The 144179-nt window shown below is 38.7% G+C and overlaps 1 protein-coding gene across 1 annotated transcript; it reads right to left on the bottom strand.

Annotated features, from left to right (window-relative positions):
- Window positions 1-33451: 33451 nt before the first annotated feature.
- On the bottom strand, window positions 33452-116755 carry LOC131027525 (transcription initiation factor TFIID subunit 11). The gene is made up of 4 exons (XM_057957608.2): window positions 116213-116755; window positions 115658-115745; window positions 34124-34220; window positions 33452-33907 (listed from the first exon to the last, which is right to left on the bottom strand). The coding sequence occupies exons 1-4, from the start codon at window positions 116557-116559 to the stop codon at window positions 33780-33782; spliced, it is 660 nt and encodes a 219-aa protein (XP_057813591.1). The 5' UTR covers window positions 116560-116755; the 3' UTR covers window positions 33452-33779.
- Between the last annotated feature and the right edge of the window lie 27424 nt (window positions 116756-144179).

Genomic DNA, 144179 nt, shown 5'->3' with positions numbered 1-144179 from the left:
ATCTTTTTCTAAATTGGAAATTACATTATTTCCTTTTTTAAAATCTTTCTATAATAATAGTCTATGCAAATTCACATGCTCTTAAAATTTCCTTTTGATTTATATGTGTAAAAAAAATTAATAAATTAATATTGTGAATGCATTAATAGAAACTAATTGAATAGAGTATCTTTTTAATTGTGTAATTGAGAAAAAATAGAATTTAATCTAACATTTTTATTCTATTGTTCCTTTTTTTTATGCAAATCACTTGAAGAAAAATAGAAATACATTCTATTTATTTAAATCTTTGAATAGAACCTTTCTAAAAAAAATTAGATATTATATTTTTCTTTTTGAATGCAAATCATTTCTAAGTTCCCTATTAAATTTTTTATTTTATTTTAAAGTAAATGAATTGTAAATCCTCTGTCTTTCTTTATCATTCCCCATTGATGTTGTCTCTTTTAATTACACTTCAAAAATATCTTAAAGGGGACATGGAAGAGTATGAATGATATTCAGAGGATTCAACCATCACACACTATGGGGTTGCATAAAAAGATTTATTCTCAGGCTATGACTCCTGCAACGCACCACTCCCCCTTCCAACTACCTCTTTTTTTATTATTTAATCTTCCACATTCAAAACAAATGCTTTCGTAACCAAGCATTGTAACGTCAGACTCTTCAGCTGCCATTTGTTTTGTAATTCTGGGGTGTGAACAGTTTTATATTATGGTCTACACAGCTGCATGTGGTGCTTGGTCTTCCAGCATTTTTCAGTTTTCTTTAATGTTTACACAGAATATTCTACTTTTATTCTATCCGTCACTCCCCTACTGTGACTGTATAGGAACGCCTCTCAGCGTAACAACCCAGAAGGTCACCATTTATTGTAGCAGTGAGCTGATCAATTCTCTGGATGCATAGCTTCAGCAATGATGTAATCATGAAACAATGATTACATAGATTGCATTAATGAAATAGGTTGCATTGATGAATTTTTTTAAAAGAAAATCATATATTCAAATTATATTGCTTTAACACAACAATAGAAATGATTAAATAGAATCGAAATATATGGGAGAAGGTAAAATCTATGCATGTCTCAAAACTTTTTAATTGATGAAATGATTGAATAAGCAGGTATAAGACACACATAAAAAAATATTTTAAATCTAAAGATCTAGGTGAAACATTTTAGGTCAGTGGAGCAATATTTAATCACTGCCAATTGTGGGTATTAGAATAATTTTACAAGTCAAATAATTTGGTATTCTAAATCCAACACATACAAATTACAAATTAGGAAAACACAGAAAAAATATACTTAATTTCTGCAATAGCACTCTAGCATAGTCATATGAGACAACTTTTAGATTTAAATCCCTCCCACAATTTTTCTACATGTTTTTCCTCGTATGAGAACAATGCATGCCTTCATGGATTCCCTCTTCCATAGTTTTTTATTCTTCTACCTATCGTGGTCTCCTCCAAAGAACATATCAGATTCATGATAAGTGGAAAATACTATCTGTTTAGGGTTTGGTATAGGGGATGTACTGCATCAATTCATTAATTTAGTCGATCTTAAGTGAAAGTTAAAAACAACCAAATAATAGTATTGCAGATTTGAGGGTTTGCTGGAAATAGCAGAGCACATGAAATATCTTCAGCTCTAAAGAAATGTGCACAAATATTTGCAAGAACAATGAACAGTCGCAATTCAAACTAGACACCTGCACAAGTAAGATTGTGAAATCAAATAAAGAAAAGCATACTGAAACAGAAGGAAAACATACTAAAGAAGATTGTGAAATGTAGCTCACCAATAATTGAATCAATGTCGAATGTTATGGATTTCACAATCAAAGTCGATATAACAGTCCTCACAAGTAGAGATAAACACCATTAATAATAAATAAAAGGAATCCAGTCGTTTCATCTTCATCAATTACGTCTGCCATTTTCTTTAACCGTCCACACATACTTGGAGTTGTTACAATGCATGGCCACCAATAGGTTTCCGTTTTATTTAGTGTATACATGGATGCCTTCACTCCCCCCTGCTACGACTGTAGGAACGCCTCTCGGCGTAAAGATATTCATTCCTGTCTTTGAGCACTTAGATGTCCTTTAGAGGACTTGAACTTTTCTCGCTATGATAACCAAGAGGCCTAACCACTTGACCACACCCTACTAGACTATATATTATAGACAATTTATCATAAAAAATTATTCTCAAAGTTCTTTCAATTCTTCCCGTCATCTATGTTTAAGCTTTTCAAAATCACAAGATTCATCCTTGTGGTTGGTATCAATATAACAACTGTCCAGAATTTTTTCTGGAAGAATAAAGAGATCTAACAAAGTATGTCATTCATTTACAGAAGGCAAATAATATACTTTAGAGCATCATTTATATATTTTAACAATTGAAAATTAAGGTGCTCAAATCATTTTGGTTTTTTAAATTATTATTAAATATTTTTAAATGGTGAAACTAGTTAAATTTTATTTTCACAGTATCAAACAAAAACAAGAAAATGGTGTTCATATGAACTTCATTAGTATCACAAATTTTAAAATTTCATGTCAATCTTACAATGTTTACTTTACAGTTAGAAACATAAAATAATATTATATGTGTAGCGTCCTAAAATTGCGACACTTGCAATTTCGACCGCATTTGGGTCTTCACGATGGCGACGCAACACGGAACCTGAATGGAGACCCCGAAACTTGTCCACGACACCAAAAACTGCATTTTTCCAGCACCCTGGCCTGATCCTCCTTGCACCCTGCTGTCTCGGGAGGTGGGACCAGAGCGCCCAGCGCCCTGGTCCCTGGCCCTATTTTGGCCCCGGTCTCCTATGGGACTTCGGGTCTTTTTGTTTGCAAAATGGAAAATATCATTTCCTAGTCGGCCTAAGGTCGGGAAAATCAGTCTATTAGCCCTAATTGACAAGTATATAAACGACATTTTCCTCTCTCATTTGGATGGATGGGAAAAAAGGCGAAAGCGATATTCAAACATTCAAGCATTCAAGCATTCAAGCATTCAAACATTCCTTCAAGCAATTGATCATTCTAAGTCTCCATTCAAGGCTAAGTGTTGCATTCAAGACAAGGATTCAACCATTGAAGAGGAGATCACATACTACAACATACAACATACAACATACAACACACAACAACATCTATACCTTCACACATAAGGATACAAACATCCTTACAACAAGGTATTAGTACTTGTTTTACATTACAATCATTTACATTTACAGCATTTCTCATTTCTTGGTTAATTCCAAAACCGGGGTTTGACCTAAGGGCAAACCCCTAATCCCTAACCCCCCAATCATCTTCGCTTTTCTGTGTGTAGGTTGTAGGTACATGGCTGAAATTGAAGATCTGGAATCCTTGAGCAGAGACGAACAGATCCCCCTTCGTTTCGCAGATTTTTCGGAGGACCGTGTGCACGCCGGGCGCCATCGTCCCGTCAACTTTTGCTCAAATTTGCAGGACAGCGCCGTATCAACATTTTACTGCTAACTACAGGTCCGCAGCTTCATCCTATACCCCTATCTCAGTTTATAAGCGAATCTTTCCTACTTTCTATGCATTCCTAGCTTAATCATTCTATGCACATTCTTTACAAAAGAGGGTAGCCTTGCTGTCTTAACCCTTGAAACTCATTTAGAATCCAATCTTGCATTGTGTGGGATTGAATCTTGTGGGTTTCAACCCCTCTTTTGAATCTAAAGTCTCCCCTAAGTGAAAACCGTCAACCCTAGTAACCTCCCTTCTCTCTCCTTGGAGTTGGAAGAGGGGAGAGCAACTAGGGTTCGATCTTTTTCCGCTTTACATTTTGGTGAACCCGACGTGAACATCCTTTCTGATTATTCATGGTTAGACTTGAAAATTGGATTCCTTGATTACATTTCCATGTTTGATCTTTTGCAAAATTTAGAGGTTAATTGCATAAAAACCCTAAATTTTCTTTTTAGTAATTGAGCTTGTGAAATGTTTAATTGTTAATGCTTGTTTTAGATCTACCCTTCTATTACAAATTGTCAATTCATATTTGTTCTTTAATTCTGAAAATGAAGTGGTTAAGTGTCAAAACCCTAATTTTTGAAACCCTCTTGATTCAACTTTTGTCCGACAATTTCACTGATCAAAACATCTCCGAATCAGCTGTAATTTTGGATTCCGCAATAAAATCACAATATCTTTCATCCCTGAAAATTTGGAAAAAAGTTGCGAGGACCGTGTGCACTCTGAGCGCCATCATCCCCGACATTTTTTCCGAAATTTCGGGAGCTAGATCTTACTGTATTTTTCTGCTAAAATCCAGAATTTTGTCTGATTTTATCAATTCTAACACTTTCAAAATTACAGTCAAAGTTGGTCTTGTGATTGCTTGGATTAAGGCTTCTAATTATTCGAAAATTGTTGAAATTGAAATTTTGTGTCAAAATTGTGTTCCTACTGTCCTAAATCTGAAAAGTGTGTTTGCATTCATTCGAAATTTCAGTGCTTTATTCAAAATTCTTGCAATTTGTGACTTTTGAAATTAAGTGCTTAATTACAACAACTTTGATTTCCGCTTTCAAAATTGAATTTCGCGTGAAATTGAGTCAACTTTTAAATTTCAAAACTTGCATTGCTTTTGGTATTCCCTCTAAAATCATAAAATTCAAAATTTCAGTTTCCCTCTCTTTTTCAAAATTCAAATTTTGCATTTTTCGACAATCTGGGTAGGGTTCAATTTTGAGATTGCAACTTTAATTTGGCCTATCTACAGATCGTAAAATCACTCAATTTTTTCAGATTAGCTTTAAAATCATCATAACTTTCATCCCTGCAAATTTCGAAAAAAGTTGCGAGGACCATGTGCACTCCGAGCGCCACGGTCCCTGACATTTTTTTCCGAAATTTCGGGAGATTGTCGTGATTGCATTTAACAGCTTAAATCTAGAAGATTGGCTGATTTTACTGAAATTTGCTACCTCTAAATTCAAAATCTTCTCTCCCTTTCTAGTGCATGAGTTTTACAACAATAAGCCCTACTTACACCATTCCCGTTAAACGAAGTCGTAGAATTAAGTCATTCCAAGGTTTAGTTACTGAGGAGATGGAACCTAATTTGAATAGCCTTTTTAACGAGGACATGGGTAATTCCTCTAATCCTCCTAATGATGAAGAAGCTCTCCATGAGGTTTCTGTAGAACAACTTGCGAAATTGGATAATCAATTTGACGATTTTCGACAATGGATGTCTCAAGAATACCCCGATAGTCAAGCTCTTCCTTTAATTGAGGGTCTAAAACATATGCTTCAAAGTGATAAGAATGGAATTGATATTTTGCGTGGTATTGCACACATTGTGGATTCGAATGTGATGCCTATAAAGAGTTGTGCCGAAACTTTAGGTTATACACAACCTCCCACTCAAGTCAATCATTCTATTCCTCTGACAACTTCTATTGCTAGCATACCTACCTTTACATCAAACATAATGACTACTTCTATACAAGACATTCCGCCTATGATCACCAGTCATGGGGGCAATCCTTCCTCTTCAATTAACCCTCTTCCTTCATTTAATCCAACTTCTTCATTCATTCCTTTAATGAGTGTCCCTATTACATCTCCATAAATGAACATGACGCAAGGGGGCAATTCATTCAACCATTCCATTCCTCCTTGTAGTGTTCCTCCTTTCCAATCCTCTCTTATGACTAACTATCATAGTGTCCCAGCACCTTACTCTTTACCTTCTTTCAATAACATAACACCTCCATCTCAATCTAACACATCTAATATGAATTCTTCGACTGAAGCGACCATTAACAATCTTGCACAAACTGTCTCTTCTTTACAGCAACAAATTGCCTCTATGAATCAATCTAAGTTTAGTGTGCCCACATTTGATGTTGCGAGCCCAATTTCTCTTGACATTGTTCAAGCTATCCCTCCTAAACATGTTGAAATCCCGCATTTGGAGCTTTATAATGGTAAAGGAGATCCTCTAACACATGTTAAGACTTTTCAAACAATATGTACTGATTTTGCTTATGACCAAAGGTTGCTTGCAAAACTATTTACTAGGACATTAAGAGACAAAGCCCTACAATGGTATTGCTCGTTGCCTTCTTATTCTATTACTTCTTTTGAACAACTTGCAAATGCTTTTATTCAACAATTTCAAAACAATGTAAGTCCTAAAGTTACTTTGATTGATTTAATGCATTGTAAACAAGGTGTTAAAGAAAAAGTGACTGATTTCATTGGTAGATATAAGCATTTGTATGCTCAAATTTCTTTTCCAGTGCATTATGAATAAGTTATTGGAACAAAATGTGCTTACTCTTCCTCCTGTAAGGCAAATTGATCCTGCAAAGATAAATTCACCTTATTTTGATAACAAATCTTTTTGTCAATTTCATCATCAACTTGGGCATGATACTGAAAAATGTTTTTCTTTAAAGGGTAAAATTCAAGATTTGATTGATAATAATACTATTTCTGTTTCTGGAGTGAATGATAAAGGCAATACATCTGTAGCTCCTCCTAACCAAAATCTTCAGATTTTTACTGATCCATTACCTTCTCATACCTCTAATGTGATTGAGACTAATGATTCCTCTCTCTCATCTGATGGTCTTGTGTCTATGACTCCGAATGTGATTAACTTTGTAGAGCAGCAAGAAAACCCTAAAGAACCTTCCATCACATTTGATTCTAGTGAAACTATTAGGGCACCCGATGGTCCTTTATACATAGTTGCAAAAGTCCAGAATACACCTTGCCGTGGAGTGCTTATTGATCCTTCGTGCATGGTTAATGTTATTACCGAAGAATTTCTTTTTACTTTGCAATTGAATCAAGTGATCTATGACAAAATAGATGTGGTTGTGAAATTATTTGATGCATTTTCTTCTCCTGCAATTGGTTCTATTACATTACCTATTGAAGTTCATAACAAATCCCTTGATGTGAGCTTTGCTATTATTCCTTCATCCGAACAATTTCGTGTGAAGCTTGGCTATCCTTGGCTATCTTCCATGAAAGCTATTGCTTCTCCTATTCATAAGTGTTTGAAATTTCCCCATAATGGTGAAGTTGTTACTGTCAATCATAGTCTCTTTAAACCAGCTGAAAGAACTTCTAGCGTTCCTATTGATTATTTTTGGCCTAAACAATTCCAATCTCTTCCTCCGCGAAGTGATCATCTTTTCAAATCTTATCAAAAGTGGAAAACAGATATGATCCTATCTCTAAGTGAACCTAGAACACCTAAACTTGATATTCCTATCATTCTTGAGAAGGAAGTTCTTCCTTTGAAAGATAAAACTAATGTCTTTCCTCAAGAAGATTCCCAACCCATCCCTATGGATGTGACTATGTCTATGCCTAATAAACCTTCTAAAAGTAGACCTATACCTCCTCGTCATGATGGACTTGGTCTCCTTCCTAAACCAAATATTCCTCCTTTATACGGAGCAGTTCCTCCTCCTTCTTTTTATAGAGAGAAGAGACCTTCCTCTTCTCCTATTATCCAGTCTAAGAGACCACAACCTAAACACCCAAGTGATAAGGATGAGAACATTCCTCCTCCTCAATCTTCTCCACTTCCTACTAGGACTAGACGAAATCGTTCTACACGTGAACGCCGATGAAAGCGTCGTCTTAGAGCTCAAGCAGCTGCTTCTCAAACTTTGCAATCTCCAAAAACACCTTCAACAAGCATTATTCCATTTTCTCCAAAATCTCCTAAACATAAGATGCATGATGGTCTTGATCCTGTGCGAGTTAAAGACCCTATTTTTATAAATCTTGATGATGATATAGATGAAAATGTTATTCATGATGAACATGTTACTCCTCTTGCTTCTGATAGTGAATATGAACTTGTTGATATTGATAACCATTTATCTAACGAATTTTCTAAAGCACTTATCCTAGCTCCTAGACAAGAACAATGTGGCTTGGAACATGAACATAGCCCTTGTTTGGATCTTGTGATAGCTCCATCTGCTGTGTTGGATGTTCCTCCTCTAGCGTGTTCCCTGCCTTCCCGAAACATTGATCAGCAAGATCGGGGGGTAGATGACGTGTTAGACTAGTTACATTAGCATAGCAAATTCTCTCCTCCTCTCTTTTGTTACTTCTTCTATGTGTTATTCTCATTCTTCTATTTGTTGTCCTTAGTGTTGTCTACTTGAGGACGATGCAAAGCATTGAGATCTCTTTTGGTCTCTCTCATGTTGACTCAAAAGACACATGTGTTCCCTTCTTCTAGGTGACCTTCCTTGATTGGGGAATGAAGAACAATTATGCATACATACATATGATATATATACATGACTTATCATACAGCATACTGACCCCGAGGAAAGCGAAGTCACCTCGTGCTTTGTGTCTATTATCCTTGGGTTTATCTCACACTTGGGGGCTAAATCCTTGTGATAACGTGCTCCTTTCCCTTTTCATTTCTTATGTGTATCACTACGTTAAAGCAATCACCCCTGTTGAGGCGTGTGCGATCGCTTTAACGTAGGGGGGCATACACCTCGTCTATCCCTTCAGGATACTTGAAAATTTCTTGGCGAACTTAGCTTTGCCTTGAAAATTTTTGGTATTTCTCTTGCATGACTCATAGTGAGGGAACCTTACTACTGACAGTCATGGTTCTCCCTCGTGATCTTCCCTTTTACTTTGTCAATCGAAGTCGTAAGATCCTTAGTCCACTGGGGGCTTGGTGTGTCTTGCCTCCTTGACGTGATGAAAGTCTTTCAATGTTGTTTCCTTGTACTTTACCAGAAGTATGAGCGTACGCCTATACTCCCGCTAAAGTGGGGGCTAAATGTAGCATCCTAAAATTGTGACACTTGCAATTTCGACCGCATTTGGGTCTTCACGATGGCGACGCAACACGGAACCTGAATGGAGACCCCGAAACTTGTCCACGACACCAAAAACTGCATTTTTCCAGCACCCTGGCCTGATCCTCCTTGCACCCTGCTATCTCGGGAGGTGGGACCAGAGCGCCCAACGTCCTGGTCCTTCAGGACCAGGGTGCCCAGCGCCCTAGTCCTTCAGGACCAGGGCACCCAGCGCCCTGGTCCCTGGCCCTTTTTTGGGCCCGGTCTCCTATGGGACTTCGGGTCTTTTTGTTTGCAAAATGGAAAATATCATTTCCTGGTCGGCCTAAGGTTGGGAAAATCAGTCTATCAGCCCTAATTGACAAGTATATAAATGACATTTTCCTCTCTCATTTGGATGGATGGGAAAAAAGGCGAAAGCGATATTCAAACATTCAAGCATTCAAGCATTCAAGCATTCAAACATTCCTTCAAGCAATTGATCATTCTAAGTCTCCATTCAAGGCTAAGTGTTGCATTCAAGACAAGGATTCAACCATTGAAGAGGAGATCACATACTACAACATACAACATACAACAACATCTATACCTTTGCACATAAGGATACAAACATCCTTACAACAAGGTATTAGTACTTGTTTTACATTACAATCATTTACATTTACAGCATTTCTCATTTCTTGATTAATTCCAAAACCGGGGTTTGACCTAAGGGCAAACCCCTAATCCCTAACCCCCCAATCGTCTTCGCTTTTCTGTGTGTAGGTTGCAAGTACGCGGCTGAAATTGAAGATCTGGAATCCTTGAGCAGAGACGAACAGATCCCCCTTCGTTTCGCAGATTTTTCGGAGGACCGTGTGCACGCCGGGCGCCATCGTCCCGTCAACTTTTGCTCAAATTTGCAGGACAGCGCCGTATCAACATTTTACTGCTAATTCCAGGTCCGCGGCTTCATCCTATATCCCTATCTCAGTTTATAAGCAAATCTTTCCTACTTTCTATGCATTCCTAGCTTAATCATTCTATGCACATTCTTTACAAAAGAGGGTAGCCTTGCTGTCTTAACCCTTGAAACTCATTTAGAATCCAATCTTGCATTGTGTGGGATTGGATCTTGTGGGTTTCAACCCTTCTTTTGAATCTAAAGTCTCCCCTAAGTGAAAACCGTCAACCCTAGTAACCTCCCTTCTCTCTCCTTGGAGTTGGAAGAGGGGAGAGCAACTAGGGTTCGATCTTTTTCCGCTTTACAATATGCTGCTACTCTAACTCATAAATTAGAGCTAATAAAATTAAATTGAGAATGAATGATGTAAGTAGAATCACCCCAAAAAACTAACATAGGATGTATTTTGAAAAAAAGACTGAAGAAAAATCATCATCAAATATAGATCTCACTATATTAAATGTTAACAAGTCTTACAATACAATAGGAAGACCCTACAAATGATGTAACATGAATGTCATGCACTTTAATAGTATGATTACTGCCAATTCCAAACTCTAAAGTTCATATGTCAAACCTCTAGGCCAAGCCTATACGTGCAGATGAGTTGTTCCTAAAACAAATTTTCGGCTTCACAGAGAATTCAATTCATCATCAAGGATCATATTCAAACCCAAGGGCCACCTCTCATGCACACAAGTGTAAGTTAGAATGTTGAGTGGTGAAACTTGTCACACTAAGTACTAAGAGTACCATTTTGGAAGAATAACCAAGTATAGGATAGGATCCCCTAATCCAAGAGCACACCAAGGAAACTAGAAACCACAGAACACTATAAGGGGTTAAGGAATATCAGTTTTACAAGTCCCACATCCCTTACTTCCAAAAAGACTTCCTCACAAGGTCTCTTTCATTGAGCATCTCATAAGGTCTTGTAGAGGCTCCTAAGGACCCTATGGCCAACAATGGATTGGTCCCTTCTCCAATGCAAAAACTGACTATCCCAGGTTTGATTTGAAGTCCCATAGGTTAGGGAGATCCCCTTCATTCATTAATTTATGTTCCCTCTACCGGTTTGGGGTAACTGTTGCAACAAGGCCTACTAATCCTAGTAGCCCTGCCAGACCAATTTTCCACACTTAAATCCCTATTTCCCCAAAAGACTCAGGAAAAAAATTCCAAATTTGGATACCCTTATGAGAGTTACCAAACCAACCCCAAGGTTTCTCACCGGGTGGAAACACACGAATCCAAAGCCTATCATGGTTAGGATACCTAATAGCCCCAATTGGACCTATTTTACAAAGGAGTGTCTACACATAGACCTTAACTCACCAAAACAACTCAAGGAACACTCTTAGGACATGGAAAATATACCAATTCCTAAGTCTTAGGCTATGATCAGACCTCTAACCCCTGATGTGAGACCTGTTTACTTACACATACATGGTGGCCACATGGAGTTGCCCACTTTAATGCATCAAACCCTCACCTCCAACTAGTCCTAACCTGCAATAGGCCTTCAAAATCCTAAAATACATTGCCCATACTTGCATCCCCTCCAAAGCCGTGAACCACCAATGAAGGATCAGCAAGATGAGGTCATTTCTTTGTAAAACCCTAGGCAAAACTGTCAAGTCTAGACTACTGCCAAAAAATTGTAGGGTTCTTCCTTATCTTGGTGAATTAGGACCTCGAACTTGATGCATTTGAAAGGTGATTGGCCACTCTAACACATCCCAATAGTTTCCAAACTCCAAAATGATGGTATAGTATGGTACACCATGTAGAATAACAGAATTGCAGGAAATTCTCATAATTGTATTACTTCAATGATGCCAAATGTTTACAAAGTAATCCTCTCCCCCCAATGATGATTGGGAATGAAATATGATACCCTCCTCAATGGTTATCAACCACCTTTTGAACTGAGGGGACCATTGGAAGGAAGTTGTTGTTTGCAACCAAAAGTTGTCAAGTTTGAGGAACTTTTGACATATGTTAAATCCGCCTACCTAGAGATGTTTCAACATGTCCTAAACCTTCCTAAGACATATCCAACATATAAAAATCTATAAAGTACTAGACCAAAAACCCCTACACCCATATTCCCATGGAGGCTCATCAATTTGCCAAATCCATGTCATTGGGTGACAAGGTGGGGTTTATTACAAAAATCAAACAAGACTACTCTATTACATAGATTGAAAGGTCACATTCCCATGTGTGACCTTTAGCCTTTATTGCTCTTATTATCTTAGTCAAGAGGTCCTCTTGCACCATACTCCCGAAGTGAATGAATCTCAAGTCCACTTGAGATGAGGTCATGTAATGTAGTGCCATGCTTCTTGATCTGATCTTCATCCAACCAAATGGCTTCAAGGTCTGGTTTTCCTTTCCATTTGACCAAGTATTGTTTATACTCATTGTTCTTGATCTTCTTTACAATCTTTGTGTCTAACACTTTCTCAAGTCTAGGTGACTCATGTTTGGGAAGGTCTATGTATGTAGCCTTGTTTGGCAATGTGGCCCCTGGGATCAAGTCAATACAGTGACTGATCTCTCTCATTTGCAGCAAACTCCTCGGCACTCCATCTGCAACTATTCCTTGGTATCTGCCAATGATCTCCTTCACTTCCAGACTGAGATCCTTGTCCTTTCCTTCTGCCCTATCATCTGCAGCAAGCCTCTCCTTTGAGGTTGGTATTGGAAGCAATGCATAGCATATTCCTTCTTCCATCTTTATCTCCTTGAGGAATGGTTTGTCCTCCATCATCATCACTTTGGACTCAGTTTCTTTCTGCTCTTCATTTTTTTCAGTGAGGGGCAGTAGCTCTATGACCCTGTCATTCTTTGTGATGGAGTAGGTATTCATAAATCCATCATGGTGTTCTTTGAGATCGTACTGCCATGGTCTTCCAATTAAGAGATGACAATCATCCATGTTAACAACATCAAACAAAATATTATCTTTATATGCATCTATTTGGAATTTTACCCATGACTGCTCCTCTACAAGTGTTTGTTTCCCCTTTGTGAGCCAAGACATCTTATAGGGGTATGGATGGGGTATCCTCCTCAATTTCAACTTCTCTACCATTTCTATTGACACAAAATTCTTAGTAGACCCTGAGTCAATCAACGCTTTACATACCATTCGTCATCATTGGCAAGTGGTGCAGAAGATAGACTTCCTTTGAGGTAGCTCCATAGGTGTTTGTACCTTCAAGAGGGTTCTTCTCAACATAAATGCCTCTCTTGTCTCTGGATAACCATATGAATCAGGTTTACTACTACCTTGGTAATCTGATTCTTGGGTTAGATTCACTCTCATTTATCCTTGGGAACTAGACCCCATCATCTTCAGGCATCTATTGGCACTGTGTCCCTCTTGGTTGTGATTAAAACATTTTATTGGTCTTGCTTCACTTCCTAATGATTTACGTCTAAATTTAGCCCTCCTCCCTTTGAAGTTACCTTTGTTCTTGTTGTCATTCCTTGAGGGGTCTTGACTACTCTCTCCATGAAACTCAAAATTTGATCCTCTTCCTCTGAAGTTGCTCCTTCCTCTTGGTTGCTTACCCCTTCCTTTACTACTCTTCTCTTGTCTTCTTTTGAGCTTATCCTCTACCATTAATTCTAATTGATAGCATTTATGAAGTGTTAGGGCACAAGAGGTTCAATTCTTCTTGTATGTTCCACCTTAGGTCGTTTAGATACCTTGCCACTCTTTCACTTTCATCTTCAACCTTCTTAGACTTAATACTCAATTTCTGAAATTATTCATTATAGGCACAACATCCATCTCTTTCTATCTAAGATTTTGCCTTCTCTTGTGTATTTGGACTTCATAGTCCTCGGGTACATATACTCCCTTTATCTTTCTTGTCATCTTCCTCCAAGAGGTGATCATTCCTCTTCCCTCTTTTACTCTTTCTCCTTGCACAAAGTTCCACCATGTCAGGGTTTCTCCCTACATTTTTGACTTGGCCATCTTCATCCTTTGGTTGTCAGCAATGTGCTCACATTCAAAAAAATTGTTCAAGGACTCTATCCAGTCCATCACTCCATCGACATCCATCTTCCCACTGAAAATAGGAAGATTTGATTTCTGGTTCATAGTTCTCCTCTCCACAAACTTCAAGGCATTGACCAGGTACCTATGCTCTACAGGAACTTCCTCTTCTTCCTGCCCTTGTGGGTTCTCCTCTTCTTCTCCCACTTCCTCTGAGCCATTAGGTCCTCCTCTCTCTAGTCTTCCTTCCAAGTTCTCAATCAACTTTCTAAGTCGGTCGTTCTCTTCTCTGTTCTCTTGCACCATCCTGGCAAGTTCCATATTTGTCATGTTTGGAGGCATTCATCTAGCCTCACCCTCTGATTCTTCTGCTGACATGTACTATTCTTCTTCCCAAAAGGATTCCTCCTACACTTTGATACTAATATGATTTAGAGCCCTGGTATAGGTATATGATAGGTTCCCCTAATCCAAGAGCACACCAAGGACCCTAGAAACCACACAACACTACAAGGGGTTAAGGAATATCAGTTCGACAAGTCCCACATCCCTTCCTTCCAAAAATACTTCCTCACAAGGTCTCTTTGATTGAGCATCTTATAAGGTCTTCTAGAGGCTCTTAAGGACCCTATGGCCAACAATGGATTGGTCCCTTCTCCAATGCAACAATGGCTATCCCAGGTATGATTTGAAGTCCCCTAGGTTAGGGAGATCCCCTTCATTCATTAATTTAGGTTTCCTCCATAGAGTTCTCCAAAAATGGCCAACAAATTTGACATTCTTGTCAGACACTATGTTCAATGGAAGTCCATGAATACTTGCTACTTCTCTAAAAAACAAATCTGTTATATAAGATGCATGACTAGTGGACTTACATGGCAAGAAATGTGCCATTTTGCTAAACCTATCCACTATCACAAACACATTGTCAAATCCCTTTTGGGTCCTAGGTAAACCCATTACAAATTCCATTGACACACTTTCCCAAGGTCTTGAGGGAATGGGTAAGGGTTGATAGAAAACGGCATTAGTGCTTCTTCCTTTTGCCTTTTGGCAAATGGTACATGCATCTACAAACTTTCTTACATCAACTTGCAATTTGGGCCAAAAGTAGTGCCTTCTTACCAATTCAAGTGTCTTGTAAAAGCCAAAATGGCATGTCATAGCCCCTCTATTCTCTTCCTTGATGATATTAGACCCCATTGAGCACTTTGGTATGCACAATTTCCAGCCTTTGAACAGAAGACCATCTTGGATCAGAAAATCAGTTAACTCCACATGATACCTTTCACCAAATTCAGTACATGCCTTCTAGATCTTCTTAAAGTCCTCATTTGCAGCATACATATCTTTCATTGCATCAATCCCAATGCTTTCTAGTTGGATTTCAGATATGGGTAGCACTCTCCTACTTAGTGCATCAGGTACTTTGTTGGCTACTCCTTTCTTAAGTTTTATGGAAAAGGTATAGGCTTGGAGGGATTCTACCCACTTCATATGCCTATGGTTTAACTTTTATTGGCTATTAATGAAACTCAAGGCTTGGTTGTTAGTATAGACCACAAATTTCTTTGGTAACAGGTAGTGCCTCCATTTTTTCAAAGCTTGAACTAGTGCATACATTTCTAGGTCATAAGAAGAATATTTTCTCTTTGCCTCCTTGAGCTTTTAACTAAACAATGCTATAGGTCTTCCTTCTTGTCTTATGACTTCTCCTATGGCCACATGACTAGCATCACATTCAATTTGAAACACTTTGTTAAAGTCAAGTAAGGCAAGTACCGGTTGTTGAGCTACCTTTTTCTTGAGAGTTTCAAATGCCTCATCTGCCTCCTTTGTCCAAGAGAACCTACACTTTTGACCACCTCTTATGGTTTCCAACATTGGAGCACATATCTAACTGAAACCCCTTATGAACTTTCTATAAAATGTGTCTAATCCATGGAAACTTCTAACTTCACCAATAGTCTTAGGAGTAGGCCAAAAAAGAATTGCATTTACCTTATCCTGATCCATCTTCAAATGACCTTTGGAGATCACAAATCCAAGGTAGATGAGTTCTTCCTACAAGAACAAACACTTTTCCATGTTGATCATCAATTCCTCTTCACTCAACTTTCTCAAAACCATGTCTAGATGTCTCAAGTGTTCTTCCTTTATACTGCTAAATACTAGGATGTCATCTAAATACACTATTACAAACTTTCTTGTAAATTCTTTCAAAACTTCATTCATGAGTCTCATGAATATACTTGGGGCATTGGACAAACCAAACGGCATAACCTTCGACTTATACAACCCTTCATTTGTTTTGAAATTTGTTTTCCACTCATCACCGGGCCTAATCATAATTTGGTGGCATCCACTCTTTAAATCAATTTTAGAAAAATACTTTGCAACCCCCAAAAAATCAAGCAAATCTTCTATCCTAGGGATTGGAAATCTATACCTTATGGTGATCTTGTTGAGAGCTCTTGAATCAGTGCAAAGCCTCCATCTTCCATCATTTTTGGGTGCCAAAACTACAGGGACTGCACATGGGCTAAGACTCTTTCCAATTAGATCAGAATCTAACAACTCTTGAATTTGCTTTGCCATCTCCTCATTTTGTTGGGGTGTGAGTTTGTATGCAGCCTTGTTAGGTAATGTGGCCCCTAGGATCAAGTCAATACAGTGACTGATCTCTCTCATTCACAGCAAACTCCTTGGCACTCCATATGCAACTATTCCTTGGTATCTGCCAATGATCTCCTTCACTTCCAGACTGAGATCCTTGTCCTTTCCTTCTGTCCTATCATCTCCAGGAGGCCTCTCCTTTGAGGTTAGTATTGGAAGCAATGCATAGCATATTCCTTCTTCCATCTTTATCTCCTTGAGGAATGGTTTGTCCTCCATCATCATCCCTTTAGACTCAGTTTCTTTCTGCTCTTCATTTTTTTCAGTGAGGGGCAGTAGCTCTATGACCCTGCCATTCTTTGTGATGGAGTAGGTATTCCTGAATCCATCATGTTGTGCTTTAAGATCATATTGCCATGGTTTTCCAATTAAGAGCTGGCAATCTTCCATGTTAACAACATCAAACAAAATCTTATCTTTATATGCATCTATTTGGAATTTTACCCATGACTGCTCCTCTACAAGTGTTTGTTTCCCCTTTGTGAGCAAAGACATTTTATAGGGGTATGGATGGGGTATCCTCCTCAATTTGAACTTCTCTACCATTTCTATTGACACAAAACTCTCAGTAGACCCTGAGTCAATCATAACTTTACATACCTTTCCTCCTGATTGGCAAGTGGTGCAAAAGATAGACTTCCTCTGAGGTGGATCCATAGGTGTTGGTACTTTCAAGGGGGTTCTTCTCAACATTAGTGCCTCTCTTGTCTCTGGATAACCATATGAATTAGTTTTACTACTGCCTTCTCAATTTGATTCTTGGGTTAGATTGGCTCTCCTTTCTCCTTGGGAACTAGACCCCATCTTCTCCGGGCATCTACTAGCGATGTGTCCCTCGTGGTTGCAATTAAAGAACTTTATTGGTACTACTCCTCTTCCTGATGATTGACCTATGAAATTAGGCCTTCTCCCTCTGAAGTTGCCTTCTTTGTTGTTGTCATTCCTTGAGGGGTCTTCACTGCTCTCTCCTTGAAACTCAAAATTTGATCCTCTTCCTTTGAAGTTGCTCCTTCATCTTGGTTGCTTACCCCTTCCTCTACTCCTCTGCTCTTGTGTTCTTTTGAGCTTCTCCTCTACCTTTAATGCTAATTGATAGCATTTATGAATAGTGTCAGGGCACAAGAAGTTAAATTCTTCTTGTATGTTCCACCTTAGTCCGTTTAGATATCTTGCCACTCTTTCTCTTTCATCTTCAACCTTCTTAGACTTTATACTCAATTTTTTAAATTCTTCAGTATAGGCATACACATCAATCTTTTTATGTCTGAGATTTTTCCTTCTCTTGTGTAATTGGACTTCATAGTCCTCAGGTACATATACTCCCTTGATCTCTGCAATCATCTTCTTCCAAGAGGTGATCATTCCTCTTCCCTCTTTTACTCTTTCTCCTTGCACAAAGTTCCACCATGTCAGGGTTTCTCCCTGCATTTTTGACTTGGCCATCTTCATCCTTTGGTTGTCAACAATGTGCTCACATTCAAAAAAATTGGTCAAGGACTCTCTCGAGTCCATCACTCTATCAGCATCCATCTTCCCACTAAAAAATGGAAGGTTTGATTTCTGCTCCATGATTCTCCTCTCCACAAACTTCAAGGAATTGACCAGGTACCTATTCTCTGCAGGAACTTCCTCTTCTTCCTACCCTTGTGGGTTCTCCTCTTCTTCTCCCACTTCCTCTGAGCCATTAGGTCCTCCTCTCTCTAGTCTTCCTTCCAAGTTCTCAATCAACTTTCTAAGTTGATCGTTCTCTTCTCTGTTCTCTTGCACCATCCTGGCAAGTTCCACATTAGTCATGTTTGGAGGCATTCATCTAGCCGCACCCTCTGATTCTTCTGCAAACATTTACTATTCTTCTTCCCAAAAGGATTCATCCTACACTCTGATACCAATCTGATTTAGAGCCCTGATATAGTTATATGATAGGTTCCCCTAATCCAAGAGAACACCAAGGACCCTAGCAACCACACAACACTACAAGGGGTTAAGGAATATCAGTTTGACAAGTCCCACATCCCTTCCTTCCAAAAATACTTCCTCACAAGGTCTCTTTGATTGAGCATCTTATAATGTCTTCTAGAGGCTCTTAAGGACCCTATGGCCAACAATGGATTGGTCCCTTCTCCAATGCAACAATGGCTATCCTAGGTATGATTTGAAGTCCCCTAGGTTAGGGAGATACCCTTCATTTCATTAATTTAGGTTCCCTCTACCCGTTTAGGGTAACTGCTGCAACAAGGCCTACTAATCCTAGTAGCCCTGCCAGACCAGTTTTCCACACTTAACTCCTTATTTCCCCAAAATACTTAGGAAACAAATTCCAGATTTGGATACCCTTCTAATAGTTACCAAACATACCCCAAGGGTTCTAACTGGGTGGAAACACAAGAATCCAAACCCTATCTTTGTTAGGAGACCTAATAGCCCCAATTAGGCCTATTTTACAAAGGAGTGTGCAGACATAGACCTTAACTAACCAAACCAACTCAAGGAACACTCTTAGGAAATGGAAAATACACCAATTTTTAAGTCTTAGGCCATGATCAGACCTCTAACCCCTGATGTGAGACCTGTTTACTTACACATACACGGTGGCCACATGGAGTTGCCCACCTTATTGTATCAAACCCTCACCTCCAACTAGTCCTAACTTGCAAAAGGCCATCAAAATCCTAAAATACATTGGCCATACTTGCATCCCCTCCAAATTTGTCAACCACCAATGAAGGATCAGCAAGATGAGGCCATTTCTTTGTAAAACCCTAGGCAAAACTGTCAAGTCTAGACTACTTCCAAAAAATTGCAAGGTTCTTCCTTATCTTGGTGAATTAGGAACTCAAAATTGATGCATTTGAAAGGTGATTGGACACTCTAACACATCCCACTAGTTTCCAAATTCCAAAATGATCGTACAGTATGGTACACCGTGTAGAATAACAGAATTGCAGGAAATTCCCAGAATTGTATTACTTCAATGATGCCAAATGTTTACAAAGTCATCCTCTCCCCCAAATGATGATTGAAAATGAAATATGATACCCTCCTCAACATTTATCAACCACCTTTTGAACTGAGGGGACCGTTGGAAGGAAGTTGTTATTTGCAACCAAAAGTTGTCATTAAAAGTTGTCAACAAAAGTTGTCAAGTTTGAGAAACTTTTGACATGTGTTAAATCCGCCTACCAAGAGATGTTTCAACATGTCCTAAACCTTCCTAAGACATCTCCAACACATAAACATCTACAAATTATTCAACCAAATACCCCTGGGCCCATATGTCTATGCAGGCTCATCAATTTGCCAAATCCATGTCATTGGGTGAGAAGGTGGGGTTTATTACAAAAATCAAACAAGACTACCATATTACATAGATTGAAAGGTCACATTCCCATGTGTGACCTTTACCCTTTATTTCTCTTATCATCTTAGTCAGGAGGTGCTCTTGCACCATACTCCCGGGGTGAATGAATCTCAATTCCACTTGACATGAGGTCATGTAATGTAGTTCCATGCTTCTTGATCTGATCTTCATCCAACCAAATGGCTTCAGAGTTTGGTTTTCCTTTCCATTTGACCAAGTATTGTTTGTACTCATTGTTCTTGGTCTTCTTTACAATCTTCATGTCCAACACTTTCTCAATTCTAGGCAACTCATGTTTGGGAAGGTCTATATCTGCTACATCTTCTAGGACCTGTTGTGAGATATCCACATTAGAGTCACCTTTAAAAGGAGTTAGATCACAAACATTAAAAATAGGAGATATGCCAAGGTCTAGTGGTAATTGAATTTCATAAGCATTGGTGCCAAACTTCTTCAAGATTTGACATGGTCCTACTTTCCTCTGCATGAGCTTAGTGTGTTTTCCCTAGGGTAACCTTTCCTTCTTCAAATTTTCCTAAACCAGGTCTCCAATTTGAAATTGCACTTCTCTCCTTTTCTGATCTGCATGTTTCTTGTACTTGTCTGATGACCTTTGATGTTGTATTTTGACCTGCTCATCAACTTCCTTTATGGCTTCATTAAATCTCTCACCATCTACACTTATGGGATCTATATAGGGCAGTTTTCTCAACTCCAATACCCCTCTTGGATGCAAGCCATACACAATCTGAAATGGTGACCTCCCTGTTCTTTTGTTTACAGTGTCATTGTAGGCAAACTCTGCCTGAGGTAAGATTGAATCCCACTTTTCACCATGTTGTCTTATAAGACATCTCAACAAATTCCCTAATGACCAGTTTACTACTTCGGTCTGCCCATCCGTTTGTGGATGATAGGCTGATGGGAAGGACATATTGGTGCCCATTTTCCTCCATGGAGTTCTCCAAAAATGGCCAACAAATTTGGCATCCCTGTCAGACACTATGTTCAATGGAAGTCCATGAATCCTTGCTACTTCTCTGAAAAACAAATCTGTTATATAAGATGCATGACTAGTGGACTTACATGGCAAGAAATGTGTCATTTTTCTAAACCTATCCACTATCACAAATACATTGTCAAATCACTTTTGGGTCCTAGGTAAACCCATTACAAATTCCATTGACACACTTTCCCAAGGTCTTGAGGGAATGGGTAAGGGTTGATAGAAACCAGCATTGGTGCTCCTTCCTTTTGCCTTTTGGCAAATAGTACATGCATCTACAAACTTTCTTACATCAACTTGCAATTTGGGCCAAAAGTAGTGCCTTCTTACCAATTCAAGTGTCTTGTAAAAGCCAAAATGACCTGTCATAGCCCCACTATGCTTTTCCTTGATGATATTAGACCCCATTGAGCACTTTGGTATGCACAATTTCCTACCTTTGAACAGAAGTCCCTCTTGGATTAGAAAATTAGAAAACTCCACATGATACCTTTCATCAAATTCAGTACATGCCTTGTAGATCTCCTTAAAGTCCTCATCTGCACCATACATATCTTTCATTGCATCAATCCCAATGCTTTATAATTGAATTTCAGATATGGTTAGCAATCTACTACTTAGTGCATCAGCTACTTTGTTGGCTACTCCTTTCTTGTGTTTTATGGAAGAGGTATAGGCTTGTAGGGATTCTACCCACTTCATATGCCTATGGTTTAACTTTTATTGGCTATTAATGAAACTCAAGGCTTGGTTGTTATTATAGACCACAAATTTCTTTGTTAACAGGTAGTGCCTCCATTTTTTCATAGCTTGAACTAGTGCATACATTTCTAGGTCATAAGAAGAATATTTTCTCTTTGCCTCCTTGAGCTTTTAACTAAACAATGCTATAGGTCTTCCTTCTTGTCTTATGACTGCTCCTATAGCCACATGACTAGCATCACATTCAACCTGAAACACTTTGTTAAAGTCAAGTAAGGTAAGTACCGGTTGTTGAGCTACCTTTTTCTTGAGAGTTTCAAATGCCTCATCCGCCTCCTTTGTCCAAGAGAACCTACACTTTTGACCACCTTTTATGGTTTCCAACATTGGAGCACATATCTGACTGAAACGCCTTATGAACTTTCTATAAAATGTGGCTAATCCATGGAAACTTCTAACTTCACCAATAGTCTTAGGAGTAGGCCAAAAAAGAATTGCATTTACCTTATCCTAATCTATCTTCAAGTGACCTTTGGAGATCACAAATCCAAGGTAGATGAGTTCTTCCTGCATGAACAAACACTTCTCCATATTGATCATCAATTCCTCTAAACTCAACTTTCTCAAAACCATGTCTAGATGTCTCAAGTGTTCTTCCTTTGTCCTGCTAAATACTAGGATGTCATCCAAATACACTATTACAAACTTCCCTGTGAATTCTTCAAAAATTCATTCACGAGTCTCATGAATGTACTTGGGGCATTAAACAAACTAAATGGCATAACCTTCCACTCATACAACCCTTCATTTCTTTCGAACATTGTTTTCCACTCATCACCGGGCCTGATCCTAATTTGGTGGTATCCACTCTTTAAATCAATTTTAGAAAAATACTTTGCAACCCCCAAAAAAGCAAGCAAATATTCTATCCTAGGTATTGGAAATCTATACCTTATGGTGATCTTGTTGAGAGCTCTTGAGTCAGTGCAAAGCCTCTATCTTTCATCCTTTTTGGGTGCCAAAACTGCAGGGACTGCACATGGGCTAAGACTCTTTCCAATCAGGTCAGAATCTAGCAACTCTTGAACCTGCCTTGCCATCTCCTCATTTTGTTGGATTGTGAGTTTGTATGCAGCCTTGTTAGGCAATGTGGCCCCTGGGATCAAGTCAATACAGTGACTGATCTCTCTCATTTGCAGCAAACTCCTCGGCACTCCATCTGCAACTATTCCTTGGTATCTGCCAATGATCTCCTTCACTTCTAGACTGAGATACTTGTCCTTTCCTTCTGCCCTATCATCTGCAGCAGGCCTCTCCTTTGAGGTTGGTATTGGAAGCAATGCATAGCATATTCCTTCTTCCATCTTTATCTCCTTGAGGAATGGTTTGTCCTCCATCATCATCACTTTGGACTCAGTTTCTTTCTGCTCTTCATTTTTTTCAGTGAGGGGCAGTAGCTCTATGACCCTGTCATTCTTTGTGATGGAGTAGGTATTCCTAAATCCATCATGGTGTTCTTTGAGATCGTACTGCCATGGTCTTCCCATTAAGAGATGACAATCATCCATGTTAACAACATCAAACAAAATATTATCTTTATATGCATCTATTTGGAATTTTACCCATGACTGCTCCTCTACAAGTGTTTGTTTCCCCTTTTTGAGCCAAGACATCTTATAGGGGTATGGATGGGGTATCCTCCTCAATTTCAAATTCTCTACCATTTCTATTGACACAAAATTCTCAGTAGACCCTAAGTCAATCAGAACTTTACATACCTTTCCTCCTAATTGGCAAGTGGTGCGGAAGATAGACTTCCTCTGAGGTGGATCCATAGGTGTTGGTACCTTCAAGGGGGTTCTTCTCAACATTAGTGCCTCTCTTGTCTTTGGATAACCATATGAATCAGGTTTACTACTGCCTTGTCAATTTGATTATTGGGTTAGATTATCTCTCCTTTCTCCTTGGGAACTAGACCCCATCTTCTCTGGGCATCTACTAGCAATGTGTCCCTCCTGGTTGCAATTAAAACACTTTATTGGTACTGCTTCTCTTCCTGATGATTTACCTTTGAAATTAGGCATTCTCCATCTGAAGTTGCCTTTGTTGTTGTTGTCATTCCTTGAGGGTTCTTGACTGCTCTCTCCTTGAAACTCAAAATTTGATCCTCTTCCTCTGAAGTTGCTCCTTCCTCTTGGTTGCTTACCCCTTCCTTTACTGCTCTGTTCTTTTCTTCTTTTGAGCTTCTCCTCTACCTTTAATGCTAATTGATAGCATTTATGAATAGTGTCATGGCACAAGAGGTTAAATTATTCTTGTATGTTCCACCTTAGGCCGTTTAGATACCTTGTCAGTCTTTCACTTTCATCTTCAACCTTCTTAGACTTTATACTCATTTTTTGAAATTCTTTAGTATAGGCATACACATCCATCTTTTTATGTCTAAGATTTGGCCTTCTCTTGTGTAATTGGACTTCATAGTCCTCAGGTACATATACTCCCTTGATCTCTGCAATCATCTTCTTCCAAGAGGTGATCATTCCTCTTCCCTCTTTTACTCTTTCTCCTTGCACAAAGTTCCACCATGTCAGGGTTGCTCCCTGCATTTTTGACTTGGCCATCTTCATCATTTGGTTGTCAGCAATGTCTTCACATTCAAAAAAATTGGTCAAGGACTCTCTCCAGTCCATCACTCTATCGGCATCTATCTTCCCACTGAAAATAGGAAGGTTTGATTTCTAGTCCATGATTCTCCTCTCCACAGACTTCAAGGAGTTAACCAGGTACCTGTCCTCTGCAGGAACTTACTCTTTTTCTTGCCCTTGTGGGTTCTCCTCTTCTTCTCCCACTTCCTTTGAGCCATTAGGTCCTCCTCTCTCTAGTCTGCCTTCCAAGTTCTCAATCGACTTTCTAAGCCGATGATTCTCTTCTCTGTTCTCTTGCACCATCCTGGCAAGTTCCACATTTGTCATCATTGGAGGCATTCTTCTAGCCTCACCCTCTAATTCTTCTACTGACATGTACTATTCTTCTTCCCAAAAGGATTCCTTCTACACTCTTATACCAATCTGATGCAGAGCCCTGGTATAGGTATAGGATAGGCTCCCCTAATCCAAGAGCACACCAAGGACCCTAGCGACCACACAACACTATAAGGGGTTAAGGAATATCAGTTTGACAAGTCCCACATCCCTTCCTTCCTAAAAGACTTCCTCACAACGTCTCTTTCATTGAGCATCTCATAAGGTCTTCTAGAGGCTCCTAAGGACCCTATGGCCAACAATGGATTGGTCCCTTCTCCAATGCAAAAATGGCTATCCCAAGTTTGATTTTAAATCCCCTAGGTCAGGGAGATCCCCTTCATTCATTAATTTAGGTTTCCTCTACTAGTTTGGGGTAATTGCTGCAACAAGGCCTACTAATGCTAGTAGCTTTGTCAGACCGATTTTCCACACTTCACTCCTTATTTCCCCAAAAGAATCAGGAAAAAAATTCCATATTTGGATACCCTTCTAAGAGTTACCAAACATACCTCGAGGGTTCTAACCGAGTGGAAACACAAGAATCCAAACCCTATCTAATATGTTAGGAGACCTAATATCCCCAATTAGGCCTATTTTACAAAGGAGTGTGTAGACATAGACCTTAACTCACCAAACCAACTCAAGGAACACTCTTAGGATATGGAAAATACACCAATTCCTAAGTCTTAGGCCATGATCAGACCTCTAACCCCTGATGTGAGACCTGTTTACTTACACATACACGGTGGCCACGTGGAGTTGCCCACCTTAATGCATCAAACCCTTACCTCCAACTGACCCTAACCTCCAAAAGGCCTTCAAAATCCTAAAATACATTGGCCATAATTGCATCCCCTCCAAAGTCGTGAACCATCAATGAAGGATCAGCAAGATGAGGCCATTTCTTTGTAAAACCCTAGGCAAAACTGTCAAGTTTGGACTACTTCCAGAAAATTGCAAGGTTCTTCCTTATCTAGGTGAATTAGCACGTCGGACTTGATGCATTTGAAAGGTGATTGGCCACTCTAACACATCCCACTAGTTTCCAAATTCCAAAATGATGGTATAGTATGGTACACCGTGTAGAATAACAGAATTGTAGGAAATTCTCAGAATTGTATTACTTCAATGATGCCAAATGTTTACAAAGTCATTCTCTCCCCCCAATGATGATTGGGAATGACATCTTATACCCTCCTCAATGTTTATCAACCACCTTTTGAACTAAGGGGACTGTTGGAAGGAAGTTGCTATTTGCAACCAAAAGTTGTCGTTAACAGTTGTCAACAAAAGTTGTCAAGTTTGAGCAACTTTTGACATATGTTAAATCCGCCTACCTAGAGATGTTTCAACATGTCCTAAACCTTCCTAAGACATCTCCAACACATAAACATCTATAAAGTACTCAACAAATACCCCTAGGCCCATAAGCCCATGGTGGCTCATCAATTTGCCAAATCCATGTTATTGGGTGAGAAGGTGGGGTTTATTATAAAAATCAAACAACACTACCCTATTACATAGATTGAAAGGTCACATTCCCCATGTGTGACCTTTAGCCTTTATTTCTCTTATCATCTTAGTCAGGAGGTGCTCCAGCACCATAACTCCTCTTTCAAAATACTCTTATACGCAACCTATAATAGAAACCCGGGATACTTTTTCTAATGCATATCGTAACCCTCAATATCAATGTTTTATTTTCATCCATTATAATAAAAATACCAAGTGGCATAATATGTCTTAAGGAATCTCATGCATTTGTCCAAGTGCAATGCCAACAACTAAACACATCACAAAAGTATTAAATATTATATCGTATACATTGCCAAAGAACATAAGTGGTTTAAATAAAACTAACCGCTACAAGGAAACTACAAAAATTTGTATGTACTCGCTAGCTTTTGTAAAACAATCAGCAACATTCTCCATAGTTTCAATCTTCCTTATCAACCTCCACCATATCCCAAACAAAAAGAAACTATACATCAATATGTTTTGTGCAAGCATAAAATGTGTGATTATCTATCAAACTAATGGCACTTTGTCATATATATTTCAAAATTGATATTTATAATATATCTAATGGTTAATATATGTGTGACCTTATAAATGTCTAATGTTGTTATTATAAAGCATTTATGATGTAATCCCAATATGTTGAGATAAGAGATATGATCGTTCTGTATAAATTATAAAGCTTAAATGATTAATATGAAGTTCCAACTGGAGGCTAAAGTTTGGATATCATCCATAACTCAACCTTGGTTTGATTTAAGCTAGTGAAGACTAGATCTCAAATACATGTGTGTAGGCATGCATGAGTGCAAGTATGCAAGTGGTCTATTATTTACCTTTTCAAGTGATGTAGCATTATATGTGTGTACATACATACACATACACATACACACATACATATACAAATCATTTTATGTGAAATTGTCCACAAAAGATTACAAATATAAATGGAATTCCCACATTTATAAATTACAAAATGCTACATGAGAATACAAACCATATTGTTGTAGGATTTGTAAAAATAGATATAAGTATCTTCTTACATCACCATCACATGCCTTCATAGGCAAGTTTCTACAAGTTTAGTACCCTCGAGTCTGAACTTCATCAATTGTATTTTAAGATACTACAAAGTGTATCTGCAAGGTATATTCAAAATATGGAGTTGCAAGTGATAGTAGGTACCATATGGTGGTAGCAACACTGAAAATATAATACAATTTATTTTTGTACATTGTTTGTTGCCTATCATAGCTGAGCCCACATTTTCATTTCATGCACCTATCACTACACTTCCCACCCTCTACTTTTCACTTACGAAGAGAAATCAAGTGCGATACATTTCAGTTACCCAAGGTTTTGGAATCCTTTATTTATTTTTGTCACTTATCTATGTGGGAACCTCATTATTATTTTGTTCACCTATCTCAGTTTGAGTTCCATCAGCTACATATAAGCACAATAGCAAAGTGAAAATACAAGGTATAATTCTGATGTGAGGTTGCCTACTATGGTGCAAGCCATGTGCTAGCATATTAGATTAAGGATTTGTTGCAGAAATAGTTCATCATAATACACTAAATTTAACTAACATTACAGAAACCATATCATTATAATAGCATGCATTCTATTACTACTATTACTTTTCAGGAATCGTTAATGTAGGGACATGCACTTTGATTGTCTAGGCTTGAAGATCCGAGACCATCATTGTTTTGGTCACCCATCACTGTCAAGACCTCATTATTATTGGCATTGCACACTCCAATGAGAATTGTAGGTGATTGAAGGTATTGTCATTGATGGCAACCTTGCAATCTTATGGCACCGACAGGTACCAACACCAGCAGACTCTACAACCGATAGATAGTTCACCGGCAGTGACAAGAATGTTTACCGGCACCCTAACCGACAGGATTTTGATTATTGTATATTGTATTTAATTGTACTATCCTTTTGTAAGCCGACATGGCATATTGTAATAAGACTCATATATAAGTATGAGATCTTGTAGATCATTTCGTAGAGACATGATAGGATGGATATGTAGAGTGAATACTAAGGTAGATCTTGTAAAAGGGTTTATGGTTATTATATGAGCTTCAATCGATACTGAACCTGGCATAGCAGATGTTTTTTGTAGCAGTACATCATATTGGATTCTCATAATCCATTTTGTAAGCCAGTGTGACTTCCTTTTGTATTTGAGCAGTGAGCTCTAGGCAGTTGGCCTTCCCGCATGTGCAGGCACACTATTGTAAGTAATATCCACTCATTGGCCAATGAGTGAATATTGTGGGTCACAAATCCCACCGAGGTTTTTCCCACACCGGATTTCCTCGCCAAAAATCTTGTGTTATGGTGTGCTTTCTATGTTGTGTTTATTGTTCACATTGACTGCATTAATTCTTGTTTACCAATACATTGTTTTGGAATGCAAAATATTTAATAAGATCATAAAATCTGTCAACCGGTTAGATATTGATTCAAACCCCCTCTCAGTTTCTTTGGGAATCCTAACAATTACTATTTTGGTCACTTATCAATATGGGGGCATCATTCTTGTCTTGATCAACCATTGACTAACTTAGATGTTAGGTCCTCATTATTGTCTTGTGCAACTATGAGGGTGTTACATCCCACTTGTGCCCTAGTTAATTTTGTGCAGTATTTATGCTCTAATGCATGTTAAACCTAATGCATTTTTATATATTTGTAAGATGTATAATGTGTCTAGTTTCATGCTTTAATTAATGGAAATGTTCAGATGACTATGCATATGTGAATGATGATAATTATGCTTTCTATGATGATTGATGTATTTTGATTGATTAAATTGATGAAATTGCAATTATCAATATGATATCATGTTTTACTTTTGTCATGAATTATTAATTGTCTGGACTAGGCAAGTTTTGGATCTAATCGATTTCTGTGTGCCAAGTGTGTGCAGGAGACCATCATCCTCCACGAAAGGAGGGAAAGTATCATCAAGTCGAGAAGTGGAAGAAAGGAAAGGACTCAATGTCATTTGAAAACCCTAACCTAAGCCAGGTAAACCTATGTTGAGCCTGTCAGACCTTGTTAGCCAGTGCGCTAGGTAACCTAGTAGGTCAGTGCAGAGATTTTAGGGTTTATAACCCTAGGGTTTGTCGCTTCTCGAAGTAATTATTAATTATTATGATTATTTAATTATTTCGTTAATTATTAATCAAGTTGGTTGGGACTAATGTTACTTTTATTATATAAATATATATATTTATGTATATGTATATATGTGTTACATATATATCCTTTATGAATACCTGGGTACGGGAGTACGTATACATGGTCGTATACGTGCTACCGCAGTCAGGTATTCGTAGGGTGTAAGGGCTGCATATATATAAATATAAATAAATATGTATATTTAATCAATTTATAATTTGTATGGCAATGTTTATTTTTAATTAAGTAAATTATCATTTACCAACTTTAAATTGGCAACTCTATAATCAAGTGAAGGTTATGTAAAAGGGAGAAATGAAGTTTGTCCCTCCTAAAGTTGCTAGGTGTTTGACTTCAAATATATTATGGCAATATTGTGAGGGATATAAGTTTTTAATTAAACCATTATTCATCGCTCTATCTTTCCTTATGAAATTATCGGGTATTAGGATATTTGTTAAGAATAGAGTAAGCAAGTAGAAAGAATGGGTTTAACGCATTTTCAATACTTCCTAATATATATCGATATCATTTGAAAAGAAAAGGGAAAAAGCACCAAATATATATTATTATGCATTCATTTCTTAGAGGAGGCATGGAAAGATATTTTCACGAGAAGCTTCTGCTAGAAGTGAGAAATGTTGAAGGCGTGAAAATGGAGCACGGGATTAACGTGACTCCTTGGGCGGATTGAGAATTCCGCCTGGTATTAGGGCGAAGCAAGGAAGAGTCACACGTTAGTCAATACTTAAACCATTTTGGAAGAGAAGGGGATTATCGTTTTTTATTTGTTCTTCTTTGAGACGGCAAAAGAAAGAGGGTTTGCTCTGCAATTCCGTGATTTGTTTGCTCAGCCATTACCAAGTTTCAAGGGCTTTGAGTGAAAAGTGCGTTAGAGTGCAACCTCTAACAGAATTTTGCTTCCTCCAGGTCATGTGGTTTGGTTACCCTACTGATTCGACTATTTCCTTTTCCGTTTTTCATTCAATTTCTAGAAAATAGAGGAAAGAAACTAAATGCAGTTTATTCTTCAGTATTTCATGAAATTTCTAAACTATTTTCCCTTCTGTAATGCGAATTCTGAAAAATATACTTTAATGGGAAGGGATAAACCCTTATGTTGTCTTAAAGAAATATTTATGTGTAGTATATCTGTTTACTTCTGCATAATACCAATGTTACCTTCTGTTTTTGGTAAATTTAAATGGTGATAATATTACATACAGGATTCTCATACCTGGTTAAATTTGGAATACATATATGTGTATATATATACCAGTGTGGTTATAATTGGTATTACTTGACGGATATGTGAAGGTATTTGTACTCGTGTGTATGTGTAAGCGTACCTAACATGTGATGGTAAGCATATTCAGCATATTGGTGCAAACTTATACCATTGAACTGAAGGGTATTCATACCCGAGTCAACTTAATGAAGAATTTGATCCCTTAATCAAGATTATTCAAAATCTTTCTTAGACTGAAAGTCAGGACAGCTCTAAGATAAATATATCTAATTGAGATAACCCTCTCTAGAGTTAGGAATTAACCTATACCCTAGCCTAGGAAGGCAGTGGGTAGAAGAGCACTTTTGTACAAGATGTAGTTAGCATCACTATTGGGAGGTCCCTCTCAAAAGGCCGGATAGTAGAGACATGTCCGACAAGTTTTATTCCATACTCAAGAATTGTGTGTACAATTGGCGGCTCGTATGCCCTAACTTTCCCAAGTCAGGGACTCAGTTGAACATCATAAACCAATGCAGTCTTGTATGTGAAAGAAAATTATGATAATATTTCAGAGTACCAAAAATTATGTCAAATGTATGCTAAACACAAAGTTGGGTCTTAATTCCCCTTTGGAGTTCATTTGAACTTCGTGGACCTAAACTTATTGCCGAGAAGGGTGAGATCATTGACAGCGCGCTAATTTGTGCTTACAGTGTTAAACCTTGACCAAGGTGGTGTTGCGTAATGCATGCATTCGTCTAATCTTTAATACCAGATACACCTCTAGTCAGAACGTCATACTAGTAGAGAGTTACCCTACCAACTAAGCGTGTAGGTCCTAACACCGAGTCTCAGATGGCATTGAGTTCTCTTTTTCCTTTACCTCCCTGCGAAGGACCGGGCCAATCCAAAAGGATATGGCACGGGAGACTAGATAGTGCGTGGTTGGACGGAAAAACGCTCTAATGATACTTTCCCTCCTCACCAGTATCATGACAGAGTTTTGAAGTTCAGAATTTTGCATCAGTTGAAAAGTACTCTCTAAACCCTATGTCCCTTTAATTTCATGCAAGTTATTTATTTCTTAATCTTACATGTATGCTTAATTTTAGTTCAATGTACTTAATTTTTCAGTTATCATTATTCTTGTTCTTGTTTTAAATATATATAAAAAAATCTTTCTTGCTATGTTTATGTTAACGGCTATATTTGCAACAGTTAGATTATTTGAATTGATATCTCTTTTTAAAAAATTAGCCTGTTACAGAAGGGACCTCATTGTTGTTTGGACCATCCATCAATGTTGGAAAAATTCATTATTTGATTAGGTTGCCCATTACAATGGACATCCCATTGTTTCATTGGGTATATGCCTGGCTACAAGCCCCAACAATCATACAAATTATATAGTGTGGGGACTGCATCACTTACAAGGACTACCTATAGTAGAAGAACCCCAGATAAAACATGTTAAAGCAAAGTTGCATGGACACATACAGATACAGCTATTTTTCAAGACCTCCACGTATGGATATGGCCTTATATATAATGCAAATTAGAATATATATTATTAAGTAATCTATTATGTTACAAATTTACAATTAATAAATTAATAAAGTTGTAAATAATCGTAAGTATTAATAAGATAAAATTATACCAAAGTCACTGCTAATTTACAACTCTAAACATGCTTGGTGTTATCACTTCAAATTTAAAAGCAAGTTAATATTTACAGTCTTGCTGCTATCGCTCATATGATCAGCATTCACTGACCCATTCGTAGCTCTCTGTGACTGTCGAGCTTGGTCAATATGCCAGAATTGTCTCAACATATGCCCTATTTAAGTATTTTATTTCAATACAGGCATTGCATGCAATTCAAATTGAACAGATCTATAGGCTAAGGAAAATAGGGCAAATGGAAAACAAAATCAATCAAAAAGCCTGCATCTGCTCACGACTAGATTTAAGCAAAATATTAAGGTTTTTTATGTTTTAGGGTTTTAACTTTTCCTATGACGTTTTAGGGTTTAAATTTTTAATTTTTAAAAATGATAAGAATTGGATACAGCGCAGGCAGCCAGGTTGACGAATCGAGATGTATCTAGTGTAGCTCCAAGTTTGCTCACATTTTAGGTATGGGTGGGTATAGTACGCATGCTGTACCATACCCCATGTATCAAGGGAAGGGGGATGCATATCCATTAATCTTGTGTTAAAGATTAGACACCTCTATAATACTTGACTGAATGACACCCAAAGGTCGGTAATCTGTTTGAGTACAGAAAGATATTTATGTTCAATAAAGAAAAGAGGCAAGGTATCTAGACTGTTTTACTTTTAACCTAAGTCACAAGGTTCGAATTCAACAGCCATGAAATTCGGCTGAAATTCGACAAGTGAAAAATTCGAAAAAAAATTCGGATAAAATTCGCCTTCTATAATTTTGTTTATTTTTAAATATATGTATACTTCTACTAAATTATCAGAATAGCGATCCTTGTTGGAGAAAATCCGAGGGCGACCCAGCAGTTGCAGACACCCATGACCCAATAGATACAAAGCATATACAAAGAATACCCACAACCAGCTGAGTTGTGTTTAGAGGCGGATAGCAGTGCTTTATAGAGGAAATTCGATTAAATTCGATTTTTTTTATAGAAGTTTGAATCCGATTATATTCGAACCTCATCCATGAAAATCGCCGTATCCTGTGACTTAGCTTTTAACAGACTGTTGGCATGATGTCCCATTCACGAATGCATAAAGATGGAATCAAATAAAAACTTATATTCAAGATTTGATTTTCTACAGTCCATAAATATTTTTACATAAGGTTTTTGAAAACAACAGTGAAAGATTTCAAATCAACATTTCAGATTTTACTTGAGGCCCATCATCAGGAAAAAAACATGAAAATCATTCACACAATTGTTTCCAAAAACCTTGATTGAGTTGAGACATTTCAATTTTCAACCTCTGGCAATGTTATGACACGGAATAAACTTTTCAACCATCAACCATTCATTCATATCCATATGATGGTTAGATTTAGTCACAACTCATCAAATCCATACAAAGAAAAATACATTGATTTTGACAGTTTTAACAGAGGAAGTTGCCATTGAAGAAACATTAAAATAGCATTACATAACTCCATATTGCTAAAAAAATAAAAAGACAGGCATGGGAAATGTTGCTTTCCAATGCCTTGATACCAGCACCCCCTACAAAAAGAGCCTTGACCTTGATCGCTTAGGTACTTTGCCTTCCAGTTTTAGTCTCCTATAGGCTTCCCGGAGATGACAAGGCCTGATTGGACCAGATTCATTCCTCTCTGTCATTACCATCCTACCTACAAAACAATAAAAGGAAAACAAAATAAGTACATCGTCTTCAAGTCCCTTTCGAAATATATTGAGCAAAATATCTCAAGTAAAAACACACAAATAATTTTGGAATGTGAATTGAACATTGGTTGAAAGCCATTAAATATTTTCGTCCCTTCTACTCTTCCACACATAGAAGTAGAGTACACAAGGTAGTATAGCATGTTATGAAAAATTAGTACCTGTTTCCACTAACTCCCCAACAAACATTTTAGCTACTCCTGACATAACAATAGTCATTGGCATTGACACTGGACAACCAGCTATGTTCTGTAACAGCTGCAGTTTGAAACTTAATAGTCAGCAACAAAATTTAATCATTCAAAAGATTTCAGAAAGATAATAAAAGCAATTAACAAACAGGAATACTTGATTTTGAGTATTTATGGAAGAGGAAATCAAGATTAATAATCCTAAGAAAGTTCAATAGCATCAACGCCAGCACAATACTTCTTTAAAATTAGAACACTGACCTAATAAATCTCCCACATTTATAACTTGCTTTCACATTTCATTATGGGAAAATAATAAATGTATAGTCTGACAGAAGATGGTCAAAAGGTTTACATCCAACAGCAAAAAGTAATCTGCAACCATTTTCTGATTTTCATTTTTTGTCGTTTTCCTTCAAAAAATGGTGGTGTACAATCATTGTGGGTTTTGTGGATGGGAGGCAATATCAATCACCTCAAAAAGCACCGTGAAAAACCTCTGGCCAAGATGTGCACCTCTATAATTCAATAGAGCCTGAGGTTATATAAGAGATTAAGGCCCTCCTTGCTTTGTATGAGGAGAAGAAAATAGAAAAGAAGAAGACAGCTCAGACAACAGCAGTTTTGATGACTTATCCTCCAAAGTAGAGTGATGTAGTGAGCTCTCACTTCTGCTCACATGTTATGTGCAACCAAGAGAGATGTCATGTAGCAACACTAGCATGTACCAATTTTTCGTACTATGACAATGTAAGATTCAATGTTGTGAGAAGCCCCCTAGTGGGAGTCATTGGTCAACGCATTGATTGTACTAAAAAGGGTTCAAGAAAATGATTGAGTGAGCCCTTGTTGAAGGGTGTTGTGAGATACATTAAATTTATAGTGAAGAGCCAAACGAGGGTTTGGCACAAAAAGGGATGCACTATTTTGTCTAGTGGAGCAGATGGATAGCAGGAACCAAACAGTAATCAATTTCCTAGTGGCTCCAGGTGGACAATTAATGTTTTTTAAGTCAATTGATGCCTCTAATGAAATGAAAAATATCAGAACCCTATGCAATATGTTGTATGCAGTGATAATGGAGGTGGTGTGGAGTATGTCATCCAAGCTGAGATGAACAATGCAGCAGCATATGTAGTACTTGAGGAGTGGCACTCTGTGACTTTTTGTGGCCTTGTTTTGCCCATTACATTAATCTTCTCCTTGAACATATAGGAAAGTTTGGATGGGTCAAATCTGTGGTAAGAGAGGTGAGGAACATAACAAAATACATATACAAACATCCTTGGGTGCTTAATCTAATGATAAAGCACACAGAAAAAAGAGCTTGTGTGGTTGGAAGCCATACATTTTGCCAACAATTTCATCAAATTGCAGAGTATCGCAAATTCACTAGCACCTCTTAAGCAAATGTTTGTGAGCTCTAAATGGGTGGGTTCTCCTTACAAGAGGAAGGTTGAAGGGTAAAGGGCAATGATGATCATCAAAAGATGATCTATTTATGAGATCCTCAAGGTAACTAATAGTTAACATTTTTTAACTTCCAAATGATCAAGTTGTTATTTCATTATTATTGCTTTTTCCTAAGTTTCAATCACTTCTTTTAATTGTCAATTTAGAACCAATTTTTATTTTCTATATTGTTTTGTTTTAGATGTCTCGTCTGTGGCTGGGTAAGTCAAAATTAGGAGGAAAAAAGAGCAATTCACTCAAAACAAAGTGTCTTGTATTTGTCTCCTACACTCTACAAGCAACTTCCATTTTCAAGCCAAAGGAGAAGGAAAAAAGAGAGTTTAGTCAAAATTGGATTGCATTGAAAGGAAACCATCAAGGAGATTGAGTGAAAATCGGTGACTGAATCACATTTGGGCAGGTTTGTATCTACTTTTGGTGCATCTATAAGAGTTTACAAAGAACTGGGAAGAGCTCACCATTGATTTCAAACAAGATTTAAGAGGTAAGTTTGTATTTTGCATGTTTCTTTTGTTTCTTTCATAAAAATTCAATTTCGCTTTTAAGTTTCTTTTTTATTTTTTCTATTTTGTTTTAATAGACCAAAGAAGAAACCCTAGGTGTGTTTAATTTTTCTGTTGAATAAACCCTAGGTGTTTTTGTAGATTTTTTTAGTTTTAAAGTTGCAAACCCTAGATTTTTTTTATTAGTTTAATTATAAACCATTAATGTTAAATTTTTTCTATTTATTTATTATGGCAGCATTCTTTAGATTTATAAATTTTCTTTATCACGTCAACCGGAACCCCAATCAGAAGGGACCCTTGTTGAAAGGGGAAAGCAAGGAGAGATATCTTGTTTTCATTGCAAACAAACTTTGTATGGAGGAGGCATTAACGGATTAAAACACCTTTTTGCACATATACCATGCCCAAAAATGCCTACTAAAATTATGCATGAAGTAAAGCCCAATTAGAAACCTTTGACCAGCAAATAAAACTAAAAAAGAGGCCAAAAGAGGAGATGGAAACCACTCGTGGAATTGGAGTCTTTTTCTTTCATTCCTCCATTTTGTCCATCTTCAAGTAGTAGCAGTCATAGTGACAAAGGCAGTGTTAGCACTGTAAAATCCCTTAATTATCTATTCGACAAATATCTAATTCATCCGGAATTTTGTTGTTTTAAGACATAGGTAATGAGTTATTGACTGAAAAAAATGAACAGTATTCAAACAGTGATATTCTTCTTTCCCATTGGATATATTCATTTACTGACAGAACAACATTTATTACTCAAGGAATATACAAGTTTATCTATTGGTGCACCTGATATTCGTGCTAAACTGTAGATGCTTTGTCACTTCCACCACGGTATGATACTTCTGCTATTCCGGTTTAATACACAGCACTAATCTGGAGTTTATCCTTCCGTTGTATATACCCTGTACCATGTGCAGCCAGCATATATCACGTCCCATGCACAGTCACTTTGTTCTTTCCAGTTTATCACGCACCATTAACCAAACTGTGTGTTCCACGCACAGCTCTAGTATCCTTCGTGAATGTAGAATATGCAATTATAGACCCGATATCGGGTTTCCCTGGGTTACGTTATTCCGATAGTTTCACTTCCGTGTTACACACTACGGCAAGGGAAACTCCCACGACATTTCACTTCCATCTTCCATTATTCCACGGAGGCATTCGTGACTGCAGGATCTCATGCGAAGATGGCTATTCTCGGTTCTCTTTGACGCGAAGGGAAATGGGGTTAATGTGCACTTCCGCTATTGATACAGAGTGACTTTTGCATCCCTGTGCGAACTGCAAATGTCGACTGGTCTCCGCAACCAGTCCGAAAGGATAATGTCGTCGGGTCTCTATATCCAGAAACACTTCCCACACAAGCAATATGAATATGGAAGTGTGCTTGAAACTTCAATCAATGCAAGACTTCCGCGATCATACACTTGCCCAATGATCCTTCTAATGCACGTTGCCACCCACCGTTTACGCTTCCCTATTCCACCAATAGGTCAGTTTCTCACTGACGAAAGGAGGATGAATTCAGATGATTCTTTGTCACACCGGACTGTAAATTCTCTTCTCCACGATATCCTTCAATACTCCCGCTATGCCTTTTTATTCTTCTGCGAAGTAGTTTCATCAACTACCTTTATTGCATTAACAATAAAACATTAATGTGGCGTTAACAATAGAAATTAATAATATTAATTATTTATATTAATCCCACATTAAAGTATTAATATAAAAATAATTAATATCATGAGCCTTATTTTCACGGTTTATTTCTTTATTTGGGGGACATTACAGTTTCCCCTGCCCAATGTTGCTTGCCCACAAGCAACTGTAATCCAGGATACTGAAGAACCTGCTCATTTTCCCAAGTAGCATCATCCAATGGTAAATTCTGCCATTTAATGAGGTATTCTCTGATTGTCCTATTCCTCAATTGCCAATCTCGAGTTTCCACAATCACTTCGGGTATCATTTCTAGTTTCCCTTCTTCATTCAGTGGTGGTAAGTTCTCTGATATTGTCACCTGCTGACCCAAAGCTTTTTTGAGACAAGATACATGGAATACATTATGTATTATGCTTTCTTTAGGTAATTCCAATTCATATGCCACTGCGCCAACTTTCCGGATCACCGAGTATGGCCCATAAAATCGAGGCTTCAATTTCTCTGCCCTGCTCCGTTTGAGAGTTGACTGCCTATAGGGTTGCAGTCTGAGGTATACCAATTCACCAACTTCAAAGTGACGTTCAACACGCTTCTTGTCTGCATAAATTTTTTGTTGATTCTGAGCACATTGCAAGTTTTCTTTAAGTGCTTTCAGTATATCTTGGCATTCTTGAAGCATGTCCTGGGACTTGGGAACATTACTTCGATCGAGAGCCAGATCAATAAAAGAAAGTGCATCATACCCATATAGTGCTTTGAAAGGAGTCATACCGATAGATACGTGATGGGTAGTGTTATAGCAATATTCACCCAAATAAAGCCAACGGACCCATGCTTTCTGATGACCTGACACATAATTACGAAGGTAACCCTCAATCCATTTGTTCACTATTTCCGTCTGTCCATTAGTTTGTGGATGGTAACTCGTGTTGTGATTTAACTCAGTACCTGTCAATCTGAAAAGTTCCCCCCAAAATATACTCAAAAATCTGCTATCTCGGTCACTGATGATATTTTTTGGTAAACCATGTAAACGGAACACCTCTCGGAAGAACAGTTCTGCGAGCTAAACAGCTGTGAATTCTGTAGTGATAGATAAAAAGTGTGCAAATTTAGTTAATCTATCAACCACAACAAAAATGCAATCTTTACCTTGAGATCGTGGTAAGCCTGTAATGAAATCCATAGATATACTTTCCCATTTTTGTTTCGGTATAGGGAAAGGCTGTAATAGACCTGTTGGATACGTATGCTCTGCTTTTTTTGTTGACAAGCGATGCATTCTTTAACATAACAAAGAACATCATTCTTAAGTCCTTTCCAGGTGAATCTTTCTCTTATCTGCCGGTAAGTTTTGAAGTAGCCGGGGTGCCCTACTAAAGGAACATCATGCACAGACTGGAGGATTTTCTCTTTCAACTTCGATCCTGGAGACAAATAAATTTTGTCTTTGTAATAGATAATATCATTTACAACCTTATATTTGTCATCTTGTACATTACCATCTAGCAAATCACAAGCAAAAGAATCCTTTGAGTATTCTACTAGCAATAAAGATTTCCAATCTACTGTTACTACAGAGAGTGCATTGAGTTCAGGCCTTCTAGATAAAGCATCTACAACAATATTATTTTTACCCTTTACATATTCAATCTCGAAATCATAAGCTTGGATGTTACTAATCCATTTTTGTTGCCTGTCATTTAAATCTTTTTGTCCTAAGAAATATTTTAGACTGTTATGGTCAGTTTTCACCACAAATCTGCTACCAACCAAATATTGTCTAAATTTTGTCAATGCATGCATGATTGCCAACATTTCTTTATCTTAGATAGAATACAATTTCTCAAGTTTATTAAGTTTCTTGCTTTCATAAACTATAGGATGCTTGTTTTGCATTAAAACTGCCCCCATTCCATCACCTGAAGCATCACATTCCAACACAAAAGATTGATTAAAATCAGGAAGAGCAAGTACTGGACAAGAACTCATTACCTCTTTAAGTTTCTCAAATACCTACTGGGCTTCCTCAGTCCACCAAAATGCTCCCTTTTTGGTAAGATCTGTTAAGGGTGCCCCAAGCTATGAAAAACCTTTGACAAATCTTTTGTAATAACTACATAAACCAAAGAATCCCCTTAATTCTGTAAGGTTCCGAGGTGGTGGCCAATCCAAAATGGCTCTTATCTTTTCTTGATGAACCCGTACCCCTGCTGCACTGATCATATGACCTAAATACAAAATTTCAATCATTCTGAATTCACATTTAGATGCCTTTGCATACAAGGATTGTGATTCCATAATGCCAAGGACTATATCAATATGTTTCAAATGCTCTTCCCAGGTTTTGCTATAAATCAATATATCATCAAAGAATACTAGCAAAAATTTCCTTAACTGCTTGTTAAAAATATGATTCATACAGGATTGAAATGTTGTCGGAGCATTTGTTAGACCAAATGGCATAACCAGGGATTCTTAATGACCATAATGACAACGGAAAGCAGATTTATGAATGTCTTGTTCTCTTAACTTAATCTGATGATACCCTGATCTCAAATCAATTTTAGAAAAATAAATGGCACCATGCAATTCATCTAACAATTCATCAATTCGAGGAATTGGATACCTGTTTTTGATTGTTTTCTTGTTAAGAGCTCTGTAATCAATACACATTCGAAGAGTTCCATCCTTCTTTTTGACCAATACTACAGATGAAGCAAAAGGACTAGAACTAGGTCTGATATGTCCCATATCCAATAACTCCTTAATTGCCTTTTCTATTAAATCCCTAAATATTTTAGGGTGTCTATAAGGAGTAGTCATCACTGGTTTAGCACCTTCTTCTAATTCAATAGTATGTTCAAAACCTCTATCAGGTGGGACTCCTGGGGGAATATCATTAAAAACCAAATGATATGAATCTAATATTGTTAACAAATCAGCTTGATAAGATTTAGATTCAAAACCAGATACCTTGTTGGAGATTAAACATTGTGCTGACCATGCCACATCTCCATGTCTGAAAATGGCTTCCATTCTTTTCGCACTGATTATCCTGGGGCCACTGTTAGACATACCACGAAGGACTACCTTCTTATCATCAATTTTAAAAAAGAATTCCATTCTTTTAAAACTCTGTGTATATTCATCTAATGTTTCCATCCACTGTATGCCTAAGACAACATTAGTGTCAACCAAATCAATCACGTAGAAATCATCAGTAACAATGTAATTGCCAAGAGTAATATTCAATTTAGGAACTTTATGAGTGCTAGACAAATTAGTTCCACCTACTACTCTAACATCAAATCCCTCATGTTTTTCTGTCTGCAAACCACGTTTTTCCACAAGTGTTGCATCTATAAAATTATGAGTAGAACCACTATCAAGCATAACAATTACACACTGTCCATTCAAAACTCCTCTAACTCTAAAAATATTATAATGTGGGGTTCCCGTCATAGATGCTATTACTCCTCCTTGTTTGGTACCTGTTTCTGACTCGGTATTCTGAGGTGTTCGTTCTATGTTAGGATCAACATTCTCTTCATCCTCACTATCAGACATAACCTCAATATAATGAATTTTCCCCTTCCCTAAACATCTGTGTCCAAGCTGCCATGCTTCCCTACAACTGAAACAAAGTTTTTTCCTTCTGAGCTCTTCTCTTTCCTCTTAATCTAGCCTATTTTTAGGAAAATTATCTTTGTTGAAAGGTTGTTTGTCCTTTTCCGGTTTAGGAGGTGGTCCTTTGTTAACAAATTTTCCTTTTGAAGATGGTTCTAGTTCTCTTGCTCTTTTGATAGCTGTTTGTAAAGTAAGGGGGTTTAAGGACTTAACCCAACCTTTGAGGGAATCAGACAACCCATCTATAAATATCACAATCTTGTGTCTTTCTGAAATTTTAGTAACTAAGACAGCCAATTTTTCAAATTCAGAAATATATTGTTCAACAGTTCCAGTTTGCTTAAGCTAAGTCAAATCCTTAAGATGTAATTCAGGATCTTTAGAATCAAACCTATCAATAAGTTTCTCAGTGAACTCAACATAAGTGCCTATCAAATTATGACCCAAGGTTATTTGTCTGTGATGCCACCATTCATGTGCTACACCGTCAAGATGTAACGCAGCATATTTAATTGCCTCTTCTTCCAACATAGGATTTCATTGGAAATATGTATCTAATTTTTGCACCCAAGCCCGAGCAGTTGTCTTACCTGAACCATCAAAATAAGGAATGGACATTTTCCCAATTTTTCTTTGCAATTCACTGTTATTTCCTCGCTGTCCTCTTGGCCTATGTTTCATTCTGACATCTAAATATTCTCTAAATGTCATTGATGATCTAAATTCTTCACCGGAACCTAACCAGTCCTGATGTATTTCTTCCTGTATTTCTCTTATTGTAGGTTTATTTTCAGGAGGTTGGTTTCTAGCGGTAAATGTAGGCATAAATGGTCTAGCTGTTCCTGTTCTTTCTGGCTGATTATTAACTGACTGTTCATCTCTACCCCCATTATTTTGATGTTGATTATTCTGTCTTCCATTATTTTGGTGCTGATTTATATTATTGGCCATAAACTGGGTCATCAAGTTGGTCATTCTATTAACGTTATCTTGCATATCTTGCTGACTTCTGATTAATGCAGCCAATAGATCCCTATTGTTATCTAGGTCTCCCATGTTGGTTTCAAAGATAAATTCCTCGTCAGTTTCTGTGTGGCTATCCTCAATTTCAAATGGAATAGATGAACTACTCTATGCTAAAAGAGAGTTTGGAAATCTGTTCTGACGGGCCCTAGTACTTCGGAAATTATAATTTCCCTGGTGCATACTCAACTGTGCATTAAGTTTTCATAAGATTTCACTACCCTATAGGCTGGCAGGATTCAGAGCTCTGATACCACTGTAAAATCCCTTAATTATCTATTCGACAAATATCTAATTCATCAGGAATTTTGTTGTTTTAAGACATAGGTAATGAGTTATTGACTGAAAAAAATGAGCAGTATTCAAACAGTGATATTCTTCTTTCCCATTGGATATATTCATTTACTGACAGAACAACATTTATTATTCAAGGAATATACAAGTTTATCTATTGGTGCACCTAATATTCGTGCTAAACTGTAGATGCTTTGTCACTTCCACCACGGTATGATACTTCTGCTATTCCGGTTTAATACACAGCACTAATCTGGAGTTTATCCTTCCGTTGTATATACCTGTTGTGACGTATTCACACATCGCCCCATTGCAAATGGGGACCCCTATTTTTTGCTTTCTAGGGTTTGTTTTTCTAGGTCTTTTAGGGTTTTGTCTATTAGCCTTTGCATGTTGAGTGTTGCCAGAGGGATCACTAAGATAGCAGGCTCTCTTTTAGCTAAAGGTGAATCAGTGGATGCTCCGGGTGAGGGTCATCTTTGAAAGTCTTCCTTAGGCCTAGTTTTGCTCTTGTTGCTAATAGTGTCTTGTTTGAGTTTCAGGAGGTCAATGAAGCTTGGTGAGTGAATATCATCTTTGAAGATCTGAGCTAGGTCAAATTGGTGAGTGATGAAGTCTGGAATGTCATCCTGATCTTCAAATGTCCTGAAATTTGGCTAACTCTGGAATGTAATCCTAATCCTGAAATTTGACTAAGTCTGGAAAATTGAAGAATCCTCCAAAAACTAGATTTTGCATTATAACTCCTGGAGGTCTGAAACCACTCTCAAACATCCTAACAGTATATATGAAATATAACTTAAAGTATAAGAAAGAAGAAATATTCCATAAAAGAATCCTGACGGAGAGGTTAAAATGTCAAATTTCGCTCCTGACCCTTCCAAAGGGTCCAGAGCGAATTTCAATTTCACTCCAGACCCTTACTTAGGATCTCACCTAAGTTGAAGAGTGGTCGAGCGAATGGGCAAGGATATGGAAGGATATGCATCAAGGCGTGAGTCTAGGCCAAAGGTCAAGTCAATTCCAAAGTGAATCAAGCCTAGAATAGGAATTTCACTCCTGACCCTTCCAAAGGGTCCAGAGCGAATTCCTTTGTAAGACACTCTACATTGCCCAAAGTCATGAACTAGCTCATCCCTAGGCTTTGGAGAAGAGAAAGCTAAGTTTATGCTTGCCTTGGGAGGAATTTTGGAGTAAAGGAGTGATATAGTTGTCCTAGAATGCAAATTTCACTCCTGACCCTTCTAAAGGGTCCAAGGCGAAATCCCTTATAGGTCCTATCCTTGGCCAGGGTCCAGAGCGAAATTTTATGGGGCCTGTCCCTGGAAAGGATCTCAAGCGAACTTCATTTTGATAACTCTTGTTGATGTTTTAAGGTAGAAAATGCTCTGTTGAAAGAATTTATTATGTGTCCTTAATCATCCTTGGTTTATTTTGTAGATGGAAGAAGACCAGGCCAGGGCATGGACGACCACTTCCAATCCATCATCATCAAGGACGTTCCACAAGCAAAAGGGGAAGACTCAAGGTGCTTTGAGGCATTGGATGACTAGGAGTGTTCAAGGAGTTCAAGTTAGCCTCAAGACCTCATTCTACCACAAGATAACAAAGAGAGGCTTTGCCAGCACTTCAAGGCAAGGTGTACTTCCGGAGAAGGATGACTTGACAGTCAGAAAACCTCATCAGACACATGGGAGTCAAAGAAAGGGACACCGTTCACCAAGCACATTAAAGATAGAGGAGGATCAACCAAGGTCAATGCAAGGGTACGTTGAAGAAGCAGATAGTTTCAGAAGAGTTAATCAAAATTAACTTTTCAGCATCATCAAATTGAATATTAAAAGAGGAACGAGCAAGTACTAGACAAGGTGGCATCCCAGTCATCATTCCTCCAGTCGGATTGGTCCACCTCAGCATGACAGATTCAATGTACCTAATTTGCTAGAGGCGGCACAAACTTTGATGTACCTACCCCTGCTTCCTATTGGTCCTCACCCTTGGAATGTAATTTTCTAATTGGCTAAGGGAGTTTGTTGTAACAAACCCTAATTAGGGTTTCTATCTTGTAATCCTAGCCATTGGTTCTAAGTCAATCAGAGTTGTTTGTTTGTAAAGGGTTCTCTATATAAAGCCCTGGCTCCTCATTTGTAAAGGTTAATAGTTAATGGTTAGCTAATAATTAATAGTAGGTTAATAGTTAATAGCTAGCTAATAGAAAATAGTCAAAGAGTAGGAAATAGTTAGAGTAGAGTAGAAAGAGAAGGCAAAGATTGTTGCCAAGATATTGTTGCAAAAACCTTGTAAACTTCATTGAAGAAATGGTGAATTCTATGGGTCGATTCAATAATTTGCATGGTCTCTATACTTCTCAAATTTGATTTCATGTTATTAGGTGAATGGATGACATTTGTATGACCAACGATGAAATTCATATATCCATACTACTAGCGGTTTGTTGATTGCAGACTTGCCTTGCGTAGTCAACTGGAATCATTCAACTTAAGCTTAACTTCAATTATCGCTTCTTCATTGATATGCATCAACCTAACAGTGTCCATGCTTGTAGCGGTGATCTAAACATCATAAAGCTTTCCTCAGAAGATCGCACTAATCTTGTGGAGATGATCCTAGGATGTCAAAGCAAGACTTAGTTAGAATTTCATCAAAAGTCGTTCATTGTTCTTACGTTCTTAGTGTTAGAGATAGATCCTGTTCCAACCCTTATCCTTTTTCCTTTTTTCAAAATAAAGGGCCAGTGAAATTCCACGTTCCAGTAATATCCAAAGCAAATCAGACATTCAGGTTGTCGAAAGTAAGTCCCCTTGTGATTCTAGCAAAATCACATCATACCGCAAAGAGCTTATCCACACATAGAGAACCTACATATCAGAACCTTGGAGTTACTCCGACTGATCCTTCGGCGAGATCTTCAGCAGTCGGGAAACTTTGTTCAAGAGAGGATAAGGTACCTTTAGGTATTTTATTCTGTGTTTGGTCGTGTATAAAAACGCATCAACAATACCCCATACCATGTGCAGCGAGCATATATCACGTCCCACGCACAGTCACTTTGTTCTTTCCAGTTTATCACGCACCATTAACCAAACTGTACGTTCCACGCATGGCTCTTGTATCCTTCATGAATGTAGAATACGCAATTATAGACCCAATATTGGGTTTCCCTAGGTTACGTTATTCCGATAGTTTCACTTCCGTGTTACACACTATGGCAAGGGAAACTCCCGCGACATTTCACTTCCATCTTCCGTTATTCCACGGAGGCATTCATGACTGCAGGATCTCATGCGAAGATGGCTATTCTCAGTTCTCTTTGACGTGAAGGGAAATGGGGTTAATGTGCACTTCCGCTATTGCTACAGAGTGATTTCTGCATCCCTGCGCAAACTGCAAATGTCGACCAATCTGAAAGGATAATGTCGTCGAGTCTCTATATCCAGAAACACTTCCCACACGAGCAATATAAATATGGAAGTGTGCTTGAAACTTCGATCAATGTTGGACTTCCACGATCATACACCTGCCCAATGATCCTTCTAATGCACGTTGCCACCCACTGTTTACGCTTCCCTATTCCACCAATAGGCCAGTTTCTCACTGACGAAACGAGGATGAATTCAGATAATTCTTTGTCACACCGGACTGTAAATTCTCTTCTCCACGATATCCTTCAATACTCCCGCTATGCCTTTTTATTCTTCTACGAAGTAGTTTCATCAACTACCTTTATTGCATTAACAATAAAACATTAATGTGGCGTTAACAATAGAAATTAATAATATTAATTATTTATATTAATCCCAAATTAAAATATTAATATAAAAATAATTAATATCATGAGCCTTATTTTCATAGTTTATTTCTTTATTTGGGGGACATTACACATTGGGCCTAAAGTGCATGCATCTAGGTTAGATTCATTAATTTTTCTATGCACTACTCCAAGTTCCCAACCATCACTTGAGAGCATGGGTTGGAACAAAGATAAACATGATGCAATTAAAAATGCACTTGGAGACTTTTTGTTCTATTGCACCATTCCATTCCACACAGCCAAGTAATTCTTTTTTTATTTTTAATATAATGTTTGATTCTTTCTCTCTTGGCTTCTTAATTTTAGAGGTAAATCAAATTCAAATCTGAACTCTCAATTTTACAATACGTATTTTATTTTAATTTATTTGTGTTAGGATTCCTATGGGCAAAACGTGGTGGATGTCATTGTTACACATGTGTGAATATTGTTGTCATTGATGTCAAACCAGTTATCCGGTTTGGTCCAGATGGTATATGCAGTATATTGATGCAAGTCAGATATATAGTTTAGTCTGGATGTTGTGTGCAGTGTTGTGACAGTTGGTGTGTGCAATTATGGGCAAGTGATGCTTCAAGATGTGATGTAGTAAGATGTGATTGATCTATTGGAGTTATTTCTAGAAGATTCTCTTACCTAGAATTCTGAGTTGTGCCTACTTTGGTCCCGGTATCAATTATGTGTTCCAGTATCAACTATTTTGGTTATGGCAGATGTATCTTTTCATGTCTCGTGGTTCGGTATCTGTGGTATGTGTAGAATCTAGGTTACTAGGTTCGCCCCTGGGCCCCCCTAGTATGGGTCCTAGTTCGACCGGGTCCGATTCGAACTGGGTTCGACCAGAGTTCGAAAAACCCAGAGGTGGTTCGACCCTGGTCGAACCCAAGTCGAACCAAGTCGAACCCGAGCAAACCCAGGTCAAACCCGAGCGACTGAGCGGCTCATAAAGGCAAAAAATATGGCAAATTTAATTTTTTTTTGAATTCCACCTTCTAAAAAGTGAAATAACCTAAAAGTGACTTCTAAAACATTATATTCACTCATTTCACCTCATTTGTGTTGCAAACAAAAGTTTTATGAGAGCAGGTTGAAGAAAGGGTGAACAAAATTTGGCTTCCAAGATCAAAGAGGAGTTGAAGACTGATTTTTGAAGCTTCAACAAGGGTTGCAGCATCATTTCCATACATTTTCAAGCTTCCATTGGCTGCAAGAGATAGGTTTTTTAACATTTTTTTCCAACTATTTTTGTTTCACAAATTGTCAAACATGAAACTTGAATTTTTTTTCATTATTTAGTTTTTGTTTTTGAATATGTTTATATTATTTCTTGCCATAGGAACTAGAATGGCATCTACATCTTCCTCCATTGGCAATGAACAAATAATTGCAAAACAAAGAAATGATCCAAATTCTCCCTTATGGAAATATGTGGACATTATAAAACAACTTCCAGGAGGTGGGGGATTTCGTTGGAGATGCCATGGATGTGATATTGAACGTAATAGTTCATATTATCGGGTGGTACGTAATAGTTCATATTATCGGGTGGTAGGCCATTTGTGTGGAATAAAAGGAAGAGGCATCAAAAAATGCCCTAGAAAAGATGATAAACCTATACCAGATGAGATAGTGATGAAATATATTAGGGAGCATGAGGCGGCAAAAGAGAGAGAAGCCCGTAGATTGAACCAAACCGCATCAAAGAAAACAAAGGGAATGCAAGGCCCTTCTAATCCCAGTATTGTAGTAGAAAACCACCCCTTCTTTGCCACAAATGAACCTCAAAGTGAACCACCCTTGACACATAAAAGAACAAAGGGGCCTTTAGAAACCGCATTCCAAAATGAGAGTAGAGACAATGCTGACGAAGATATAGTAAGGTGCATTTATGCAAATGGGTTGTCTTTCAATGTTGTTCGCTCCCCATATTGGAAGCAAATGATAAAAAGTGCTGATGAGGCTCCAAGAGGGTATAAGGGCCCCGGTTATGAAAAGGTACGTGGAACATTATTGGAGAAAAAGATGAAGAGGGTTGAAGATGCATTGAAACCCATAAGGGATTCATGGGTTGAGTTAGGTGTAACAATTGTTTCAGATGGGTGGAAAGATGCTAAAAACCGTCCCTTGATCAATGTCATAGCGGTGTCCCCTAAAGGGGCAATGTTTTTGAAAGCTGTGGATTGTGAGGGCCAAATAAAAGATGACCAATTTATTGCAGAAATTCTCATCTCCTCCATCGAGTCTGTGGGACCCCACAATGCTGTCCAAGTCATAACGGACAATGCAAAAAATTGTAGAGTTGTTGGTTTGTTGGTTGAGCAACGCTATGATCACATCTTTTGGACACCTTGTGCGGTACATTCACTCAATCTTATGCTACAAAGGATTGGGCAAAAAATAAAATGGATCTAAGATGTGTATGCAGAGGCTGAGGACATCTAGATGTTCATCACAAACCACCACATGTCTCAAGGGATTTTTAGAACTGTAGCGTCGTAAATTGTACGCACTTGCCACAGTGGTACTATTTCACACCTAGTTTAGCACCCGCCTTGGCACATTTTGTATTTTGCATTGCATTTCCCTTTTAGCACTTAATTAATCAAATTAATTAGGTCTAAGGTTCTATTTCATCATCTTCCATATCATAAAGTTGGGCCCTTTCATTAAAGTGTGCCCTTTTCATTTTATTCCTCCTATACATCATTTAATCAAAAACCCTAATTAGGTCCTATTTTGAACTTGGGGGCTTGATTTCGGGGGTCAAAACATCTCGAAATCACCTGTAACTTCGGGATTCTCTCTAAAATCATCATATCCGACGGCCCTAAAAATTTGGTGAAAAGTTGTCGGGACCATGGCGCCCGGAGTGCACACGGTCCCAGACATTTTTCCCGAAATTTTAGGAGCGCGATCCAATCATAAAATAAAGCTTAACCCCAAGAAATTGGTGGGAGATTCAATCTCTAGGTCGGCCAAAAGTTGAAACTAAGACCTAGGGTTTCATATATAAGAGCTCTCTTTCTTCATTTGAAAGGATCCGGAATTTTGGCTTTCAAGGACCTTCTATGCAGCGAAAGAGCAGATCTTTGAAGACTTCAACAACATTCAACATCCCTCTATCAAGCATTTATCAATTTCATTCATCTATTTAGGGCTTGGAAGGCATTGAAGAACAATAGGAGATTACCGACTGAAGATTGGCTTGTACCCCTCCCTTGGGGTTGGGTATGATTTCATGTTGTTTTCATGTCTTTGCATAAGCTTCAATTACATCACTAATTCATGCTTTAGATCACTTTGCATCTTCATTTAGAGCATTTACATTGTCATTTACAAGCAATTAGGGTTTACTTTCTAGGTTGCTCTAGTTTGCTTACTTGCATGTTAGGATCTTGCACACACACAAGGTCTGCACACACAATACTTTTACAATACAACTTGGCTATTCGTGGAGGTGGAAATCACCGAAGCGGGGGTTTGACTAAGGCAAAACCCTATATAGCCGCCCACCACACCTTTTCAGATATAAGTGCAGGTTTCGGAATTCGGACGACGCCGCAAGTTGCAGATCCGGGAAAAGCAGGCCGAGACAGCACTCCACACCAAATTTCAGAGCAAAAGACCAGGACAGGGGCGTGGGGCGCCCTGGTCCTGCCAGGACAGGGGCGCTGGGCGCCCTAGTCCCTGGGACAGGGGCGCTGGGCGCCCTGGTCCTCCTGACAGATAGCAGTTTTCAGCATTTTTGACAGCTTTCCAAGTTGCAAAACAGCAGTTTCCGGAGCAGTTTCAGGGGCAGAATCAAGACAGTGGCGCCCGCGCCCCCGTCCCGAACATTTTCACTTAGATTTTAACTCCGAGTACGCATTTTCATTCTTGTCTTGTCCTTGTGTTTATAGCTTTCCATTGTTTAAGTTCAATTCTGCAATCTTGTTATTAGTTCATACTTGCACTTTGGGGTTAGGGATTGAACTTGCATCATTTTATCTTTCAATTACAATAAAGGAATAGAAATCCTAATAGGTAGCCCGTGGCTCTCTCTTCCACAAAAAGAAGTAGTCAATTGTGTGATACCTCTAGGCTCTTTCGTATTCCACAAATGTGTGATTGAAAGTGAGATTAGGGCATGTTTGCTTAGTTTCACTTTTTCCCCCACACAAGAACCTATTCGAATTTGGAGCTATTGAAGGTAAGTGAAATAGTAATTTAATTTTACATTTTCTGATTTGTTTTAATTTTCAATGTTCATAATATCATTGTGTAAGCTATATTGTGTATTCTTCTTTAAAGTTTGGCTTTATTTTTTAATCATTTGGCATTAATTTGTGTTATAGGTTGTTGAGACCTGTTTTGCATCAAACACAATCGTCTCAAGACGACTTGTGAAAGTTAGAGTGGCACTATGCAATATGGTGATTAGCACCAATTGGATTGTATGGAAGCAGAGTAGCACTGAGAGGGTAGAAAAAATTAGGGATAGAATATTGAATGAGAAATGGTGGGAACTTGTTACATATCTCCTAAGTATCACTGAGCCCATCATGAGCATGATTCGCTATACAGACATGGATAGGCCTTGCATAGGTGAGATTTATGATGGCATTGACTCAATGCTTGAAAAAATAAAGGTCATTATAAATGAAAAAGAGAATGACCCCCAGGAGAAATTCTTCAAAGAACTGGAAGTAATTATTGTAGAAAGGTGGAATAAGATGACCACTCCTTTGCATCTTCTTGCCTATGCCTTGACACCTAAGTACTATAGTAATCAGTTTCTTGATAAACCAGGAAGGATTCCACCATGGAGAGATCTAGAAGTATCTGATGGGTACAAGGCAGCATTTCTTAGACTATATATCAGTGATGATTTGCGAGATGTTGTTACAAATGAGTTCATAGAATTCGCAAATGGGAATGGTCTAAGTGTTGATGCACTTCGTCATAGATCCAAGAAGGATGCTCATAGCTGGTGGTACTTCCATGGCACATGCTTCCAACACCTACAACCCCTCGCTATAAAAGTTTTATCACAAGTTTAATTAATTAAAATTTTAAATTTACAAGTTTTAGTTTATTTATAGTTTACTTTGTCTTTATAGGTTGCTAGTAATTTTATTTTTATTAATGTATAACTTTAATTGTTTACTTTGTCTTCATAGATTGCTAGCTCATCTGCTTCAGAAAGAAATTGGAGCACATACTCTTTCATCCACTCAATAAAGTGCAATAGGCTGCTATCAAAAAGAGCGGAGAATTTAGTATATGTGCATTCCAACGTACGTGTTCTTTCACACAAACAACGTGACTACACACAAGGGGAAACGAAGATGTGGGATATAGAGCCAAAGCATACTAATTTGGATGCTCCTGCTTCTCAGCTTCTTACATTGACACTTGATGACTCGGAAATTGAGCCAACTTATAGTGCAAGTGCAAGTGGCATTGGTTCATCTAATATCAATGTCAATGAGGAGGAGGAGGAGGAGGAGGATGAATTAGATGATCCATTTGATGATTAAACTTTAAGTTTATATTTTTGAAAGTTGAAACAATGATACTTGAATATTTTGTCATTTTGATATTAAACTTGATGTATATGATGCTATTATGGTATCATCATGATGCTATGATTGAAAGCTTATGTTTGTTTTGTTGTTTATATGATGCTATGTGACATGCAAATTTTAATTCATGCTTATAGGCTTCACAAATATCAAAATATATATATATATATATATATAAAATTTACATGTTTTTGTACTAACAAACCCAAACGAACCCAAACCCCTTTTCAAAATTTTGTCATACCGGTGTACCAGGTTGTTCGAACCCGAACCAATAACTTAGTGTAGAATCTGTCTTCTTGGAGTTTGGAGTCGTTCTGCTTGGAATTTTGCATTTATGAGTCAGCTTCTATGGGTCTGAATGACCCCTGTCCCATTCCAATAATTGAGGTATATGCATCGGTGAATGAATTGTGTAAAGGGAAGCATGTAGAGATCCTATGGAGGCTGACTTCGTTATCATGTTTATATTCAAAGCTTTATTGGACAACGTGTTGACCTAGACCGACATATTATCCCAATATGTGAGTCTTCCAGTATATATATATATGATGATGATGATGAGTGTAAGCAAGAAAAGAACAAGAAGCGAGTAACAAAGTGTGAAGTGCGAATTGCGGACAGCGAAGGTAGTTGGTACAGAATCAGAGTGCAAACAATATTGAAGTAATCCTTCACCGGATCTACGGCAAGTGCTTAAGGATAGTTAAATAGAGATCTTTCACTGGATCTTCTGTAGGGTTTGTGAATTGTGATCTGAACTTAACTTGGAACTAATCTGATGCAGAGCAAGGCTTAGAGTATCTCTAAAAAATCAATCAAGCACTCCCAACAAGTCTTTGGCATGGTTCAATGGTAGATTGTTCAGAATTAGGCCTCTTTCCTAATAGCCCTCCAAATAGGTCTGATAGGGCATAACTTTCAGCACGGGACTCATAGGACAAAACTAAAAGTATTTTTAGATACCCATTTGGCCATTTAGAAACATATCTTGAGATAGACAGGGGTTACTTTGGAGTTAAGGGCTCAAAAATTGATTGGTAATGCTGCAACTAGGCCTAATTACATGAACAAACTTATAGTAGCAAATGAGGTTTTTCGCCCACAACTTTCAAACCAGAACTGATCTCCAAGAAAGAAAATTTGATTCAAATATCCATTTGGGCTTTATACAACAAATGTGAAAATGGGTTGTGGTTCCTTTGTACAGACTAGGGCAAAAACAAGACTATTCCTGTGCAAAACCCTAGGACTGCTACAGAACTGCTTTCACCAAAATAGCCATAACTTTCACAAATCTTAATGAAAATTGATGCCACAAAATTAAAAATGAAGTAGACTCAATCAACTTTCATTTCCCATTGGTCTCATGCCATAAAAAGACCGTACAGTTCCATACCACATTAAAGAATAGCAATGAAAAACCCAGATTTGCAAAAATAGAGATGTCTTTATTGGATTTCACTTCAAAAATGCAACCAAACCCTTCACCAACCACCTGCAACCATGGAATTCGAGTTGGAGGCCATATTTGAGCTATTTCCAACCAACAATTATCAACTACAATAAACTTTTGAATGACTTGACCCTTCAACTTCCAAATATGACAAAATTGCAAAGTTGCAAAGCAACTTTTGCAACAAATTACAAAACATGACAAAATGTACTCAAACTGACCCCAAGACACTCTATAAATTGCCAATGGTCTAAATATACCTTATTACACCAAACAAGACTTCTAAACACTTAACATGTGACAATATTTACAAAAGTTGACTAGGTGCCCCTGCACCATGATCTCATGCATTTGGAGATGCAACTTTCTTTAGTTCAATCATACCTATTGCAGTGAGGATTTTGGCAATAAGCCATCTTTTTGTGATCTTGCAGTGAGCATTCCAACAGTGAGCCATTTTTGTAATTTTGGCAGTGAGCCACCCCTTTTGTAAAAACCATAAAACCAGTTATATTCTCTTGAAAGTTAATGCTCTCTGTGGTTTTTTCCATTTGGGTTTTCCACATATAAAATCCGGTGTTCCTTTTGTGGTTGTGTTTCATCTTTATTTTGCATTTACTATCTCATGTTTGATATGCTTAATTGATGAGTTTGATATACCAACAAAGGTTTAAGATTTGGAGAAAGTTTTAGAATCTGTTGGAATACTGATCCACGCCCCTTCACAATATTTCGGTCCCTTCAACCAATCCATCAATTGGTATCAGAGTTTTGGCCCCTTGCCTGGAAGCTTAACTGCTTGAGGGAGATCCGTGTTAGTTGAATCATGGTACCTATTGTTAATGTGGTTTTTAGGCACATGCAAACAAAGAATAAAATACCTCAAGTATCTTATCCTCTCTTGAACAAAATCTCTCGAATGCTGAAGATTAGCTTAAGGATCACTCGAAAAGATTCCAAGGATCATGAATGTAGGGTCACTACGTGTGGATAAGCTCATTGGTTGGATGTGATTATTCTGAAATCACAAGGGGCCTTATATTCGAATGCTTGATTTGCTGGAGCTCAATCATCTGATGTTGCTATATGGTGATGCTCTTTGTCCTAAACTAGCTTGATTTTGAAAAAATGGCAAAAGGTAAAGGGTTGAGAATGTCTATTCTAAGGCCTAGAATGTAAGAACATGGATGAATGACTATATGGAACCCTACCGAGCGAGATCTCACCATCAATTTGAACAATTTGACACAAACTCAGTGCAATCTTCTAAGGACGTTTCAAAGATATTAAAATCAATACCATCAAACATTGATCACCATTCAAGTTAATGCATAAGCAATGAATGTAGAACGATTCGAAATTAAGCTCATATCATTCCAGTTGACCACACAAGGCGCATTTACAATCAGCAAGAGGTTAGTGGTATAGACTAAACAAATTCCACACAAATACATTCAACATATTCCTCCACTCAATCTAATAAACATGAAAGTAAATCGAGAAGCAAAGGCCATGCGAGTTGTTGAGGCAACAAATCATATTCACCATACTTAAATGAAATCAATTGTTCTATACAACCATGTTTGGCAACAATCTTTGCCTCCTACTCTAACTTCTATTCTATGCTATTCTATTCACTGACTATCTATTAACTATTAGCTATTGACTATTAACCTTTACAAATGAAGATTTTGAGCTTTATATAGAGAGAGCTCATTACAATTAACGACTAGGATCAAATCTCTATCAACGGCTAAGATTTTACAATGAATACCCTAATTAGGGTTTGTTATAACAAACTCTCTTTAGCTAATGAGATAATTACATTCAGTGAGTGTGGACCAATAGATATCTGGGGTAGTGTTGACGTGTATTTTGTACACTATCAAACACAGAATAAAATACCCAAGGGTACCTTATCCTCTCTTGAGTAAAGCCTCTGATTGCTGAAGATATCGCGAAAAAGGATCAATCAGGATGACTCCAAGGTTCTTCGTTGTAGGATCTCTACGTGTGGATAAGCTCTCTGTGGTATGATGTGATTTGCTAGAATCACAAGGGGACTTACATTTGATGACTGAACTTCTGATTTGCCTTTGAATACTGCTGGAACACAGGATCTTACTGCCTTAGATTTGAAAAAAAAGAAAAAGGGCGAGGGTGAAGAGAGGATCTAATCCTAACACTAAGAATGTAAGAGCAATGAATGATCTTTGATGAAATTCTAACTAAGTCTTGTTTTGACATCACAGGACCATCTCCACAAGGCTAGTGCGATCTTTGAAGGAAAGCTTTATGATGTTCAAATCATCACTGCAGGCATAGACACCACCAGGTTGATGCATATCAATGAAGAAGCAACAATTGAAGTTAAGCTTAAGCTGAATGATTCCAGTTGACTACACTAGGCAAGTCTGCAATCAACAAACTGCTAGTAGTATGGATATGCGAATTTCACCATCAATCAAGCACATTTCTTCCACTCATCCAATAACATGAAATCAAATATGAGAAGTATAAAGATCATGCAAATTGTCGAATCGACCCATAAATTTCACCATTTCTTCAATGAAGTTTTACAAGTCTCTTACAACAACATCTTGGCAACAACCTTTGCCTTCTCTCTCTACTCTACTCTAATTGCTATTCTATCAACTAGCTAACTACTCTCTATTCACTAACTCCTTTCTAACTGCTTCCAACTCCTATTCTATTCTATTTTAATTTAATTGCCTTTACAAAATGAAATGTCAGGGCTTATATAGTGCCCTCAATACAATTCGATGGCTTAGATCGATTTGAGATCAATGGCCAAGATTCAACAATGAAAACCCTAATTAGGGTTTGTTACAACCATTACATAACATTTAATGCTTGACCAATGATAAAATTGTATTGCTTGGACACATGTCCTCTCTGGAAAATTCCACCAATGAATAGTCGGGGTAGGTACATCGAAGTATGTGTCACCTTCCATGAGTTAGGTACATTGAATCTGGACGTGCTGAGGTGGAACAATCCGACTGGATGAGCGATGACTGGGATGCCACCTTGTCTGACACTTGTAACTTGGTAGATATTCGATTTGATGTTGTTGAGAAGCTAGCTTTAATTAACTCTTCTGGAACTATCTGCTTCTTCAACGAACCCTTTGCTCTAACTTCTTGTGTCCTTGATTTGCAGGATGATGATGTACCTCGCCTTGTAATGCTGGATTGGAGAAGTCACCCTTGATGACGTTAGTCCGAAGAAGGCCGTCCTTGTCGATGCTAGACTGTAGGAGGTTGCCCTTTTCCTTGCTTGATCGTCCCGGAGGAGACCGTCCTTGATCTGGCTTGATTTTCCTTGAGGAGAGCCTTCCGACTTGTAGATCCTTCGAGCTTGGGAGTCGTCATCTTGATACTTCCTCTTGAGTATTAAACTCTAAGAAATGATGTAAAAATAGATGAATTTTGCTAGGCAAAGTGTAGATCAAAGCCTTCACTTGAACAAATTGCGCCTGCTCTAGCTTGGAAAAGAATAAACTCCACTAGCCTCTTCAAGATCTGGAAATTCGCCTTCAAATGTCTTCAAAAATCTGGAAATTATCCTCCAAACTAGCAAGAAATTCACCTCTCCAATAACCTTCAATATGAATTTCGCCCTCCTTAGTCTCCACACTTGGTAGAAATTTGCTCCACACGCTCCTTCCTTGCTCCTCAAATCGCACTTGAAGTAATGAATGAATGATTTGAATTGTGAAACAACACCTCCAATATATAGAGCGCTCACCTTCCACTTACCCATGAGGCCGACCTAGCAAATAAAAGGTGAAATAATAAATAAAACCTCAAAAGGAGTAGGCCGACTTGCCAAATAAAGGCAAAATAATGCCTTGTGCGCTCAACTTTTAATTTTTTATTTCACAAAAATTAATTTTAAATGCCTTTATAATAGAAATTCGATTTTTTGAGGCCCAAAATTAATTTATTAAATGCCAATTTAATTAATTTTTTCAAATATTTCGAAGCTGATGATTTTGGCATTTCATGCAATTTGGAGGATGTTAACATTGGGATAAGGCAAAAAATAATGAATGTCAATAACTTCACTCTGGTCCCTTGGTGAGGGACAGGAGCGCTCTTGCATTTTAAGCTTTGCATTCCTTGCTTTCACGTTCAAAACCTCATCCTAGGCGTCCAAAATGGCATTTTTAATTGGAACTTCGAGTTTAATTCACTTGATCTTTAGAAGGAGCGTGCCTTAGGACATTTTCGCCCTGGTCCCTTGGTGAGGGACAGGAGCGATTTTCCACTTCTGTCCTTGATCTTTATCTTTTAAATTGCTAATTCACGTTGTGGGGTAAGCAATGATCCCCGTTGTCCATTCTATGCATGCTCAACCTGTTTCTGCGAGGCAAAATAGGCTCTCCCAAGATTTTCGCCCTAGTCCTCCAGTGAAGGACAGGAGCACCTTTTACATTTGAGCCTAGGATTGTCAATTTTTGGAGGCAATTCCTTGTTCACCGTTTTTTGAAAGACATTTCTCATCTTGCACAACCTTGTCTTGGCGTGATCTTGGAAGGAGATTTGTAGATTTTGTAAAAATCACCCTGGTCCCTTGGAGAGGGACAGGAGCGCTTTTGCTAATTGTCATCGAAATTTGTGGTCCTTGCAACTCCATTCCACCCCGAAGCACTTTAAGTATCATTCCAAACTTGTGCCTTGGCCTAGATTCGTCCCAATTTGGAGAGAAGAGATAGTCTTTTAGGTTTTTCGCCCTGGTCCCTTGGAGAGGGACAGGAGCGATTTTGCAATTATGAGCTTACCTGTCCTTTGCTAGCCTTCGAAATTATATTCAATGGATAAATCATGTTTTCCTTGGTCTCTTCAAATCATAAAATTGTCTTGATCCTGCAAGAACAGTGCAAATTTGAAATTCAAGCTCCGGTCCTTCAGTGAGGGACGGGCGAATTTTGTCTTCTAGGCCAAAATGCTTCACTTTTCACCATGAAATGTCTTGGCTAAGGAAGATATCATCTTGTTACACGCCATGAATAAGAGTTCAAGTCCAAGAAAGGTCTAAAAATGTGTATATAAAGAAAATCGCTATGGTCCCTTGGTGAGGGACAGGAGCGCTTTTACCTTTCTAGACAAATACTCCATCATTTCATTGTCTTTGATCAAGTCTGGATGCTCTATCATGCTCATTTTGTCCTTCACCATGCCTTTAATGTTTCAATTTGACCAAACAAGGCCAGGAATGACTCAAATAAGCCCTTTTCGCCCTTGTCCCTTGGTGAGGGACAGGAGCGCTTCGCCTTGGACCCTTGGAGAGGGACAGGAGTGCTTTTCGCTCTGGATCCTCAGTGAAGGACAGGAGCGCTTTTTGACTTTTTGAACTCTCTATCAGGATAATTTTTATGGAATATAACATTTAAGTATAAGAAAGAAGAAAGATAGATACTTTAAGTTATATTCCATATATACTTTCAGGATGTTTGAGAGTGGTTTCAGACCTCCAGGAGTTATATAGCAAAATCTAGTTTTTGGAGGTTTTTTCAATTTCCAGGACATTCAGACTTAGCCAAAATTTCAGGATCGAGACATCACTCAAGCCGGACTTGCTTATCCATGTGATCCCCTGGGCGACACTCAAAATGCAAAGCCTAACTAACAAAACCCTAAAAGACCAAAAAAACAAACCCTAAAAAGCAAAAAAAAGCAAGGGTCCCCATTTGCAATGGGGCGATGTGTGAAATGGTCACAACAGGTAGGTGCATCGGAGTTTGTGCATCCATAGGTGAGCTTGGTTCATTGAATCAAGACACGTTGATGTGGACCTCTCTAATTGGTGGAGTAGCGACTGAGATGCCACCTCAATCCTGCACTTTGTAAACTTGATTTGATTCATCACCATGAAAGGATGTTGAGAGATATCTCTTGATGCTCAACATTATTTAGTTGCTAATTGTGATGATTGATGACAAGCGGACTTTGATTAACTCTTTTGAAACTATCTGCTTCTTTGATCATGTTTGATATTGTGTGATGACCTTGGTTGACTTTCTCTTGCTCCTGATGTACTTTGAATGGATGTTGCACTTGGTTGAATGTAGCTCTTCAATGTACTGAATTTGATTCTTGGATTCTCGAAGGGAAATCAAGAGTGCAAAACATCCTTCCATCATGTTCTAGTGCCCTTCCTTTATGTACCACGACCTCGAGGTAGTTGAATGATCTTTCTTTACAATTTGTGATATCCTCATGCTTCCACGATGTGGTGAGAGCCTTCAAACACTTTGAGATCTTCTCTACCTTGATGTTCTTGTGTTTGCTGATAAAGCATCCTCTTGATTCTGCGTAGTGGTGATAGGAAGTACTTGTCATGGTCAAGTTATTCCTTCATCTTTTGATTGCTCATCTTGTCTCGAAGTAGTATCATCTTCCTTACATATCTGCAAAACAAAGCAAGTATAGTATCAAATACCTAACATATGATCTTCACACACATCTTGTTTTAAATTGACCTCTCACTCTGATTTTATGTGGTTTTCACTAAATCTGATCAAGAAGAGGCTAATAATAATTAATAAATTCACTGTGTGGAAGACAGATTTAATGTTTAAGGGTAAATCTTGGCTGTCTAATGATCAAGTCCACTAGTTGATATGTCTACCAGCTGGGTACATTCGCTCCCTCTTACTGTATGATGAATTCATCTTCCTAAAATATCAGATGTGTATCTTTGATGCTCGAATTTATCTTCTTTGCTTACCAGGTCTGCACTTTCAATGTCCGATTTCGTCCTTGTGCTGGAGCAATTCGCCTATATTATGATGAAATTCGCTTATATGCTGACAAAATTTGATGCCTAGCTGAAGAAGTTCGCTAAATCTGTTCCCAAATTCGCATTTGGAGAGAAGAAAATGTTTGAGTTGATTAAAATGAATGTTCTAACTTCTCCTTTATAGGGGCCTAGGGTAAAAGTCATGTCTTTTGGGGTGCAAGGCCGACTTGATTTAGCAAAAATAAAACAACAAATTACCTTTCTCATGCTGGCCGACTCAACACATACTTTCTTCATCTTCTTTGCAATTTGAATTTTGAAGACTATTTTGGCGCCAAAATGCTTGTCTTTGATGAATTCGCTCTTGGAACTTAGGGAGGTACACGGTCTTGGTGAAAAATTCACTCCAAGACCTTTGCAAGGTACATGACTTTAATCAAAATTTCGCTCCATGACCCTTGGAATGACATGACCTTGGTGAAAAAGTTCGCTCTATGTCCTTTGGAAGGACAAGGTCAAGGTGAAAGAGTTCACTCTATGTCCTTTGGAAGGACAAGGTCAAGGTGAAAGAGTTCACTCTATGTCCTTTGAAAGGACAAGACTTAAATTTGCTCCAAGACCTCTCCAAGGACATGGCTTGAAATTCGCCTTAGGTTTCGGGAGGTATACATCTTGAAATAAGTTCGCTCTATGTCCTTTCTAAGGTACATGACCTTGTATTGAAATTCGCTCCAAGACCTTGGGGAGGTACATCAATTGGAAATAATTCGCTCTAGGACCTTGGTAGGGACATGATGAAATTCGCTCTCTGTCCTTCGGAGGATACATGACCTTAATCAAAATTTTGCTCCATGACCCTTGGAAGGTACATGACCTTGGTCAAAAATTCATTCTAAGACCTTGGTAAGGTACATGATGAAGTTCACTCTTGACCCTTGGCAAGGTACGCGAGCTAAATGCAAAAATTTGCTCTGGAACCTCTCCAAGGTACATGACTTGATTTTGGACAAAATTCGCTCTTGATCTTCACTTGGAGAAATTAGCTCTTGATCTTTTGCAAGGTACATCATTTGAAGAAGGATTCGCTCTAGACCCTTAGCAAGGACATGGCTTTGAGTTCGCTCTAGGACCTCTCCAAGGACATGGCTTCACTTTCTTCCTCTTTCTTCTACCTCATTGATTTGAGCCTTAAGTTTTCCAATCTCTCCACATGAAAGCATCATCAATATGACCCTTAAGAACACCTATAAAGGAAATTCACTTTGTGACCTTTGGAAGGTACATCACTTGGTAAAGAAATTTTGCTCTGGGACCTCAGCAAGGACATGACATCAAAATTTCGCTCTAGGACCTTTGTGAGGTACATGCCTTGATAAAAATTTCACTCTAGGACCTTTGCAAGGTACAGGAGTCTATGTCCTTAACAAGGTACGGGAGTCTAGGTACTTGGGCAAATTTCGCTCCAGCGAGGGAGCAAGGTATGCATCCTTAGGAAAGACTCTTGACTTAGTCCTTTCACCTAACCTTGCTCATTTTGTTCGATCCTCAAGTCTTTCACCCATAAATCATTCTTGCCACATGCTTGATGACTTCACTCCACTCAGGAGACCAACCTGACATGATGACCCTAAAGATACTTGAGAAACTCTATCCCTTCAATGCAAAGACTAATAGCAAAGACTCTAACACAACCGAGAAAGCAAAAAGTGGGGGTTCCCATTTGCAATGGGGCGATGTGTGAATACCTCACATCTAGCGCTACCTCGAATAAATGTTCCTAAACATTTCAAAGATAAAGACTCGATCCATACCTAGAACCTCCGGAAAATTCAACCCAACCTATCAAGAGACTAGAAAGCGTACTCAAAGTGGAAGAAGAATACTGAACCGGATCAAGGCACCTTGCCTTTGATTACCCATGTGTGTGCAAGTGTATTCATTCCTTCTCAACAAGAACATTATGACTTCCAAGTTCCATCGTGATTAGCTACGTAGTTTGCCTAAACTTCATAAGCATCCTGGATAGAGCCTCGCTGCCAGTCGGACGTCTGTAGCCCCGACGAGGTTATCGCTGTAATCTCACGAATATTGCTCCATTGCCAGTCGAGCGTCCATTGCCCCGATGGAGTTACTCGCATGTTCCCATAGCCAATTTTGATATTTCATTTTCATTCATTTTTCTTTTCTCTTGATTTTTTTTCTTTTTTTTTTCTCTCATTTTTCTCTTTTGATATTGCTTTCATTTCTTTTCATCCGTCAAGTCCTTTGGCTTGTAAGCAATGAAGCTTACTTGGGTTTGACGATTACAGTGGCGATGAAGCTAGACTTTGGATTTTTCACTAATCAAGGCTTCGCCTAAAAACCATAATGACTCGGAGTTTATTAGTGTGTAAAGATATAGTAATCAAAAGATGTCAGTATCAAGACATAGAAAGTGATTCTCTTCCAAGATAAGTACAAGTCCTAACCAAATGATAAACCCGGAGAGGAATAACCTCGGATTCAAAGCACTTCATGAATAGATAGCTAGGAAATGGACCGAGCATAAGATCCAAAATGTGCAATAGGTGAGAAATAACACAAATGTCTTTCTTACGAATGAAGGTTCCCACTTAGGACACTTAAACTGAGCAAACTGACTGACTCGAAAGCAAAACAAACTCAAAACAAACTAAGCTAAAGCACACCACACTAAGGCAAACCAAAAGCAAACGAACCAAAGAAAGCAAACGACTAAACTATTTGGGCCACTTTAGAATCATGAGTCAAATGACTCTAGGCAAATTAAGAGCAAGGCTCAATAAGACCTCTAAGCTAAACACACAAAAGAAAAACCTACTCTAAAACTATATACAAGACTCTTAGGCTTGACACAACTCAAAGAAGTGAAATATGTACATGACTTTACATGATTTCTCAGGTTGGACAACATGAGCATGGCACAAGTGATGGTTCGTAGCCGAGCAAATTCATCTTTAAATACGGAAAAGCAAGCTCTCACCATGCATCTCTCATATTCAAGCAATTCCTCACGCAAGATAATCAATTGAGGCAATTCATTAGGACCTGTTGGCATTTTGATGATGTTTATACTTAGTTGTGATTGTCATTGATGGACACACACTTATTTGTTGTATGAGTTATTCTCAACCGATAGTATGTGATGTATTGCTCAAACCAGTATTATATGCCAATGTATGCATAGTCTTTGTTTGTAGAAGACTATCAGTGTTTGCAAAAGGAGCTTACCGGTCAAAGCATGACCGAGGACCCAAAGCGGCAGCCAATCTTTTTAAGATCGGAACACTATGTTCCTTACCAGTCTTTGTTTGTAAACCAATAATTGGTATACTTTGTGTTGTTAACCGGCAAACTTGTAAAGTGTGATGAGTTATCATCCACCGACACCGATGCGGTGATTCTGTGTCATGTTACAATTGTGTCTAGATGCATTGTACTTAGGAAATTTTAATCTAATCCCATTGGACCGACATGAAATCAGATTCCTATATGAGGACATCATGTCTAGGGTTTTGTGTGAGGAAGATTAGGTCTTTGCAAAAAGTATCTTGCGACAAAAATTGAACATGCGAAGGACAGAAGACTGAAGTAATGCTGCAATGCATTAACAGAGAGCAATCAAGGATCTAACTAAGCATTTTGTGCTACTTTGTAGATCACTTGTTGATTACTAATCTCTTCGACAAGTCAAAAACCCTTAACCAGGTAGGCTCAGTTAAGCCTGTTCTAAATCCTCTAACAAGGTGGTTCACAATTGTGGATCTGAATTCCTTTAACACGGTAGTCTTTAACAGGACTTATCTCCTAACAGAGATCAGGATTCCTAACAGGATTTGTTCTAGTGAAGAACATTGTAAGGCCTTAACCGGTCTGGTTGCTATTCTGCAGATGGTAGACTTGTGAGTTTTACTCACCGTGGTTTTTCCCATTTGGGTTTCAACGTCAAAATATCTTGTGTTATTGTGGGTGAATGCTTTATTTTCTATTTGGCTTGTTTGTGTATTAACCGGTTTGTTGTTTAAAGGGCTATATTGGTCTGCAATAAAATTGCTGAAGTGTTTGGTAAGGTTTTTGGGTATACTAATTCACCCCCCCCCCCCTCTTAGTATTCATCAATTGGTATCAGAGCCAACCTTTCTTTAAGTCTAACTGCTTGAAAGGAGATATGTGGGAATATAGCATGAGGGAACTCACTCACCGTCTGGCTAATGAGAAAAAAGAAAAAAAAAAATGAAATGAAATGAAATATCAAAATTGGCTAATGGGAATATACGGATAACTCCATCGAGGCTATGGACGCCTGGCTGGCAATCAAGCAATGTTCGTGAGATTGCGGTGATAACCTCGTCAGGACTATGGACGTCTAACTGGCAGCGAGGCTCTATCCAAGATGCTTATGAAGTTCAAATATACTACATAGCCGATCACAGGGGAACCTGAAGGTCATAATTGTCTTGTCGAGAGGAATGAATACACTTGGGCACACATGCGTAATCAAAGACTAAGCATTTTGATCTGGTTGGGGATTCTTCTTCTACTTTGAGTATACTTTCTAGTCACCCGATAAGTTGGGTTGAATCTTCCGGAGCTTCTAAGTGTCAATTGAGTCTTTATCTCTGAAATGTTCAGGAACATTTATTCAAGGTGGCGCTAGATATTGTGACGTATTCACACATCGCCTCATTGCAAATGGGGACCCCTGCTTTTTGCTTTATAGGGTTTGTTTTCTAGGTCTTTTAGGGTTTTGTCTGTTAGCCTTTGCATGATGAGTGTCGCCAGGGGATCAATAGGATGGTAGGCTTTGCTTGAGCCAGGGGAGTCAGCAGGTGCTCCAAATTAGGGTTTCTTTGAGAGTCTTCCTTAGGGCCTGGTTTTGCTCTCATTGCTAATTGTGTCTTGCTTTGTGAGTGGGTATCATTCTTGAGGGTCCGAGCTAGGTCGAGTTGGTGAGTGATGAAGTCTGAAATGTCATCCTGATCTTCAAATGCCCTGAAATTTGGCTAAGTCTGGAATGTCCTGATCCTGAAATTTGGCTAAGTCTAGAATGTCCTAATCTTGAAATTTGACTAAGTCTGGAAAACTGAAGAATCCTCCAAAAACTAGATTTTGCAATATAACGCCTGGAGGTCCAAAACCACTCTCAAACATCCTGAAAGTATATATGGAATATAACTTAAAGTATAAGAATTCCTTATATCTTTCTTCTTTCTTATACTTAAATGTTATATTCCATAAAATGATCCTGACGGAGAGTCCAAAATGTCAAATTTCGCTCCTGACCCTTCCAAAGGGTCCAAAGCGAATTTCGCCCCTGACCCTTCCAAAGGGTCCAAAGTGAAATTCTCCATAAGACATTCTACTTTGACCAAAACCTAGAACTAATGCATTCCTAGGCTTGAATGAAGGAAAAAACGCTTGTTTGAAGGAAGAAATGTGAAAATGAAGTCAGGATCTTGGCCAAGATTAGGAATTTTGCTCCTGACCCTTCCAAAGGGTCCAGAGCGAAATTCCTAAAAACTCATATTTTTGCATTGAAAAAGGTCACGTTTTTTATTTGTTATGACATGGATGGAAGAGAAATAACTTGTCTTTGCCTCTTGAGGTGAATTTGAGTTGGAAAAAGGAAGAATCAAGCTCAAATCAAGATTTTCGCTCCCGACCCTTCCAAAGGGTCTAGAGTGAAAATCCTCCTAGACCTCATTTCCTTCCCTATTTGACCAAATTGTGATGTCCGAAGCATGTTGAAAGGGGAAATGGACATGATCTTGCCTTTGAGAGTGTTTGGAAGTTGTGAAAATGAAGGATTTTAGCCAGGAAAGGAAATTTCACTCCTGACCCTTCCAAAGGGTCCAGAGCGAAATTCCTTATAAACCTACTTTTTGACCTTTCTTGGACATGAAACCTTGTTTCTAGGGCAATGAAAGATGAAATCCTACCTTGCAAAGAAGTTTCAAGTTGAAAAAAATGATGATTTTTGGTCAAGAATGAGAATTTCGCTCTTGACCCTTCTAAAGGGTCCAGAGCGAATTTTCTCAAAACCTCTCTTTGCTATCAATTTTTTGCTAGATCAAGTGTGGGCTAAGGTAAATTCAAGAAGTTTCCCCTGAGAGTGACTTTAAGTTGCTAGAAACCATGACAGATGAAGGAATTGAGCCTAGAAGTGATTTTCGCTCCTGACCCTTCCAAAGGGTCCAGAGCGAAGTTCCTTAAAAACGTCTTCTTCTTTTTTAAATTTGAGCAAAGCCAAGCTTGGACAAGGGTGTGAGAAGGCATTTGGGTTGCCTTAGAGTGGATTTTGGTTGCCAAGAATGCAAATTTTGAAGCCTAGTGAAAATTTCGCTCCTGACCCTTCCAAAGGGTCCAGAGCGAAATTTCTAAAATTCCCCTTTTTCCTTGCAATTCAAGATAAGATTTTGGTTTTTATACCATGGGAAGGAGAAAGACAAGATGTTCTATGCCTTGGAAGTGATTTGAAGTTGAAAGGATGGCAAGATAGCCCTAAAACAAGATTTTCACTCCAGACCCTTCGAAAGGGTCCAGAGCGAAAATCCTAAAACCTACCCATTCCTTTCAAATTTATGCTAAGACAAGGCTTGATTAAGGTAAGAAATGCCCTTGAGACTACCTTTGACTTGATGTTGGTTTCCAAAAGTGATGATTTTAGGCCAAAGGAGGATTTTCGCTCCTGACCCTTCCAGAGGGTCCAGGGCAAAAATCCTAAAATCTCCTATTTTGCCTTGCAAAACGAAATCAAATTTGGATTGGGTGAAAGAAGAAAGATATTTCCTAGCATTGTGAGGTGGATTGAAGTTGGAATGATCAAAAATGAGCTACAAAAGGAGAAAATCGCTCCTGACCCTTCCAAAGGGTCCAGGGCGAAAAACACTAAAGTCACCTTTTTCTTCAAGGTTTGAGTAAAACTAAGCCTAGATTGCAATAAAAGAAGCCATTTGGAATGCCTTGAAAAGATTTGGATCTTCAAAAAATGTGAATTTTGAGCTCAAGAGAGAATTTCGCTCCTGACCCTTCCAAAGGGTCCAGAGCGAAATTCTGGATAGGTCCTGTCCTTGGCTAGTTTCTTGAGCGAATTCTCCTTTTTGGGCCTTGTGAAGATCGAACCAATGTTGCCAAATTGAGAAGTGGGTTCAATATGGGGGATTCCAGATGAAGTGAAGTGAAGAAAGTGAAATTTAGTGTGAATAGGCAAGCAAAAAGTGAATTTCGCTCCTGACCCTTCCAAAGGGTCCAGAGCGAAATTCATCAAAGTCACTATTTCCTCATTGTGTCAAGACAAGATTTTGATTCCTAAGGCATGAAAAGACTGGAGAGAGGTTGTTTAAGCCTTGCAAGATGAGTTGAAGTGAAGGAAAACAAGCAAAGAGAGAAATTCGCTCCTGACCCTTCCAAAGGGTCCAGAGTGAAATTCTCATTATCACCTAATTTGCCCATATGAGAAGCTAAAAGGATGGATCCCTAGACTTTGTTGGACTAAAACAAGCATATGCTCACCTTCCGGAGGATTTTGGAGTGAAAAAATGGGGTAATTGAGGCCTAATCAAGAAAATCGCTCCTGACCCTTCCAAAGGGTCCAGGGCGAAATCCTTTGAAACTGCTATTTTTCACCTTGTTGGGGCCAAGCGAGGAGCTAATTGTGAGGTAACGTTGAAAAGAGGTCTAAATGAGCCAAGAATGCAAAATTCGCTCCTGACCCTTCCAAAGGGTCCAGGGCGAAATTCTTATAGGGCCTGTCCCTGGAAAGAGTCTTGAACTAACTTCATTTTAATTTTTTTTTTGTTGATGATTTAAGTTGAAAATGCTATGTTGAAATGAATTTATTATGTCCTTAATCATCTTTTGATTTGTTTTTGCAGATGAAAGAAGATCAAGCCAAGACAAGGACGACCTTCTCCAGTCTAGCATCAACAAGGACGACCTTCTCCAGCCCAGCATCAACAAGGATGACCTCTTCCAGTCCAACATTTGAAGGAAAGACAAGGTGGCATCCCAGTCATCACTCCTCCAGTCAGGTTGGTCCACCTCAGCATGTCCAGATTCAATGTAACTGACTCATGGGAGATGGCACAAACTTCGATGTACCTACCTCAGTTCTCCATTGGTCGAATATTCCAGAGAAGACATGTGTCCAAATAATGCAATTATTTCATTGGCCAGAATTGAGTTTATTGTAACAAACCCTAATTAGGGATTCATTGTAAAATCTTGGCCATTGATCTCAAATTGATCTAAGCCATTGAATTGTATTGTGGGCACTACATAAGCCCTGGCTCCTCATTTGTAAAGGTTGATAGTTAGTCAATAATAGCTAATAGTTAATAGTTAGTAATAGAGGCCAGAATAGTAGAATAGCAATTAGAGTAGATTAAGAAGAGAAGGCAAGACATTGTTGCCTTAATTGTAAAGACTTCTTTTCATTGAAGATATGGTGGAATATGTTGTTTCTTTGCAATGTGCATGGTCTCTTGTTGAATCTTCATTTTTGATGATAGATGATTAGTAATAGAATATTAAAATAATGTTAATTTTAATATTAATGCTCAATAGTGTATATTCTATTTTGGTTAGATCATCTTCGATCTTCTCAGCAGTTTCTTATTAGAAACTTGCTATTCTTGTAAATATCCTTGTATTATTTATGAGCGTCTTGCTCATTCTGATAATCAATCAATTCTTTGAAATCCATTGCGTGTCTCGCATTGTTTTATGGTATCAGAGCTATAGGAGGAATTTTTTCGGAAATTTTTTAATTCTAATTTCCAATTAGTGGAAATTTTCGAAATTTTTCTGGTGCTTAAAAATCCTTCAAAGTTTTTTTTGTCCGTGGCCTAGCTCCTGTTTTTCGCGACCTGCACCCCGTGTTCGGCGTCGTTCGGCGTTGCGTGTCTGCGACCTGTGTTCGTGCGACCTGCAGGGTCGTCGCGTTTCTCTTTCGCGACCTGTGTTTTTTCGTGACCTGCAGGGTCGTCGCACTTCTCTTTTGCAACCTGTGTGCGGCGTCGCGGACATCCAACAGACTCCGGCGTCACCTCCACTAGCGTCACGACCTGCAACAGACTTCGGCGTCGCGCACGTCTGCAGACTTCGGCGTCGCCACCTGCAACCCGCACCCTCTGCAAACCGCGACCTGCAAACCGCGCCCTGCAAACCGCGACCTGCACCTTCGGTGACGTCCTTTTTCTATGAAATCCATGGCGCCCATGACCTTCTGCAATTTTCGATTCAGGTGTTAACCTTTCAGTTTTTATCGAAAATCAATTTTTCTTGCAGATTCTTGGTGGTTTTTTCGAACACCAATCTGGGTAGTTGTCCTTTTTTCTAGGTGTCTCGATTTTTGTGCCTCGATTTTTGAGCCCACGGATCCAAATTTTGATAGCATATCCCTTTTGGGTTTTTCACACAAATTTGTGGGTTGTCGTTGGATTTTTTTGGGTCAGCCGGAAATTTTTTTGGGGAAATGTGCTAATGGCTTCTCTCACCAATTTGATGTTAGAAGGCAGTCAACGCTTTAATGGTCACAACAACAACATCTGAAAACAGCGTATGTTGACCATTTTTTAATATAGGCGTCTTGACCAGCTTGTTTTGGGAAAAGAGCTCAGTCCTGGTACACCTGGTGCTGATCAAGATAAGTTTGATGAACGCAATCGGGAGGCAGTTATGCTTCTCAAACTCTCAGTGACTGATGATCAGTTACCGCAGATTCCTTCCGGCAAGATAGCTTCTGACATCTGGAAGCATCTGAAGGAATTGCATGAGACATCCGACAAGAGCCGAGCATTCTTTCTAAAGAATCAGTTGTTCTCCATTATGATGGACGAACGTATGTCCTTACAGGAACACCTCACGAGGATTAAGGACATTCGAGATCAGCTCGAAGCTATTGGTCGGACTATGGAGGAAGAAGACATGGTAGTAATCACTCTGAAAAGTCTTCCAAAATCGTATGAACACTTCATTGAGACCCTCAATATTACTTCCACTAATGTTGATCTGAAGTTTTCAGAATTGTGCACCAAACTTCTACAGCAGGATCGCTGGAAATAGCAGTTTGGTAGTGGTACTACATCAGCCTCCTCGGAAAATGCCTTCACAGCCCAATCCTTTCACAAGGATAAAGGCAAATTTCAGTACTCTCAGTCTTCTCAGCAGAAAGGCTCTTCTCAGACACAAGATGGAGCTAAGAAGAAGAATGTGCAGTGCAATTACTGTCACAAGTACGGCCATATGAAGAAAGATTGCCGTCAGAGGCTCGCTTCTGAACAAAAGAAGCAGGGAGGGTCACACCAGAAGGCACATGTTGCTGAACATTCCGAGCGGAAGGAGTCTGCCTTTTATGCCTTTATGGCTAAGAGGTCTTTCAATCATGCCAGGTCTTCTGCTTGGTACATCGACTCTGGTGCATCACGTCACTTTTCTCATCGGCGTGACTGGTTTACAAACTTCTCACCTTTCAGTGATTCCGTTGTATTTGGCGGAGGTGAGGAGTATACAGTTGTTGGCAAAGGCACTGTTCAGATACAGTCTGGTGGCAGGACTCTCATTTTTTTGAATGTGTACTATGTTCCTGGAATGGAACTTAATTTGCTCTCTGTCAGCCAGATTATGAGGAATTCTCCTCAACTAGATGTGGTGTTCAGTGCTCACAAGTGCTCCATCATTGATCGGGAGACTCGTCTTACTGTTGCTGTTGGTCTATAGGATCATGGCCTATATAGGCTTCTTGACACTGGTGATTCTCCTAAAGTGGCTCTAGCAGCTCATGTTTCTCCTCTCAGCACTTTGTGGCATCAGAGATATGGACATCTCAACATTCAGTATCTCTCTCAGCTATCTCGGGAGGGACTTGTTTTAGGGTTACCTGATATTCAGACTTAGCATCTTGGAGTATGTGGCGCCTGTCAAGCTGGCAAACAGCATCGGACTTCATTCACACATGGAAAGTCTTGGCGCGCATCAAAGGTACTTCAATTACTTCATGCTGATATTTGTGGTCCTATGAATACATCTTCTGTTACTGGTTGCAAATACTTTTTGCTTATTGTAGATGATTTTAGTAGAAAGATGTGGGTGTACTTTCTTAAACATAAATCAGATGTATTTAGTATCTTTCAGAAGTTTAAGTCCTTTGTTGAAAAAGAGTCTGGACATAGTATCATTACTCTTAGGATAGATAACGGGGGGGAATTTTGTTCTTCTACATTCTCCAACTTCTGTGATACCCATGGCATCAAACGCCAGTTGACTACACCCTACACTCCTCAGCAAAACAGTGTTGTCGAGCGTCGCAATTGTACGGTTGTTGAGATGGCTTGCTCTATGTTACAACACAGGAGTGTTCCGAATAAGTATTGGGCTGAAGCAGTGTTTACTGCTGTCTACCTTCTTAACCGTTCTCCTACTCAGGCTGTTAAGGGGAAGACTCCAGAAGAGGTTTGGTCTGGTCGGAAGCCTCAAATCAGCCACCTAAAGGTTTTTGGCTCTGTTGCCTATGTTTGGATTCCAGATGCTAAGTGCTCCAAGTTGGATTCCAAAAGTCAGAAACTCATGATGACAGGATACAATGATCACCATAAGGCCTACAGATTGATAGATATAGACACTGAATGTCTTATCTTCAGTCGTGATGTTGTATTTGATGAAGACAGAGGATTCTTTCAGTCCTCTTCTTCTGAGCAGAGTTCTGAGGATCAGCCTCACAGTGTTCTTATTCCATTAGGTTCGCCTGATGGGAGGGATGATGCAGAATCTATTTTCGATGATGCACTACCTGAGTTCCCTCCGGAGAATAATCCTCCTCCTGTTGCTCCTGTTCCTGATCCTACGCCTCTTCCAGCTCCTCCAGATGTTCGCACTTCTACTCTCCGGCCTAAATGGTGGGCCAAGACCATTGGTGATCTCAGGGATACTGAGCTCATTGAGGGTAGAACCTCCCGTAATAAGAGCAAACAGCAGCATACAGTCAATTTTGCTCTCATGGCTAACATACACAGTGTTTTTGAGCCTCAGACATACTCAGAGGCTAAAGGTATACCTGAGTGGGAACAGGCTATGGAAGCTGAGTTCCAAAGTCTTCAGAAGAATCACACTTGGGCCCTTTCTGATCTTCCTTCAGGGAAGAAGCCCATTAGCTGCAAATGGGTGTACAAAGTAAAATACAAAGCTGATGGAACCCTAGACAAGTATAAGGCTCGTCTTGTTGCTCGTGGGTTCTCACAGAAAGAAGGCATTGACTACGAGGAGACTTTTGCTCCTACAGCCAAAATGAGTACCATACGGCTCGTTCTTGCCTTGGCAGCCCAATTCAGTTGGAAAGTCCATCAGATGGACGTCAAGAGTGCTTTTTTGAATGGTGGCTTACAGGAAGAAGTCTACATGACGCAACCTCCAGGATTCAAAGTTGCTGGTCAAGAACAGAAGGTCTGTAGACTAGTCAAAGCACTCTATGGTCTGAAACAAGCTCCTCGGGCTTGGTACATGAAAATTGATAAGAACCTGACAAATCATGATTTTCAGCGGAGTCCATCTGATGCAAACCTGTATATCAAGCATACTAGTAATGATATTCTGTTTGTGGTTGTCTATGTGGATGACTTAATCATTACTGGCAGTTCAGCACATTTGATTACTGGGATCAAACAGGATTTGTGCCGCACCTTTGATATGACAGATTTGGGACTTCTACATTACTGCTTAAGAGTTGAAGTCTGGCAGACTGAGAACAGTATCTTTCTCTCTCAGTCCAAGTATGCCAAAAGTCTTGTGGACAGATTCAGAATGCAGGATTGCAAACCTGCCTCTACTCCTATGGAACCCGGGCTCAAACTTTCAGCTCAGTCATCTTCACCAGTTGTGGATGAATCTCTGTTCAGGCAACTAGTGGGCAGCCTCATCTATCTTACTGCCACTAGACCTGACATCAGTTTTTCAGTGAGCTACATTTCACGCTTCATGACAGCTCCCAAGGCTGATCATTGGATAGCAGCGAAGCGTGTGCTGCGTTATGTGAGTGGCACTCCTGATTATGGACTTCTGTACACTTGGAGTTCTGATCCTATACTCAGTGGTTACACAGATTCTGACTGGGCAGGTTCGGTTGATGACCGTAACTCTACAGCAGGGTATGTGTTTAGTTTGGGATCTAGTGCTATCACATGGACTAGTAAGAAACAGCAGGCAGTGGCTCTCTCCTCGACAGAAGCAGAGTATCGGGGAGCAGTTAAGGCATCTTGTGAGGCGGTTTGGCTTCGACGAATGCTTGCGGATATGCATGTATCTCAGGCAGGTCCTACTCCCTTGTTCTGTGATAATCAGGGAGTGCTCAAACTCGCCAAGAATCCAGTCTTCCATGAAAGAACCAAGCATGTGGAAACTCATTGTCACTATATTCGACAGCTGGTTGAAGACGGATCCATCCAGTTGCTGTATGTTCCTACCTCGGAGCAGCCAGCAGACATCTTCACCAAGCCCCTTGGTCCTGATAAATTTGTAAAATTCAGGGGGGTCTATAGGTGTAGTTAATAGATTGAGCATTAAGGGAGGGTAATAGAATATTAAAATAATGTTAATTTTAGTATTAATGCTCAATAGTGTATATTCTATTTTGGTTAGATCGTCTTCGATCTTCTCAGCAGTTTCTTATTAGAAACTTGCTATTCTTGTAAATATCCTTGTATTATTTATGAGCATCTTGCTCATTCTGATAATCAATCAATTCTTTGAAATCCATTGCATGTCTCACATTGTTTTAATTAGATTGAGTGAAGAAAATTGTTGAATGCACCTGTGTGGAATCTGTCTAGTCCATACCACTAGCCTCTTACTGATGGTAAGTGCGCCCTGCGTGGTCAACTGGCATAAAATGAGCTTAATCTTAAGTCGTTACACGTCTATTGTTCATGCATTATCTTGAATGGTGATCATTGTCAGATGGTGTACGATTTGAATGTATTGGAAGCATCCCTTAGAAGATCGCACTGAGTTGGTGTTGAATTGTTCAACCTGATGGTGAGACCTAGCCCAGTAGGACTCCACCTAGTCATTCATCCATCTTCTCGCATCCTAGATAGTAGAGTAGACTTCCTGAACCCTGCATCTTTTGCCATTTGTCTGTCTTCCAGTTAGTGAATACGACCTGTAATTCCAGCAAATCAGACGTTTAGGTCGTCAAGTGTAAGTCCCCTTGTGATTCCAGCAAAATCACATCATACCACAGAGAGTTTATCCACGAGTAGAGAACCTACATACGAGAACCTTGGAGTTGCCTCAACTGATCGTTCGGCGAGATCTTCAGCAGTCGGGAAACTTTGTTCAAGAGAGGATAAGATACCTCGGTATTTTATTCTGTGTTCGCATGTGCATAAAAAACACATCAACAAGACCCCTAAATTGGCAAATTGAGCTTCAAAAAGCTTAATGGGGAACATATCGGTAACAATGTTTTGGACCCCCGGAGTATATCGGTAAAGTACTTTTATCAGTATCGGTTACTTGTTGACCGACAAAAGAAATAAAGTGGTAAAAGGTAAAATTAGGGTTTGTACCCTAACGACGATACATTTATTATGGTGGGTAGGAGCATGTATAAAGGTGACTCTTGTAGTCATTTTTACTTACCTATTTTTGAAGAAGCATTTTTCTAACTTGAGCAGCGCAACAAAAGCGATCAATCTTGCATTTGAAGAAATCCAGAAAGAAATCTTGTGCAAGACCCAGCAGTCATTTCAAGCTATCCAGAGTGGAGGTCAGAGTGGTAAAGCAAGCTTTTGGAGAAGGTATTTTGTGCTCGACATCGGCGAACCCTAGTTCGGAGTGAAAAGGTATTTTTCATTGAATCACTCTTATCATTCGGAATTATTTAGACATGGCTTCTTCATCCAAAGTCTCTTCTAGTTCTTCGGCACCTAAGGAGTCATCCAAATCTCTTAGGAAGAAGTTGAATTACAATGCCCTATCTCAAATTCCCGTTGGAGTCATTGTCGAAGGGGATGTTTCTGGTTACATTGATTGCAGACTGGAAGACCTAGGGTCTCTAGTGATTCACTCCCAGTTGAGTTTGTTCTGTGGAGAAGATAAGAAGATTAAACCGGAGTACAACGTGATCGAGAAGAAGAATTTCCACAATGCAGCATATTTTCTCGAGGAATTCACAGAAGATCATATAAAAATTATTCTTAGTAGGGTTCATGGTGACAAGATGTATCTTGAGTGAACCCATGATATCACACCGGAGGCAATCCATGTCGTGACCGGTTTCTGCAATATTGGAGAAGTCCCTGTTCTTCGTAAGATCACAAAAGCCAAAGTGGAAAAGCTCACTGGTTTTGTGAGTGACAAGTGGGCAATGACTATCAACGCCGTAAGAGATGACTTGGTGAAGTATGCGTGCATGGTGATCAGATATAGAGTATTCTATGCCAGCAGGATGAATTCTGTTCCTACAGTTGCGGTGCATGCCGCTTATCGAACGATCAAGGAAGATGCAGAGTACGAATTGTGTACCTGCATGCAATAACAACTCATGGAGAATTTGAAATCCATCAAAGAGGACAAGGCACTAAGGTTCAAGTTCAGTCAACTAGGTTGTTTTTCTACTTTCAAGGGTATTTTCTGAGAGTTGGTGATGTTCAATGGTCAAGTGACCTACCGGTTACAAGACAAATCAAGGAGAGTCTGCAGGCAATGGGATCTACTTATCCGGAGACTCTAAACAAGTATTTTGATGAGTTCAGATTGAAGATGAACCAGAGAACAAGGCTATCAGGTGACCTGGTTAAGAAGTATGAAGATGATATTTGTTTCACGATCCAAGTGGATCATTACATAATGGAAGCGGTTGAGCCAAGAAAAGAGGAAGTTGAGCCTATGGGCTATGAAGTGGTGAACGATATACTCATTGGGTATGCCTCTACCCTACTTGCTTCACCACTTGATCCAAAGAAGAAGAGGACCGGTACCTACTCTGAGAGGGTTAATTCTACTGAAGTACTAAAGCAGAAGAAGAAGAAAGTTGTGCCATCGATATTGGCATCGGTTACATCTGCTGCCAGTCCAAAAGTGACCAAGAGGTCACCAGCCAAGAAGAAACCGGAGGCTATTCCGCCAAAGGTATTTGAGAGGAAGAGGAAAACCAAGAACGGAGCACAGGTTTCAGAAGACATTGAATCGGAAGATGAAATGAAAATGAGGCAATCAGGTAAGAAGACCAAGCTAACAGGTAATGTACTTGTAACCCCTGCACTGGTAAATATAGACATTGCTTCTTACAAGCCTATGACACATTGTCAAAGGACTATAAAGAATATTAGAAGGAAAGTTCTTGATGATCTAAAAGATTATTTTGATGATTTTAACGATACTGAAAAGCAGAAGGTAGAGCAAGAACTCATTAAGTATTTATGTGATAATGATCGGTCTCCAACCGATATTAAACTTATAGTTTCTAATTCTTTGTGTGATTCTTTGGACAATAAATGGCGCATTGCCATTGAAAAGGAGCAAGCAATTAGGGAGCAAATTTTTGCTCAATATTTTCCATATGCTTCCAATTCTGAATTATTTGAGATTCTTGATCAGTACAAAGGCATCTTTTTCATGAGAAAGAGAAGACTTCAGTTACTTGGAGGTAAAATCTATTAAGTAGAAAAGGACACTCATCTGCGGGCTCAAGAAGTTGTCCAAATGAAAAAGGTATCCGAAGCAAATCTACAGGTTGAGCAAGTGATTGACCTATCAAAGTCAAAACCGGATGAAGCCTTCAATGATCAAGGAGAAAGAGCAGCTGAGCAAAATGATCCTATCGATGTGGATGCATTAGATGCTGAAGGCACTAAACCGGAGGATACTGCACTAGATATTCAAGAATCACCTAGTGAGAACGCTGAGAAGGAGAAAGCAGAGAAGGAGAAAGCGGAGAAGGAGAAAGAGGAAAACAAGGAGAAAGAGAAGGCCGACAAGGAGGCCAAGGAGAAAGAAGAGCAGGAGAAGAAGAGACAAGAGGAGATCAAAGCAAAGGAAGGAGGACAGACTTCCAAGATTCCCAAGGCAACCGGAGATCAAGTTCAAGCTAAACAGGTTGATCCCACCGGTCACAGTGAATTGACTCTTGCCTGTCTTACCAAATCTATAGAAGAAAATGAGCTACTTAGAAGTATTCAACTTGCTAAAGAAAGATTGGAGGAACTAAGAAAGAAGAAAGAAAAAGATGTTATTCAATTTGTTGTTGATACTCTTTCAAACTTAGTCCCCCATACTAATCTTCCTAGTACCGATTCCTCACTGGCCCAGTTGAAGCTTCTATGCACAATAGTGGGTGATCAAGTGCAATCATTGGAAGATGTTGCCCAAGCTACTGTAGAGAAAAAGCATGAAAAGGCACTAAAAGTTGCATTGGTGAAGCAAATTGACGAAGACAAAACCAAGCTGATCCATCAAAGAGATGATATCAGTCTGGCAATGGCTAAAGGACAAACTTTTGAGCAAAATTTGCCAGCCCAATCTATTTTGTGATGATGCTAAGAAGAAGAAAGGTCAACTCCAATTGGAATTAAAGCAGTATATGGAGACCTTCACAGTGCCATATGATTCCTTCACAGTGTATGGGCAGACTATACACTGTGAAGGAAACAGATTGCCAGGATTGATTCAAAGATCTGCAAGCGGACTCAAAATCTGCAGGAGATTCAATTGCTTTTGTTACCTAAGTTGCAGATTCTTCAGAAGTGTTTTCTGAACATGGAAGCCATTATTGTCACTCGGGAATTTAGCACTATGGATGCCATGGAGGAGTTAGCATTCCAGATGAAGACTCAGAGTGAAATTGCTGCCTCACTCCTAGATACTTGGTCTACAGACATGCAAGAATTTTTGAAAGACTTTAAATTCATTTTTGAGAAGTTTTACTCATTATTGTCATAAACATATACTCTATTTTCATGTTATGCAATATGATTTTGGTAAATCTCTGTGGCATGTTTGCATTACTTTGTCATTGTTGGCAAAGGGGGAGTGGTATTGAATGAAATTTTTATGCAAATGGAAGTAGTACATGCTTGTAATTTTGGCAAAGGGAGTAGTGTATATGCTTAAGGGGAGTAATTTTGATTATGGCATCATTTTTGTTTTGTAAGCACTTAGATGTCAAATTTTCCTAAGTGTTGCCATCAATGCCAAAGGGGGATATTGTTGGCATTTTGATGATGTTTGTACTTAGTTGTGATTGTCATTGATGGACACACACTTATTTGTTGTATGAGTTATTCTCAACTGGTAGTATGTGATGTATTGCTCAAACCAGTATTATATGCCAATGTATGCATAGTCTTTGTTTGTAGAAGACTATCGGTGTTTGCAGAACGAGCTTACCGGTCAAACAAAGCATGACCGAGGACCTCAAGCGGTACGAGGACCCAAGTGGCAACCAATCCTTTTAAGATCGGAACACTATGTTCCAGTTTACCAGTCTTTGTTTATAAACCGGTAATCGATATACTTTGTTTTGTTAACCAACAAACTTGTAAAGTGTGATGAGTTATCATCCACCGACACTGATGCGATGATTCTGTGTCGTGTTACAATTGTGTCTAGATGCATTGTACCTAGGAAATTTTAATCTAATCTCATTGGACTGACATGAAATCAGATTCCTATATGAGGACATCATGTCTAGGGTTTTGTGTGAGGAAGATTAGGTCTTTGCAAAAAGTATCTTGCGACAGAGATTGAACGTGCGAAGGACAGAAGACTGAAGTAATGCTGCAATGCATTAATAGAGAGCAATCAAGGATCTAACTAAGCATTTTGTGCTACTTTGTAGATCACTTACTTGTTGATTACTAATATCTTTGACAAGTCAGAAACCCTTAACCGGGTAGGCTCAGTTAAGCCTGTTCTAAATCCTCTAACAAGGTGGTTCACAGTTGTGGATCTGAATTTCTTTAACACGGTAGTCTTTAACAGGACTTATCTCCTAACAGAGATCAGGATTCCTAACAGGATATGTTCTAGTGAAGAACATTGTAAGGCCTTAATCGGTCTGGTTGCTATTCTGCAGATAGTAGACTTGTGAGTTTTACTCACCGTGGTTTTTCCCATTTGGGTTTCCAAGTCAAAATATCTTGTGTTATGGTGATTGTGTTATTGTGGGTGAATGCTTTATTTGCTATTTGGCTTGTTTGTGTATTAACCGGTTTGTTGTTTAAAGGGCTATACCGGTCTGCAGTAAAATTGCTTAAGTGTTTGGTAAGGTTTTTGGGTATACTAATTCACCCCCCCCCCCTCTTAGTATTCATCAGGACCGTGATCTATCCAAATGCAAGTTGTTTTCCCAAAATCCTCATAATCAAAATCATAATAACTTTCAAAATTAAGAGCATGGAAAGAGGCAACCTGGCATATTTCGGGCTCGGATGGAAGTGCTTACTCGAATGGAAATGTTTGCTCGTCGTTCAGTGCATTGTCGGGAGAGAGATCATCAGCAGCTTCAGGAGGTTGTCATTGGTGATGTACCATTCCATGAGCATTTGCAACATGTTGACCCTCACTCGCAAGCTCTTCTTGAAATAAGCTTAGTGCCCCTTCAAATAGCTCAACATTCTTTGCTTTCATAGTGACATCTTGCATAAACCATGCATCCTCATGAAACCTTGTGAGCATATCTTCAAAAATTAGGGACTCCTTGATAGATTGAGCTTCAAACATCTCCTCTAGCTGATCAAATGCAATCTCTGGTGGTATCTCATCCTGGAGCATTGTCTCGGGAGGCCGGAGTTGATGATGAATCACATCACTTACCATAACTTGTTTGTCTTGAAAAAATTTTGGCAGTGATTCCATTTGCAGTTCTTCTGTGAGATCTTTCAGCACCCCTTCAAATTGTTCTTCATACTTGGGCTCGCTTATGATGATTCGTAGCTCTTCGTTCAACATGTCAACTTGATCGTCCTCTTCAAGAGTTCTATTTGAAACTTCTTGTATCTCTTTCTCAAGGATTTCCTTTCGTAGCATGAATGAAAATTCTTCAAGGAATGAGTCATCTTCTTCCTTGATTGCTTGCTCCACAATTTGATCACCGCTTGCCACTACTTGAGCATTCTCAATTGTTTCTTCAACTTTCGTTTCATGGCATTCTTCTTTAGGTGTAAGGCATGGTGAGCTATTTACTGCAATACATTTACCATCAAGTGAACTTGTGGCATCAACGTGCAATTGGCTCTCTTTGTTGTCTAGTGATGTAGGAACGCCTTGTTCATATGTTATTCTAAATTCGGCTGTGAGGAGGTGTGCACTCCAAGATCTATTCGCAATACACTCTTCCTTGGATAACGCTAGCAATCCAAACTAATATCTGACTTGGTTGATGACGATTTCACACAATGAGCAAGTAAATTCGGAGTGAGGTGCATTATGAATCCTACACCACAATGGTAGCAATATGCCTTCTAAACGCATTTCACCATTCAAAACAAGTTGACTTTCAATCATCCATGAGAAGCTTAAAAGAGGATCCTTGCTTTCTAGTACACTAAAATTATTTTCTTCCGCTTCTAGCCTAGGAACATCCCAAAAGAAAATCTTTCCTTGTACCGTCGATTCGATCCTTGATAGGTATGTGAAGCAATGCATCTCATCATGTTCATTTGTCTCATGGATCCTACACTACCCTGGACTTGCAAACTCGGACAAACGGCGTGGGTAAAGTTGTGCGTTCAACCTCCACCAAAGTTGAAGGATATCAACTTGTTGCTAATCATGAAACTGTCATTGCTCCATCGAGAAATCTTTCTTTTTTTTTCTTTTTTTTATGATTTTCTCATTTATTTTTTTGGATTTTCTGGTTTTTCAATTTTTTTGAATATTTTATTTTCTGGAATAAAGAGAGATCTTGCAAATCTCAAATTTAGCTTTGAAAGTTCAACTGGTTCCAACTGCATGAACTACTTCCTTTCTTTGCAAGTCTACCAAAGGGTGACTTCCAGCATCAACTGCTTCACTCATGCATCCACAATCATACCTTCCTTGTACTTCAATTTTGTCGAGCGTTGAGGGTGACTCTCCACTGATCTTCCTTGGATGCACCTATTCACGAGTTTGCATTCGCTGTCTTACCCTCCTAACTTTGTTGAGCACGAGAGGATGGTGAAAAAGTCCTTAAAATTACACCCTCAAACATAAATTAACAAAATCTCGATATCAGTTGTTCAGGCGTTAATCACGATCATGCCCTCCTTCTAGCGCCAATTTTGTTGACGTGTTTTTGAGGCACATGCAAACAAAGAATAAAACACCTCAAGTATCTTATCCTCTCTTGAACAAAATCTCTTGGATGTTGAACATTAGCTTGAGGATCACTCGAGAAGACTCCAAGGTTCATGAATGTAGGGTCACTACGTGTGGATAAGCTCATTGGTTTGATGTGATTATGCTAGAATCACAAGGGGACTTACATTCGAATGCCTGAATGCTTGATTTGCTAGAGCTCAATCATCTGATGTTGCTATATGGTGATGCTCTTTGTCCTAAACTAGCTTGATTTTGAAAAAATGGCAAGAGGTAAAGAGTTGAGAAGGTCTATTCTAAGGCCTAGAATGTAAGAACATGGATGAATGACTATATGGAACCCTACCGAGAGAGGTCTCACCATCAACTTGAACAATTTGACACAAGCTCGGTGCAATCTTCTAAGGACGTTTCAAAGATGTTCGAATCAATACCATCAAACGTTCATCACCATTCAAGTTAATGCATAAGCAATGAGTGTAGAACGATTCGAAATGAACCTCATATCATTCCAGTTGACCACACAAGGCGCACTTACAATCAACAAGAGGCTAGTGGTATGGACTAAAAGGATTCCACACAAATATATTCAACATATTCCTCCACTCGATCTAATAAACATGAAAGTAAATCGACAAACAAAGCCCATGAGAGTTGTTGAAGTAACAAATCATATTCACCATACTTCAATGAAATCAATTGTTCTTTACAACCATGTTTGGCAACAATCTTTGCCTCCTACTCTAACTTCTATTCTATGCTATTCTATTCACTAACTATTTATTAACTATTAGCTATTGACTATTAACCTTTACAAATGAAGATTTTGAGCTTTATATAAAGAGAGCTCATTACAATTAACGGCCAAGATCAAATCTCTATCAACGGCTCAGATTTTACAATGAATACCCTAATTAAGGTTTGTTATAACAAACTCTCTTTAGCCAATGAGATGATTACATTCAGTGAGTGTTGACCAATAGATATTTGGGGTAGGTACATCAGAGTTTGTGCATCCATTGGTGAGCTTGGTTCATTGAATAAAGACACGTTGATGTGGACCTCTCTAATTGGTGGAGTAGCGACTGGGATGCCACCTCAATCCTACACTTTGTAGACTTGATTTGATTCATCACCATGAAGGGATGTTGAGAGATATCTCTTGATGCTCAACATTATTTAGTTGCTCAATGTGATGATTGATGAGCAGCGGACTTTGATTAACTCTTCTGAAACTATCTGCTTCTTTGATCATGTTTGATATTGTGTGATGACCTTGGTTGACTTTCTCTTGCTCCTGATGTACTTTGAATGGATGATGCACTTGGTTGAATGTAGCTCTTCAATGTACTGAATTTGATTCTTGGATTCCCAAAGTGAATTCAAGAGTGCAAAACATCCTTCCATCATATTCTAGTGCCCTGCCTTTATGTACCACGGCCTCGAGGTAGTTGAATGATCTTTCTTTACAATCTGTGATATCCTCATGCTTCTATGATGTGGTGAGAGCCTTCAAACACTTTGAGATCTTCTCTGCCTTGATGTTCTTGTGTTTACTAATGAAGTGTCCTCTTGATTCTGCATAGTGGTGATAGGAAGTACTTGTCATGGTCAAGTTATTCCTTCATCTTTTGATTGCTCATCTTGTCTCAAAGTGGTTTCATCTTCCTTACATATCTGCAAAACAAAGCAAGTATAGTATCAAATACCTAACATATGATCTTCACACACATCTTGTTTTAAATTGACCTCTCACTCTGATTTTATGTGGTTTTTCACTAAATCTGATCAAGAAGAGGCTAATAATAATTAATGAATTCACTGTGTGGAAGACAGATTTAATGTCTAAGGGTAAATCTAGGTTGTCTAATGATGGAGTCCACTAGTTGATATGTCTCCCAGCTGGGTACATTCGCTCCCTCTTGCTGTATGATGAATTCATCTTCCTAAAATATCAGATTTGTATCTTTGATGCTCGAAATTATCCTCTTTGATTACCAGGTCTGCACTTTCAATGTCCAATTTCATCCTTGTCCTGGAGCAATTCGCCTATATTCTGATAAAATTCACTTATGTGCTGACAAAATTTGATGCCTCGCTGAAGAAGTTCGCTAAATCTGTTCCCAAATTCGCATTTGGAGAGAAGAAAATGTTTGAGTTGATGATTAGAATGAATGTTCTAACTTCTCCTTTATAGGCGCCAAGGGTAAAAGTCATGTCTTTTGGGGTGCAAGGCCGACTTGATTTAACAAAAATAAAACAACAAATTACCTTTCTCATGTGGGCCGACTCAACACAAACTTTCTTCATCTTCTTTGCAATTCGAATTTTGAATACTATTTTGGCACCAAAATGCTTGTCTTTGATGAATTCGCTCTTGGACCTTAGGGAGGTACACAGTCTTGGTGAAAAATTCGGTCCAAGACCTTTGCAAGCTACATGACTTTAATCAAAATTTTGCTCCATGACCCTTGGAATGACATGACCTTGGTGGAAAAATTTGCTCTATGTCCTTTGGAAGGACAAGGTCAAGGGGAAAGAGTTCACTCTATGTCCTTTGGAAGGACAAGGTCAAGGTGAAAAAGTTCACTCTATGTCCTTTGAAAGGGCAAGACTTAAAGTTCGCTCCAGGACCTCTCCAAGGGCATGGCTTGAAATTCGCCTTAGGAGTTTCGGGAGGTACACATCTTGAAATAAGTTCGCTCTATGTCCTTTCTAAGGTACGTGACCTTGTATTGAAATTCGCTCCAAGACCTTGGGGAGGTACATCAATTGGAAATAATTTGCTCTAGGACCTTGGTAGGGACATGATGAAATTTGCTCTCTGTCCTTCGGAGGGTACATGACCTTACTCAAAATTTCGCTCCATGACCCTTGGAAGGTACATGACCTTGGTCAAAAATTCATTCTAAGACCTTGGTAAGGTACATGATGAAGTTCACTCTTGACCCTTGGCAAGGTACAAGAGCTAAATGCAAAAATTCGCTCTGGAACCTCTCCAAGGTACATGACTTGATTTTGGACAAAATTCGGTCTTGATCTTCACTTGGAGAGATTCGCTCTTGATCTTTTGCAAGGTACATCATTTGAAGAAGGATTCGCTCTAGACCCTTAGCAAGGACATGGCTTTGAGTTCGCTATAGGACCTCTCCAAGGGCATGGCTTCACTTTCTTCCTCTTTCTTCTACCTCATTGATTTGAGCCTTAAGTTTTCCAGCCTCTCCACATGAAAGCATCATCAATTCGACCCTTAAGAACACCTATAGAGGAAATTCACTTTGTGACCTTTGGAAGGTGCATCACTTGGTGAAGAAATTTCACTCTGGGACCTCAGCAAGGACAGGACATCAAAATTTCGCTCTAGGACCTTTGTGAGGTACATGCCTTGATAAAAATTTTGCTCTAGGACCTTTGCAAGGTACGGGAGTCTAGGTACTTGGGCAAATTTTGCTGCAGCGAGGGAGCAAGGTATGCATCCTGAGGAAAGACTCTTGACTTAGTCCTTTCACCTGACTTTGCTCATTTTGTTCAATCCTCAAGTCTTTCACCCATAAATCATTCTTGCCACATGCTTGATGACTTACTTCACTCCACTCAGGAGACCAACCTGACATGATGACCCTCTAGATACTTGAGAAACTCTATCCCTTCAATGCAAAGACTAATAGCAAAGACTCTAACACAACCGAGAAAGCAAAAAGTGGGGGTCCTGTTGATGTGTTTTTCATGCACATGCGAACACAGAATAAAATACCCAGAGGTATCTTATCCTCTCTTGAGCAAAGTTTCCTGACTGCTGAAGATCTCGCCGAAGGATCAGTCAAGGCAACTCCAAGGTTCTTGTATGTAGGTTCTCTACTCGTGGATAAGCTCTTTGTAGTATGATGTGATTTTGCTGGAATCACAAGGGGACTTACACTTATGACTAAACGTCTGATTTGCTTTGAACATTGCTGGAACACAGGATTTCACTAGCCTAGATTTTTTGAAAAAAAGGAAAAGGATGAGGGCGAGGAATGGATCTAATTTTGACGCTAAGAATGTAGGAGCAATGAATGATCTTTGATGAAATTCTAACTAAGTCTTGTTTTGACATCCCAGGACCATCTCCACAAGGTTAGTGTGATCTTCGAAGGAAAACTTTTATGATGTTCAGATCATCGCTACAGGCATAGACACCATCAGGCTGATGCATATCAGTGAAGAAGCGACAATTGAAGTTAAGCTTAAGCTAAATGGTTCCAGTTGACTACACAAGGTAAGTCTGCAATCAACAAACTGCTAGTAGTATGGATATACAAATTTCACCATCAATCAAACACATTTCTTCCACTCATCTAATAACATGAAATCAAATCTGAGAAGTATAGAGACCATGCAAATTGTTGAATCGACCCATAGATTTCACCATTTCTTCAATGAAGTTTACAAGTCTTTTACCACAACATCTTGGCAACAATCTTTGCCTTCTCTTTCTATTCTACTCTAACTGCTATTCTATTTGCTATTAATCATTAGCTATTCTAACCTCTATGAACTAACTATTAACCTTCTAGCTATTAATGACTAACTATTAGCCTTTACAAATGAGGAGCCAGGGCTTATATAGCGCCCTCAATACAATTCAATGGCTCAGATCAATTTGAGATCAATGGCCGAGATTTTACAATGAAAACCCTAATTAGGGTTTGTTACAACAAACTCAATTCTGGCCAATGAAATAATTGCATTATTTGGACACGTCTTCTTTGGAATATTCGACCATACATCGAAGTTTGTGCCACCTCCCATGAGTCAGGTACATTGAATCTGGACACGCTGAGGTGGACCAATCCGACTGGAGGAGTGATGACTGGGATGCCACCTTGTCTGACACTTGTAACTTGGTAGATATTCAATTTGATGTTGTTGAGAAGCTAGCTTTAATTAACTCTTCTGAAACTGTCTGCTTCTTCAACGAACCCTTGCTTTAACTTCCTTTGTCTTCGATGTGTAGGATGGATGGTGTACCTTTCCTTCGAATGTTGGACTGGAAGAGGTCATCCCTGATGATGCTGGATCGGAGAAGGCCGTCCTTGATGATGCTAGGCTAGAGAAGGTCACCTTTTAACTGCAAGACAAACAAAAAGATGATTAAGGACACATAATAAATTCATTTCAACATAGCATTTTATACCTTAAATCATCAACAAGAAGACATCAAAATTAAGTTTGTTCAAGAGTCTTTCCAGGGACAGGCCCTATAAGAATTTCGCCCTGGACCCTCTGGAAGGGTCAGGAGCAAATTTTGCACTTTTGGACAAATTCCATCATGTCTTTATTCCACAATACCTTCCAAGGCAAGCATACACTAGTCTTTTCTCCACCAAGGCCTGGGAATCCATTTCTTGATCTTCATTGTGAGCAATTTAGGTGATACTGGGAATTTTGCTCTGGACCCTTTGGAAGGGTCAAGAGCGAAATCCAAGCTTTAGGTCTCAATTCCTCATCTCCTTCACTTCAATTCATCTTGCAGGGCAAAGTAACATCATTTCAACCTCAACTACGCCTTAGGACTCCTAGTCTTGACTTGACACAAGGAGGAAATAGGCAGATGAAGAATTTCGCTCTGGACCCTTTGGAAGGGTCAGGAGCGAATTTCTTGTTTGTAGCTCATTTTTTCATCATTTCAACTTCAATCCACCTCGCAAGGCAAGGAAACACTTTTCTTCTCTCCTCCAACCCAAGTTTATCTTGATTTTGCAAGGCAAAATAGGTGATTGAAGGATTTTCGCACTGGACCCTTTGGAAGGGTCAGGAGCGAATTTCCTCCTCTGGCCTAAAATCATCACTTCTGGAGATAACCATCAACTCAAGGGCAATCACAAGGGCATCTTTTACCTTGGTCTAGGCTTGGCTTGGCACAAATTTTGGAGAAAATGATGGGTTTTAGGATTTTCGCTCTGGACCCTTTGGAAGGGTCAGGAGCGAAAATCTTGTTTTAGGCTCATTCCTCCATCATTTCAACTTGAACTCACCTCCAAGACTAAGGACACATTGCCTCACTCCTATCAAGGCCATAAAAATCAAAATGTTAACTTGTCTTGCAAAGAGAGTAGGTGATCCTAGGATTTTTGCTCTGGACCCTTTGGAAGGGTTAGGAGCGAAATCCTTGGTTTGGGCCAATTTCCATCATTTTTTAAAACCAATTAACTTCAAAAGGGCAAGAACATGTCTCCTCGCACCCATCCAAGCCATGAAAACCTAACGTTTGACTAGACTTGCAAGGAAAATAGGTGGTTTTAAGATTTTCGCTCTGGACCCTTTGGAAGGGTCAAGAGCGAAATCCTTGTTTTGGCTCAATTCTTTCAAACTTGATAATTATTGACCATTCAAGGACATGCCTAAGGACTTCTTTAATCATGATCCACACTAGATTTGGCATGAAACTAAGGGAAAAGATAGGTTTTACACAATTTCGCCTTGGACCCTTTGGAAGGTTCAAGAGCAATTTTCCTTTTCTAGCCCAAAATCATCATTTTTTCAATCCCAATCTTCTTTGCAAGGTGAAATTTCATCTCTTTTCGCCTTAGGAACAAGGTTTTAAGCTCAAGCAAGGTTAAAAATATATGCTTGTAAGGAATTTCGCTCTGGACCCTTTGGAAGGGTCAAGAGGGAAATTTCTTTCCTTGGCCAAAACACTCATTCCTTAACTCCTTCAAACGTCCTTAAGGGTTTCAATATGCCCATTCTTTCTTTCAACATGCCTTGGACATCAAAACTTGGCCAAATAAGGAAAGAAATGAGGTCTAGGAGGATTTTCGCTCTGGACCCTTTGGAAGGGTCAGGAGCGAAAATCTCATTCTTGACTTGATCCTTCATTTTTTCAACTCCAATCTTCTCTGGAAGGTAACAAAACATCATTCTTCACCCAGGAGACAAGGTTTGTGGTCTAAGCAAGGTCAAAAAAATAGGCTTGCAAGGAATTTCGCTCTGGACCCTTTGGAAGGGTCAGGAGCGAAATTCACCTTCTTGGCTAGAATCCTTCATTTTTTCAAAGCTTTCAAACATTTCCAACATCCAAACATGTCTACTCTTCCCTTCAAAATGCCTTGCAAATCAAAATTTGGTCAAATAAGGCAAGAAATGAGTCTTAGGTTGATTTTCGCTATGGACCCTTTGGAAAGGTCAGGAGCGAAAATCTTGATTTAGGCTTTAATTGCTCATTTTTCAAACTTCAATCTTCTCCTGGAGGCAAATATAGATTGTTTTCCACTTGAGGAACCAGGTTTTAAGCCCATTCAAGGTAGCAAATGAGGATTATAGTGAATTTCGCTCTGGACCCTTTGCAAGGGTTAGGAGCGAAATTCCTAATCTTGGCCAAAATCCTTCACATTTCTACGTTCCATCACCTCAAGAGGCAGAGACATGTTATTTCCTTCCCAAATTTGCCCATGGAATAAGGTTGGTATCCAAAACAAGGGAGCAAATGAGGTTTATGAAGAATTTCACTCTGGACCCTTTGGAAGGGTCAGGAGCGAAATTCCTATTTTTGGACAAGATCCTCACTTTTCAAAACACTTCTCAAGGCAAGAACACATCAAGACTCACACACAATGCCTAATAAACCAACGCCCATCCAAAACAAGAAAGGAAAATGAGGGTTATAAGGATTTTCGCTCTGCACCCTTTGGAAGGGTCAGGAGCGAAATGCCTCTCCCAGGCTAGAATCCATCATCCCAAGGTCTAAAATCTCCTCTCCAAGGCAAAGTTGCATCAAACCTTCTCAATTATGCCTCAAAAGTCTACAAACTTGGTCAAGCTAAGGAGAAAAATAGAGGAAATATGAATTTCGCTCTGGACCCTTTGGAAGGGTCAGGAGCGAAATTCACCTTAGGCCATGATCCTGACTTCATTTTTTCGCATTTCTTCATTCAAACAAGTGGTCTTGCCTTCATTCAAGCCTAGGAATGCGTTAGTTCTAGGTTTTGGTCAAAGTAGAATGTCTTATGGAGAATTTCGCTCTGGACCCTTTGGAAGGGTCAGGAGCGAAATTTGACATTTTGGACTCTCCGTCAGGATCATTTTATGGAATATAACATTTAAGTATAAGTGAGATGTCACTTATACTTTAAGTTATATTCCATATATACTTCCAGGATGTTTGAGAGTGGTTTCGGACCTCCAGGAGTTATATTGCAAAATCTAGTTTTTGGAGGATTCTTCAGTTTTCCAAACTTAGTCAAATTTCAGGATTAGGACATTCCAGACTTAGCAAAATTTCAGGATCAAGGCATTCCAGACTTAGCCAAATTTCAGGGCATTTGAAGATCAGGATGACATTCCAGACTTCATCACTCACCAACTTGACCTAGCTCGGACCTTCAAGAATGATACCCACTCACAAAGCAAGACACAATTAGCAACAAGAGCAAAACCAGGCCCTAAGGAAGACTCTCAAAGAAACCCTAACCTGGAGCACTTGCTGACTCCTCTAGCTCAAGCAAAGCCTACCATCCTATTGATCCCCTAGCGACACTCAAAATGCAAAGGCTAACAGACAAACCCTAAACACCTAGAAAACAAACCCTAGAAAGCAAAAAGCAGGGGTCCCCATTTGCAATGGGGCGATATGTGAATACGTCACAACAGGTCCCCATTTGCAATGGGGCGATGTGTGAATACCTCACAACACCTATGTGCATGACCGGAGAATTTCAGTTGGATGAAGACTTGCAGACAGCTCTTGAAGATTTGGAAAGTGTTGAATCAGAGAATGAGAAATTGAAAGAGAATGTGAAGGTAGCAAATGAATGTGTGTAGAAGATGTGAGAGAAAATCTGAAAATTCAAGTTGGGGCATAAGGAGGTTAACAATCAGTTTAAGTAGGCGAATGAGATTGTTAAAGATCTGATGCAAAAGATTGAGAAGGATAAGATAAAGGAAACCCTGAAAGAAACAATCAAGCTAAAGTCTGAGAAATGTGAGAAGCTAGAGCAAGAAGTGAAGAAACTAAAGATAGAGAATAAGGCTATTAACAATAGTAGGCTCCTGAAAGATTTGATCGGCATGCAGAAAGCTCATTTGGACAAGACCAGACTTGGATTTCAGCCTAGTGAGTGTTCGGATCCGAATGACAAAGATAAAAGCAAAGAGGTTAAAGCTGAAGTTAAGAAGAAATCGGAAGATGCAAGGAAGTCCCGGAATGAGAAGATGTGGGAAGGTCCTGGAATCAGAATACTAATGCAAGAAGGCCACCTATTCATCAACCTAATGTGCAAAGGTACCCTTCTTTTAATGGTTATTGTTTTCAATGCAATAAATTTGGACATAAGGCTGCAAAACTGTAGAAGCATTCAATGTTATAGTTGCAAGAGGTTTGGTCATAAAGCAAATCACTGTAGAAACCATGCTATAAGTCAGAATCATAATCCAGTTGAAGCAAATAAGATGAATTACAACTTTCACGGATATTGTTATACTTGCAGTGGCTATGGTCATAAAGCTAATTAATTCAGATATAGATCTCATCTAGTAAGTTTTGCAAGGAAGGTTATCAGTTGTTTCAAGTGCAAGCAATCCAGACATAATGCTAATCAATGTGGTAATGGAAATGTGGAAAAATCTACTGAGAAGAATGTGATGAAGAATGATGAATCAAAGGAGGAAAACTTGGTTTGGAAAAAGAAGGAAATGAACAAAGGAAGTGAGCCTAGCATACCGGAATCCAATGCAAGCACCTCTTTCTCTGGTAACTGGGCATATTGCTTTGGCTAAGGAGGAGTTCCCTTTTGAAAGAAAAAAAATCTTTCATTCTCCCCTGTCTGAGTGGATCATGTCGTTGATCTGGCATGACTGAGTTTAGAGGCTATCTGGTAATCGAAGGTTGTTGCTGACATCATTGACAAGACATTTGTTGGCAACAAAACCCTAGAGGAGATTTTTTGGCAAGATAAGTATCGGCATTTTGGATTTATTCTTTCATTGTCATATCATTTGTGTTTGAGAATACTATGAATAGTAGAAGAGCAGCAGAGCAAATGAACATGGAAAGCAAGATGATCGTCAGAGAATCAAGTAGCACGAAGTTTCAGGTTTTGGAAAGAGTTTTCTTGGATGAATTTGACCCAGAGAAAATCAGAAATGTAGAAACCAGTCTAAGTAATGCTGAGTTGCAAAGAGTTAAGAAATTGGAGCACAAAGGTCTAAATTGGTTTGATGATGTGGAGGTTATCAGAGTGATCCTTAGCCATGTGCGGAATGACAACATCGTGTTGGATAAACCCTATCCAATCACGAAGGAAATTATCTCGATCATCACTGGCTTATGCGACAATGGAGATGTTTCGGCTAAAAGTCAATTAAGAACAGAGAAGTGGAAATCCTAACCAGCGTAAAGGGTGATCAACAAGCACTAATCATTGACAAGATCATCAACCCTGTTGTGAGGTATGTTGCTTACAACATTTCTTATATGGCCTATTTCAAAAATAGAGAAAGCGCCACCTCGGCAATTGTTGTGTAAATGGCACCAATGCTTGTGATGGAAGCTAAATCATTCGACTTGTGTGAATTGTTGAGGGAATTGTTACTGGAAAATATCAAGATGTCAAAAGAGCAGAATTATCCCTTCCGGTTTGGATCATTGCTTGTTTATTTGGTCATATATTGTCTGGGATCCCTTTCGGCCAAAGAAAATGTAATATGGGAATTTGGTGTCCCGTCCCGATTGCAAGGCAAATATTCAGATATTTGAACAGTTTAGATAGTAAAGAGGAAGCATGCAACGCATATTTCAAATCTTTCCTGAATATGTGGAGTGTCGATCTGGTATCCCCTATTACCGTTTTTGGATATTCTTCCTCAAAAAAGAAGAAAAGAAGACAATCTATTCCTATGAGTGTCTCGGAATCAAAGAAAAGTAAGAAAGATTTGAAAGAAGATATTGTTGTAATTGAGGATCCAGAGTCTCTTGTAGCTGAAGGAGAATTGATTGTTGCAGGGCAAGAAGATAAAGAATCAAATGATGAATCAAATTTGCTAGAGATGGTTGGCAGCATAGATGGAATCAAGAAAATCAGCAAGATGTGGCTGAAATCTGTTGAGTCGGGTAGAATTGAAAATGTTTTGATGAATCACTTGGTCTGCAATAGCAACAGTATTGAAGATATCAATAACTTGTTTCCAGAGTCTCTTTGTGAAATTCTTAAGGAGAAGATATCTGAGCAATCAGTTGAGGGTGGAGTTTCAAAGAAGAAAGGTATTGATATGCAAAATCTATTAAAGGAATGTGATGATGCGAAGAAATATCTATAGGTATGCATTGAGGAAATGAGAGATTATATCTGCAGTGCTAGCAAAATCTACAAGTACTATATCTCATGGCCGGCAGCTGCAATAAAACATAAAGCTAAAATTGATGTTATTGAAGATGAATTGAGTTCATTGGGTAAATCCTTTGATTTTCTAGATGACAAGGATGGTGAGCAGAGAAAAAGAATAAACTCTCTTCAAGCTGAACTCTTATATTTGTAGAGGAAGAGAAAAGACTTTGTAAATGTGTTTTGGAAAGTAAATGAGATTGTTGAGGCAAAGTTAGAGCATTTTTCAGCATTGCTTGGCAGTGCAGTTGAGTATGAGCAGAATCCATCTGCTCCGGATAGTTTTCCACATGTTGTTGATTTGCTAATAGAGTGCAAGAGTCTTTCAGTCAACATTAAACTGGTTGTGCATTCTTGGGAGGTTCTACTTCCGGAATTGAAGGAGAAATACAAGCTTATCTTTCAAAAGAAGAGTAGTTGAAGGTTCTTTTGGTTTGGTACTCAGTTTTTGACATTTTGCGATTGTATATATATTCCTCCTCTTTCTTTTCTTTTTCATCAAAAGGCACCCTTTGTCCTTGATATCAAAGGCACCCTTTGTCCTTGATGTCAAAGGGGGAGAAAGGATTGTGGGTTTTGGAATTAAGGAGATGTATGAGTTAGGGGGAGTTGAGTTGAATGCAGATATGTTTTTGAGATGTTTTGCCATCAATGACAAAAGGGGAGATTATTAGACTTGAGCAGTTGGTGTGTGCAGTTATGGGCAGGTGATGCTTTGGGATGTGATGCAGTAAGATGCAGTTGATCTATTGGAGTTATTTCCAAAAGATTCTTTTACCCGGAATTCTGATTTGTGCCTACTTTGGTCCCGATATCAGCTATTTTGGTTATGGCAAATGTATCTTTTCATGTCTCGTGGTTCGATATCTATGGTATGCATAGAATCTGTATTCTTGGAGTTTGGAGTTGTTATGTTTGGAATTTTGCATTTATGGGTCAGCTTCTATGGGTCTGAATGACCCTTGTCCCATTCCGGTAAATGAGGTATATGCATCGGTGAATAAATTATGTAAAGGGAAACATGTAGAGATCTTGTGGAGGCCGACTTGGTTAGCATGTTTATATTCAAGGCTTTATTGGATAACATGTTGAGTTAGGCCGACATATTATTCCGGTGTGTGAGTCTTCCAGTATATATATAGAAGTGTATGCTGATGATGAGTGTAAGCAAGAAAAGAACTAGAAGCGAGTAACAAAGTGTGAAATGCGAGTTATGGACAGCGAAGGCAATTGGTGCAGAATCAGAGTGCAAACAATATTGCAGTAATCCTTCACCGGATCTACTACAAGTGCTTAAGGATAGTTGAGCAAAGATCTTTCACCGGGCAAAGATCTTTCACCGGACCTTCTATAGGGTTTGTGAATTGTGATCTGAGCTTAACTTGGAACTGATCTCATGCATTTGGAGATGCAACTTTCGTCAGTTCAATTATACTTGTTGCAGTGAGCATTTCAGCAGTAAGCCATCTTTTTGTAATCTTGTAGTGAATAGCCCGACAACGAGTCATTTTTGTAATTTTGGCAGTGAGCCACCCCTTTTGTAAAAACCATATAACTAGTTATATTCTCTTGAGAGTTAACACTCTGTGGTTTTTCCCATTTGGGTTTTCCACGTATAAAATCCGTTGTTTGTTTTGTGGTTGTGTTTCATGTTTATTCTGTATTTACTATCTCATGTTTGATATGCTTAATTGATGAGTTTGCTAAACCGGCAAAGGTTTAAGATTTGAAGAAAGTTTTAGAATCTGTGGGAATAATGATTCACCCCCCCTGTCAGTATTTCAGTCCCTTCAACCAATCCATCAGCCATTACTATTTGCAACATGGGGTTCAAAGCCCCTAATGATGAGGAGATAAAGGGCCCCATTTTGTCTCAAAAGGTGGCTAATGTGAGTCACAATTGACGAGCAGCAAGAGATGTGGAGGAAGAGGGGTTGTCCCATCATATGACTAATGGTTGGACAAATAGAAAAAATAGAACATTGCTAAATTTCTTGTTTTTGCCTCAAGTGATTGTACTTCCTAAAATGCATTGATTTAGTGATTGAAATTTTTAATTTATACTTTATTGAATCATTGATTTTCTTTCTTTCTCAAGTGGCATAGAGTTCATAAAACCTATTGAAGCTTTGAGAAACACAAAAAATGTCAAATTCCTATGTGAAGCTTTGGATGGAATCTTAGCTGAGGTGGGTGAGGAGAATGCAGTGCACATAATTACAAATAATGCAGCAAATTATGTTGCTGTGAGTAGACTACTCATGGATAGGAACCCATCATTATTCTAGACTCACTATGTTGCTCATTGCATTGACCTCATAATGGAGGATCTTGGCAAGATTCCATGGATCAAAGTGTGCGTTGAGATAGCCAAAAATATTTGTAAATATATGTACAATCATACTTAGATCATCAAGCTAATGAAGCATTTCACAGGGAAGATTATCATATTGCAATCCTTGCTTCAAGCGAAGGGAGCTTTAAGGCGCATGTTTATTCGTGAAGAGTGGGCTTCCTCATCATATGCTAAAAGACCAATGCAAGGGTTGATGTGGCTGATTGGATTTTTTAAGAGAAAGGCTTCTAGTTACCAACTATGGAGATCGTAGAGGTAAATCTACATATATTTTTATTGTATTTTCTTATTTTTGTTCACAGTTATGTTAATCTTTCACAATAATTGCAGTTCATAGAGCATTTAGTGGTTCTCATATGAGTTGTTGATGGGGAGAAGCTTGCAATCGGTTACATATACGAGGGCATAATTTAGACTTGCACAAGCAAATCTCTTTGCAAGAGCTATATGAAAGGCAACTTGATTGACATCATAGCCATGTAAAAATCTATTATGGGCATAATTTAAGTTTAGCAATAATAACTTTTCCTTTTCCTCAGCACAGATGCATGGTGGGAAAAATTTAGTGCTAAGGTACCAAATCTTTTGAAGATTGTAGTTCGAATCTTGAGCCAACTTGCAATGCTTCAGGTCGTGAATGCAATTGGAGTATGTTTTAACACATACACTCCAAGAAGCGCAAAAGTCTATCAGTGTAGATGTTGAATGATCTAGTTTATGTTCATTACAACCTTCACCTTTGACACAAACAAATTTTGGGCAATGACTTATCATCCATCACACAAGAGGAGGGTGATCCACAATCAATTGGATCATTGAGGTTGAGAATCATGCCTTTAGTGATGAATACCTTCATTGGGTTGACCAAGTGGATAGAGAGGTAGAGGCAATAGCCATGACAGAGGAGGATAGAGCACAAGTAGACACCTTGGATGTTGGTGTGTCACTGAAACACGGGTAGATATATGGCTACATCATCAACCAAGACCTATCTTAAATGCCTATGCAAGAATTGTTGTAATATTTAGCCGAGCGATGCATGCTCTTCCGAGCCAAACTTCTAGTTTTTGTTTCGATATTTGTTTTGAACTTTTGATGGCATGGATTTCAAATTCCATGAGTGTTGTACGCATTTGACAATATTTATATATATCTAAATGTGTTATTTCCTTTAGCTAAAATTTGCATTTATACCTATGCGATTGATGTATCCTTGTGTATGTGACCAAAGTAGCTTCTATTTGATGATTTTATTGTATCTTTAAGGTTTATTTATTATAGGGTGCATGAAACAAGTTTTAAATCCTTACAAATCTCTAGATATCATGGGTTTTTCAATTTGTTGAGTCTGTGCCAAGTTCAAGTCCGGATCAAAAATCAGCCTGCTGAGAATTGGGCAAGTCAGAGTTTGTGCGAAGTCCGGGCCCAGATCAAAAATCAGCTTGCCAAGTCTTGGGTGAATCTGAGTCTTGTAATCAACTCTTGAAACCCTTGCCATCCACATTTTATCTGAACTCCTAATCCTCTAGGACTCTTGGGTGTGAGCACAATTAATGTACATTTGCACCAATTTACATGTTTTGTATTATATAACCTAAATGACCTTGCTTTGTATTATATAACCTGCATTTGTGTGCCAAAAACATGGAGGAACAAGAGACACATGGAATTATCGACTTTGATGACATTGATCCATATTAAAGTTGGACTGTTATGGGTGTGCAGCCAATATTTTCTATGGATAAGATCTGATTTGGGAGGGAAGCAGCAAAATGGACAGCAAACATAATGGCACAAGCGGAGGAAAATTTGTTGGTTTTGACTTTTGTGGGCATTGCGTGTTGGGGAAATAGAATAGAGCATCATATGTTTATGGAAGCATAAGAGTAGAGAAGATTGTAGAGGTGATACTTAGTGATGTATTTGGTCTTGTGGATATCCAATCCATTCGTAAGTCTCTATACTATGTATCATTCACCAATGATTATTCTAGGTACTCTTGGGTGTATTGTTTGGGGAGGAAGCCTGAGGTATTTCTCAAGTTTAAAAAGTTTAGTGCTCTTGTTGAGAATCATACTTGTAAGAAAATCAAAGTGCTTAGTACAGTGGTGAATTCTACTCCAAAGTGTTTAAAACATTCTGTAAATGTATTAGAATTGTTCATGAAGCAAAGGACAACTCCATATACACCACAATAGAATGGAGTGGGTGAGAGGTTGAATAGAAACTTGTTAGATCAAGCTAAATGTATGATGAGTACTACCAATTTAGGACAGGAGCTCTAGGTTGAAGCAATTAGTACCATGTGCTACTTGAAAAGCAAGTGTCCTACTTTTGTGTTGGAAAACATGGCACCATATGATATGGCCTCGCAGAAAACCAACAATAACACATTTGAAGCTCTTTGGCTGTAGAATTGGTTCACTTTCTTCATTGTCCAGTTTAGTACACTTGCAGATCATTTTCATCTCATTTCAATCTTTCTTTGATCTTGACAAATTCGCACTTCTGAGAGGCCTCTACACACTGATATCTGCCTCTTTGCAAGTTTTCAAGTCTGCATCATTCACTAAGACCAGGCTGCCTACATAGGACATTGCCCTCAAGTTGGCATCCCTTCTAGAATGGGCAAGTCCTTTTGATTATAAAAATGCAGAATTCCCCAAGCAACATCCTAACAACATTTTGAGCACATGTTTTCAATTCTCTATTTCTATTTCTTGTCCAAATGTCACTCCCAGCTCTAAGTTGAAATAGAACAATTCAGAATGATCCAATGCAATTTAAATATTCTTCATTTGATCTTAATTATACACACTTGAAGAAAAACAACATTAATTTTAATTTTTCTGGAGGACCCTCAGCCAGTCTGACCAATAATATCAAAGGTAGTCAGCCAACTGATGATGCCATCCATGGTTTGTACGAAATGTTCAGCATAGAAGGCATGCTTGAGGCTGAGAGACTGAAGAGGAGAGGTCCAAGAAAATTGGATATACCACTGCTGGAGATTGTCTCTGACAGCTTGAATGACATCACCTCCTTCAGGGGAAGAAGGCAAGGAGGGGAGTCTAAGGAACAGCTGAAAGGAAAGAGCTGGTCAATAGAGATAATCAGTTTTATGGCCCCGAAATTACAAGCATCAGCATGGCAGTTATGTAAGGTCTTCCCCCCTTATCTATCTATAATTGTAATATTTTGGGGGTTACTTTTTTTAGGTTAACCTCCATGCATGTATATTTTTCCAGCTTTTCCCACTCTTTTGGTTTTGCTTTGTGTCCAGGGCCCCATTTTCTCTAGTCCTTTGCCATTTTACCTGTTCTATCTTTCAGTCACTTTAATCTATTTTGTTCATTCATTGACATTAATTCATAACTATCTTTCTTCTTTCTCTGATGTTTTTCAGTTTCATTGCTGTTAACCCCTTCAATTTGATTCCAAAAATAGAACCGATTCCCATTTCCCACCTGCCACATGACATTGTATAGAAGTATCATAGCTTTTCAGGTGTGCTTGGTTGTTGCAGAAAGGACAGGTTTTCATTTAAAAGAGTCAGAAAACTATGCCTATAAAAGCTAAATCATATAATTGCTGCTGATAGTTGTCCTAGTCTCCAAGTTGCTTTCATGAGTAGTTCCTTGCAAAGATTTATACAATTTTAATGTTGAATACTTGTTTTGGCCTCCAAATAGTGGCCTAAGAAGCTAACAGATACAGACTAAAATAGTTTGCAAAACAGCTTAAGTACTTGAATCATATCCACCAAATTGAGCCACTGGTAAGTCGATTTTGCAAGTTCAAGTTTCATTTGGTTGATCATGGGCTCCCAGGATCCTTTGAATGGTTTCCCATGTAGAAGGAAACCAAGATTTGTATTTTTTTATGTTCCGCTATCCAGGCCAACTGGTATTTGATCATGAGCTTTTGAGTTTTTCTATTTCCCTAGTAATCAGAGTAGAGAAAAGGAGGGAGCTCATCAGTGAAATTGAATCTCAAATAACAAAATTCCATTTCAATAGTTAGGAGCCCATGGATTATTGGTACAACCTTTAGAGCAGTCTATGAATGCAGAAAGTTTTGCTCGTAAAGATGAAAAGGTAAGGAGTTAAGGCATCGCCCTAGAGCTCACCTCTCAAAGAGATGAAAAGTTTTCCAGTATCATCCACCATTCACAGTTGTATCCTCAGAAGGTTTTGAATGCAGGTGGCTGCCCAATCAAAGGTAGCAATGATTTGTCGAGTGTGAATTTCGTCCTATTGTCAATCACTTTTTAGAGGATCTTCTACACCATGTTGGAGAGAGATGTTGGTCCATACCAATCAAACTATTCCACAGATTTTTCTAGTTGCATCTGGATTATTCTATCACAGTCAGTAGTTCTGATTTTATTCTATAGCAAAAAGCTAGTAACAAGAGCCAGTGGATCCATCCAGTTGTCTTCCTGAAAATAAGAGAGCAATTGTCTTTGAGTTTAAAATTCTTATTCAATAGCAGATCTCATGAGGGTGATGTTGTCCTCCTAATGAATAAACATCGGCAGCATTTTGAGTAGATCTTTTTGTGCTCAAGACCTTGTCAGAAAATCATAATTTTGCCCATAAGGAAAACCTGAAGGCTGAAATTATTCTGTACCATGAGACAATATTTCAGGGGCAGAATTTGTGCTATCTGCTGCTTTTATTTGTTAAACAGAATTGATTTGCTCACTGTTTAGAACAAATATATGGCAAAATTTGCAATTCAAATCCCTATGCTTGACCCTTCATAATCTGCATCTTAGGTGGCAGTAGTGTTCTACTATTAGGAAAGGGAAAAATTCTTTATGAGGATTTTTCTTGGGCTGCCATTTCTGCAGTGAATCCCTCATCTCTTATTTGTTTTTGAACTGCAGTAATATGAGTTGTTCGAAGATATTTCCAAATTCCTGCCTATTCCAGCTCCTCACTTTATGTCATAATTGTAGTTTGCCCATAAATTTGAACATATCCTGGCCTTTTATGTTGGCTTCTTTGTGCCACCATCTTTAAATTCTAAGACAGAAATCCAAGAGTTTTAATCATTTTTTTCTTAAACCTGAATTGTGGGTTTAGAGAGAGATAGAAAGACCCATGTGCAATGTGACCAGTGATACTAAAGGGTGGAGTAAACTGATCAGATATGTGGATTCTGTCCAGTTTTTCAGCTATTTAGTTAGGTCACTTCCTTCTGTATATCATGTGCAGAGTCCTTTAGGCTTCAGCAGCTCTTTGATTGAAAACTAGGTCCACTTTTTCCTCACTCGGATGCTTTATTGTATTGAAATCACCCATTAGAATCAAATTCTCAGTACAGGTGGTAGTGATCCAATGCATTGCTGATCAAACTGAATTATTTTGTTCTTATCATGTGGGGAAATATAGGCATTCCCACTGACTTCATAAGAATAGAAATGTGAAACAGATCCACACATAATGGATTAATCCTAGTGGAAAATGGCCCTAGTGCATGAACTAAATAGTATTTTCTTGTTGCTGCAAACAAACATAAATTTCATATCTACTCTTTTTTCAGTGACCCTACTTAAGTGATTTCCTGGTGCAGAAGCCCATCTAGTTCATGTATGATGTTTTCTTTCAGAAATTGGCATTTATTGAGTGCATATAACAATCCAATATTCCTAGATAGCATCTGCATTATACCAATCGGTTGATGTCAGATGACCCGAATGAGATTTGGGCTCCCAAAAAATGTCTTATTTTCCTGCAGCTTTGTTGGAATTTGGATCTACTATCGAATCCCTTGTATCAACCAAAGACTTCCATTTGTTTATACAATGTCTGACTCCTGAGATTGTAGGAATGAGTCCATCTAACTGCTCTAGCTTGGTTTTATGATCTTTGACTCTTGTTGCAGATTTGTACGTAATTTCTATACAAATGAATTGAAGGGGTTCTTTCAATTTGCCTTTGTGCTAATACTGTTCCTTCTTGGTTGATGTTTCTTGACAGAGATGTAGTTCAAATTGCCTTGAATTCCTTCTTTCATTATCACTATTTTGTCCAACTAAATTTCATGTACAAAACATCTTGTAGCACAATCCAGGATCTGCATAGCAACTCACAAAGCTATAGTAAAAATGGAGTAAATAATAACCAAGTGAGATTTTAACTGCATGTGTGAGCTCATTGTAGATTTAATAATGGCTGAGCAAGATTATGCTGATTATCCATCATGCTCTAACCAACTTCTACATGAGCACGTGCTGGTAGAACTGCTTTAGGCTATCATGATTTTTTTAACCCCAAACTTACAGAGATTACTTCACATCATATACCAAAATTTGCATCATTTTCAATCTGCACTGGCATCATTGACTCAAAAACCAAAAATAGCAGCTTGAAGGAATTTCCACTAGGTTGAAGACTGGCAATGGTTGCCTAGTGAAGTGTCGAGTTGAAAAACTTTTTGGAGAATTGACAATGACATACCTGTATTGGTGTACGAAAGGGTTAGTCATATGAAGAAGATCTTTCCCTCAGCATGAAGCAACATCAAGTATATGGGCATGTACAATAACAGACATGAACTTTTTACAGATATACCATGTATGACTGCCCAGGTTTCTATGGTTGAGAAGATCATTTCTATGCATCTCAAAGTGATGAACATATCTATGGCCAGTGAACAAATGTTATAAGAAGTGCCCAAAGTAACAAACAGTAATTGAAGAATTTGCTTTCAGAATGACAATCATTTCACCAATGGCAAAAGACACCTGATATTCGGTTACAAAAAGCATCCTTGATGCCAAAGAGGGTCATTCTTCATACACAAATTATGTGTCCTCAAATGAAAAGGTTTCCATCATATATCTGAAAACAAGGCACATGATTAAGATTAAAAAAACAAATGAAGACTTTGGAGTGTGGCTTGCAAGTCAAGGAATTATGCCCATATTGCAAAGATTGTTTCATGACAAATATATAGTAGTACCTGTTGTGACCTTTTTTTCACACATCACCCCATTGAGGATGGGGACCCTCTCCTTTCCTGCTTTCTAGGGCTTTTGTTAGTGTCCTGTGGCCTTCCGCTTCAGTTTTGCTCAGTTCTGTCAAGTTTTGAATGGTTTGAGTCTTAAGGATTGAAAGTCGGTTTTTGCAAGCCAAGTGATAAGAGAGTCTAGACACCATCAGAGTGCCCAGAAATGCCAAAGGACAAAGAACGCAATTGATTTGAGCGAATTCAGACAACTTTCTATTTTTGGAAAGTTTTTTTTTTTGCTTTTTTCCTATTTTTTAGGAAGTTTCGTTTTGGGCATTTTTAGCTCGATCCCCAGGATGGCTGTGTTTAGAAAGTTTTCCCTATTTTTTAGGGATGTCTTCTTTTTTCTTTTTCAGAGTGGGGACCTAGGGTTTACACCAGCACCACTGACCTACATCAATCGCGATCGAAAACTTTCAAGTTTTGACCCAAAAAGCTAAGTTACTATATTTTAGGGGTCAGGACGTCTCGGATGGGTTACTTGAGTATGGATTTCAAATATCATATTAATCTGGCGAAAAATTGAAGGAGTTATTAAATTTTAAAGTTTTCCAAATATTTCTAAGTCTGGCTAATGGTGTTTAATGTGGTGATAGGAGCTTCTCAAAGTCCACCCTCATGGAAGGGAAGCATGGCCATGATCTTCATGAAGTCCGCCCCCCTTGGTGCCATAAAGATAGAAAAGTCTTCCCAAGGTACAACTCCAAAAGTCCGCCCTACTCTTGATAGCAAAGTGGCATGAGCCAAGAAGTCCACCTAGAAAAGTCCGCCCTATTGATGGAGACGGTGCAAGGAGACCAGTAAAGTCCGCCCATGATGGAAACTCACAAAAAGTCCGCCCAAGCATTGGAGCATGTTAGAAAAAGTCCGCCCAAGATGATGGAGAGGGAGCCCAAGAAAGTCCGCCTAGTCAAAGTTGAAAGTGTTTGGAGGAAGCAAAAAGTCCGCCCTCCAAAGATCATGGCCTTCTCAAAGTCCGCCTTGCAATGGAAGGTTAAGTTTTTAGCAAAGGTATCAAGGCAAGCAAAGTCCGCCTTGAGGAAGGTTTGAAGGCCAAGGGCATAAGGTAAAGAAAGTCCGCCTAGAGGTATGTGAGTATGGTCATGGTAACAATAAAGTCCGCCCTCACCTTGGTACATGCAATTAACAAGTTCCGCCTTAGGGGTATTAGGAAGAAAGATGAAGCTGGTGCCCAACACAAGAAAAGTCCGCCCTGCTTGTGATTAAGGTTAAAACAAGTCAAAGATTGCTGACTAAGTTTGAAAATTGGAATATTCTGAGTGATGTCAGCAAGATCTTGGAGAATGCAAATTGAGAAATGAAAATGGAAAGTTTCTTGAAAGATGAATCTTGCAGATTGAGCTGATCTTGAAACTGGAATTCAAAATAGAAAGTTGCATTTAAAGGAATTCGAACTTGAGGGTGATGACATTACAACTCAAAAATAGATTAGAAACTTTCTCCATGAGTGTCTAAGACTGAAATCGAATTGGAAACATGAATTGGAAGAGGATCTGCATGTTTCTAATAATGAAACCCAACTTCAATACAAATAAGACATTCTTTCCTTCAGTTTTACATACAAGAGTTCGAATTTATAAGTGTTGAGAGCAGGTTGAAGGAGTTATTTGAAGACATTTTGAGAAGATCTGAGTTTAACTATCATTTTAAACTTAAGCATTCTCAGATTTTTGGAGTTAAACCAACCAATAGAAGGCAGATTCATCGAGTTTTCTGAGTTTTCATCGAGTTCCTTCTATCTTCCTGTCTTTTTCTTCTCATTCTATCGAAGGTGAAGTTGGTTTTGAAGGTAGATTTATTAGATTTTCTGAGTTTTCTAAGTTCGTTGGAGGTGATTTTAACAGATTTGTCCAAAATTTCAATAAGAAAGATCATGTTGGACTGAACATTCACACCTCCTTTCTTACTTCCCGCCTTTCAAAACAAATTTGGATGAGATTGATGTTATTGCAGACCTGGTTTTTGGATTAAAATCAGAATTTAGAGTATGGAGTTTTATTATCATTTTCGAAATTCCTACATGTGAAAACTCCATTTTAATGACTAAGTATGAAAAATGAAGTAAACAACTTCAACCACTTGGTCATTCAATACCTCAAATTTTAAAATGAAATTCTGATTTCTAACTTGGGCTTCATGTGTTTTCGCAGATTTCAGTCACAATGAAGTTTCAAGTAGACAAAGATGCTCCTCCTGAATCAAGGATGAACTCAAAATGGAAGAATGACAGTGATACAAACCTCAGACATATCAATCTGAGGGAGTTTAAGAAAAGGATGTTCGGCTTGGACAACCTTGTGCCTACTGTGACCGCGCGTAAGATGATGAAGAGTGGCATCGTACATGCTATTGGCTTTCTCCCTACTATGCAGTGCACGGAGTTGGTAGTTGAGTGTGCTAGGCACTATAACCCTGACAGTAAAGATGTTCTAGCACCAAACGGAAGAGTGTTGGCTAATATCAGTGATGTAGCCATAAAGGAGGCATTTAGAATCCCAGAATATCATAATGTACCAAGGATGAGGCCAATCAAATGTATCAAGACCACATGGAGGAGTATGAGGCCACCATCAGTCATTCATGGTTGGATAAACCAAGAAAGGGGGCCTCTAAGCTATCAAAGAAGAACTTGGTGAGGGCATATTTTAAAGAAGACATTGGAGACATGATTGTCCTTTTGAATCGAATAATGGGTAATCCCCAAGGTGCTCCATTTGAGCCTTGGATGTATTACTTCAGTAATGAGATAATGAATGGAGTCAAGATGATTGGCTGGGCTCAGATAATAAGCAACAACTTGGAAAGCTAGCTGAAAATTTTGGAGGGAGATAAAATCTTCTACATGAACTCGTATTTGTTCTATTCCCTTTCTAGAACTTATAGATACAGAGGCCTTACCTACAGAGGAGAGGTGGGAATCAAGGAGAATCAGTTTCCTCTTTACGATTGTTACCCAAAGCTGCATATGGAAGAAAAATTACATTTCAAGAAGGTGAATGATGCATTTCTGATGCATATCACGCGAACACTGCAAGGTGGATTACATCAGAGACTCTCTCAAGAGTCAAAACACCTCATAAGCAGATTCAGGTATTGGTATATCCAATACCCAAAATTTACCTATATCAGAATTCAAGGATTCTCTGGATCTCCCTACAAACTCCCAGTTTATCCCACCAACCGAGTTGTGCTGCTAGAAGTTGTGAGGCAACTGGAGAGCTTTATGACGGTTCAGAGAGAGAAGAAGAAGAAGAAGAAGAAGGCAGGAACATCTTCTCTTACTATTGGAAATGGATTGGAAACGTGTCCATCAGCACAAGCTGCTGCCACTGCTGAAAAGGAGCTAGCATGGTACCCCTTCTACCTATACAAGGCAAGAAGGAACTTTGATCCGTTCCGTAAGATGAAAAGGGTAGAAGGAATTGTGTTTGAACACGGAACCGATTTAGAGGATTATTGGGCCAATAGTTTCGAAATCAGAAGAAGATTTTGGTCAAGAATTCCCCTAGGTATGGTAAGAGCAACAGAAGTATTCATGGTCGCTAATCAAGTGGAAGACAGTCCTGAACTTGAACAGTCGGGTTCGAGAAAATAAGAAATGAGCCACTTGCCTTGATTGATTAGGCAGACGGGGAAAAATCGGATTTGGCAGACCTTATGAAGACAGTGGTCGAATACTCTAAGTGGTGGACATCCGAGAAGACAAAGCAGCTAAAGTCCAAAGGTTTTGCCTTGACTTATGATTTGATGGGAACGGATGATTCTATGTCTTCCAACCATGGTATCTCTTCAGGCAATGCTCGTAATCCAGAAAGTGTTGGGTCCCAGAAGAGAAAAGAACCTGCTGGAAATTCTGGAAAGGCTAAGGGAAAAAAAATTATTCGGGAAAGGCGTGAATCTAATGAAGGTCATTCGACCTTGAGTGCCGCATCTATTGTGCCTGACAAGAATACAATTGAAGAATAGGAGATGGACACAGATATGGAAAATAATGGAGTAAGAGTGCCTTCTCCTTCGATTGAAGAGATAATGAGAGAAGCCATCCAAAATCCAGCCAAGGAACAAGTTGAGCCTCCAGCGGTTTTTCTTGATGGTATAGTTACTGGCCCTGGGGAAATAGATGGTGAATTTGATAAAAATACTGAGGAGCAATCAACCGTTCCTGATTGGTTGAGAGAAAGGATAAGGGCTAAGATTCCTAATGAGATCCACTCAGAAGAGAATACTGCAACATTTCTGGCGAAGGTGAAAGAACCAATTGTGATCAAACCACCCAAGCCAGCTAGAAAATTCTCTTTGATTCAGAGGGATAGTGCAGGGTTCATAATGGTTCAGATAGTTGTACCGAAAGAAGGAAAGACCCAGAGTGATGTTGCTCGAGAAGATTATAAGATCACTATAGTAGAGTTGGGTAAGCCTACTCAGGCTCAAGAGATCCAATATTTTGATGATTATTGCAACGCCCTCAAGGCAAGACTAGCTAGGGAAAAGGACAAAAAAATTAAGGTTGAGGAAGAGAATCAGCAATGGAGGAAATATGTTCTCCATCTAACTAAGCCACTTGATCATGAGATAATAGTTACCCCTCCGCGGCCTCTTCCGCTGGAGTCGATGAAAGATTATGAGAACATGACGGGCAAATTCGGGCAAGTTAAGGAATGGATCTCAGATGCTTCGACACACGCTGACATACTTGTGGAAAATTTGGTATCAACACATGAGTCAGCTTCTTCATTAGTCAACAGAATTCAGGACTTGGCTGCAAATTGGGAGGATATGAAAGAAATCCAAGATGAAATACTTCCACAATTGAGGATTATCCGAGGTCTGTCAAAGCAAGACTTGATAGATGTAGGTGTCATCCAAGATGGGGATAAGTATGATTTTAACATTTGGTATTGTGCTTTGGTCACCAGAATTGAGGTCTTGAAGAAATCTGAGACTAAGTGTTTTGAGATTGAGAGGAGTGTTAGAGAGATTTTAAGTAAAGTGTTTCATGTGGCATCAGAAATTTGGCAAAGGGAGGGCATGTGGAAAAAACACCTACAGGCAGAGAACCTAAGAGCCAGAATTCAATTGAGCTTTTTCAAAGTCTCGGGGATGATTGATAAAGGGGATCTCTCAAGAATTGCGAGATTTCTCCTCATTGACGACAACTTTCTTGCCCAGGCAGTTGAGTGGGAGTGCATCCTCGCCACGTATACTGATGATATGGACATCATCGACTTCCAGATTAGTAACTTGCCAACTATCACTATAGAAGAGGTTCGACTCATTGTGTCCAGATACATTGAATCTACAAAAAGGGAAACTGGACACTCACCTCAGTGATAATAGCAATTGTGCCACATGTCACTCTTTTGTTTGTCTAAACTGATGGAGTTTTGAGAAACCCTAATTAGGGTTTGTAACTTTCAATTTGGGCCCTTGATCACTGTTTGATCTCGGTCGTTCATTAATTTTTGAAAACTATATAAGGCTACCTCCTCTCATTTGGAGAGTGTGAGGTTTTTGATATATTGTTGCGTGAAGGTCATTTTTCAAATAATACATTACATGTGCGCTTTCTCTTAAGGCTTTGTAATCTCTGTTATTTGAGTGATTGGCATGGTTTCAATTTCCTCAACACATTAATTAGAAGTTAATTTAGATTTGCTTTCAAAGTTGTTAGAATTGAATGAAGGATTTGATAAGTATTAATTAATGGTGTATCTCTGCTCATACTTTTGGTGAATGGATGATTTCCATTTCACTGTGCAAAGTTAGTCTAAGCCTATCCCCTGTGTATGCCAAAACTTCAATCATAAGCACAACCCATTGATGATTGCACCCACTTTGTGTAGTTGTCCTTAGTGTGGTGAAGCAAAGTGTGGTTTCCCGAGAACACCTAGTTAATACCGTCTCCAAAATTCGTAGGTTTAGATCAGCTTTCTTAAACCCTATCCCTTTTTTCCCTTTTTGAAAGTCTAAACCCCGGAAAATCAAAAAAAAAAGAGGAAGAGCCTGAAATTGATAAATCTATCTAAGTCCAGAAGCTTGAAAGACATTCGTAAACGTAAGTCCCCCTTGAGATTTTCAGCATACACTACCCAAGTAGCTATCCCACTAAAGTCGCTTGTTCGCACATATAGACCTTGGAATCAGCAGTGATTTTTCAGGAGAGGATAGAATACCTTTGGGTATCTTATTCTAATGTTTGGTAGATGATAAAACAGACACCAACAGTACCATAATTAATAGAAGTTTCTATACAAGAAAGGTAGTGACATGTTTTAAAAAAAATCTGTTGCAATATCCTTTTAGAATGATTATAGTGGAATAAAATGCAAGATTGGGATGAAAACCTTCACATTTGTAGGATTAGTAGCCATGCCATTAGTGAGTAGTATGTTGAGGTAATATTTCCTTGGAATTATGGGAAAAATTTTGAGAAAGTAAATTCAAAAGAAGATGAGCTTGTAGCCATTTTGCCCAATGAAGTAGGTTTGACAAAGACAATAATAGAAGCCTTTGGATTTCCTCAAATGTCATTACTTTTTTCCCATAGACTTATGTACAATGTAAAATGAGCTTAGTGCTCCTAGCTGCATATCCAATACTCACTGCAGCCAACATAGCCTATTAGCTTTTGATAAAAGGAATTTAGGATACTACTAGTGACAGCTGAGCTCTGGGTAAGGAATATCATGCTCTGGATGCTGCATTTGGTATGGCAGTACAGTTGGAAATTTGAAATTGATAGCAGAAGCTCTGTGCAAATTCCTGTGTTCAATTCACCCATTCCTCCAAAAAAGCATACATGCATGTATTGAAAAAGGCCTTCGGTCAAAAACTTACAACTTAACAAGGCCTTTGTTATTATTCCATTAACAAGATACAAATTACTGAAAATTAGAATCAGTCAAATGACTAAATGTATGAGATATTGTCATAAGCCCTCTAAGAGTTGACATGCTTGTTTTGTTGATTTGCATATCAAGCTCACTTTTTAGTCCTTCCAAGTTTGAATATGCCAATGTAGGATAAGTTCTCAACCATTGCGTTGCAGTTCTAGAAAGCTAAAAAAATTACAACTTTTATGCCAAACTACACAGCTTTGTCATTTAACATTGAATTTGGTAAGGAAAGTATAATGTTGAACATTTTTATGTCTGAATTATTCTAACTTTTTAGATAGAGAAGGAGCATTGATTTCCCTTTTTGAAAGCAAGGAAGACAAGGCTTATTGCCAAATTAAACAGTCAAAGAACTATTGACAAAATTTTGAAGTGTTGTATAGAGCAAGAAGTTGGCATATGAAAGCACACAAATAGTTTGACAAAATGCATCAATTAGATATAGTTTCAGAGGAAAAAACACTACTAGAAGTATATAGATCTGAATTAATTAGAACCCATTGTCATGATCCCTCACCTTAGAATGCTTACGAATTATCTAGATGCCATATCTAGTAAAAATTATGTAGATGAAATGGGTAGTAAAACGACTTGGAGGACTAAGACAATGATTCTAAAACCAGGGACAATTATGAGGAATTTAAACATAATGACATGTTGAGATCAAGGTGTGAGTATCAATGCGGAACATTAACTTCATTTGTTTCCCATCTACTATATCAATAATATATGCCACATCTCCTAGTGATTCTAAAGGTTTAACAGTGAACATTTTTTCTCTCAAATTATTGACCACAACATTTTGAACTTGTTGATAACTACTTTCATGTAAATGGCATTGCTTCCATGAATTTTAAAAACGGACAATGGCCTCCCATATCAATCAACAGATTTCAAGACTCTAGCCAACTTGCTTGTTCCCTAGAAGGTCTTCAAGAACTTCAATAAACATGATTTGTCTAAGGTAGAGGAGCTTATAACAACAAGATCCACAAGCATACTAGTTCCTATGTTGACGTCAAAGAGACATGTCATCCCAATCCACATCACACTTCAATACTGCATTTTGAACTCATTGAAAACTATTTTCATGTAAATGAGTTTTTCTTATGTGGGTAATGTTTCAACAAAATTTCCATATTTAGAAAATTGACTAGGGCCTCCCATATTAACTATCAAATTCATTTGATGACTCTAATCGACATGTTTGGTGCCGAGGATTTCTTCAGACTTATGTAGCCATCACCACTTTACCATCATTCTCCTTTTCAACAAATCCAATCACCACTTTCATGGGTTGGAGTAGAGGAACTGTTGGAATCAAGGAACACTAAGAGGGGGGGGTGAATCAGTGTTATGCAATCTTAAATATTATTAAACAGTTCTTTCAACCACTTAACACATTTAATAAAAAGAAAGATGCAAGAACATATAATGAACAACCACAGCACCATAACACAAGGATTTTATACATGGAAACCCTGTTAGGTTAAAAACCACGGTGGGGAAGAACCCACAAAATGAGTATACTCAAATATAAGTTTTACAATGGGAATGCACATGCATCCAGGCACACTGCCTAGAGCTCACTGCTCAGAAAGGAAGGCTCACTGCCTATGAATCAATTACAATAGATTACTGAAGTATTTGAACTAAAGAGTAGCATCTACCAATGCCTGATAATAGTTTCGGTTAAGCACAATAAGTACACTTTTGACACTTATCTCACTCTGCTCTATTTCACTGTACTGTCACAAATCTGGAGCATAGATCTCAAACTTGCGCACGTGAAACTGTGCACGAACGATTACACAACCTCTTCCATACTCAAAATGATCAAAACAATCGCTCTTATATATCCACAACAAGAAATCATATCGGCTTCATGTCGGCTCAAGAACATTTCACACTTTATTGAAACGTGTACAAACTGGCGGCAAAATCCGAACTCAAATGCTAATGCAGACCAAAACAATCGAACACATGCTACCACATATGTCGGCTAAACATCCTCGATCACAAAAATAATCGCCAAAATCGCTCCACTTAATCCGCATAAGGATCTACTCAACAAGACGGCTGCTCTACTCTATCAAACCAATACCCGATAGACCGGATCTTCTAACTCATACACCAATCATCACCGGAGGCTAAAATTATGGACTAAGGTACTCCAAGACATCCATCTAGCTTCCCTCTAATCTGCAACACAAAATGTTAACCCGAAACAAAATACCAACCAAGATATCAAAAACTGTCAGATGCTCTATACTAAGCTTGTCGGACTTAAACCAATCTTCAATCTGACTTTCAGTATGAGCAAATCATTCACAGCGGATGGGTATACTGACTTGGGTTGCCATCAATGACAACACCGGATGACCTGTGCAATGTCTCTTGTCAACAGGAACATAGAACACCAAGGCCCCCAAACATATATGTTTGTATCCCAAGACAGGAGAGACATCTCATCCCAATCCATATCACTCTTAAAAACTATCCATTAGAGGCAACTGTCATAGCAATGGTGATGACTGGCAAATTTCTAGCATCCCCATCATTATGGAACTTTTAAAAAAACAATATGATGATGAGCTAAGGAGAATGATGGTAAAATTAGGCATCATTTAAGCATTTCAGCATTCTCACCTACAGGGCCTAACATGTCCAATATTTCAACCTCCCACAGCATATCATTGACAAAAGAGCATGCGCGTTTCCTTCATGTTGCACTAAGGCTTTTTTTATTTTCCAAAAAATAGTGTCAAAACAATGCGGAATCAGATGAGACAGCTGGACTTTTCGGTAGCTTTGGAAGATTTGCAACTTCAAGTGATTGACTTTTGTGTTGAGGTCAGGTGAGCCCCAACCCAACTTGCACTCATTATATGCAATCATTTGAAGTGACTTTTAGAGTATATTTACTAAAAGTTCTTTAAAACATGAAAGCATTCAACTTACACAACAATGTCATGGCAAACTAATTAAATGGAATTCAATGACTCGGGTTCAAAAGGACAAAAACCTTGCAAATCAAAGAACAATAAAACACATAAAAATATGGAAAAAAAACTGCCATTATTATTCCATGCCAAAAATAGCATGTAAAAAGAGAAACAAAGTTCAAACATAAGACATAAATGAAGATTCAACATTGCCAATTATTCTCAAATTCTCGGCAACTATCAAATTCTCAATCACGTACAGTGTACCCATTACAACTTAAGTCATAAGAGTACAACAAACCCTGGATTTCCATTCAGCACACCCCAAAATAATTTTTAGGTATGAGGATTGCAGCATCCCTCATAGAGTTCAAGGGTAGTCAATTTTCACAAGTTACCACTTCTAAGCAAGCCCCAAGTTCCTCAAAAATTTAACTTTTAGGGTTAAGGTCGGTTACATGTTTTTTAAAAACATCAGTTCATTTATTGAAAAGATGACAATTTTTACGGAGTTTTTACTGAAAACCCCGGTCAACAGTATTACCCAGTCAGCCAGTTCAAATTGGCATGCCCCTGGTGCCAGGCCATGGTTAATCACAGTTTTTTCCGATTATTTGTTCTACATTCTAAGTCATTTGGTTAGGGTTCTTGTTAGCTGTGAGGCAGTTTCTACTTAACTACTTTTTTGCAATAAATAGAGTGTGAGGTTTAATTGTAGACATCTTGAAATCATTTAACACCAAAAGACCATTATGATTGTTGCCCAAAGATACTTAAGAGAAAGTTGAATGCCATTAAAAGGTTTTTTTGGCAAGCATGCATTCACTATTAATGATCCTATATGTGTAGATGCTCTACATTATACTGCATGATTATTTGTTCCTCGATGCATGTTGAACAGTTTATGATATCATGTTCATTCTAGATCTCTATATTATTTTAGCAGAACTACATTCTTGAATTTCACAAAACCAGCGTCAAAAAAAGAGCTCTATCACAACTCCTTTGAGGTTGTCTTATCCTTTCAATTTATTTTATATGTTCAACATTTATGGTGAAAGGGTTTCACAAAAACACTCACTTCCCCCACTTGCATTTCAATGCAAATAAGTATATGGCTTTGAATTTTCAGACTGTATATTACCATGGGCAGCAAATCAAAGAGAAGCATCCCCTGTTAACAGTGGAGGAATGCAATCATGCATGCTATCGCCAAGGAATTTGTCGTCGACAGATTTTAGGGAGAACAGAATTATAGACAGATGAACCAGATTTAAAGACACAAGAACCAAATTTAACTTAACTACTGAAAAAATGAAGCTTTTCGTATCCCAAACTGTATCATGGAAAATTATCAAGTCATTTAAGTTAATCAACTGTAAAGGGTGTTTACATTATGTTATGACCTCATAAATGCAGGTTTGTTAGACGAAAAAAATAGGATAAGGGAAATATTTAAAGTAGAATATTATTACATAATTGAATTCCTCTCAAAAATTTACACACTTCCAAATATATCGCACCTAATTTTGAGTCCATATACAAAAGTTATAGCCCATGCAAGAGAAGGATTTGTGTGAAACAACCAAATGGCAGTTTTCTTTCTAGAAATGCTGTCTTCACAACCAGTGGAGTGGTTTTCTAATTGCTTAAAGCAGTAGTTTTCCAATAGCAGCAGTGTTGTAAAGGCATAAAGCAGAGGTATCATAAAAGGGGCGGTTTGTTACCTACACCTGCATAGACTGGCAATTTTGTTCTGATATAATGTGCATATAAACAATACAATCTGGGGATGTTTCAACTTCAACTTCTGTGCTTTTGGGCTTCTCATTAGGCTCAAGCATGTTGTAAGGAACACGATCAAATGTAAAGACCTCAAGAAGGTAAGGAACACGATCAAATGTCGAATGAAGGTATTGCATGCAAAGGCGATTCATGTATATGTTCAGATAGATGGTGAAGAATAAATTGTGATCCATTACAAATTCCTAACTCTGTACAGAATTTGATTCTCAAAGGATCTAAACTACTATGAACTCCAATCAATACTGCAGAAAACTGAAATATAAGATATATGCTAGCCTTTGAGCTCTGAGCCTTTCCAGATCAAAACCAAAAGCCTTTTGCATTTCTAGGTACATAACCCAAAAGATCATAATCTCATGCATACTCTTAAGGTATAATCAGGTTTCAGCACAATGGAGGAGAAAACATATCGAATATCCCATGGTAACTGATATAAGCACAATTTTGATGGCTGTCACAAGTTTCTCATAAACACCTATTGTTAGCACTATAGTTCAAGTGGAACTATTACAATATTCCACTGAAAATATAAAGTACCATATGAGGTGTAAGTTTGCGAATGACCTCAAGAAGGTAAGGAATGCAGTTGAATGCCAAATGAAGACATTGCATGCACAGGCAATCCATGTGCATCTTCAGAAGAGCACACAGCCAAATGGAAAGCGATTGTTAAGTTTGTTGGGAAAGCAATCGTCAATGGTAGATTGCAAAGAGTATTTTTAAGCGTTTGACTTTGAATACTAGGAAGAATGTTCATGTCCTTGAAGGCCTCAAGGAGACAGTTAGCTTGTAAAATTGCAAAGAATGTAGTGGATAATGAAAGCAAAAGAAACAAATTGAATATATGACTACAAGTCTACAACTACAAGCATAGCACTTGTACCTAAGAGCAATGAGGAGTCTGAATTAGTCACAAACAAAGTTAGAGAACAACAAATGCTTGTAAGTTACTGTTTTGTGGAATCATATGAAGAATCACATGTTGTTAGTAATATAGTTGAGATTGGAAGAACGGTGTGTAATACATGTATCTTGCATGAGAACTTGTAGTTTTAACTTTTACATATTGGAATGTCAATACATGATATAGATGCCAGCCAAAAGGATTGTATAAAGCATCAGGTTATAAGATTTGAGTGTCTTTTCAACATGTAACTTTGAAAACACACATAAGGAGATTAATCCATGATAATGAATCATATAATGCAATATCTATGTTGATACAGATCATTATAAAGATATCTACCAACAATTTATGGATATATGTAATCCAATTTATCTAAATGTAGAAGGGCTAACAGGATAGCTCAGTTCTTGAAAAGGAGAAAAATGTACACTTACTACAAAGTACAAACTATGCATCGGTATTCTCCTACATTTCCTACCAAGAACAGAATTATGGTTATGTAACCATGTTTAATATTGTTACATGATTCCGAAAATGTCATAAAAAAGTGCCACTTGTAGTCAATGCGTAAGCATAAACGTAAGGGGTGCAACGAAGAAAAATAAGCTGTTGTATGGGCAATTTTTCCCTTGTTCAATAGCTCAGCAAATTAACATACCCTTCTCATATTTGCTTTTTGAAACCCAGACCTTCGAAAAGATTCATATCTCTCCATTTGTTCAGGTGTAAACTTTTTCATTATAGCCCTGAGAAAGAATAAAGAAAACACACCATAGCTTAGCAGTTCACTACAATGAAGAAAGGAAAGGCTTTTTGCAGAACAGGAAACAAAAGAAATGCAACAAATCTTTCTACTCATTGTACTCCAATAATCGCAGTATATGTTATCATAATCATATTATTCTACTAAATGCATAATGTATCATATAGAGTATGTAATTGTGAGGCTTCGCGAGACTCAGGAAGCATGCCGAACCCTTAGAGGAACTAGTTAACTAAGGTCAGTAGACACTACACTTGTTATTAAAGTGCCAGAAAAAAAAGCGTCCCTTGTTTATTTCTGATCAAACTTCCCCAGAGACAAGCCTGGTAATGGTTTACAAGGAAACAATTAACCAATTAAAAGAAAAGCAAACGCTGACTAATGAATTGAATGAATTAGTAAAGCATTAACATCATTGCAGATGTCTTAAGAAAAAATATTCCTACATACGTGAATCTCTCTGTTTTATCAGGGTCTTCGGATTGGTATTTTCCTAATTCGACATCCACATTCTCATTTTCTTCATCATCGTCGTCGTCATCTTTGGCAGCAGCTGTGGTGGCTTTAGCAGCGTCCGGAGGATTAACAGGCTGTTGGGGCTGCTCCTGAGAATGTGGAGGACCATCAGGGGCGTCATAATCATCATCATCACTAGAAATATTGCCCTTGCTCTTAGAGGAGTCCTTCAAATCTTGTTTCCCGGCTGCTGCTGCTTCTGAATGTGTAGGGGATGGAAGCGGTGAGTCAGGAGGTGTAACGGACTCATTGAAGGCGCTTTCGAATGGATCCAGACTCATTTCTTCTGTTAAAAGCAAGGGTGTTTACTATTTTAGGAATTAAAAATGATATCTGAAAAACGACCGGCACAAACTTATATGAAAAGAATTATTTTTTCAATTTGTGAGCCTGAACTGCGTGATTGCTCAAGCTTTTGTCCAATACCCTCATATGTTTCAGTTGCGAATTTGTGGGCAGATAGCTGTTTTGGGTATTTCATATCGTTTGCTTTAAATGCCCATTCAAAGTGGGTCCCAGTAAAGTTTTAAAATAGACAGATCTTCGGTGTGTTGGTCCCATGGAGCGTGGAGGGCATTCTCAACTCTTTTCATCTAGGGGAGAGGTGCGAGAATGTGCGCACCCCGGATCCACATATCAACTTTGACTTACATTCAGCGAGACGGCTGAGTTGGCTACCCAAAATCAATATTTTACATGTCAAGGTGGATTTTTGTCCAGTCATCGCCGACTTGTCTTTTAACTGCGTCAAAAAAATGTCACTTCGAACCGTCAACCGAAATGTGACCGGGCCCACGCCCGAAACCTATCATGCTTTCCATCTGTATCTAACGAGGTGGCCATGTGGCGATCAACCACATGCACACCCAATCGACCACCACGTTCGTCCAATACTCATGCCACCACATTCAAATTTCAACTGCAGTGGCATTAACTATGCGTCAACCCTTCATCAAAACTGTTGGCTCACACTTTTCAAGCCCTTCAGCGTTCAATGCGCCCGACTCCTTGCTCTTTGGGCCAACGCTCGTTCATTTCTCTCTTGCTCAAGCTCTGTTGATGGTTTTGTTTGTCGCCACAACCCGCTCGCCATGGGACGCCTTCAAGCTGACTTCGGACCAGAACATGTGCACCCAATACCAGGTAATGCATGCATGCATACCTTCTTTCACTGTGGCTTTTGTCTGGTATTTTGGGGTTTCGTTTTTATGTGTGTTGCTCCCTCGCCACCTCCATTTTGCAGGTAGAGAGCTGAAAGACGAGGACGACGAGAATCTTATTGCAGATAGCCACACAGGTCTTTTCCTTATTGACCCAGGTGAGGATATATCCTCACTAAGGCTCACGAATTTGCAACTTTCTATGCTCTTCTATTGTATTACTTTTTTTTCGGCATTTGTCATTTCAGTTTATTGTTTACTTAATGGTGTTCTAACTGTGTTGTCGTTCTCAGATGTTTTTTTATTGTCCTGCAAGGGTTGTCCATGCTTTTGCATTTTTTTAACACAACATTTTGTGTTCATAAACACAAATACATAAAAAAAGGGAATCATACTCCTCTGTTCTAGTTTTACTCTCGTTTTAATGGTGACCTTTGAATCAAATTTTAGCACATTTCGTGTATGAATGATAATATTAGGAGTTTTGGTATCAATTTCGAGCATTGTTGTGGTTTAATGGTTTACAGATTTTAATTTCACTGTTAATGTTTAAGGGTTCAAGGGTTTCACAGAGTTCCAATTAAACTGGTTTAGGGTTTTATTGTCCTTGGTGTGTGTGGGATTCTATTACACAGCTCATGTTAAAATGGTTTATCGTTGCAAAAAAAAAATTGCGTAGAGGTTTAAAATGAATTGCTCATGTTGGGTTTTGTTAGAATTCATGATTGATGAATTCCACAGTGCCTAATAATCACCTGCCACATGCAAGAGAAAAACCTACAAACAAGAGAGTGCAAGAATAATTGGAGACAATTCCAAGAAGTAATCATAATTGAATTAACTTGCTAGAATCAATAATTACAATGAGATCAATCCTTTAATAAAGGAGATCAAAACCCTAAAGCAAACCCTAAGGGATGAATGCATGAAATAAAATAATTATTAAATGCCTAAAAAAGCTTCATAAATTTAGCTTAAGTGAAAAACGAAAAAGGTGACTTAATTAATTAATCAATATGATTAAATTAATTAAGTAAATAAAACATTTTACTCTAACACCCCCCTTTAGATGAATTTAGGGAGTAGCCAAAAAGCTGAGTGCATGAAAGCAGCTACATGCAAAAAATGCAACTACATGCAACAATGCAAATTTGGGTCCTGGCAACAAGGCCTGATGAGGTACCCAATCACAACATGCAAATCTCTAGAAAGTGGAGAAAGAGAGAAAACCCAGTGGGCATAAACTCCTCTCCCAAAAGAAATGGAAAAAAGAAAGTACATATGCAAGTGGATGTCTCAAGAGACTCACTCAAGAACATGTGTACAACCAACCCCCCCATGAGAGAGGTTTGAGACTCCAAATCCCCCCCCAGAATGATAGAACCCCTTGTGTCAATAGTCAAACCAATGTGTCTCCAATACGGAAAAAACAAAGGTTGCGGACAAAGAAGAGGATACCCTTGAATAGGAGGTGAAACTGGAAGGCCTAGATGATGCTCAAAGGAGAATGCATGATGATGTTGTGATGGAATCCCCAATTATGGTGGGACAACAGATGTGTTGAATTTGTCATCTGAAAGGGAAAGAACATCCTTTGAAATATCCTCAACAACTGGAATAGGTGGCTCGATGCATGGAGCTACAATGTCAAGAAATGCTAAAGAGGAATCATATTGAACAGATGCAATCTCAACAAGAGGTGGAGGTGTAGAAGTCACAACACTGGTCTCAAGAACAACACACAAGTTCAAGTGACCTGACTTCACCTCAACAAGCTCTTTTGAAGAAAGAGTGATTCTCTAATAGTGGAGATGGTGGACCAAAATGAGAGAAAGAGTACGAGCAGGAAGAATGATAAATTGTCTATGTTGCAACAATATTGTCAGTCTCACTATCTCTGATGTGCACTGAGTCTCGGGTGAACTCAACTGTCTTCCTTGTCCCGCTATGAGTAATCTGGTAGATGGAGAGAAGGTTAGAGGACAAAGATGGAACACATAATACATCATGAAATGTACCATCATCAATATCGATAGAACCTTTCCCACATACAGTCATAACAGTGTTATTACCTATCAAAATGTGTGGTGTAGGAGAAGCCTTAAAAGATGAGAAAATATCCTGAGAAGATGCCATATAATGTGAAGCACCTGAATCAAGTAACCATCTAGAAGAAGGTGAACTAACTATTGCAGATAATGTATGACCCTTATTTCTATCATGTCCATCTGTCTGGAATGAAGAAGAAGACCTGTGAGAAGTGGAAGAAGAAGAAATATCAATGTTGCTCTTTTGAAGAAGAGTTGTCAAATCTTAAACCTATTTTGTATATCCATCAATCTTCTTCTCATATCACTGAGACTCATCATGATTTGGCTTGCTGCAATAAGCACACTTAGGTCTATCTTTCTTCAATTTTCCCCCCTTAGGAGGAGGTGGGCTAGAGGACTGTTGTGAACTAGAATCTTTCGCAGGCTCTTTGGTCTTCGGCTTTTGTTTCTACTTATGTGGCTCCTAAGATGACTATACAACCAAGGCATGGTTCTGTGATCCGGTGTGAGTCCAACTGGGATATTTGGGTCTGCTCACAAGTCAGACGATCACAAAACACCTCAAAAGTGGGCATGGTATGACGTGCCCCCATAGCATCAATGGTGGAGAAAAAACAAGAACAAAAAATCTGAAAAAAGACCTTGAAGCTTAGTGAGAATCAAGTAGATGCACTTTGTATCTATCTTTGTAGTACCAGCACCCTCCAACTGAGATCACAATGATTTGAACTTCATCAAGAAGTCATCAATGGTAGGAAAGGAATCAAGTGCCAAAGAAGTCAACTTTGCCTCAATTTGTAGAGCCTGAAACTTGTTGATGGTGCCAAAGAGAGTCTGAAACTTGATCCACATGGCCCGAGGTGTAGTGCAACCCTCAAGGTGGAACAAAAGACTATCTGAAATATTCAGGGAAATCATCCCCATGGCCTCATCCATGCAGTTCTAGTGTTGCATGATCTCAAATGCACGAGTTAACTAAGGTTGAACCTCATCCAAACAGGACCATAATCCCTTCACCATGAGAAGGTGAGTCATATGTGCTTTCCAGGTCTGATAATTGTGTGGAGTGAGTTGCTCAATAGAAGAAGGGTTTTCCATGTGAAATAAAGGAAAAATGCCCCCCACAATACAGAAACCCAAACCCTAGAACAAATCTGAAAGTTGGAAAGTGCAAAAAAGCAAAAAACATAAATGACTAATCTTTGTGTACCTGATGAATTTTCTAATAAAATAAGCTACAGATCTGGATAGAGAGTTCCAACACCTATTCATTTGCAAAAAACGGAGTCCATATGCAAAAGATATGCCCCCGAAAGCACCAAAAAGAAGTTTTGACTTTGATTGACAATAAATGTAGCAAAACTGCAAAATCTGAAAAAAAATATCTGCAAAAATGGATCCTGCTCAGAAAGAGCTTTTCAACAATATATGGTTTGTTGAAAAATGCCTTTGTTTGCTCCCGATAAGACAAAAAAAACACCCCTTGTCTAAAAGGGCCTCAAAAATAAAAATTGCCACCCCCTCGTGGTGGGTTGGTGACTGGCTGGCGTGGGTGTGGCAGTGGCGAAGTGCAAGTGGCGCTTTTGGTGGCGGCAGAGCCCGGTGATTTCGAGATGTTTTGACCCCGAAACCAAGCCCCCAAGTTCGAAATAGGACTTAATTAGGGTTTTTGATTAAGTGGTGTATTGGAAGAATAAAATGCGAAGGGCGCGCTTTAGTGAAAGGGCCCAACTTTCTGATGTAGAGAATGATGAAATAGGACCTTAGACCTAATTAATTTGATTAATTAAGTGCTTAAGGAGAAATGCAATGCAGAATGCAAAATGCACTAAGACGAGTGCTAAACTAGGTGTGAAATTGTACCACCCTAGCGAGTGCATACAATTTACGACGCTACAAAGTGATTTATTGGGCATTGTGGAATTCATCAATCATGAATTCTAACATGGTATCCAAGATTGTTAAAAATGCCGATGGTTTTTTTAAAATTGTAAACGGTTTGATAACTGCTACCGACAATGATCTATCACCCAACAATGGTCTTTAACAACCGCCAACGACTTTCTTGCCACTGACCTGCAGCGGCCAGCCGACAAATTGCCAGCGACCCACCACAAGCTGCCAGCCACCGCTGCTTTGCCCACTGACTTCTCAAGCATGCCATCCTTGAAAGGGTTGGGTCTACCCTCACATATATGCGCAACAACTACCTTCAAGTTGACGATCTCCATGCCATGACCAATTGTCGCCATCTATTGGCACCACACAACAATCTATTCTTTCTCTTCACCAGTGAGGATGGTTGGGGGACCTTTCTTAGAAATGATTGTTAAACCAACCAACCATTTTTTCAGTGTCGTAGTTGGGATGCCCCATTTCTTTTATGCATATCTAATAGACATGTCATTTTCCTCTACATCATGGAGTGCATCGTCCATGACAAAAGTCAACCACAACTTCTGGTGCATTGTAAATTTTCTTGCACTTGAAGGAGCAGGAACATCCACTGTGGGCAGTGAGACAAGTTGTGGATCGTGATCCTCCATTGCTGGGGGTATAGAGTCTGCTTCCATCACATCAGGAGGTGATCTCTATGGTTCAACTGGGAATGTAACACCTCTTTTATGTGACTGCCACCTTGATGATGTTGTTTTTTTTGCACCACGGGTACTCATCTTATATGCCTTCCTCATCTACAAACAACAATAATAACATGTGCATTAGTTGTATTTCCATGTCAAATTTATAGATCAATATGAATTGTACAACACGTATGAAACATATGTTTAATTTTATATGTAACCTACAAAGATATATACAGTACAACATGGGTAACATTGAGATGGAACCAACTAAACAAGTGATGTTCTAGATCGATGCCTACTGATCAATATTAACTTTGATGCTTGTCATGGAATTGTTGTGCAAGTAAGGAGTGGATGAGAAGATAGTGTAAGATGACAGTAATTCTTGAGCAGTAGAAGTATGGTTCCCTATGTTAAATGTTATATATCTTTTATGGGCATTTGTGCATGGAGATGTTTTCTTTATTGCAGACTTATGTAGTAGGGGTTTAGAGATAGATTTGGAGACTTACTCTGGTAGGGATTCGTGGTTGAAACCTTCTGGGTCAACTAGATGTGGTGGTGTAGTTGGAATGGCTTCCTTCCAAACAATTTGTTGATTGTATAGTCAACAAGGCAGATTAGAAGGCAACCCAATTTGTCCACAATGAAGTTGAATATATACTTTGATAAAAATTCTTGATGAGATATGTTCATTGACTACTCTTCGAAGCGTTTGTTGCCATGATAGATTTTCAGAGCTTTGAGGAACTTCTGGACCATAGTTTTCTAAGAAAAATTTATTGAGATAGTTGGTTTGCCATGATTCCAAATTGACCTTAAATAATTTTAAATAGAAAGAGGATCTAGTTGGAAAGAGATGATCATCACAGGGGTACAAACAAACAAAGAGTTGGTCACCAATATAAGCATGCTTCACAATCCATTCTTGTTGTGCTCAAATTCATGGAAATGGGATGTGAACTGGCCATTCAGTGGGTGGAATTGCTGAGTGCGGGGAGGGGTAAGATTTGTGGAGATAAGTTAGGATTTCATCATCTGCATCATTTGGAGAGAGGGTTGCAATAAGACCCTAAGTTGTTAGTGTGTGATGGGCCTTGAAATAGTTTTCCCTATTGTGTTTGTAATTTTGAACAATATGATAGCGTTCATCTCTGTTTGAGACATCCATACTTAGTTATTCCCATGTCTAATTTCTCGAATGTATCATTATGACTTCTCCATAGTCATCTACATCATGGTATAGATTACAAATATATCATGTGACCTGAAAGTTGAACTATAGAATGTAGCAATGAGAACATTACTAAATAGTACACCAATTACAAACATGGACATGATAGTAACCATAAGTATGATGGTTAAAGGATAATGAGGTTTTATGTGGAGGAAGTGAAACAGTAAGGGTATGAAGTGTGAAACAAAATGCTAAAAATAATTATCAAATTCTGTAGAAACATACACATATGTACATATATGTAGGTATCAAATTTTTCATAAATGTATGTACAAATATGTATGTAGAGATATGCAGATATTTGTATATACATATATGTACATCAACTTTATATGTACATATATGTAAATACAGATACATACAATAGTTGTATATGTACATGTATGTAGATACATATATGTATTTCCAATTGCCAATTAAATTTTGTTTGTAGATACAGACATGTAGACTACATGTTTGGATGTTGTTATGGACCTCTTTTATGTCTACAAAGTACAGTTATATGTGTGTTCCAATGTGCATTTTGATGTGATTGTTTTATGTTCTATTGAGTTAATGTTTGATTGACTTTTTCTTTAATTGTTTGAGTCAATGTTTGAGTGGCGGCATGATTTGGTTTGAAGCCACTCAACTTCATTGATGAAGGGTTCATTTTCAAGAGTTGTACATGTTAGGATTCCCAAAGATACTGAGAGGGGGGGGTGAATCGATATCTAACCGATAATAGAATTTACTTGAATTATAACATGAAAAGCACTTCAAAACTGTGTACCGGTAAACTAAAAATAATGCAGTAAAGAAGAACAATAACCACAACATAAGAGACACACCATAGCACAATATTTTAATGAGGAAACCCAGTGTGGGAAAAACCTTGGTGGGATTTGTGACCCACAATATTCGCTTACTGGCCAATAAGGGAATATTACCGTTTACAATAGGGGCCTGCACATGCAGGAAGGCCAAGTGCCTAGAGCTCACTCCTCAATTACAAAGAAGTCACAGTGACTTAAAAAATTGGATTATACAAATCCAATGTCTTGTACTGCTTCAGATCAGCATCTACTATGCCAGATTCAGTATTGGTTTAAGCTTTACAATATACATAAACCCTTATCCCAATAATTCGCATATTAGGTCTACTATTATCTTTTCATATCTTGCTCTCATAAATGATCTACAATGATATCATACTTATATGAGTCATGCTACAATCCACCAAGTCAGCTTACAAAATATTTTACAATTAATTACAAAAATATATATACACAAAATTCTCGTCGGCCAGGGTGTCGGTAGTCTTCCTTTTGGTGTTGGTGATCTGTATGTCGGTGTAGAGTCTGTCGGTGCTGGTGTCGTATGATTGTAAGGTTGCCATCAATGACAAAACCTTAAATCACCTACAATTTCTCATTGGAGTGTGTATTTGCCAACAATCTCCCCCTTTGGCATTGATGGCAACACTCATGAGAAAAATCAAAAAGTGTCCAAAATGATGTCCAAAAAGAATCTCCCAAAATATATTACCAAAACTATGTTGTCAAAAATGTATGCTCCCCCTGAGCTGATGATGTCCTATTTTGATCATTTTTTCTCATCTCACTACTCCCCCTTTGACATCAATGACAAAGGTTGTCATTCGATGTTAGTGGAGTGTGTTTCCTGCCTAGATCCTTGTATCCAGTGGGTTACAATCTGAAAGAGTTCAGCTATTACCAAATTTAGACTCTTACTGAACTTTTCACTGTCTTTTAGTGCAACCTTTGTCCTTTGAATAGTATCAGTGAGGTGATGCATTTGTTCCTCTGGTGTCTTCAGTCCTTGAACAAGTGCCTCGGAGATCTCTTTTCTCAAAGAGATGAGGTAGTCCAATTTGGGGCTAAGTTTGTACTTAAGGTCTTTTGCCTTCCCTTTTATTTTATCTTTCTCTTTTTCAAATTTCTCAAGTTTTTCTTCTAGACTATATTTCTTCTGCTCTGTAACTGATAATGGTTCAGAGGAACCGATGAGGTTATCAGCTATATTGTTGATCTCCTTTTGTACCTTACTTATTTCCTTGTCTATATCTATTGTCAGAACATTTGTCTTGCATGTATCTCTATAGAGTTCCTTAAACTCCATTATTGTTTTGTTTAGTGCCAATAAAAGAGTGCCAATGTGTCCCGCGCACTTCTTTATTGTTTCATCAAAGAATTTCTCTTTCTCATTATTCATTTTCTCCTTAAATGTGTCCTCATTTATTTGATCAACTGTCAAAATGTTGTCGGTGATGAACTTAGACAATGTGTCTAGTTGACCTAAAGAATCTTTATTATCCATAATGCACTTGGGTGCTATTAATTTAAGAATGGGAATTGCATCATCAATAACCTTATAGGCTTGTGCATTACACTCAGTGATTTTATTTATTGCGTCCAGTAAGACCTCTGTCACATTTGTAGGCCAAAATTTTGTTATATAAGTACCAGATGTCTGTCCGACTGTTTTTACAATTTCCATGTTGCCGGTTTTAGTAATAACTTTGCTTTCCTCTCTCTCGGGAGGATCTATCTGGGTATGTATTTCTATTTGCAAAGGTTTTGGTTTTTCAGTTTTTGCCGGTGGCACTATCTTAGTTTGAACCTGTACATCAACCTGTTTCTGTTCTCGTGCCTCAAAGGATTTCTCTGAGCTCTCAACTATCGGTTATGTAGTCTTTGAATGTACTTTCAGTTTTGGTGAATTTGCCTCTGCACTGTCCATTTCTGGTTTCTCTTATTGTTTCTCAGTAGAGTCCTCTATCGGTTTCTCTGATTGTGTGCTAACATTGATTTCCACATCTGCAGCCGGTGGCTCAGTAGCCACATATTTCTTCTTATCCTCAGTGGTTTCTTTATCTACCACAATATTCACCTCTTGTGTATCAATATTCATGGTATACAAAATTTCAGACTCAGGATTTGTATCCTCAAGAGGAGTCTCCATACTCTCAGTAGTAGGTTGATTATCAACAGTATGTGTCGATGGAGTATCAGAAAGAGGTGGGGGTAAGTTGTCTGTTATTTTCAGGTTAGGAGGTCCATCTACCTTACCTTTCCCCTTATCCTTGTCCTTTTGATATACTTTTATTGTCTTGGGTCTTTTGAGTTATTCTTGTTTTTCTTTTTCAACAAAGAATATGTCCCATTGGTTTGCGGTCTCTTCTGAAATTTCATTCATTCTCCCTGCCATCAGTGCTACATGTTGGTGACTGGTTGAAAATACAGTCCGGTTGGCCTCACTGATTAATTGATCAATTTCTTCAGGTGAGTTCACTAGGTGAACTGCAAGTACTTTCTCAATTTTTATTTTCTTATCCAACTCAACAATATCTACCCTTCTAGCTTCAAGTCTTTTGTAGAGATCAGTGGGTATCTCATCAACAATTTCCATCAAAATTTTCCTGTAAATATCCAAGTGTAAAATTACACTATTTTCTATGCTCTCTTTTTCATCCACGGAAAGTGTATTATATAATTTGCTAATGTTTTTCAACTTTCCATCATCTATTATTTCACTAAGGAGCTTATCTAGTGGAGCAATGTCTTGTTTTACCTTTTTCTTCTTAGGAGTCAACTTCTTTACTGGAGGCCTTACTGCCTGTTGCTTTTGTCTTGTTCTCCTGGGAGTAGGTGAGAGTGTCGGTGAGGGTTTTCTTTTCCTTTCCACCCTTTTGAATACCATCGGTATATCACTCTTAGAAGAAGTTCCAATTGGTGAAAGATGAGCTTCCGGTTGAAGTCCTTCTAGCTCACTTTCCTTGATACCAGTTTGTCTCAAAACATCTTCCTTAATTGCCTTTGCCTGTTTGGTTCCCTTCTTCACTATTTGTTCAACTTTCTTAACCCTTTTCCTTGACTGAATTCCACTTTCAATTTTTTCTGCATTTCCAAAGACTTTCTCAGTGGGTTCCTTTGGTGCTACAAGGAGGGCTTTTTCATAAGTTTCTATGATGTCATCATCTGTTTCATAGCCCATTTCAGTTACCCAGGTAGTCCTAGGGACAACTGCCTCCATCCAAATTTTATCTTTTTTAATTACAAAACATAATTCCTTTTGATATTTATCCACAATTGCCTGTGACAGTCTTGTTCTAGTCTTCATTCGAGCTTTTAGTGCCTGAAAATTTTCATTTATGTTTTTCTCCTTGTTATCTCCCATGTTGTTTAATGTGTCCAAAAGTTGCTTTCCTACCAGTATGTCAAAACCAAAATCTCTCCTACCAATATCGGGTACTTGTTTAGTAATGTACAACATTAAACATACAAGCAAATTTCCAAATCTAAAGGTTCCTTTCTTATCTCCCTTTATCTTCTTCAGATTGTCAATCAATTCATCTTTGAGCCATTCACACACATCTATTCTAGCATTGTTGTTAACCATATCATATGCACTTTTGATACATAGGCTTGATATTGAGTTTAACCTATTTGCATGTGTAACTTTGTAGCCTAAAATCATACTGACAAATCTGACATTGATATCCTTCACATCATTTACCCTTAGAGACCTTTTGTCAAATGTTGCGCTGGTTAGGTCCATTACTGTGTCATTAGAGACCTTTTTAGTTATGTCAGGCCTGCTACTGATGGAAGGTAACCCTGTTACTGCCTTTACTGCTTCTTTGGTGATCTTATGGATTGAATCCAACCAAAAGAATTCCCCATGAACTCTGCTTAGCACAATCCTTATAATATCCTTGGGAAAATCCGAGACACTAAGGATTTCAGTAAAACCTAGGGTTTCCACTATCTTATGTTCCGGTTTGATATTTCTAGATCCATCACAAATCACAGTCTGATACATGTTCTTGATTTCATCATCTCCTAATTCTTCTATATGAAAATGTACGTATATCCTAGGGTCTTCAACTTATACTACTCCCTTAGGTATTTTTGAAAATGCACCTATAGTATCAGCTTTCTTCGCTATTTCGGGAACAAGCTTAAATATGGCTCTAGGGTGCTTGATAACTTCAATCACAGTAGGGTTTACAATAAATTCAGGAGTGGATGAGGAAGCCATAGTTATAAATACCTCAATCTTCCTTAGGGATGAGTGCTTGGATGAACTGCTTCACTTATTTGCTAAGGATGCCTTCACTCAGGAATTTTTGTGCTCTTGAAGATTTGAATGCTCGGTGAATGAAAAGGGGCCAAAACACTTGCTTTATAATGTTATTTTCTCCAACTACCACATTTAATGCTTGTTGGTTAAGTCACAACTTAACTTATCTATCGGTAAAGAAGTAATTCAACTTCTCACCATCAACCGAGGATATAATAGCATGTTTTTCAATTTGTTGCTAAATCCTCAAAGGATTTTTCTTTAGTTAGATGAAGAGTCTCCTGCCGGTGGAGTGATACTCTGTTTTGTTAGTGGAGGAGTATTCCCATCAACATTCTGATCTGACTTTCTGATTCATTGCTTTTAGAATTCTTGCTTTACCTTTTCAACCTTTTATTTACCTTTCAAACTAGGACCTTTGTTATTTGTTGGTGAAGTCTTGCTTCTACAAAATTTTGCAATATGTCCAATTTTGTTGCAAGCATAACAACTCACATTGTTTTGCTGAATAGCTTTCCCATATCCTATGCCGGTATGTGTTCTGCATTGATTAGATAAGTGTCCAAATCTTCCACAAACATAGCATCTTACATTCATTCTGCAATTTTTTGAATTATGACCAACTTTGTTGCATTTAGAACATTGACCAGTGGGTGTATTAGTGTTCTAATAATTTCTAGATCTACACCGATTTTCTCTATGACCATACTTGTTACAGTTAAAGCATTTCCCATTGAATTTGTAAGCATTAGGTTGTCTTACTAGTTTACTATGATCATGATTGTTTGCAGTATCAGAGCTTTCACCAATTTCAAAGCCAAGGCCATTTGTATCACCATTAGGTTTCTAATTCTTCAGCATGTCAACAAGTTCTTCAGAACTTTTCTTGAATTTCTCCTTGTATTGATTTGTAGCAGCCAATTCACTTTCCAAGATTCCTTTCTGTCTCATAAGTTCATTTGTGTCATTTTGTGTATGCATCAAATATGTCTTCAACATATCAATTTCATGACTGAGTCTTGTGTTTTCATTTCCAGCATCATTTAGTCTTCTAACCAAATCATCTTCATTCTTCTTTCTATCTTCAATTTCTTTACAAAATCTCATAGTCATATCTTGCATCTCATTCTTCATTGTACTGTTATCTTGTCTCAGCTTGTTTACTAGATCATTAAGAGTTTCCTTTTCATCTTCATCTTACTGCATCTTTTCACAAAGTTCTCTTCTTTTGTTCCTTGCTATAGTGAAATTTTCTTGAAGTCCTCAAATAATATCCTGTGCAGCCTTTAGATCATCCTCAAGTTTGATATTCTTTACTTTTTATGCATCATAGTCTGAAAGAGTTGTTTCCAATTGCTTTCTTAAGTTTTCCATCTCTACCAGTGTCAAGATCTTCCTCAAGCTGTTAGGCTTTTGAAAATAGAGGACCAGGCTCTGATACCAATTGTTAGGATTCCCAAAGATACTGAAGGGGGGGGGGGGCCGCGGGGTGGAGGGCTGAATCAGTATCTAACCGATAATAGAATTTACTTGAATTATAACATGAAAAGCACTTCAAAACTGTGTACCGATAAACTAAAAATAATGCAGTAAAGAAGAACAATAACCACAACATAAGAGACACACAATAACATAATATTTTAACGAGGAAACCCAGTGTGGGAAAAACCTCAGTGGGATTTGTGACCTATAATATTCGCTTACTGGCCAATAAGGGAATATTACTGTTTACAATAGGGGCCTGCACATGTAGGAAGACCAAGTACCTAGAGCTCACTGCTCAGTTACAAAGAAGTCACATTGACTTAAAAAATTGGATTATACAAATCCAATGTCTTGTACTACTTCAGATCAACATCTACTATGCTAGATTCAGTACCGGTTTAAGCTCTGTAATATACATAAACCCTTATCCCAATAATTCGCATATTAGGTCTGCTATTATCTTTTCATATCTCGCTCTCATAAATGATCTACAATGATCTCATACTTATATGAGTCATGTTACAATCCGCCAAGTTAGCTTACAAAAGATTTTACAATTAATTACAAAAATATATAAACACAAAATTCATGTCGGCTAGGGTGTCGATAATCTTCTTTTGGTGTCGGTGATCTATATGTCGATGTAGAGTTTGTCGGTGCTAGTACCATATGATTGTAAGGTTTCCATCAATGACAAAACCTTAAATCACCTACAATTTCTCATTGGATTGTTTGATGTTCTATTGAGTTAGTGTTTGATTGACTGTTTCTTTAATTGTTTGAGTCAATGTTTGAGTGGTTGCATGATTTGGTCTGAAGCCACTCAACTTCATTGATGAAGGGTTCATTTTCAAGAGTTGTACACTCATATGTATGTTCTATTGAGTCAGTTTCATTGGATGTTTGAGTAAATGGTTGAATGTTTGTTCGAATTGGCTTGAAGACACTCAATTTCATTGATGAAGGCTTCATTTTCGATCATGTACACTTATATGTGTGTTCATTTGTGCATTTTGAATTGCATTTTGATGTTTGAATTGGGCTTATATGTATGTTGAATTTCCTTGGTGGAGGGTTTTGGAATAATTCTTATGTGAATGTTCATTTTTTTGTGTGAGGATTTCAAAGTCCTTGGTCAAGGGTATTAGTATCAGTGTTGTGGGGTTTAAAGGGTTTATGAAAGCATATATATACACTATGAAATATAGATATTTGATAGTATGTGTGTGTGTGTATATACAGTCAAATATAGATATTTGACAGTGTGTGTATATGTGTGTGTGTGTATACAGTCAAATATAGATATTTGACAGTGTGTGTATATATGTGTGTGTTTGTGTGTCTATATATATACGTGGACACCCTAGAGATGGGGTGCGCACGTTCTGGGTCCTCTCCCTTAGGACATTAAATATGAAATGGACAACAAATAAATGTGAGGAAGTGGGAATTGAAAAAGGTAAGGGTACATTAATGTTGGGAATATCTTTGAAGGGATTTTCCTCGCCGCCATTTATTGAAAGCATTTATGTGGAGATAATAAATAATAGTGTATGGTTGTATTTATAGGGGTGAAGTAGGTAATGCGCGGAGCATATAGTCTATTGAATTACTGTACAGGGGAGGGGAAGAAATCGAGAGTTGCAAGTAACCATGGAAGCAACATTCACCCTCTACACAACAAAGCAACAACTCGCATTTGTTGGAGAAATATCTGACAAGAGATTGAAGTCAATTTTCAAGCACCATGATGAAGAATTTTTGACGACACTAAAGGTGTTTCTGGTGCAGGAGCACCTGAGCACCTGAATGCTCAAATCCTAGCAAGTATAGCATTTTGTTGAAAATTAAGCATGTGTGTTTATTTTATGCTTCTAGTATGTTTAATAGGTTTGTTTTGTGGTTTAATAAGGTTTGGAACTCATTTGTGTTTAAGAGTTTCCAAGATTTTTGTTTTTTTTCTCAGTGGGCCAAAAACTGTCAATTTTGGGTCCAAATGAGCATTTTTGAATTTTTGATGTTGTAAAGCCTTGAAAGGCATTGGAGCATGTTTATTTAGTGTTTCTAACAATGTTGAGTCATTGGTTTGAGTGCCAAGTCACCGGGAGTCAAAATGCAACTTTTTGAGTAACAAAAGTTGTCAAAAGTTGTCAAAAAGCTGTCAAAAAGTGCAAAAAGTGACTTTTGGTGGTTTTGGTTAGTTCCAGCCTGTACCTGTCCATACAAATGCTTCAACAAGTTGGCACATGTATAAAAACCATATTCCAATCATTGTATGGGCAGTTCATTTTGGGAAAGTAAGAAAAATACTTGTTTTGCTCTTGTTTTCTGTGAGTTTTAACTAGTTTCCTGCACTTTTGAGAGTACAGTCCATACCATGGCTTCATGAGTCTGTACTACTCCTGTTTTTAATTGGTTTAATCTCCTTTGATGTTTGAGTAGTGATTTGGAACAGGTTTTGTTTGAAGTGCTCTTAGGAAGGCATTGTTTTGTGGTTTCAATGGAAGATCATTCATGGTCCAACTAGTTTCTTCAAAGTCTCTTCATCCATGGCTTTGAGGAAATTGGTTGGATCCTTTGTACATACTATATCATACATCTATTTTCCTTTTCCAGCAATGCACAAGTGTTTGTAAGCCGATGGCAAGTATGTGAAGTGATCAACTTGGCTTGGGTATTCTTAATGTTGTGTGAATGGTACTTTGTTGTTCATAGCACTGTCCTTTGAAATTTTGAAGAAGAATCAAGTTGGCAAGAGTCATAATTGCATTTAATCATCCTTGTCTCTTTCATGACTTGGTTGGATGCAAGAAGCAAAGGTGTAATCAGATTGTAAAACAGTGTGTCACTATTTCATTGTTGAAATCTCAGTGCCAACCTCCCTCAAGGACAGTATGGAATAATGGATTCCTTTTTTTTTTTATGCATCATGGAATGTATTTGTAAGTGTTTTCAATGTTAAGAAGACAAGGTACACCATTTAATTGTAAAGGACCTAAATAAGGATCCTAGAAAAGTGTATTTCTTTGTCACAGTCTTATAAGGCTGTCATGTTTTGTGGCATTGTTTTGAGTGTTCAAACTTATAAGATCCTTGAAAAGGATATATGTACTATTTTACCTTGCCATTAACACCTTTTTGCAGGCCAGGGACAAAGTGAAGAAGTAAATTAAACAAAAAAGGAAGTTGCAATCAGTTTTTAGACTGTCAAAATGCAGTGATGGCGGGTGTATAAGTAACAATCATAAATAATCCTTTCCTATTTGTCTTGCAGGGTGTTACAACTTCTGTCAAGTTTTGGTTGCATCCATATTTGATATACTTCCATTGTATTTGGTTTACAAATGTTGAAAATGCATGCAAAATATTAAAAACATTGCTATCCCAGTCCTCTAGACTGTTATTTCTGAGTAAATGCAGCAGTATGACATTTGTTTGACCTAATGACAATATTCTAAGATGGATTTTGAATCCTTGGGAGTGTTGTGTAGATGTCATGGCAAGGTTTGAACATTTAACTTGGGTCTAGCATCATGGAGGAGACTTTTAATTTGCAAACCCTTACTAAAACTCTTAAAAACCCTTGAAAAGTGCCTATTTTGTGGGACAGTCCTCAAACAGTCCATACAGTACTTGCCATAGTAAAAATCCTTGAGCTTTCATCATCAAATGACCACATCTCCAAGGGTTTTCCATGAAGTTTAACAGATTGAGCAGGGTGAACAATTTTCACTAAAAACTAGGGCTAATTCTAGTAGCCTTTTTTGGAGCAAATTTGACAATTTCATGAAATCGGTAAGGAGAAGCAAATGATTGTTTCAAATCATCAAAATTGATGAGTTAAGCCCTGAGACACCCTACTAAAAGCTCCATAGCATTGAATTAAGTCATTTGATCAAAATGACCATTTGAACCTAGGAGTTGCCTTGAGCAAACCAACGTTCTTTGCATCCAAATTGGACATTTTCATTCTTGAAGGGTGAGGGACAATCATCATACTTTGCAGACCTATCCAGATGCTCAATCAACAGATTAATATGATTGAAATCCTTAAAGGTGAAAATAAGATTAGGTAAACCATGATTCTCCAACAGTTGCCCATTCCTGGAAGAGAGGAGATTCAGCCAGTTGGACAACCAAACTTGTTCATTTTTGGTGACACTCAAGAGGACCTCATTTTAGACTTGAATGCCTTAGCATGGAAGGTAAGGAGGAGTGATGTCCAATAAAATAGGGTGCAAGCAGTGTTGAATAGAGAGGAGGAGATAGGAGAAAGGTTTAGAAGAATCCCATTTGTGCCTAGGGATTGATTTGGGAAGCACATTGAGAACAAAAGCCCACCAACCTCAAAGAAGACCAACCTCTATTATACCTCCTCATCATAGTGTTATCAGAGCCAATTCAGATTTTGGTTGAGAGATTAGAACATGTCAGGTAGTGAGTCAGTGGGAGACAACACCAACAACATGGTGACCAATGCAGAGTTAGCAAAGAGGATGGAGGATCAGGTTGAAGAAAATAGAATCCTTAGGGAAAGATTACAACAACTTGAAAAAAAGTTGAACCAGGTAGAAGTCAAGACTGAAGAAGTCAGTGAGAGAGTAGAAAATGCTGAAGATAAGAAAGAAACCTTAGAGGAAGAAGTCCTAGAACCAGATCCAATCTTGGATAGAGAACAAGAAACCTTTTTACAAGCTTTGAAAGCTTTGACTGGAAAGGCCCTAGATGGAGTGTCCCTTTTTAGTGGCAAGATGGAACCAGAAGCACTAATGGAGTGGATAGAGGGTCTAGAGAATCACTTTGAATGTGATGGCATTACTAAAGCACAGAAAGTGAAGGTAGCCAAATCCAGAATGAGAGGGGCAGCCTTAACTTGGTGGAAGTTTATCCAAGAGGAAAGGGTGAAAGAGGGAAAGAAACCCATAACCACCTGGAAAACAATGGTAACTAAAATCAAAGACACCTACATGCCTGAAGATTATGAAATCCAGTTACATAGGAAAAGACAAAACCTGAGACAGAAAGACCTAGATGTCAGTAGTTACACTGAAGAATTCCAAAAACTAAGCCTTAGATCTAAGGTACAAGAAGATGAAAATGTCAGAGTAGCTAGGTATCTCAATGGGTTAAGATGGAATATTCAGGAAGAGTTAAGCCTATGGTGTCCCAACACATTATAGAAGTGTTTTCAATTAGCACTAAAGGTAGAAGAGAGAAACAAGAAGGTAGAAGAGAGAAACAAGAAGAAACAAGAACAGAATGGTAGAGGCAGAGGCAGAGGAAATAGAGGCAGTCATAGAGGCAGTTTTGGGGGAAGAAACACAGATCATAGGTCCCAGGGAGAGTCTAAGCTTATTGAGCAAAGCGGGGATTCTCAGAGTAGACCCAACTATAGGGGTAGGGGATCAGGCAACCCAGGAAGGGGTAGATCTAATGGACCTGGAAGAGGTTCATACTATTCATGGTGAAAATGGATACAATAATAACAAGATTGAAAGGCTAAATGAATCCAACCACAAAAACCCTAGCCTAACAACAACAAAGATCCACCATAACATATGAAGATTACCTAAGACAATGTAAATAAAACAAAATCACAAAAATGATACCATCACATGTCCAATAGGGTTTTGATCTCCATTCTTCCTATCTCCATTGATCTTGCTTGATATATTTGCTCTCAGATTTTATGTGCACAAGAGCTCAACAAAGAACGGAATGTGGTTGCAAGTAGGATCGTAGTGTAGCCAAAATGATCATTAGGGTTTGATAATGAAGGAAGCATCTCCTTAAATAGAAGACACAATATGAAATGGAGGGATAAGATTGAGAGGTGTAAAAAGGAGGTCGGCTAGGATTAGAGGGTAGGTAGAGGAAATAATAAAATAATGAAAGAGGTAGGTAGTGTAGGAATTAAGAGATGAATGACATGTGTCTGTGTAGAAAAAGATAATGAATTAATTAAATAAATAAAGATTTATTTAATTTATAGAAGAAATGGAATAATTAAATAAATAAAATATTTATTTAATTAGGAAAAGGATAATTTAAATAAATAAATATATTTATTTAAATGAGAAATAAGGCTAGAAGAGGATAAATGAATTAATTAAATAAATAAAGATTTATTTAATTAATAGAAGAATTAGGCTTAGGTAATTAAATAAATAAAATATTTATTTAATTAAACATGACAATTTTGGGTGTCTACATTTTGCCCCTCTTTGAGACAATGCGGCTTGTCGCGTTGTTTCAAAGAAGATTAGATGAACTGATATAGAGTTGCCCCAGTATGGGAATGATATGCCCCCTCGAGAGATTGGATGAAAATGTCTGAAAAGATTGCAGACAATCTCTCGATAAGAAAGACGGGATAGAATGGACTGACCAGATAAAGTGACAAAGTCACGGGATGAAGAAGATTGACTCGGGAAATGAAGGCTAAGGCTAGGGTAGGCTATAAGATAGACCACGGGCAAAATACACCCTCATTTTCATCTACACCTTCACGAGATCAAAGTGCAGAGCGAGAAAAGAGCAGCAGCAGTCAGCAGCGATGGCCTTCGTGCACAGATTCGACCGCGTTCGCCGATTCCAGAGGCCAGCAGAGGCAGGAGAGCCGGTAAGTACCACCAAACCTCCTCGTACTTTGACACATTTACTTTTGTCATTAATGCATGCTAGTTAGAGCAATAAATGCGCTTAGAAGTAGGGCTAAAAAAATGTCAAAAACTGCTAAAACACGTCTGTGTCGGTGCTAGGCGCCAGGCGCGTCTACATCATGCAGGGGCGTTTGTGTCGCCCAGTCGCGTTTATGCATAATATAGGCACGTTTATGTCATACAGGCGCGTCTGTGTTGTTAAGGCGCGCTTGTGCAGTCTGTAGGCGCGTTTGTGAGTTAAAAGCGCGTTTATGTCCAAAAAAATGCAAGTTTTGTCTTCTAGGTCAAATCGACAGTTCTGTGATGAACATACACTGTCGATTGGATAAGCTGCTGAGAGGATACACTCAAGCAGGTCCTCTAGGGAAGACTAGAATAGATTAAGGCACTTTGTGATGAACAGTGAGTACCAGGATAGAGTACTTTGTGATGAACAGGGAGTACCCAAGTATGAGCAGCACTTTGTGATGAATAGGGAGTGCAAATGTGAGTAACACTTTGTGATGAACAGTGAGTGTCATGCACGTAGTACTTTGTGATGAACAGGGAGTACTACTAGGATAGAAGCAACACTTTGTGATGAACAGTGAGTGTCACTAGGATAGATAGCCATATGCATTTAGATAAAAGTAGCATTTTGTGATAAATAGTGAATGCCACCATGACTGACATGATTGATTTGCTTGACTGCAGGAGTATTTGCCTATGTTGGAGTCACGGGGGAGATTCCCGTCGACTTAGAGGTTGTGATCTGAGCTGACAGCTGAGGAGCGAGCTGCCATCGAGGAGATGGGCTTGAGACATGTATTATATGTGCCTGAGTTTCGGGCAAACATGGGTTTGCTGACTGCGCTTGCCGAGAGATGGCATTCTGAGACGTGCACTTTTCATTTGCCGATGGGTGAGATGACAGTCACCTTAGAGGATGTCTACAGGATATTGTGGATACCGATTGATGGAGATTTGATTCCATATGATCGTGATGGGGACAGGGAGGCATTGAGACAGGTGTTCCAAGATCCCGGATTAGAGATGAGGGTAGGGCATATGGCATGGGACACCATGACCATGACAGGGTTAGCATTGCCAGCCATGATTGGAGGAGCTATTAGTGGGTTCTTATGTCCAGATAGGGCGACACGGGGATTGGCTGTGGGCTGGGGAGGAGCACTGGAGACACTGGTGACGCAACACACCAGATATGCTTGGGGACCATGTGTGCTGGCCCATTTATATTACGAGCTTCACCAGTTTGTATACCATGGGTCAGTGGGATTGGGCTGTGGAGTGACACTATTGCAGGTTTGGGCCTATGAGCATCTGCCTATTACCCGACTGATACACTTCAGGGGTAGAGGTCATGGATGCAGCTTTGTTCATCTGTACGACATGATTACATCGCAGCCGCGGATTGGCAGGTTGGAGCATTGGCTGCGAGTGATAGATGACATTGATGTGGTCATCTGGAGACCATATCTGGGATGCGAGGAGTGGGAGGATGACGCAGTGGAGCTGCCCTACACCTTCCGGAGCAGGTACCTGATTGGGTGGACGCCCTATGTGTTAGAGAGACAGCTGGTGGACAGGGTATGCAGGCAGTCTGGCAGGATCCAGAGGATGCCATGTGGCTCGGGTATGTATGCCCGCATAGTTAGGGATCAGGTGCAGTTTGGACCGCTATTGTCATATGATAAGGCGCTTACACAATTGGCTGAGATGGTGCCCCTACCCTGGGATATGTGGCCAGAGATCGAGGATGCCAGGATGGATGTAGAGTATGCAGCATATTGGGCAAAGCATCCATTCTCCCGATTGACAGATCCAGGAGAGCTACTGGAGGGAGATGGAGGTGGGGACGATGATGATGATGGTGGAGGTGATGGGGGCAGAGGCCGACGGAGGCGGAGGGGAGTAGTTGGGGAGAGGAGAGTTGCACCTCGGAGAGAGGGTGGACAGGAGGGACAGGCTCAGGTGGTGAGGGGTCACGGTGGATTGCCTCTATAGGTACCAGCAGCACAGGGTCCTAGGGCACAGGTACAGAGACAGGGACAGGTGCCAGTACAGGCACAGGAGCAGGGACGGAGACAGGTACAGGGACCGAGACATGTACAGAGACAGGTACCCGTACAGGCACCAGTACAGGTACAAGTACAGGGGCAGGCACCCGTAGAGGGAGAGCCACAGGTGGAGGCAGAGGGGGGGGATCCAGAGGAGGATGAGCTGATTGAGCTCAGAGAGATTTTCCAAGGCCAAGCAGATGAGATACAGGATTTGGAGAGGGAGAGAGACCGGCTCAGGACGAGGCTTAGGGATCCAGAGGAGGATGAGCTGATTGAGCTCAAAGAGATTTGCCAGGGTCAGGCAGATGAGATACAGGATCTGGAGTGGGAGAGAGATCAGGCGATTCAGTGCTACACAGAGGTTGAGACAGCGCTGAGGGCAGGGAGGCAGGCGGCTGAGGACACAGGGGCAGGCTATGCATGTGTCCTGCGGGCAGGAGAGGAGATTGCCTACCGGCGGGACCTCTATTATGGTGTCGTGCCAGCAGATCAGCGGGCGAGGAGCTTCCATAGACCATCGGGGACAGCGACAGCTACAGGAGGGAGCCGGATGAGACAGGCATCGAGTGGTGGGGTTATGGGTCCTCCACCACCACCAGATAGAGGGGACAGGAGGGATGATCTTGGGGCAGGTCCGTCTAGGGCTCAGATTCCGTCGAGGCCAGGCGGCTCCGAGGGAGGGAGTTCATCATAGCCTTAGAGGGCTCAATATTGTACCATTTTTGTATGATGATGTAGACACCTGCGGGTGATTTTGTAGCCATATGTATTTTTTTGACATCATTGTATCATGACACTTTTGATTATATATATGAGATGATTCATTTTTGCGGCAGCTATATGCATGTGTACCTATGTGATGAGATGTTTCATGATGTATGGATGCAAATATGTATATGATGCAATGCAATATTTTTGTTCTTTTATGTTTAATATGTGTATGCATGATGCAAATGTGAATGTATGTAATGCAGATGAATATAACAATGTAAATATAAATTGTGCTAACAGGTGTTGTGTGCAGGATGTGATGCAGTTGTGATATCTATATGTATGTATGAAATGCTTATATGTGGTAATGCAGGTGCAACTACATGAAATGCAAATGTTTTTGGTGTGTCATTATACTCAGTCATGTGATAGCAGGCTACGCGGACTCAAGAAGGATGACGGAAGTCAATCAAGAAAGGGGGATGAAAGATAGAAGATATGAATGTGAAAGAGCTTCTTGTGCATTATCATCATTGAGCTTTATTATGGCAAGTAGGTTATGACAATCGAGGCATATGTTCAACCCAGAAAGTCATTGTACCTGTTTGCATGGAGATAAGACAGTCACAAACAAGGAATGCCCCAGTTCATACTAGACTCACAGTGTCCTCATATCCTTGGACAAGTCATAGCATTACTAAGAGACAATCCACAGATAGCAAAAGCAAATAGGTGACGATACCCCATCCTCGCCTTTCTAGTCAAAGACATCCTGGAGATAGAATCTCTAGTCAGAGACATCCTGAAAAAGCTAAAAGACATGTCACCAAAAGATAAAATCAAAAGAAAACCAAGACTCGACAACAACATCCATTGTAGTCCTCAAGTTTAGTGTCTCTTGTCACTTGTATAAGTCTTATTTGATTGTGGTCACAATGTTTACTTTCACAAAAAGGATAGATAGCACTGAACCATATGTTGTCTGAGTCTGTTGAAAGATTTGATTTGTTGAAGCTCATTGTTGCTGCTGTGTCTCATCTGAAACTGATTGAATCCATGAAACTGATACTTTATTGCGGAGAAGATGAAACTTTATTGTGGATCTGTGATGCAAATGTTGCTTTATTGCGGATTGTGTGCGAATAGACTGAAGGAAGTTGGAAGAAACTGTACTCCTCAAAACATGTGATGCTCTCAGTTCCACACCCATCACTAGACGTAGGATTTGTCTTAGCCATAGATAGGATTTGATTTATTATGGATGGAAAGGGAGGTTTATTATGAATGGCTAACCAATCTTGGGTAGATCAATAACAAGCCATGATGGGAATGGGTAAGTTTATTATGAATGAATTGGTCGTGAGTGTGTGCAAAGTGAAAGGATGAAAGTGGATTCTGAAGGAGGGAGGAGCAATGTCTCTACGCATGGTGCTGGTGACCCAGTTTTCACCATGGTACTTGCCCAGGGCGCCACCGAAGTGGTTTTCACCATTGGACGAAATTATTTCTCTTTACTTTTTATTTTTTATTTATTTTTTCAATGTTTTTGTGTCACAAGGCGCCTGTTTGCCAGGTTTTCACCAAGTAACGATTTTTTTTGTTTTTATAATTTTTTTGTATTTTTGAATTTTTTGATTTTTTTGTATTTTTGAATTAGGATATTCCAATGAGCTATGTGTAAAATCTGCGAAGATGCATGCTGTTGATAGGATCCTCCAAAGGTTCACCTTCTGTAGTTGAGAGCTGATATGCCCCAGATCCATATACCGCTGTGATGATGTAAGGACCAAGCCAATTTGGTTCGAACTTGCTCTTCTTCTCTCTGTCTTGCTGATTTTTGGGGTTTTCTCTGAGAACCAAGTCACCTACCTCAAATGTGCGAGGCTTGACCTTGTGATCGTAGCTGCGACTCATTCATTGTTGGTAAGCCTTGAGATGATTAAAAGCAGTTTGTCTCCGTTCATCCAGCAGTTCTAGTTCTTGTAAGCGAGAGACCCTGTAATCTTCATTAGTGATGATGTTTTGCAAAGAGACCCGTAAAGAGGGTAACTCGACCTCGATAGGCAAGATGGCTTCAGCGCCATAGGCAAGCGAGTAGGGTGTAGCTCCTGTAGGTGTGCAGACACTTGTGCTGTAGGCCCAAAGTGCAGGATTGAGTTGGATATGCCAATTACGGCTAGCGTCGTCGACTGTCTTCTTAAGGATTGTTTTATTAGACGCCTCAGCTTGGCCATTACCTTGGGGGTAATATGGTGTGGAGAAATGATGGGAAATATGAAAGTGATCACAGAGTTTACGAACATCCTGATTTTTGAAGGGACGCCCGTTATCAGTAATAATGGAATCAGGAATACCATATCGGCATATGATATAGTTAAGGATGAAGGTAGCAATCTGTTTTCTAGTGACTTGTGTGAGAGGCACGACTTCAATCCATTTTGTGAAATACTCTGTAGCTGTGATAATGAATTTATGACCATTGGAAGAAGGAGGGTGAATCTTGCCTATGAGATCGAGTCCCCACTGACAAAAGGGCCAAGGAGATGCAAGTGGTTGTAGTTCTTGTGTTGGCGCATGTATGAGGTCTCCATAAATTTGACATTGCTTACATTTCTTGACAAACTGATATGAGTCTTTTTCCATATTGGGCCAGTAATATCCAGTCCTGATGAGTTTCTTGGCCAAGGTAGGGCCACTAGCATGCGGACCACATATCCCTTCATGCACTTCACGTAACGCAATCTGAGCTTCGTCGCTTTCTAAACATCTAAGAAGAGTGCCATCTAGACCTCGCCGGTATAGGATATCAACTAAAATGACATATCGAGAGGATTGGCGAATGAAAGTGCGACGTTGGTTATTTGATAGATCAGGAGGTAGAGTATTGTCGCGAAGGTATGTGAAGATGGAACCATATAACTGGGATTCGGGACCAACAACACATATCATTTCAGTAGGAGTGATCTCATATGAAGGAACCAACAGGTTGTCCACCAAGAACTCATAGCAGGTCTCATTTTGAGGGAGATCAATCAATGAAGCAATTGTAGCCATGGCATCTGCAGCACGATTCTGCTCTCTTGGTATCTGCTCAAAATCTATCTTTGTGAAGTGTTGTTTCAGCTCATCCACCAGTTGCTTGCAAGGCATTAATTTTTCATCTTTTTTTTGGTAATCATCAGTTGCTTGACGGATGACAAGTTGGGAATCCCCAAAAACACAAAGTTCCCGGATCTTCCACTGAACTGCAATTTGTAATCCAGTTGTTAATGCCTCATATTCCGCTATATTGTTAGTGCAAGGAAATGATAAGCGGTATGATTTTGGTATAGAATCGCCTTAAGGAGTTATAAAGAGAATACCAGCTCCTGCCCCATGCTGCATGTAGGAGCCATCAAAGTATAGTTGCCATGGCTTTGCATGTGATATTGTTAAAATGGATTCATCTGAAAATTCTGAATTTAGAGGAACATCATCAATCATGGGGGCATCTGCTAATTGATCCGCGATTGCCTGTCCTTTTAATTCACTAAGGATCATTACCCATTTGGCCAGTCACCCAGTAAGTGTTGCTTTATTGAGGAGGTATTTCAATGGATCAATTCTTGCAATCAACTTAGTCTTATGAGTGAGCATGTAATGTTGTAATTTCTGTGAAGCAAAGACCACGGCGAGACATGCACGCTCAATTGGTGTGTAGTTTAGCTCATATCCCACCAATGTGCGACTGATATAGTATATGGCCTTTTCCTTACCGTCAGCAATTTGTTGTGCTAGGAGTGCCCCCAGTGCTGTTGGAGTAGCTGATATGTATAGTAGCAAAGACTGATCTGGAACTGGTGGCATCAAAACTAGCAGATTCAAGAGATAGTCTTTGAGCGTCTGAAAAGCTTGTTGACAGTTATCATCCCATTTGAACTTGATATTTTTATGTAGCAGGTGCTGGAAAGGACTACACTTATCTGCAAGTTGTGCTATGAATCTTCGTATAGACTGGAGTCTCCCTTGTAAGGATCAAAGTTGACTGATATTTCTAGGTGGTGGCATGTCCAAGATAGCCTTGACTTTTGCTGGATCGGTTTCGATTCCTCTTTTGGACACAATGAATCCTAGGAGCTTCCCGGAGGTTACTTCAAAGACACATTTCTTGGGGTTTAATCTTACTTTGTATTTTTCCAACTGATCAAAGATGACTGAAAGTATGTCCAAATGTGTATCTTTGTCTATTGATTTACCCAAGAGATCATCAACATAATCTTCCATAGTTATGTGCATGAGATCATGAAAGATAGTGGTCATTGCTCTTTGATATGTAGCACCTGCATTTTTTAGCCCAAAGAGCATGACATTCCAGTAGAAAGTTCACCAAGGACAAGTGAATGATGTTTTGTGTTGATCCTCGGGTGCGATCCTGATTTGATTATAGCCAGAAAATCCATCCATTAAAGATAACATTTCATGACCTGCCGTGAGATCAACAATCAAGTCGATATTTGGTAATGGGAAGTCATCTTTCGGACAAGCTTTGTTGATGTCTCTGAAATCTGTACATATTCTGATGCTGCGATCCAGTTTATTGATAGGTACTAAATTGGAGACCCATTCAGGATAATCAATTGGGTGTATGAATCCGACATCCAATAATTTTTCCAGCTCTTCTTTGACTAGTAATGCCACTTGTGGATGCATTTTTCTTAATTTCTGTTTCACTGGCTTTGCCCCTGGTTTGACTGTCAAATGATGCATTACCAAATCCGGATCCAGTCCAAGCATATCAGTGTATGACCATGCGAAATTGATTTGTCATTCTTTGAAGAAACTTATGAACTGTGACCTTTCGGACTCTGTCAATGATTGAACCAGGA

Source organism: Cryptomeria japonica, chromosome 10 (assembly GCF_030272615.1).
Source record: "Cryptomeria japonica chromosome 10, Sugi_1.0, whole genome shotgun sequence".
Taxonomy (NCBI): domain Eukaryota; kingdom Viridiplantae; phylum Streptophyta; class Pinopsida; order Cupressales; family Cupressaceae; genus Cryptomeria; species Cryptomeria japonica.
The sequence above is the reverse complement of the archived record's forward strand: the minus strand, read 5'-3'. Positions and strand labels throughout refer to the sequence as shown.

Bases quoted from the DNA above. Each gene is read 5' to 3' on its own strand.
- LOC131027525 (XM_057957608.2), bottom strand. From the start codon at position 116,559: ATGAGTCTGGATCCATTCGAAAGCGCCTTCAATGAGTCCGTTACACCT. The intron at 34,221-115,657 runs GTATGTTAATTT...TTCAAACTGCAG, and splicing joins AAAAAGCAAATATGAGAAGG to CTGTTACAGAACATAGCTGG. The intron at 33,908-34,123 runs GTACTAATTTTT...ATTGTTTTGTAG, and splicing joins TGGGGAGTTAGTGGAAACAG to GTAGGATGGTAATGACAGAG.